The sequence below is a fragment of the Apis mellifera genome, linkage group LG2 (assembly GCF_003254395.2).
Source record: "Apis mellifera strain DH4 linkage group LG2, Amel_HAv3.1, whole genome shotgun sequence".
Classification (NCBI taxonomy): domain Eukaryota; kingdom Metazoa; phylum Arthropoda; class Insecta; order Hymenoptera; family Apidae; genus Apis; species Apis mellifera.
In genome coordinates, this window is record NC_037639.1 from 15,558,421 (window position 1) to 15,677,036 (window position 118,616).

The 118,616-nt window shown below is 36.2% G+C and overlaps 10 protein-coding genes and 2 long non-coding RNA genes across 25 annotated transcripts in view; 4 read left to right on the forward strand and 8 right to left on the reverse strand.

Moving 5' to 3' along the window:
- Positions 1-3,255: 3,255 nt before the first annotated feature.
- On the reverse strand, positions 3,256-6,273 carry LOC100577742. Its single transcript, XM_003251218.4, has 4 exons — positions 5,795-6,273; positions 5,419-5,699; positions 5,034-5,334; positions 3,256-4,958 (listed from the first exon to the last, which is right to left on the reverse strand). Exons 1-4 carry the CDS (start codon positions 5,796-5,798, stop codon positions 3,343-3,345), a joined length of 2,202 nt encoding a protein of 733 aa, XP_003251266.1. The 5' UTR covers positions 5,799-6,273; the 3' UTR covers positions 3,256-3,342.
- Positions 6,274-6,460: 187 nt separating this feature from the next.
- LOC725473 (cell division cycle protein 123 homolog) lies at positions 6,461-8,169 on the forward strand. Its single transcript, XM_006568764.3, has 7 exons — positions 6,461-6,609; positions 6,697-6,918; positions 6,981-7,088; positions 7,159-7,381; positions 7,482-7,604; positions 7,676-7,935; positions 8,036-8,169. The coding sequence occupies exons 2-7, from the start codon at positions 6,709-6,711 to the stop codon at positions 8,096-8,098; spliced, it is 987 nt and encodes a 328-aa protein (XP_006568827.1). The 5' UTR covers positions 6,461-6,609; positions 6,697-6,708; the 3' UTR covers positions 8,099-8,169.
- A 4,077-nt stretch (positions 8,170-12,246) lies between these two features.
- On the reverse strand, positions 12,247-28,745 carry LOC409034. Its single transcript, XM_026446479.1, has 7 exons — positions 28,211-28,745; positions 23,103-23,245; positions 22,798-23,015; positions 22,478-22,704; positions 22,049-22,375; positions 16,079-21,929; positions 12,247-16,010 (listed from the first exon to the last, which is right to left on the reverse strand). The coding sequence occupies exons 1-7, from the start codon at positions 28,238-28,240 to the stop codon at positions 14,170-14,172; spliced, it is 8,637 nt and encodes a 2,878-aa protein (XP_026302264.1). The 5' UTR covers positions 28,241-28,745; the 3' UTR covers positions 12,247-14,169.
- Positions 28,746-45,523: 16,778 nt separating this feature from the next.
- Positions 45,524-51,123, reverse strand: LOC550804 (transketolase). Of its 2 annotated transcripts, none has more exons than XM_623354.5 (8): positions 50,905-51,123; positions 48,289-48,434; positions 48,003-48,192; positions 47,652-47,886; positions 47,441-47,584; positions 47,160-47,333; positions 46,863-47,078; positions 45,524-46,725 (listed from the first exon to the last, which is right to left on the reverse strand). In XM_623354.5, exons 1-8 carry the CDS (start codon positions 51,009-51,011, stop codon positions 46,054-46,056), a joined length of 1,884 nt encoding a protein of 627 aa, XP_623357.1. In that variant the 5' UTR covers positions 51,012-51,123; the 3' UTR covers positions 45,524-46,053. The 2 variants fall into 2 exon arrangements, with proteins under 2 accessions (XP_623357.1, XP_623196.3); XM_623193.5 differs by lacking the exon at positions 50,905-51,123 and adding an exon at positions 49,287-49,467.
- A 2,524-nt stretch (positions 51,124-53,647) lies between these two features.
- Positions 53,648-57,314, reverse strand: LOC410808 (E3 ubiquitin-protein ligase Siah1). 3 transcript variants are annotated; one of them, XM_006568762.3, is made up of 6 exons: positions 56,769-57,314; positions 55,657-55,736; positions 55,194-55,544; positions 54,843-55,082; positions 54,568-54,760; positions 54,125-54,456 (listed from the first exon to the last, which is right to left on the reverse strand). In XM_006568762.3, the coding sequence occupies exons 3-6, from the start codon at positions 55,420-55,422 to the stop codon at positions 54,279-54,281; spliced, it is 840 nt and encodes a 279-aa protein (XP_006568825.1). In that variant the 5' UTR covers positions 55,423-55,544; positions 55,657-55,736; positions 56,769-57,314; the 3' UTR covers positions 54,125-54,278. The 3 variants fall into 3 exon arrangements, with proteins under 3 accessions (XP_394284.2, XP_006568825.1, XP_026302265.1); XM_394284.5 differs by lacking the exon at positions 55,657-55,736 and having other exon boundaries at positions 53,648-54,456; XM_026446480.1 differs by lacking the exon at positions 56,769-57,314 and having other exon boundaries at positions 55,657-55,737.
- Positions 57,315-57,918: 604 nt separating this feature from the next.
- On the reverse strand, positions 57,919-62,184 carry LOC725626 (RNA-binding protein squid). The gene is made up of 2 exons (XM_006568761.3): positions 60,590-62,184; positions 57,919-60,456 (listed from the first exon to the last, which is right to left on the reverse strand). Exons 1-2 carry the CDS (start codon positions 60,971-60,973, stop codon positions 59,950-59,952), a joined length of 891 nt encoding a protein of 296 aa, XP_006568824.1. The 5' UTR covers positions 60,974-62,184; the 3' UTR covers positions 57,919-59,949.
- Positions 62,185-64,220: 2,036 nt separating this feature from the next.
- LOC113218611 lies at positions 64,221-69,474 on the forward strand. The gene is made up of 2 exons (XR_003304216.1): positions 64,221-65,419; positions 65,593-69,474. It is a non-coding gene; the product is annotated as an uncharacterized LOC113218611 (long non-coding RNA).
- A 3,324-nt stretch (positions 69,475-72,798) lies between these two features.
- Positions 72,799-105,443, forward strand: LOC100578899 (muscle calcium channel subunit alpha-1). 8 transcript variants are annotated; one of them, XM_026446351.1, is made up of 43 exons: positions 72,799-73,207; positions 73,901-74,006; positions 75,777-75,916; positions 76,227-76,333; positions 76,500-76,652; positions 77,047-77,243; positions 77,343-77,446; positions 79,300-79,463; positions 79,608-79,710; positions 79,888-80,033; positions 80,150-80,223; positions 80,335-80,486; positions 80,620-80,737; positions 80,859-80,951; positions 81,166-81,286; positions 81,403-81,494; positions 84,870-85,042; positions 85,156-85,277; positions 85,383-85,503; positions 85,656-85,785; positions 86,115-86,281; positions 86,380-86,467; positions 87,112-87,219; positions 91,555-91,662; positions 93,817-93,869; positions 94,072-94,218; positions 94,457-94,658; positions 94,793-95,062; positions 95,132-95,215; positions 95,288-95,476; positions 95,633-95,735; positions 95,813-95,967; positions 96,040-96,264; positions 96,338-96,542; positions 96,624-96,757; positions 96,836-96,937; positions 97,010-97,108; positions 97,170-97,285; positions 97,384-97,530; positions 98,139-98,506; positions 98,762-99,268; positions 99,766-99,893; positions 99,999-105,443. In XM_026446351.1, the coding sequence occupies exons 1-43, from the start codon at positions 72,864-72,866 to the stop codon at positions 100,407-100,409; spliced, it is 6,876 nt and encodes a 2,291-aa protein (XP_026302136.1). In that variant the 5' UTR covers positions 72,799-72,863; the 3' UTR covers positions 100,410-105,443.
- LOC107964060 lies at positions 91,870-93,810 on the reverse strand. The gene is made up of 2 exons (XR_001702192.2): positions 93,475-93,810; positions 91,870-91,984 (listed from the first exon to the last, which is right to left on the reverse strand). It is a non-coding gene; the product is annotated as an uncharacterized LOC107964060 (long non-coding RNA).
- Positions 104,400-109,353, reverse strand: LOC413209 (dnaJ homolog subfamily C member 2). Of its 2 annotated transcripts, XM_396658.6 has the most exons (5): positions 109,147-109,353; positions 108,502-108,771; positions 108,000-108,384; positions 106,825-107,920; positions 104,400-106,733 (listed from the first exon to the last, which is right to left on the reverse strand). In XM_396658.6, exons 1-5 carry the CDS (start codon positions 109,196-109,198, stop codon positions 106,683-106,685), a joined length of 1,854 nt encoding a protein of 617 aa, XP_396658.3. In that variant the 5' UTR covers positions 109,199-109,353; the 3' UTR covers positions 104,400-106,682. The 2 variants fall into 2 exon arrangements, with proteins under 2 accessions (XP_396658.3, XP_006568823.2); XM_006568760.3 differs by lacking the exon at positions 109,147-109,353 and having other exon boundaries at positions 108,463-108,771.
- A 1,275-nt stretch (positions 109,354-110,628) lies between these two features.
- On the reverse strand, positions 110,629-116,237 carry LOC413208 (rab11 family-interacting protein 2). Of its 2 annotated transcripts, none has more exons than XM_006568758.3 (7): positions 115,942-116,237; positions 113,688-113,726; positions 112,775-113,021; positions 112,213-112,591; positions 111,860-112,137; positions 111,336-111,777; positions 110,629-111,261 (listed from the first exon to the last, which is right to left on the reverse strand). In XM_006568758.3, the coding sequence occupies exons 1-7, from the start codon at positions 115,970-115,972 to the stop codon at positions 111,085-111,087; spliced, it is 1,593 nt and encodes a 530-aa protein (XP_006568821.1). In that variant the 5' UTR covers positions 115,973-116,237; the 3' UTR covers positions 110,629-111,084. The 2 variants fall into 2 exon arrangements, with proteins under 2 accessions (XP_006568821.1, XP_016766472.1); XM_016910983.2 differs by lacking the exon at positions 115,942-116,237 and adding an exon at positions 114,938-114,956.
- Positions 116,238-118,342: 2,105 nt separating this feature from the next.
- Positions 118,343-118,616, forward strand: part of LOC413207 (Na(+)/H(+) exchange regulatory cofactor NHE-RF1) — an 8,732-nt gene continuing 8,458 nt past the window's right edge. The window contains exon 1 of one of the 2 annotated variants that reach the window (XM_006568757.3): positions 118,343-118,487. The gene's annotated coding sequence lies outside the window, so the exon portion shown is untranslated. The other variant, XM_396656.7, reaches the window with a different exon arrangement.

A 118,616-nucleotide genomic window follows, 5' to 3' on the forward strand; every position in this document is an offset into this window, starting at 1 on the left:
ATAATAAAAAAAAAAAAAACTTTTTAGCGAGTATACACAAACAGATTTCAGATATAGAAAAAAATAACAAATAAAATTTATTTTATAAACGAGTATTAAATTCAAAGCTGTTTGGAATCTTTGTTATTTTATCTTTTTGCATTTTATATTTGCATTAAATATATTAAATATACATTTAGTATATTTAGACACTTTTTTTAGTTAAAAGTTTAAGTTAAATTTTTTAAATAAATAATATTATTGAAAAAATAAATTATTATTTTCACTGATATGAAAAAAAGGCAATCAGAGCTTTATAAGTAGAAATAAAAACCAAAGAATATGGTATCAATTTTTTTATTAGTTATTTTATAAAAATGATTTTTTCTATTAAAAGATTATATTCTAAATCTATTGCTCTGAATGAATATTTGATTATCAAATTGTTTAGAAATATTTCATATATGTAAATTCCATTTATTACACTTAGATAAGATACTCTTCTCTTTAACAACATTATCTATCCTCAGTGTTGTCTTTAAGGAATAAGATAATCACATTGTTCGTCAATAAGACCTAATATTATCGAAAGTTTTTTCAAACAATCTTTTCATGATAAAATATGTAAATTGTTTATATTTTCTATAGAATTTCTATACTGTTAATTTTATAGCGAATTGTTATAATTAAGTGTTTATTGTTATTGCTAACGTCGCTTATAAATCTATTTAGAATATTCTGTATATTGTCCCTATATAAAGCACTTGTCTTATATTTTTGTTTTATCTATTATGTATATTCATTTTAATATAATATTAATGCATCTAATATATGCTATTACAATTAAAAAACATATGAAAGTAATTAAAATATATAACTTTCATGTGTTATATATTAATTTTTTTTAACATTATTATTAAAATTTATGCGTTATCAATAAGAATAATAATCATGTTGTTTGATAACATTGAATGTAATTTATGGATTCTAATGTGTTTTTCAATAATGTATGTCTTGTTATTGTCCAAAAAGCAGGGAAATATACACTGCCAATGGGTCTGATTGTAAGTTCAATTTTAATTCATTTTGTGAAGTGCAGTTGTAAAGTGAAAAACAATGCTTCGCTCATATAATATGTTATGCGTATATGTTTTTGCAATTGCACTATTTAAGTGTATAAAAACATAGTTTATAATAATTTATGTGATAGTATGAGAGATAATTTTTAAGATGAAATTAGTTAAATGGTAAATTATATTTTAGGTATAATTAATTGATTGTTATTCCGTACTATATCAAAAAATTTATTAGATAAGATTTTGTTCACTATATAATTTAAAATTTAATTTTCTTTTTATTATATTTTATTCATTTTAATATATATCTTATTCTACAAAGAAAAAAATATGCGTTATGTATAAGAATAATAGTTTTTTTAAATTAGTTTAAACACTTACTTTGACTGAAACAAATGTAGATTTTAATCCTGTTTAATTTATTTATTGATTGGTTTTAATTTTTTTATTGATATATTGCTTTTGTTTATTTTTTTATATGAATTTTTTTTAAATTAATATGATTTTACAAATAATGATCAAACAAAAATTTCTTATTGTAAAACAAGGCATTAAATCTTTTCTTAGTCTTCTATTATCAGCACATTATTCGATGTTATTCATAATATTATATAAAAATATAACAAAATTAATAGCTTTATATTAATTTTTATTACTATTTATATTTTAATATAGAAGTTAACAAAATTATCCACTATAGTTTTAAATTATTAAATATATAATTGTTTAAAATATTTATTAATAGAACAATGGACGCTTAAGTTCTCTAAATAAATATGTAAAAGAATATTGCGGAAGAATTTTTTTTTAAATATTTAATATTTAATAGTACAATGAATCATATAAATAAAAAAAAATGTATCTTTTGAGATTTATGTAAATTGTAAATTTAATTTGGAATGTCAATTTTTGTGATAATTTAAATATAGGAATTAAAAAACTCTCAAATTTAAGAATATTTTTTATTTGCAGATATTTTTTCATAGAAACAATATAACTGTTTTGTAAATAAAATATAATTATAAAAAAATGTAACATTGTTTTTTTTAATGAAAATATTAAAGAATATTAAAGATAAAGTTAAATTAATCAATTATTTATTTATTTTTAACAAATTATATTATATTATTTTAGACAATATATTTAATAAGTAATGAAGATTAAATGAAAAGAGAGAAAATAAGAATTATTCATATCTATTGAACTTATATATAATATTTATATAATTTAATAATATTAAGTTGAGTATATTGAATTGTTAAATACAAAAATTAAAATTGCGAAATTAAGTAAAATGTATTACAAGAATATATTTTGAAACTAAATAGAATTTTGTTATGTTTATATATTTCCTTTAAATAAATATAATTAAAGTATAATATTTGAATTAATATATCAGAAATTTTTCCTTTTCTATCCAAATCTTTTTTTTTATCTCTTTACTCTTATTTTACATTATATAGAAATTTATTAAAAGAATTATTCTTATAAAATACTTTTATAAATGTATAATATATTGAAATATATTTAAATAATTATTTCTTATAATTATTACTTATTTATATAATTTCTTTTTAAAATTTATTGTTTGAATACTATACATTTTTATTATCTTTCAAATGTATTTTTCTTAAATTATTTTAAAAGTAATTTGCGACTATGTCTTATATTAAATATTAAGTAAAATTATAAAAGTAAATTATAAAAGGTTATTATTTATTTTTTATTTATACAATAAACACGATCATTTTTTGGCTTACTTCATTTTTTTTATAAAAAATATTATTTTTAAGCCTGATCATGATTATCAATTGTAAAATCTAATTTCTAGAATAGAATTTCTAAGTAATTTGATATTAGAAAATCTTGATATAATATGTTAAAAATTATTCATTAACAGTTTCTTTTTATATAAGAATTTATAATATATTTGTAATTCTTATAATATATTTGTTATAAATTGAATTTTAGTTGTAATTTTAATAATAAGTTTAACAAAAATAAGGCACTTTTCAGGTCTCTATTAATTTTAATATAATTAATTTGAATATTATAATCTATAAAATTTAGAGTATAATATATAAAATTATGAAAAATATCTCAAATTATAATTGTCATATTAAAACAAAAATTTTTTAACCAATATATCATATATTTTTTTATACCAATATTTTTCAAAATTTTTAAAAATTGAAAATGAATTTTAAATATTTTGAATAGGTCCAGCCTATATTATTTGTATCATATTATTCTATTAAATTATATCTAATTTATGGATAACTAAAAATTATCTTAATGATGTAAGATAAGGTTGACACGTCATTCGTTGAACTGGTTGATAAATTCTTTTTTGAACTGAACCAGCAATTGAGCCATTATGTATAATATTTGATTCTGATTCTCCGAGTATATCGTTTGTTCCAATATAGTGTGATCCTCGAGAATCATTTTGAATTTCACTTGAAATATTTTGTCCATTTGCTTCATTCCTTTTACGAAATTTGGTAGAATATTTATAGAAATCAGACATTTCAAAAGGTTTTGTGACTTCTCTATATGGTTGATATCTTCCAGCTTGTACAATTGTACAATTCTGTGAAGATCCCAATACAATTGTTTCTTCATTCGTTTCTTGCGGTGATTTTGATTCCGCTGGAATTTCAAGCACTTTTATATGTGTCGGTTCGTAACGAGAGGACAATGGTTGCAAATGTTGATCAGTTTCAACCATCAATATATCACTTTTACGATGATTAACTGAAGGCATATAATTATTTTTGTCTTCACCAGTAGATGATTTGGAGCAAACAGGTAGAGTAGATTGATAATGAATATTTTTATGCAATGATATTAAATTAATATCTGATCCTGGACTTGTACCTGAATCCAAAGAAGTTTCATACCATTCTTTTTCTTTTCCTTTTTTACCAATATTATCTATTGTATCTTTATTATCATGTAAATGACTTGATTGCCATTTTTCTACACTACCTAAAGATTGGGTACGTAGTAACATTTTATTGTTACTAGACGATTGTTCGGATAATGGAAGTAAATGGACAGAAGTATTTTGAGATGAAATGTAAGAATTTTTACTACAGCCTACAGATACTGTACGATATCGTGGTTGTATATCAGTGCCAATATTAGTATTATGTTGAATAGCATTGCGTTTTCTTCGATCTAAACTACCAAATCTATCTGAAGCAAATTGATCATCTGTGCACCAAACAATTTCATCTTCATATCGCATCCAATAACCTGATGGTAATTGTGATTCACTTGGTGAATCTGTGTATCGTAAATTTTTATTTGTGTTAATATCGCGATCTCGTCTTATTACAGATTGTGATTGAGAATTACTTTTATGATATACTGGGAATTCGGGTATATGCGTATAATGTAATGTACGAAAATCTCTTTCATAATATTCTTGTCCAGATCTTCGTTGGATATCATTATCCAATTGTTTATGGTCAGAATATTGTTGATAATTATGTACTTGATCTTGTTGAAATTGACGATACCGTAATTGTCGCTCATCTTCGGTATATGTATTTGGTAAAGGTCGATACAATCGTTCACTATCTTGATAAAAGTTTTGTGTACGTGAACTACCACTGCCATGAGAATACGTTCGCGTGCGACATTGATCGGATAATATATAAACATTTTGATTATCGTTATGATCATGTTCAATTATTTTGATACTTTGTCGCTGATCGGAAATTGTTGGACAATAAGGATTGATGTGATTATGATTATAACTATTAGGTATTAGGGATTGATCGTCATATCCATGATTAGGATAAGCATTACATTTATCTTCTGATCCTAATGGACTTAAACTTATACCACTCTCTTGAAGCAATCCTCTTGTAATTTTAGTATTTACGTCATTGACTATAAAAAAAAAATATTTAAAGTAAAATTAAGCAAATATAATTTTTTTATATCTGGAATAAAAAATTATTATACCTGTGCCATCTAATGGTGGTCGAGGTTTCTTTGTTCTATGTTTCACATTAGTATGTAAATGTGACTGAGCATTACAAATTGTAGAGTGTTGAAATTGTGTTGAATGATGCGTTTTATTACGACTTTGTCTTAGAAAATTTAAACGTGCTTCCAATTCTTGAAGTCTACGTTGACTTTGTTGATAAACAAGTCTATGTTTACGACGTACTGCTTTACTTTCTTTAGGATCATTCACAATTCCTAAAGCAGCTTCTACTATACCAATTTGAACTTGTCGTTCTAATTCCAAAGCAGATTCCTCCTAAAAAATATAATAATAAATTGTTTATTTTAATATTTTGAATAAGATATTAATTTAATTTTTTGAAATTTTTTAGAAACATACAACTTCATTTGTTTTCAATTTATTAATTAAATTCTGTGGATATGTAAATGCTGTTCCGATTCTTTTACGGAATATTGGTGGACTTTCTCCAGGTTCTAATGGAATTTCTGGTGGTAAAACACCAGTCAATTCTGCTTCTTCTACACATAAATTTTTAAGCTCATTGTTTTTTTGTGCTAATTTTTCTTGCAATGCTTCTCTACGTTGACGAAGCCATTGTAATCTTGTGGATAATGAATCTTCTGCTAAAGATCCAGATGTATTTTCGTTCCCTGCCATCACTTAAGAAAAAAAAATTTAGTTATACTTTATAAATAAAGTTTGAGCTTTTATTAAATAATGTAATTATGCAACTTATAATAATTATATTGCTTACCCATATTATTAAAAAAAAATGTAATGATATTATGCACTACAATAATTTAATTAGAATATTTATATAATCGAATCTCATGAGTTTGAAAATATCAATATTGACACGTTTAATAAATTATATATTATAAATAATGTAACTTTCTTTTCATTTCTTTTAATTATAAAATATTTGTTTAAAATGATATTTTTTATCATTTTTAAATTATTTTTCCGTTATAAATTTTATAAAAACGCGATAATAATTAGACGATAATGGTAGGTTAACTATTTCTCAAAATTATTTATACTTGTATAAATTAATTCACATTAGTTGATTCATAATTTTTTGAAATTGAAATTCGTAAAAACTTATTCAATAAATATAAATATTTTTGTTAATTAAATATAAGAATATATTATATATTTTATAATAAAAACGAAAAATATGATCAAAGAAATCGACGCCTATTGTCTTTGTACAGTTGCCATTTTATATTTTACATGATCTATATAGTGATTTGATTGTAATTGAATTTTATTTTCAATTATAAAAATTTAAACATTTATTATAATTTATATAAATTTAATTTTTTAATGAAAATCTATATTTTCAATATATTATTTTTTGTTTTATCAAAATAATAGTTTTAATTATATTAATAGTGGCATCATTGATATTGCATATCATATATATGTGACTAAGTAAACACTTCTGCTTAAGTGAACTTAATTTTTATTTATCAGTGATATTTGAAATAAATTATTAAAAAAAATACATAATAAATTTTAAAATTTATATCATATATAACGAAACAACTTGAAAAATATTAGAATCAAGTAAATGATAAATTCAAAATTATTAAATTAATAAATATGTTAATTAAAAATTCAATTTTTTTTAATAAAAGTTTTTGATCAATTTAGGCATTAATTAATATGGTCAATATTTTAAAACCTGAATGTTCTTTTACATCATGGTATCCTTTATTTTGTAAAGATTCTTTAAAAGCAACAATTATTTACATTCCTGATGAAGTTCTTAAATATTTGGAACATGATGCATTTATTTTACCTCTTGAAGCAACAAATTCAATTCATTTACAAAATACAGAATGGATGGATGGTTCTCCAGTAATAAATGATGAGGTAAATTTAAAATTTATAATATACAGTTACATGAAAATTAATTGAAAATTATTTTCTATCAGCATTTATTTGAGGTTCAACCAACATTTCCACAATTTAGTCAACAAATTCAGAATGTCATAGATGAATATGGTGCAGTTTTTATAAAAAGTAATTGGAGTTCACCTTTGGTATGAATATTATCTTTTGATTTTTATTAGAAAATATTTAATTTTATCATGTATATGCATCTATTTTTAGGATGCAACATGGGTTGCACCAACTAAAACATTAAAATGCAAAACATTGGAAGAAATATATTTATTATTAAAAAGTTCAGATAGGATTGCTAAAGATTTGAATAATGCAAAAAGTTATTTGGATTATGAAACTCCTATAAAATCTTGCCTTATATTAAAGAAATGGAGAGATATTAATCCCTGTACAGAATTTCGATGTTTTGTAATACAAAATGAACTTATAGGTAAGAAATTACAAATTTTTTAGAATATTTAAAATGTTCATAATTCATTTGTTATTTGATTATTTATAATGAATTAATATTTTATTTTTAATTTCTTTAGCAATTAGTCAACGAGATATATCACAATATCATAGTTATAATGAATCAGAAAAATATAATATTCAAACAGACATCAAAAGCTTATTTATGGAACGTATTAAAGATAGATTTCCATTGAATAATTGTAAGTAATTATAAAACATGTTTGTTAAATTAAAATTTATTTAATTTAATATATAATATATTATGATATAGATTCATTTGATGTTATACGATATAAAAAAGAAAAAGTAAAAATAGTTGATTTTGGTCCTTTGGATGAATCTGTTGTCAAAGGAACACTTTTTACATACGAAGAACTACAGAATCTCGATGAAAATACTCCAGAATTTAGATTTATTGGCGAAGAAATTGGTATTCAACCAAAAACTCCAAATCATTTTTGTATTCCACAAGAAATAAATGAATTTTTTCAATCTAATGAAAATACAATGCTATTAGATATTATTCAACAAGTAAGTTTATGATTTTTTTAAAATTGCAAAAATTAAAAAATTCGTTACTATTCATTATTATTTTATTTATCAATGATTAATTTAATATTTTTAATTTAAGGAGGTGGAAAATCAACGAAAAGAATTCGAAAATGTTAATTCTAATAGTTTGGAACATGATTAATGTACATTTGAAAAACAAAAAAATAAATAAGTGAATAATTGTACACTTAAAAAACATTTTTAAATACAGAACTTTCACTTTTATTCTGCCAGACCCTCTTCTATCATTACATTACATAAAACGATTAAAGGCTATCCTACCGCTTAAAAGAATTATCATAATATTGCAATATTTTTCGAGTCATCGGCCTTACCGAGCGACGTCCTTTATATAGAAAATATCTTGTTTATGTACAATATGCAATCCTTAATACTTCGATTTGAAAAAGGATTTTCGATATATGTACCTCCGGACAAATTAATACGCTGTACAGTCATATCCACGGAGTATTTTTTTGTTTTTTCTTCATTATTTTCTGACAAAAAAACAACAAGAGCGAGCAATTACATTGATCGATACTTATCAATTTCTGCGATTTTACATTTTACATTTCCCGATATATTTGCACATGAAAAATATTTGATAGTAGCTTTTATAATTGTAAATGTTATTTCAATTCTTTTTTTTTATTTTTAATGATTTATCTAATTGTCGATAATTCGATATAATTTTTATGAATTTTATATTATCTATTATTTCATATATCAATTATTAAAAAGAAAGAGAAAAGAAAAGAAAATAGTTATTTATTCACTAAAATTTAAGAGAGGTTTAGATGCCAATATCGACAGTAAGAGTTAAAAATATTTAAACTATCTAACATACAACTTTACTATAGAATTAATTAATATTTTAATTCGTGAGTGTACGCATTCATTGTATAATCATATTTTGGTTGTCTGTTCAGATGTATATGACGTGTATACAAGTACTTCATCATTTAATATTTATAAATTTAAGTTACAATTTCATCTCATTACGACTAGACTCTCAATCATACAATTATACAATCAATTAAAAAAATAAGAAAATTACTATATAATCATATTTTTCTACAAAATACATATTATATATTGTGACGTTAATCTTAAAAAAAAACTGTACTGGTAATTCGAAAATAAATTTTCAGTTTAAATGAATGTTTAAATGAATAAAATGAATGGCAAAATCAATCCATAAAATATCCATATAAGATCATCTTACTTTTTTTTTTTTTTTTTTTTTTTCTTTTTTAGATTCTTTAATTTCCATGTTATACTGTACCAATGGTTTTTTGTACGGATTTATAACAGCAGAACGATCTTAAAAGTCTAAATTCAATAGTTTCAGTTCATGAAACATGCGTGTATCAGAATATGTGAAAATAACGAGGCCTTTAGCATTCATCGAGTGTTACAAAGGAATAATATGTAATCGTATGGAGAAAACTACGAAGTTTGCAAGTTTATGCATAATTTTTTTTCACTTAACGCTAGTCAAATATTTACATATAAATGCTGATGCGGGTGTATTCACATGTAAATATCGATTCTACGTTATAGTAATATAATTAATGATGCGTTAGATCGAACCGTAGTCTTCATTGAACAAACATTTTCCGACTGGTCGTGTATCTCGAAAATATGTTATTATTGTTTTATATAATTACAGTACATATGTATAATGGTAATGTCTAGAAAAGAAATGTTCCCTTCATTCGTATTCTTCTTTACTGCATTTTTTTTAAATGTATATACAGAGAAGCAGATCTTTCATGATTCTCTTGCCTTTTTCGGACATGACTGTACTGGTGTCTATATTATTTTTCCCTCTTTTTTTTTTTTTATATTTTTATCTATTTATTTTTTTAACAACTTCGTCCTCGGTTTATGTGGCTTTTTTTTTTCGTCTCTCTTCCGGTTTCCTCCGTCCATTTCTAATTATTTAATCACTCGATTTTCAACTGATTTGTGCTAAACGACAATATGTATTTTAATGAATGTACGTTTTGCACGGCCGTTTTGTTTATACATTCTCTCTCTCTCTCTCTCTCTCTCTCTCTCTCTCTCTCTCTCTCTCTCTCTCTCTCTGTCTCTCCCTTTCTCTATCATTTCTTATTTATTTATTTTTTCCAAACTTTTTTTTAATAATTTTTCTTTCCTTTTTTTTTTCTACATTATTTTCTCGTATCATTGTTCATTTAAAGATATCAAAGTGACGCGACAATTATCGTTCTCTCAAATACTGATATCAAGGGTTTGAGTGAGAAAAAACAGTAGTCTTAATAACATACGATACAAAAACTCTAAGTTAATCATTTTAACGGCCAGTGTGAAGCGATTTGAATTTCTTTCTTTCCTTTCTTTTTCTCTGCCTTCTTTTTCTTCTTCCTCTTCTTCTTTTTCTTCGTCTTCTTCTTTTTCTTCTCTGTTTTTACGTTTGTTTTTTCCTTTTTTTTTTTCTCTTTTTTTTTTCTTTTCTTTTTTTTTTTTTTTAAGTACCTGAAAAGCTCTCGATCCTGGAAAACTTTGCTTATCCTTAAGTGTCTTTCTTCTAGATTTTTTTTTTTCTTCCTTTACTTAAGTCCATTCATGATTTTTTTTTTTCTTTTTACGAAGACTACAGTTACCCCTCTATTATAAATGCGATTGGTACGACTAAAAGGTTGGCGAAAAAGGCCAGGCTATCACTGACAATCGTATTCTCTCTTTCTCGTTTTTATCTCTTCCATTCACTCACTCATACTACATGCAAATTCTTTCTTTTCTTCTCTCTCTATTTCTCGCTCGTACTTTGCTTGTAATAATGTATAAGCTACATGTAATGTTTTCTTTTTCTCCATCTCATCAAAAAATACGTATTATTATTATTATTATTATTATTATTTTAATGTAATGTTCTTTCAAAATTTACATCTACACATAAAGATGCATTTCTTTAACGTCTCTATCTCTTTGTTTTTTATTTGTTGTTCGTCTCACTTTTTCTTTATATTTCACTTTTATTTTGTGTTTTCTCCCTTTTTTTCATTCTTTTTCTCTTTCTTTCTTTCTTTCTTCTTCTTCTTCTTCTTGTTTTTTTTTTTTACATCACTTTAGCTGTACAGGAAGATAAGAACTTACATTTAGACAATAACATTAACTTGATTTTTTTCTTGTCGACTCGCTCCGCTGGAAACTCGTCGGATTAAATTGCTGAAAAAGTTTTAAGGATTATTCGTTGAGCGATTTCGGAGAAGGGGAGTCGAAAAATGTTTAAATGTACATTATTTACAAACGATGATTGAGTGATCGAGAATGGAAGAAGATAGGCAACGAAAGTTAGAAGAAGAACGGATAAATTCGTAAAAGGCGCCTAGTAAGTAAAAAACGTATATATGCGTCAAACGTATATATGTGTAAGATATTTTAAGGGTTTTATAAATTTTATAACTTTTGTTTTGCATTTTGTTTTTTGTTATTGCTAATGACACAATAATAATAAGATTCATTTATATCTTCGATTTTGGACGAAGTATCCTTCCAAAAAGAAATTCGAATTTTTTCGAGGAGATTGCGGCAATTGTACTTGGATTTGTTTCCCAATTTATCAACCTTTCACTTTCTCTCGCTTGAACAGAATTTCCGAATTTTCGAAGCGAAAGATTTTCGTTCGAAAGTTGCAGCGGGCGATTCCTTCACGACACGCAAGTCAATTTTATTTTAGATTGCTTAAAAAACAATGATGAGAATTATATGATAAATGATCGACGACGACGTGTGCACGAGGTAGAGTTTTTTTTACTAATCGATGAATAAGAATAAGAAAACGAAGAGGATAATTATCTTACAATAATACGATCTCAAAAACGAAGCAATTAATACAATTTACAATTGGATTATAAGAAAAATAATAAATTTAAAAATTACAATACGCTTATATGTCGTACGTTCATTTCTCCTTTTTTATCATTTCCATTTTTTTTTCCAAGTTTCTCTTTCCTTCCATTATTATTATTATTATTATTATTAATATTAATAATATTATTATTATCATTATCATTATCATTTTTATTATTACTATTATTATTAATATTATTATTATTAGTATTATTATTAATATTATTGTTATTTAATATTATTGTTGTTATTATTATTAATATTATTATTGTTACTTTTTTTCTTTTTTTAATTTTTTTTGTTTTTTTTTCCTTTTTTTTTTTTTTTTTTTTTGCTTCTAAACGGAATCACTTTGGTTCGTATCACGAAATGAGACTATTCACAGGAACATTACTTTTCAACATCCTTAATCCTTCTTAGTTCTTTCTTTCTTTCTTTCTTTTTTTCTTCTTCTGCGCCAGAGGTAACACATTAAACGCTTCGATTTAATTCGATTTTTCCAACTCTTTATCGTGGAAAATTTCCGCGATCACCCCAAAGGGGTGATATGAAAGTGAGAAAGAAACGGCGGTACGGAAATTTATATATTATAAGTGTTTTCATGGCTTAATTAATTAATTATACAACCTTTACACAAGAATTTCTTCCTCTTTTCGTTTCGTTTCATTTTTTTTCGTTTTGTAATAAATTGCAGGCATTCACGCGTCACGACAGCACACCGAAAGATGATATAAACTTGTTTATTCATTTCTGAAACAAGGTGAAGCGATTTTGTACTAAAGTGCAGCGATATAATACTATTTTATATATATATATATACTTTTTAATGAATTATCTACGTAATGTACAGTTTTTTTTTTTTCCTTTTTGGATACCTTTTTTTTTTTCCTTTTTTCTTTTTTTACATGCACCGTGACAACAAGGTATGGTCGGCTCGTTACACAACTCTTGCTCTTAATTTCATATATATATATATATCCTTTTGTTCTCATCTTATACGTCCTTTTCTTCGATATCTTCCTTTTTTTCTTCCTTCCTTTTCAAATATTCTCTTCGCTTATATTTTATTTTTTTTCTTGCCATTATAATCCGTTCAATTATCTCTCTCTCTCACACACACACACTCTCTCTCTCTCTCTGTAATCATAAGATATATTTACGACATACGTTTATAATTTACAAGGACTATCTTGATTTTAGAGGTTAAGATTCGCTATAAGTTTTATCGAGAACTTTACGCAAAAGGCAAAGAATTCAATCAGCATCGTCTCGCTACGTTAATTCGCCGAACGAGATCCGTTATAATTTCCCTATTCAGTCTGACCATACCATGTAAAAGAACGTAGTAATAGTATCATCATAACAGATACAGTAGACAGAAATAATGAATTCAGGCTTTTTAATTATAAATTCTTTAGTCTGCGAGGGATCTATCTATCGACAGTCGGATACAGTTCTCTATTTCTATCTCTTTCTTCCTTCTCTCTCTCTCCCTCCCTCTTACCACGCGCTCACTCTCTTCTTCCCTTTCGAAAAACACGCCTATTCCTCGCCGTTTTATATTCTTCCTAACCTCATCTTCTTTTTGACTAGATTGCGTCTCTCTAATTATCCTTAACGATTTAACCTAAAGTCTGCCATTCATTATAATTTTCATCTTACATGTCTAGTATTATATAATAACATCTAGTTGGTAAGAGGATGACCTACAGTGTTGTCGTTTCGTTACGACAATCCTTCCTTCGCTCTCTCTCTTTCTCTTCCCCCCTCTCTTTCTCCGATCGATCGAGCAAGCTTCACACTCGCTCGAACGAAGAAACACTTGCTCACGCGTTTAACTTAAACATCTCGCCTAAATACAAGAGGATAGTCATTTCCGAATTACCGGTATATTAAAAGTTTGTTTCAATAAACCTCATACATATATCGACTAATATATATATATATATATATATATAATATATATTTTATATACATTCATATATATTATATATACATATACACATAATATATATATACACACACGCGCGCGCAGATTCGCATGTTTGTCACCGATTTCGAATTTGCGAAATCTATTAATCGGATTCTATTCGACTGCTAAGTTTCTCTCTGTGTAATAGTTCTCTCTGTGTAATAGTGGCAATAGTTTGCAAGGACACGCCCGGATACACGTTTTTGGAAGCTCCTTCGTCACTGGACAAACAACTGCGTCCACGATGGGATAAAAGCATACAGCATTATTATTATTATTATAATTATAATTATTATTATTATTATCATCATCATCATCATCATCGAACACGCGATGCTCCGTCGAGCGTTCGAACGCTAGGACTACCTTTTCTTGCCGGCCTGTTTCGACGACAATCGTTTCTTTAACCTCGGATGATCGGATTTGACCGACTTCTTTTTAGGTCTCTCGGGGGATCCGTTACAACAGGCGCATCCCTTCTTAACGTGGCCGCGCAAACTCGAACGCCTAGCCCGACAGTCCGGCTCGACCAATGCGATATTCCCCGTTTCGTCGTCGGAGGGCTCCGATGCCTTATCACTGGAAACCATAACCGAATCTTGGATCGACTCGCTCGATACCTTAATTCGTTTCGACAGACTACCCTTGTGATCTGCCCGATTCAATACCACCCTTGCATTCACCTGCAGCTTGTCTTTCTTTTTCAGATAATTGCAACGCCGCTCGTTCGACAATGATTTGAGACTTTGCACACTGTCCTCGAGCCCGTTGCTAAGAGCGTTCTCTTCCGGTTGGCTGCCGATCGATTCGCTTATACTCGAATTATCCTCCTCGTCGCTGCTCGACCTAGTCCTCTCGGACATCGGGCTCTCCCAAGATAGGTAATCCATACGGGTCACCTTCGACGCGATCCGCTTCTTGTTTGTGTACGTGTACTTGTGCGTCGACAACATCGGCCCGGCTATCGGGGAGAGGGGGGAGGGTATGGTGACGTCAGCAGTGTTGCTACTTAGCAAGGTTAAACTCTCGTCCCCCGAGCTGGCTGCCGACGTGTTGTTTACATTGATGCTAGGCGGCAACGATTCCGAGTCCAGATCGATGTCCAACTTCATGTTCGAAGGTATGCTAGACACGCTGCTGGGCGAGCCCTCCTTCGAACCGTTCCTGGACGCGATCTTCCCTCGATCCTTAAGCGTGTCGTTCTCCAACGAGGCAAGATTCGTTGGTGATAATCTCGATATATCGGAATTACTGTTCGACGCCTCGTCCTGGCTCAAATTGTCCAACGTTAATCGCATGTGTTTGGCGGGATTCTCGAGGTGCAACTCCTCTGCCCCCCCACTCCCCTTCTCCCTCCTCGACCGTTTCGCCGAGTCTTTCGCAGACCTGCCCCTCTGCCCCCCACTCTTCCTACGCTCGTTAACTTTGAAATCGGCGATAGGGCTGGCGTCCCTGCTCCCGCTCGACGAATCGAGGGAGCGAAAGTAGGAGCCACTGTACGATTTCATGCCCAACGGTTGGCTGCACGACGCGTCTTGGGACGAGTGGTCGAAGGAGGGGGAATGATTCGTGTCGAAGAGAAGATCCGCCTCCGGGAAGAGGTCGCTCGTGCTCGGCTCGTCCACGCCGAGATCCTCGCACTCCTCCGACAAACTCTTCTGCAACTTCATCTCGCGTTCCATGGCCGCAGCCTTCCTCTCCATCTTCTGTTGCAACAACTCCCTGTCCAATCTCGGATTCAATGGGGTTTTCATCACGTTGCTCTTGTTCGCGTATTGTTGGAACGGTTCCAAGGTGTGATTCATGAAGTATTTCTTCGCGTTCGTCTGGTATATCTGGCCGCCGGACATCTCGATCCCCTGCCCCTTGTTTATGATCTGCAACACGCTCTGCACGTTCTCCGTGTTGTCCGAGTATCTCGAGTTCAACGGGTCTATGCTCAGAGAATTCGTGGACGTGGGCACGTATCGCCAGGGAGTGTCGGGCGACACCTTCCCCTCTGGCTCCCAAGCCTCTTGCAATCTGGCGTTCCCATACAACAAACCGTTGCCAACCTTGCACGAGACCTCGATACCCTCGCTCGACTGTTGCACGGAGGACTCTTGGCTGTCGGAACTGCTCGGCCCGCCCGTCACCAGAAACTGCGTCGTCCCATCGATCCCACCGCTCTGCTTGCTTCCAACCGTTATCGTCGACATGGAATCTGCGAAAAGGTTACACAACAAGTTACACCGCGCTCGAGAATACTTTCCAAAGAAGTCGCGTACGTACCCATCGCGTCGTCGATTTTTCTCTTCACAGTCTTCGGCGAGATGATCTTGGCACCGGGGATAATCTCGGTGGACGTGTCCTTCGGATCCTTTTGCTGTTGCTGATGATGATGATGGTGGTGATGGTGGTGGTGGTGTTGCTGTTGTTGCTGTTGCTGTTGAGCGGCGTCGTTCAACAAGGAGACGTCGGATTGCGTGGCGAATGCGAGGGCGATCGTCGCGCCGGTTTGAATGGACACGTGTTTGTCGTTGTGAATTTGGCTCCCCTCTTGGGGAGATTGGTTGCTCTTCTCCGGGCTGTGCTGCGCGATCGTCGCCGTCGGCGTGATGCACACCACGTTCTCCGACTTCAATCCAGGGCTTGCCAGTTTGTGTATGGACGAGTTGAACAATCTCGCCCCTTGAAGCGTCAAATTTGGATTGCTGGTGATCACCCCGCAGATCGGCTGGCCCCCCTCCCCGCCCTCGCTCAGGTTACGCTGAATCAGCCCGATCGCAGAGTTCCCCTTGTTGACGACGATCGCGTTCCCCCCACCTCCGGACTCCACCGCGTCGGATTTCGCCGCGGCCAGTTCCCCGGCTATCACGTTGCCCGCCTTCTCCCCCACCACCCCTTCCCCCGTGAACTGGCCGTGATGATTCCCCCCCGCGCCCTGCGGTATCACCACCGACGCACCTTGAACGTTCTGCGCGCCGGCCAACGACGCCTGACTCCCGGACAACGTCTGCAACGTGGGTATCTTCACCTGTTTCACCTGGGCCGGCTGCGAGATTATCTTGCCCGCCTGGTTGAGGAACGACTGGAGGACCAAGGTGTTGGAAACGGCCGCGTTCCCGGTCGCGCGTACCGTCGCCGGGACGGTGGCGAGCAGTTTGGATCCGCTCGACACTATCGTGAACTGTTGCCCCCCTTTGACGAGGTTCATGGGAAGGATGTAGTTGGGGCCAGGGACGAGGACGGCCGTGCTACCCATCTTGCCCGTCACCGAGGCGAGGGCCTCGCTAACCGACACGGAACCCGTCTGCACCGCCTCCTGCACGATCACCGCCCTCGGCTGGCCGGGCCCAGGCTCGGCGAATATCAGATTTCGCCTCTTCACGCTCACCTCGACACCGTCGTTCGAGTCGTTGGCAAGATTTCGCACCTCTGCCGCGGCGCCGACCGCCTCTGCCGCGCTCCCGACGCTGGGGGAGGGCTCCTCGACGGGGGCGGGGAAACCGGCAGGGCTGTCCTGCACGTGCACCACCCCGCTCGACGAATCCTCGCTGCCCATAGTCCTGCCGAGATCGTCCGTGCTCGGGCTCAGCTCCGAATTCTGTTGCCCGCCCACCGACTTCGCCTTGCTCGCGCTCGACTTCTTCCTTTTCGACGATTGGCTGGGATTCGTGGGCGGGTTCGACCTCCTCCTTGGCGCGGGTTTGTTGTTCAGATCGGGCGAGTTGCGCAATTGCTCCGCGTACTCGTCCAAGATCGCGTAAATCCTTTGCGCCGTTTGCTCGTCCTCCTGCGGTTTCTGTTGAGGTTTCGGTATCGGGGACGATTTCGAGGTGTTCGTCGCGCTCGTTTTAACCGTTTTCGGCGCCGCCTTCTTCACCGTTTTCGAGGAGGGAGGGGTGGGCGGTGTTTTGCCGGCCGGAGGTATAGGGGCCGGGGCGGGTGTCACGCACGGGCTCGAGGAGCTTTGGGAGGTGACGCTCAACGCGGGGGAGGCGGCAGGTTGACAGTAACTCGTCACAACAACGACCGGTGTCGAGTTAGGCGTCTTCGAAACCGCGGAACCCGCGTTCTGATTCACGTACGCGAGCGACACTTTTTGAGAGAAAACGTCTTGTTGGAAATTCACCGTCGCGTTACCGTTGCTCGCGAACTCGTTTCCCGTCGTCCCTCCGGTTTGCTGGGTTGGCATCAACAGTTGTTGAGCTAGCGCGCTCACGGACACTTGCTGTTTTCCGGCTTGAGTTTGTTGCTGCTGTTGTTGCTGCTGCTGCTGTTGTTGCTGTTGTTGGGTGGTCGTTTGCGTTTGCACGGTGGTGGTGGGCGAGGTGGATATCGTTTGATGGGACTGAGGTTGAATCGTGCTCCTCTCCTTCACCTGTTCCAACACGCTCTCGAACTCCCTCAATTGTTCCAAAGTGGTCGAACTCACTTGATTCGGCACCTCTATGGGGGAACCGAGCAAACTGTCCGTTCGAACCGTGGACTGTTGCTGTTGTTGCTGCTGCTGCTGTTGCTGTTGCTGCTGTTGTTGTTGCAATCTTGGTGTGGTGAGTACGGCTTGTATAGCTCCCGTGATATTTTGTTGCCTCAAAGGAGCTCGGATGATGTTCAATTTGACCACAGGTGTCCTTCCGGTCGGTATCGAATTCGCGTGCGATATCGTAGGTATGATGTTCAACTGGCTTGGATTCGTGGTCGATATGGTGACAGGGATTTTGTGCGTGTATATGACACCGGGGGAGGCGTTCTGAACACTTTGCACCAACTGCGTCAACGTTTGACTCGCGTTCGGGCTGGTTGCCACCACGTTCGCGTTATTCCCGGAGCTTTGAACGATATTCAATATCTGTCTACTCGTGGTCGATAATTGTAACGTGTTTGGAATGTTCGCGATGGATTGCACGTTTATCCCCGTAGACGGGCTCGCCTGTTGCGCGTTGGGCACCGACGTTTGAACAGCTTTCGAGAGGTTACTCGCCTTTTGGGGAGAGACCGATTGTACCAGAGTTTCCGCCGAGGCGGCGCCACCTGTCGACACGCCGCTCGCGCTCGACGAGTCTGTGGAAAGCGTGTATATAGTTTTACCGAAGGCCTGTTGAAATTTCGGCAAGCCTGCGTTCTGCCCGGAATTTTGCGCGCCCCCTTTCGTCAATCTCTCGTACGTGTTCCTGCCATTCCCGCCGTTCTCGCCTCTCTGATTTTGCCGTGAAAAGTTGGATCCTCCTCCTCCTCCTCCTCCGCCACCGCCTCCTCCGTCCTCGATATTTTGCAGATTGAGAACGTTCCTCTGATTCGACACCACGTTCGGATTCACGGAGGCCAATTGATACGTACCGTCCGGTTTGCAAACGATCTGCAACTGTTCGGACGCGATGTTCGTCGAGGAGATCCCCGAGCTCGTTGTGGTGGTGACGGCGGTCGTCGTCGCGACAACGGCGGAACACGGGGACGGGGATTTCTTGGGCGATTGACTCTGCTGGTTTCGCCGTTGGATCGGCATCGTTCGGGGGCTCGAGTCCGACTCGAGTTGGCCGGAAACGTTGGTGGTCGTGGAAGAGGTGGGCGAGTTGTCGGGCGGTTGATTCGTCTCTTCGCCTACGTCGGGAAGAACGGAGGATCTCGGCGGAGGCGTTTGACCGGCGGGACTCATGCCTACGCCACTGTCGTGGCCCCCCGAGGAGGGGGTGCCGGGTAACTGAATATTGCCTGCCACGCTCGGCGTTCTGTTCGGTCTGGGAGGTGTGTTGCCGCTGTTCACCGAGCCCGAGTTCGGGCTCTGCGGAATGTTTCTGGAAAGTTGGACGACGTTCACCGTGGGCCGCATTCTCGGCGGCACCATCATGTCCAACGTGTTCAGACCTGGCACGTTCTTCGCCAATATGTCCGAGTCCCTGACAGCCTTGGCCAGAATGTCGAACTTTCGTTTACCCAAATTTGACTTCGAGTTGAGATCCCGGCCGTCGGCGGGCGTCAAATCCGTTTTGCCGATAATCGCCGCCCCGTTCCCCTTTTGCTTCTGATGGTGATACGTGGACAAGGTGTTCTTGTTGGGCGAGAACGGCATGTTTTTCTGTATATTGATCAGCTCACTGGTTATATCCCCGCTGCTGAGCCGCTGCTGTTTCTTGGCCCGGATCAACTTCCTGTCGATCTCGTCCGCCCTAGTCAACACGATCTTCGGGTTCAAGTTCAACGTGCTCAGCATGGGTGCGAATTTCGTCACGTTGTTCGCCGCGCTATTCTCTAAATTATTATTGTCTTTGCTCTTGTTCAAAAGATTCTTTTGCAGTATCTGGGAGATCCTCGTGGGTTTCTTCGAGTTCTGCGGCCTGAACATCCTCAACGATTTCAGCACGGCCGGGTCGCTCCTCCTCTCGGTGATGATCAAAGGGGCGGCCGCCGTGTACGCCGAGCCCTTTATCGTCTCCCGCTTGTTCTCGTCCATATCGGCCGAGAACAGGGTGATGATATCGTTGCTACTCACGTCCGAACCGCTCGCGTCCTCGTTCGTGCTCGCGTGCCGCACGTTTTCGTTGACCAGCATATGGAAATGCGATACCGAGTCGACGGTCAGCTTGGACCCCTTGGCGCGTAGCTTCTTCCCCGCCTCCTTCCCGCCCGGCGACGTCTTGTTCCCGCCCGCCTTCTTCTTCACGTCCAATCGGCATCCGTCGCTCCCCAGACTGTCCGTTTGACTGTCTTGCGTGTTGCTGTCGGAATCGGACATCGAGCTGACCCTGTTCCTAAAGTGTTTCGGCTTGCGCTCGGTGCTGTCGTAATCGCTCTCCGACGATTCCAATCTGTGGATCTTTCTCTGCCTTCCCGTCCTCCTTATCCGAAGCACGCTGCCGCTGTCCGAGTCCGTGGTGGTTGTGTCGTCGAGGCTCCTCCTCGTCGAGGACCTCTTGTAATTACCCGCCGGTTGAAAGCTGCCGAACTGTTCCGAGTTGTCCGACGGCAGATCGACCCACTGCTCGTAACCCTTCTCGATCCCGAAAAATATATCCTTGGTGTCGTCCTCCGAGGGCCAATCCTTGAACTGGGAGTAATCGATGTTCAGGTATTTCAACTCTTTGTTCGTGTTCCTCATCTCCTCGGCGTTCTCCAAGTATCTCTCGCAAAGGCTGTTCAACTCTTTCCAATCCAGCACCCAGCTGAGCATGTGGTAACGGGGGCTGCTCAACACGACCGCCAAATCGTCGCACAGTTGGGGGGAGAGCCCGAGCTTCTCCGCGTCCAACACCTGATTAGGCACGGATTTCTCGTCGTAGTTTGCGGAACCTGTCACCGCGTCGCCCTTGATCAGTATCAAGGCGTCCAGCGTTCTCTCCACGTTCCTCGCCCCGGGGCTTGCCGGGCAGCTCGCCTCGGGCGTTTTGCTCCTCGAGGATATATCGTTGCCCGTGAACTCGCCGCAATTGAAGCACAGCTCGCCGAGCGGGCCGTTCGACAACGGGTCCCTCCTCGGGTGCAACGGGCACCTGTCGCTCCCCGAGATCATCGCCGCCGCCGCCGCCGTCTCGACCCCCCTTTTCCCCGTGAGGAGGCTCTTCAACAACTGATCCGTCCTCTCGAAGCTCTTGCTCACTTGCCCGTTCTGAAAGTCGATGCTACTTTTCTTCATCGTTGCTGCGGCCGGCGGCGACACCGAAAACAACGAGGCGGAGTTGCACAGGGTGGGGGGCGGTGACTCCCTCGGCTGCTTCGTTTCGCCTTCCTTCCTCTCCCCGCTACTATCGATCATCCTTTTCACCATCACCACGGGTCCCGCGCCGGAATGATTCCCCTCCACCAGGGCGTGTTTGAACGTTCTCTCGTTAACGACCACCACGCCGCTATCGCTCTGCGTCCCGTCCGCTCTCGTTTTCCCGCACGCTACTGCCATCTCTTTTATCCTATCGTAACAAGCCCTGGTCGGGTGAAGTGAGAACGCGGTCAGCACGCATTCCCGAGCTATGCCTATATTGCTCCCGACCACGTCGGCCAGTTTGAGGAATTGCGTGCTCAAACGTTTCGCCGTCTCGCGCACCTTTTCCGTGTCGGACTTGGCCTTCTGACTCTCCAATTCGTTCATGTCCGTGGTCAACGCCCTTATGTACAACTCGATCACCAGGGTCTTTACGCTGTCGCCGAACTGTAATTAGAGAGAGAGAAAAAAAAAAGGAAACAAAATGAAACCTCCTCTTTTTCTTTCCTTCGTTTTCCTCGAGCGATAACCGGTCTCGGGGGAGAGAAAATGCGTATTTAACTTACGTGTTTAACGAGCACCGCGCAAAATATATAGATGTGTTGAGCGCTCTCCGCAGGCTCGATCAATTTCCTTATCATCCCGGGTAACGTGGGCTCCACGTCCTTCAATTTCGAGTGCAATAATGCCCAAGAGTTTAGAATCTGTTCCAAAATGTTGGCGCCCGTCTCGGGCACGGGCCTCACCATGCCGGCTGTGACCAGATACTGGGCGACCAATTCGGCAGCCTTTATAGAATTCCTCCACACACGCGCGGTTCCGTACTTGGTCGGTCTTTCGCCGCTTAACCGTTGGACCAATTCCAATCCGTCGCTGAGATCCATTAATTTTAACTGAAAAAAAATCCAAACCTGTACCCTTTTTTTCTAAGGATCGTAATAATAGATCCCAAGATATTTCTCCAGGAGGATCTACTATCCCGAGGATATACTCACTTGAGCGAATATATCCTGCGTGCGTTTCAATTTATACAAGAGGACAATGTAAACGTCGATCATGTAATGAACGTGATGCGAGTCGGACAGGGAGCGCAACCGATCGCTTCGCCGGAGGGAGCGTACGCAGGCGGCGGCGAGGTTCACCGCTATGTCCTCGCAGCGGTCCTCGCAAAGTATTTTCAACCTCATTGTAAGCAGTTCACCTTTCTCCGAACAGCAGAATTCTGTCGATCGAGATTATTATTATTATTATTTGGAAAAACCTGCTCTCTGAATTTCGATCGAGCAGGAGGAGAGGATTTTAAAGAGAAATTTACCCTCCTCATGTTCGGAATCCGGTTGCCCGTTAAGTATGCTGTCGAGAGCTGGATGAGTCCATGGATTGTGCACCAGAGCTATCAGGGCAGTGCACCAGGGTGCAGCGGGGTGTTGCACCAGGTGGGACGCGCACCTCTGCAACGTTACACTGAGGTGGGTCTTCGTCGCGGGTGACAACTTGGGCCACTCCCCGCGCAGTACCAATTTCAACGTGTGCCTGTACGTGGAAAAAAGCGTAGGAAAGTAAAATCGGAGGGGGGAGGGGGGGAGATCAACGTATACCTGGTTTAGTATATCTACTCACTTGTGAGCCCATTCTATGAGAGACTGGGTGGCCTCTGGCGTTGCCCCGGGAATGAAATTGGTGACATGCTCCCAGGCGGACAGAAGTGCATTCACCTTGTCGCCGTACTTCTTTTTGCTGTCACTCAGTGTCGCTTCAAGCCCCTACAAATCAGCCGTCGATTAAACACACAAGTGGAAACGCGCCTTGTTCGGAGGGGGGAGAAGGGGAGGGGGAAGGGTACGGAGTCGAGTAATCCACTTTTCGTTACGATTCTATGTTATAATTATAATTCGTAAGTCATCGATCGCCACAAAGTTCGAATTCATAATTGGATCATAATTATCAATCATGAACAAAGCGTTAAATCCTTGGAGAAAAGGTAGGAACGAAATTTTGTATCGATAGATAAGAATATCGATATCGATCGATCAATGAAACGAAATCTAGAAATATCGAAAATTGTTCCGAAAGATCTTCGTTCGAACGAAAGGAATAAACTAAAAGTGAATGGAAACCTATAATGATGACGAGAATATAGAGCGAAGAATGAAAGGAGAAAATCTAGAAAAAAAATTAGCGATTAAATTTAATTCGTTTCGATAAATATCGGCAGTTGAACGTTTCGAAAGATCCTCGTTCGAAAGAAAATTTACGAAAGGAATAAACTAAGAGTGAATGGAAACCTATGATGATGACGAAAATATAGAGCGAAGAATGAAAGAAGATATGAAATGAACGAAATATAGCAAAAAAATTAGTGATTAAATTTAATTCGTTCGTTTCGATAAATATCGGCAGTTGAATATTTCGAAAGATCCTTATTCGAACGAAAATTTACGAAAGGAATAAAAAAATGGAAACCTGATGATAATGACGAGAATGAAAGGAGAAATGAAATTTAGAAAAAAAATTAGCGATTAAATTTAATTCGTTCGTTTCGATAAATATCGAACGTTTCGAAAGATCTTTGTTCGAACGAAAATTTATCGAAAGGAATAAACTAAGAATGAATGGAAACCTATAATGATGACGAGAATATAGAGCGAAGAATGAAAGAAGAAATGAAATCTAGAAAAAAAATTGGCGATTAAATTTAATTCGTTTCGATAAATATAGAGCGAAGAATGAAAGAAGAAATGAAATCTAGAAAAAAAATTGGCGATCAAATTTAATTCGTTTCGATAAATATCGGCAGTTGAATGTTTCGAAAGATTCTCGAAAATTTACGAGAGAAATAAACTAAGAATAAAACCTATGATGCTTCTTAATGATGTTTTGTTCAATTAACGAGAATATAGAGCGAAAATGAAAGGAGAAATTAGCCGATAATGCGCTACTTGATTTGTAAATAAAGAGGTTAACTTCTCAAGCGGATCTTGACTCGAGATGTTTTCGTCTCTCTCTCTCTCGACGAGAATCAATTCGCGTTCCGAAAACAAACGGGAAACGAGGAAGGGAGGGGAGAATTAACGGATATTAGAAAACAACGTACGGAATTAAAACGCGGGTAAAAGAAAAAAACAAAATAAAAAAATCGATGGAAAAATTGTTTGGAACTCTGCGAAGAAAAAAAGTTTCAATTGGAAAGGAGTTAATTTCGAAGGCATACCATTCGCGAGCCGAACCATCGGTTACTTACAGCCAACTCACCCGATCTTACTTTTGCGTAACTTTCCCCATTTGCAACTTCCGCGCGGCGTTCACGAGCAACTACCCTGCAGCATCGAGAAACCTTCCTTTCCCTCCCCCCTTTCCACCATATATCTCTTTGCTTATTCCTTGCCTATCTCGTCCCTCGAATTTTGCACCTCTCTCTCTCACACACACACACTTCGATCAAATTTCTTCGTTTCCGTTTCCTTAGCTCGTATAAATTAGAAAGAAGAAAAAAAAATCGTTCGAGAATCGAGAAGATAATTATCAAACGATATCGATCGATTTTCATTTCTTTCCTTCCTCTAGTTTTCTCTAATTCTCCGTCATCGTAACGAAGTAACGTATAACCGTGACCCTGTAACGGAAACCGACAGAACGAACAGAGAAAGAGAGAGAGAGAAATTCGATACGTCGCGCGTGAAGGATTTCCGATACCTAACTTTTACATCGAAACTTTTCAATAATGCAATTCTTATACACGCGGCCCGTCACAGCCTTTCGCTGAAATTCTATCAACTTCCTTCTGTTATCAAATCGAATTCCACCATCGAACGGTGCAACTTGGGTCGGTCTCCCGATTCGAATGTTTGCGCGAGCTTACGCGCCTCTCCCCCACTCCACTCCACTGCACTGCCAAAGACTCGACTCGAGGGCAGATTTGGAGTGGCGCGTTTTTCAAAGACTTGGGCCCACTTGCTTATATCCATCGAGTGCGAATGTTGCTCGCAAGGTGGCAGAAAGAAGCGTGTATCGCATTCACGCGCTTCGAAATCGGTCGAGACGGTCAGAGAAAACGATGTTTCTTTTCGAAACAACGGATTACTCTCCTATTCGTATCATCGAACGCCATCTATCGTCTTATGTTTCGTATTTAAACAGGTCGGATATCTTAAAATCGAAGAGAGATCACGTGTTTGATTACCCATATAGCTTGATAACAATCTCACGAGAGAAGTTTTATTCGTGAATTGAAAGCAATCGAAAGCTACGAAATTGATCGAGAATAGTCAGCGATTTCTTTTTGAAACAACGGATTATTCTTCTATTCGTAAACGTTGAACGCCATCTATCGTCTCACGTTAAACGTTTCATACGAATTTAAACAATATCGGATATCTCAAAATCGAAGAGAAATTTAAATGTTCATCATACCTTGATAAAATTTTCACGAGAGGTTTTCATTCATGAATCGAAAACAATCGAAAGCTTCTAAATCGATCGAGAATAGTCAACAATGTCTTTTCGAAACAGCGGATTATTCTTTTATTCGTAAACATCGAACGCCATCTATCGTCTCACGTACGGTTAAACCTTTCGTACGAATTTAAACAAGTCAGATATCTCAAAATCGAAAAGAGATTATGCGTCTGATTACTCATATATCTTGATAACATTGCCACGAGAGAAATTTCACTCGTAAATCGAAAATAATCGAAAGCTTCGAAATTTATCGAAAATAGTTAGCAATCTCTTTTCGAAATAGCGAATTATTCTTTTATTCGTAATCATCGAACGCCATCTATCGTTTCACGTACGATTTCGTACGAATTTAAGCAAGTCGGATATCTCAAAATCGAAAAGAGATCACGTATCTGATTACCTATATCTTGATAACATTGTCACGAGAGAAATTTCACTCGTAAATCGAAAATAATCGAAATCTTTGGAATTTATCGAGAATAGTCAGCGATTTCTTTCCGAAATAACGGATTATTCTTCTATTCGTAAACATCGAACGCCATTTATCGTTTCACGTACGATTTCGTACGAATTTAAGCAAGTCGGATATCTCAAAATCGAAAAGAGATCACGTATCTGATTACCTATATCTTGATAACATTATCACGAGAGAAATTTCACTCGTAAATCGAAAATAATCGAAACCTTTGAAATTTATCGAGAATAGTCAGCGATTTCTTTCCGAAATAACAGATTATTCTTCTATTCGTAAACATCGAACGCCATCTATCGTTTCACGTACGGTTTCGTATGAATTTAAACAAGTCGGATATCTCAAAAGAGATCACGTGTCTGATCTTGATAACATTCTCACGAAAGAAGTTTCATTCGTGAATCGAAAGCTTCGAAATTTATCGAGAATAGTCAACGATCTCTTTTCGAAACAACGGATTATTCTTCTATTCTATATAAACATCGAACGCCATCTGTCATTTCACGTACGGTTAAACGTTTCGTACTATTCGTAACAGATCGAATATCTTAAAATCGAAGAAATCTAATTGTTCATCATACCTTGATAAAATTTTCACGAGAGAAAATTTTCATTTATGAATCGAAAGCAATCGAAAGTTTCGTAATTTATCGAGAATAGTCAGCGATCTCTTTTCGAAACAACGGATTATTTTTCTATTCTTACGAATGTTACCATCGAACGCCATCTGTCGTTTCACGAGCGGTTAAACGTTTCATACCATTCGTACGAATTTAAACAGAACGGATATCTTAAAATCGAAGAGAAATCTAATTGTTCATCATACCTTGATAAAATTTTCATGAGAGAAGGTTTTCATTCGAAAGCAATCGAAAACTTCGTAATTTATCGAGAATAGTCAGCGATTTCTTTTCGAAACGACGGATTATTTTTCTATTTGTAAACGTCGAACGCCATCTGTTGTTTCATGTACGGTTAAACGTTTCATACCATTCGTACGAACTTAAACAGATCGGATATCTTAAAATCGAAGAGAAATCTAATTGTTCATCATACCTTGATAAAATTTTCACGAGAAAAGCTTTTCATTCGTCAATCGAAAGCAATCGAAAACTTCGTAATTTATCGAGAATAGTCAGCGATTTTCGAAACAACGGATCACTCTTCTATTCTAAACATCGAACGCCATCTATCGTTTCACGAGCGGTTAAACGTTTCATACTATTCGTACGAATTTAAAGAGATCGGATATCTTAAAATCGAAGAGAAATTTAATTATTCATCATACCTTGATAAAATTTTCACGAGAGAAGGTTTTCATTCGTCAATCGAAAGCAATCGAAAGCTTCGTAATTTATCGAGAATAGTCAGCGATTTCTTTTCGAAACGACGGATTATTCTTCTATTTGTAAACGTCAAACGCCATCTATCGTCTCACGTGCGCGGTTAAACGTTTCGTACGAATTTAAGCAGATCGGATATCTTAAAATCGAAGCGAGATCCGACTAACCACCATATTTTGAGAGATTTTCATTAGTAAATCGAAGATTCAAATTATGTTTCGACAGAGCAAAAAGAAATGATAGAAAAAGAGAGAGAGAGAGAAAATGATATCAAAGACAGAGGTCGTTGCGAAACAATTCGAAGGGGGGGAAAGAAACGAAGCTTAAGAACAGAATAGACCGTTTTCTTCTCGTGGCGAGACGAACCCTCTCTCTCTCTCTCTCTGTGTCTCTACCAAAGGAAGAAAGAAATGGCGAGGGAGGGAGGGAAGGGGCAAGTGAAGCAGTATCCTCACCACGCACGACTTTTGGATGTGCGAAGACATTCAGAGGGGTGGTCGAGCTGATCGGTGATACAGCAGCAGTAATAGCGAAGTATGGATGGAGAGAACGTTTGGTGGTGGTGGTCGGCGAGGCTGGTAAAAGATATTCTTTCTTCCCGGATCAAAGGATAAGGCAAGGTGTAGTGACGCGACTTTCCTCGGCGTCGCTCGCGGCGCGGCGGCGTCCGATCCTCTTCCTTCACCGCTGCTGCTGCTGCTGCTGCTGCTCCTCCTCCTCCTCCTCCTTCTCCTCCTCCTCCGTTGTTGTTGTTGTTCGTCCGTAGGTGGCGGTGAGCTGGCGGCAGGGGTAGGGGCAGGGCTCGTAGCGGACATCAGCGACCTTCGCAGCCCCCCAAAGTTCGACGATATTATCCCCGATCACCGGAAAATCCGTGGACGATGCCCCTCTACGAGACCGGCCTCCTCCTCCTCTCTTCCCTCTCCCCTTCCCCTTCCCCTTCCCTCTGCCTACTACTTTCCTCCCTTTCTTCCGTTTTCTTATCTCCGCCAGTCTTCCCTCTTTCTTCTTTCTCCTCCTCCTCCTCCTCCTCCACCCCCTCCTCCTCCTCCTCCTCCTCCTCCGCCTCCTCCTCCCTCGTTCTTCACCGCCCTCCTCTTCCGGGTTATCTTCCGCTCCTCTCACGCGGTGCGCCCTCCACGCCACTACCAACTGTACCCCAGCGTCGTTGCCCGCTGTACCACTGTCATCTGCAAAACATCGAAACAACAACCATTCCATTATTTTTCCCTTTTATCGCTTCGACGTCGTTTTCTTCTTTTTTCTTTTTTTCTCTCGCGTTTTCCGTTCTTTTATATATATATATTGAAACGGATGAAAACGAATAAACGAGCGATATCGAGACGCTTGTATATTCCGTTGGCGCCCGACCTCTCCAATTCCTTCAACCGATAGCCAATTAGAGCGACGACCATGCGTGGAGAGGATCGAAACTGAAAAGAATTAACCGCGAAGAGGTGCCCTCTACCGCGCTTTCCCTCCCCTCCACCTCCCACTCCGCGCGGTACGAAAGTCCAAACTGTCCGGACAAGATCGCCCCCTACCTACCTACCTTTTTTCCTTCCTTCCTTCCTTCTTTCTCCTTCCCCCCACTCCGCTACCTTTGTTCCCAAACGGGAGGAAATACAATCACGCGCGAGAGGATCGAGGACTTTTCCTCGATCCCTTTTTCACCGATGGAACCGTTTCCCGGGCATGCAGATTGGCCCGCGAAACGCTTTGTTATCGCGTTTCTCTTTCACCGAGTCCCATCCGAGTTGCCTCTTTCCCTACCACTTTAGAAAACGAACCACTTCCATCCATCCTTTTCATTCCCGTCCAAAGGAATATCTCCCCCCTCCCCGTCGGATCGAAGATCTGTCGTTTTCTTATTTTTTTGCCCGCGGGACGATAAATACGTTCGACGATGATCTGAATTCGAACGAGATCAATCCTAGCGTTGGAAAAGTTGGTCTATCCAGAGGAGAATAACAGCAGCCTCTCCCCCACTCCTTCGCTCGGCTATCTCGTTTCATCGGTCGCGAGACGTTTCGAGAAAGAGAGAAATGTTTAGCATCGATCGAAAAAAAAAATTGATTAAATAGAAGAGTGAAAAAAAAGGGGGAGAGGAGGAGAAAGAAGAAAAAAAAAGGGCGATATCGAGCATTCACAAGGTTTACCTTTATCGTGTAAGCGGATAAAAGTATTTTGTCGGTGAAATTCGGTAGCCCACGTTGACCGGATGAACGAAATCGAAAGAGAAAAAGAGAGAAAAAAGAGGCAGACTCGGTCGAGTCTTCTCGATGTTTTGCATAAGATTAATCCGAGCTTCCATTACTCTCGGAGGTTCGTGACGCGTGACCATTATTCTCCGTTCAACGAAACTAGAGCCCATTCCACTAGGTTCACAGTTATCCATCCGTTCTTTCACGATTCTATCTTGTACAGAGCTTTATTTCGCGTTTACTTCCCACCGAATCATCTCCCTCTGTCGGGATTCACTTTCGAACGAAAGTGATAACATCTATTTCAAACATCCGTACCAATTCGAAAAGTTGGAAAATATTTGACGGACGGGATTTGCGTTACGTATATATCGAAAAACTGTTTAAGGCGAATTTAAAATTTCATACTTTTCACTTTGGACGTGGATGATTCGTAACGAAAGATGTAAAGTTTTCATCCGAAGTGAACAAATTGGGCTTTGCTTTTGATGAATGGGTAATTGTAACCGAGTGACAATGACAGGTCTAAAACAGTTCAATAATAAATGAACAGCTGTTTAATTCGCGCAATTTTCGTCGAATAATTGTGCCAGGAAAGTTTAATAAGCGTGAAAATATTTTTGGAGACGAATAACGAAAATGACGAGCATCTTTGGAATAATAAATAAAGAATTGAAAATTAGTGAATTGATTTCAATTATTGAACAAGTATAATAACTATTCCTAACTTTCTTCCTTCGGATTCACCGTAGATAAATTATTCGCGATGAACGTTCAAAGTGAAAAAGTGTAAATTCAGCTTTAATTTGGGACGAAATTGTCGACCGACTAATAGCCCGATTTTTATCTCCAATATCGTAATGAACGACTCGTTATCTTTCTAATCGAGCGACAAATTTCGCTCATCCGTTTCTATCCAGCAGAAAATTCGTTTTTCCAACGTGAACGGGACGAGAGAAAAAAAACGGGCTCTATCGCACGGTAACTTTGTTGTTATGATATCAAGTTTCGAAGGGAAAGACGTTTGAAATTTTTCTTCGCTTCGGGCGAATTAACGATATAACGCTATTCGAGTCCGAAGAAACAATTGCAGGCAAAGTGCTCGGATTCCGAACGCATTGGGATCGGGAACGACATCGTTCCGCGTTTTACGTCGCGCGCAAATTCGTCACGTGACCGGCCACGCAAATAGACGTATTTCTGTAGCAGCGTTGGTCACCGGCCGGCACGTTACTCGCATAAAACGTGGCCATTATACCAACCGTCCAACTATCAACCGATGGATCACCGTTCGTCGAGTGATTTGCCACTTTTTACTCGACTCGAGAGAGAAAATGCCCGAGTATATCCTCTACTTTAATTTGTCGAATATATTGCGTGCCGCTCGAATATTCGTGCGCGGAGAATCTCGATACACGCTCGCAAGGACAAATCGAAATCTTCTGTAACGACCGTGTTGCGCAACCAAAATACGTACGTACTTACCGTCCGTCGGGAGAATAAAAACTATGGAGAGAGAGAAAAAAAAAAAAAAAATGCGAACTTACGTTTATTTTCTTTTTTCTTTTTAAATAATAATTTTCTTGACGTTGATGAAGTTCGAGCGAAATTAATTGGAATGCGATAATCGTAGAAATTACGAAGAGAAAAAGTGTCCTAAATTTCCCGGCCTGACGTTTCAGAACCGAGTGGAAAGTCGTTAAAAAACTATACCCGTTTTTTTCATTTCGACAAAAGACCACCTGTTGCCACGTAACAGGTGATGCATCGGTGTAGAATCAGCCATGCGATTACCTTCATTTTCATTAACCACGTTTTTTCTCTCTCTCTCTCTCTCTCTCTCTTCCAGCATTAGTTCCATAAGTAACCGCATTTTCCAAGGACAGAAGATTTGTCTCTGATTTATTTATTCGCGATATTCTCGAACCATGGTTGCGCAAAGAATCGTAATCGAAAGAATTATCGTTTGCAAACTCAACGCTTACGCTGCAACCTATATCGTTACAAGTATTCGTTTACCGTGAAACAAGAATGAACTTGAAATATATTTTCTCCTTTATCCTATCTCTCTCGCGATACAGATTACGATATATACAAGCAGTCGAAATATTTTGCGCGGTAGCGGTCATAACGTAAAACAAATAAAGAAAAAAACAAATAAGAAATCGACGAATCCTGACACGAAGAGGAAGATTCAGACCTCGAAATGTTAACCGGTCGCAGTTTTTCTCGCGTCTCGAGCGACGATAACGCGAGATATAAAGCGGAGGAGCTTTACTCAGCGGAGCAAGCGCCATTTCTCTCTTTTCAAACGAATCTCCGATGCCGGCGGCTACGTTAACCCATTTTTCATGGAATTCAAAAATGCTCGGTCGCGTTACGTCGCGTTTCGCGACCGCTCGCCATTCAGAGGCGCCTTTAATCTTTTCCTAGCATCGCTACGATATACTACCCTTTTTATTTACTTTGCAAATCGAACAACGAAACGAAACAAATCGATTTTTCGTATTTACTCACATTTACCTTACATTTCTTTTCCAAGACATTTCTTCAACTTTTCAATCGGAATTTTTATTTATCCATTTTAAAAATTTAATCCTTAAACGTACCTTTCTTTATTCCTTATTATATTATCCTCGTAATAATCCGGATATGATTAAAATTTTTCTTCGAAGAAAATCGAGAGTATCAGCATAACAGGTGTTTTCGAAATTTCGTTTAAGGACACTTTAGGGACGTGCGGTCCTACTTTCTTAATTTTTTTTTAAAGAAATGGATCGAACTAACCTCACCAAGCCTACGTTTAACCTCTAACTATCACCACTGCATACCTTCCTCCCGTCGTTTATCCAAGTTTAGAGGATCATTTCTCCTCCTTCCCTTCTCTCTCTTTTCAAAACTAATTCAACGCAATTTGCCAATTTTTTTTTCTTAATCTCGAATCAATCTCGAAAAAATTTTTATGATTTCAAAAAAAATTCAGAAGTATTTTATTTGGACAAATTGGACACCGGTAATCGGTGAGAGATAGAAGAATAGTGATGGGATGAGGGGGGCAGTGCATTAGGCGAGAAGAAGAGAGGGGGTGGCGCGCGCGAGGGGTTAAAAGTAGAGGCATTGTGTCGTTAAACATCGGGTTTGAAGAACGTTTCCATTGGGGATTTTTCGGAGAGAAACGGAACGAAATCCGAGGCGAGATACGCGGATCTCGTAATGGCAGCGCGCCGAATCAACCGACGGGTAGACAAAAGATGCCACTGGGAGTTGGGCTATTGTTGTCTCTTCGAAACGAAAAGGACAGCGACGCGGCCGAGCCAACGGCCGCAATTTCGATCAAATTTTCGCCCCGCTCGATACGATCGATCGTCTCTCCCCGTCTCTCCCCGTCTCTCCCTGTCTCTCCCCGTCTCTCCCCTCCCAATTCTCCATTAATCGGACGTAACGAAACGAAATTTTACACGCCACGGCCAAATAACACTCTAATTATAATCCTCCCCTGTTGCTTTGCTCTTTACGAGCAAACTCTCGAGGGAAGAAAAAAATAAATGCGAGATGAATGCTGCGATAAAAAAAAAAAAAAAAAAACAAATCAAGATTTCGAAAATATTTTTTTAATTCGCCAAAAGGTTGGAGAGGAATTTAATTAAATTCCAACGCGAGAAAAAATTTCAATTTCTCCCGCGAGGAAGAAGACACTTTGCCTCCTTGGAAAAAGGACATTTTTATAGATCCTCCTCCTCCTCCTCCTCCAAGGAGAGAAAAAGATAGATCGATAATAAAGCAGCCCATTTCCATCAGAGAGCCGCTTTGTTTCTAATTCCTCGAGGAAGCCACGTCGACGCGCCGCTTTCGCTGTCTTCCTTATAACGAAAGCCGGGATGCGGAATTAGATTTCCATTCCGTCGAGAAACTCGAATCCCGGCCGAGAAACTCCGCGCGCCGCCAAACAGCGTCGTCGCGTTACCAACTAAAATGGAGGCAAAACGCAGCGAAACGCGCTTCCGTTTCGATTCCATCCGATCTCTCGTCCTTTCTTTCAAAGATTTTTCTTCGTGATTACGAATCCTCGAAATTGTACATTTTCAATTTTTACAGCTTATATGATGTTTCTTCGAAGAAAAGAAGAAGGATAATCCAAAAATTTATCGTTTCTTTCTCTCCCCACTTTTCTTTTTTTCCTTCACCACGTCATAAGTCGAGATCTCTCTCTTTTTTTTTTTCCGCCAAACAAGCGGATTTTAATCCGAAAACGTTTCGCCGTGACTTAATTGTTGATCCAATTTAAAGCTTTTCGATCGAAAAGCACACCACTGTTTTTCGATGTAATCGGTCGTAACGATCAATTTTTTTTTTATCGTATATTTTTCTCGTGATCGATACACGTATTATTATTGTTATTATTTTCGCGTATGATTTTTGAACGAGGAGTTTTTTCTTTTTTTTTTTTTTTATTGTCGAAAACTGGACGAATGGCAAGTGGTGATGATCACGGGTTGGACGGCAGTTGGACGAGAGGTCGTCAAAAGGCACGAAGAGGCATCCCCTTTAAGCTTACAGCGGCTTAGAGAGCCGGGAGCCGATCGAGTATATACGCGCGTCAGGAATAAAGGCTATAATAAAAACACGAACGACGGAAGTATATTCCCGGATGACCTGCGCACTTTTAGTCAATTAATCGTGCAATCTTTAAAAACTATGTTTCATCATTCACATATATATATATATGCGAGAATAATAACGTATATACCGTATATATACGTATATATATAATAAAAAAAAAAAAAGCGAATCAAAATTCGGTTTATCATCGTATCTTTGATCAAAAAAAAAAAATAATAAATTGCTTAGATTAGAGAGATAAGATTTTACGAATCTGAAAATTAGTTATCAAACACGTGGGTGACACTTTAACCTTTAATAATCCACTTTTCTCCATCCCTCCATCATTCGTCACGAAAAAAAAAAAAAAAGGAGAATAGACGTTTTGCGCAGCTAGAAACATCTTCTGTTCGAATCTTAGAATGTACGTTGAACTGAATGAAAAGATCGTGACTCGATCGATTTGTATAATAAAGACCGTTCTTTTTCGTTTCGAGTTGCGTACAAAAGGCATAAAGATTGGCAAAAAAAAAAAAAGTCGTATTCGTATTCGAAAAGTTTCTGCATCACCGAACAAACAATTACACGCAAACGCGTATACACCGATTACAAGTATTACGAAGTCTGTGGAGCGTAAACAGGTATACATATTTTTTATATGCGGTGGCACCGCGCGCACTTTGATCCCGTTTATATTCCCGCGCTCGGGCCCGCGATCTGGGTGGCGTAGATCGTTGCTATCGCGGTGTCGCGTTCTTATCGCACGTGCTCTGCGTTGCGTTGCTGGAAGAAATCGACGCTCGCACGTTCGAGTCACACGTTTGCCGTGTGACGCGCGCACCCCGATAACAAGTTTCGTAAATAAATCATCCAGCTTCGATTTCGGTTTCGAAAATTTGGAGGGGAGCGAATTCTCTTTCCTTCTTTTTCTTTTTCGAAACGAAGCCTCGTAAACGAGGTTACGAGGACAACAAACTCGTTTCATAGTTAATCGCGGACTCGATCTCAAAGTTGAACGTCGGTAAAAACATCTCTCGTGTCGGGGGAATCGAGCCACGCTTCGCACGTTAGATAGATTCGTGGTGTGCTCGCGTTCGCGAGGACCCGAACTCTTGCGCTATCTGGAGGGTAAACAGGATACTCGGAAATCGGTCGGACGGACGTAACGTGCCAATCCAGCGAGTGGAGACGAGCGGAGAAAGTACGTAAACGGTAAACGGCGTTTCCAGGCCGTACGTGGAAAAATAAATGTTACGCAAAGTGAAATATTTAAAAGACAGGGAGGTATCGCGCGATATCGATCCGTCTTGAAGCGTAATTAAACTTGGCGCTGTTTTTATCCGAGTGGCGATCGCTTCGAGCGAATACACACAGTTTGCCTACTTGACGTACGCTGTAGTGGCACTTTCGCGACAATTTCCTCGTCGCCCGTACGTTCGAACGTAAATAAATACGCAAATCGTTGTTCCACGTTCGATGGAACCACGTTATCCGCATAGGAAAAAATCTACTTCATTCTTTTTTTTTTTTTTTCCCCGCCCAATTGGGAATTGAATTTAATCCGGGCGCGAGACAAGTTTTGACTTTTCGATCGAATCCTTTCTTCTCGCGCAATACGACTCGAGCGTAATCCGCCGTCTGTTATTCCAGTTGCGCAACACTGGAACACTCCGAACACAATGCCCCTGCGTGCCGTTGAAATTTCAGAGACCACCATTCAACCAGTTACGCTGCTACCACTACCACCACCACAACCACAATTATCGATATTATTACTATCGCCAATATTATCCGTAGAAAACGTAATTTACGTATTTTGGGACAATTTTCGAACGAACGGAAACGATCAACGTAAGAAAGAGGTGGACGGAAGATATCTATCTAACCGACGGTCACCCGGTTTCGTCGCACGCGAAAGCCCACAGACCCAAAACATTTCCTGCACCACCCTACATAGCGCCCCTACAACTCGCCCCGCCTATCCCGCTCCCCCGTACGTAATCCAGCTGGAAACACATGGCGTCATCGTACTCGCTTGTCCGACATATGCACCGCGACACGCTGGGACGCAAAAATCATCGAATCGATTCGATCGATGCCACTCGACACCGCCGCACCGCTTCTCCCGTCCCACTCCCAACTCTCTCTCTCTCTCTCTCTCTCTCTCTCTCTCTCTCTCTCTCTCTCTCTCTCTCTCTCTCTCTCTCTCTCTCTCTCTCTCTCTCTCTGTGTGTGTGTGTGTGTGTGTGTGGTGTGTGTGTGTGTGTGTGTGTGTGTGTGTGTGTGTGTGTGTGTGTGTGGTGTGTGTGTGTGTGTGTGTGTGTGTGTGTGTGTGTGTGTGTGTGTGTGTGTGTGTGTGTGTGTGTGTGTGTGTGTGTGTGTGTGTGTGTGTGGATAATTGCTCTCTCTCTCTCTCTCTCTCTCTCTCTCTCTCTCTCTCTCTCTCTCTCTCTCTCTCTCTCTCTCTCTCCGACCGTTATTTTTTCTTTCTCCGTTCTCTTTCTCTCCTTCGAAAAATCGTCGAATTCGCGAAATTCTCGAGCGCACGATTTCTCCTTTACTTTACATTTTCCATACCGTCCGCATACCGGCACCCGCTTTCTCCCTTCGGTTTTAGAGAGATTATATCGCTGTCCAGATTACTCGGCCTCCCTCGTCCCTTCTTTATACGCTTACGCGTGTACCTTTTAATGGCTTAGAGAAACCGTAAGGGAGGCACGAAAAGCCAGTTTTCCCGTCCTAAATTACAGCGTCGATGTACGAATGTTAAAGGAAGACAAGACACTCTTTTTTTATTTTTTTTACAACGTTGATATTATCCATCCTAGAGATTCTTTCCACCGAATAAGAAATTCGATCCGGAATGGCTCTCGACGCGGCTTCATTAAAACATCGATAATACCGACGTTTCGTATCCCTTTGAAATCGACGCAACGATTCAATATCGCTATATTATTTCAACCTATTTACAATTGGCACGGCGTACGATATATATCTCGTTGCAACGTATAATACATCGAGAAAGTTCGCGATCGAACTTTCCAATTATTCATTTTTCGATTTGAAAAAGGACGATTTTCCACGATTCCACGTCGCTTTCTTACGCTTCGACAATAAAGGACGGGCAGTTTCGCGTGACCGAAGGGAGACGCGTAATTAGAATATTACGCGGTGAAAACGTCGCCCGAACAGGACTGTTTAATTACGCTAGAAATTTAATGCGATTTATTTGACGTGAATTTCATCCGTAACTTCCTATTGGCCGGCTTAAACGCGAACGGCCGAAACTATTTCCACCCGTGTCACGTCCGCGTCACGTTTCGCGTCGATACTTTTCCCGTGACGAGAATTCAGTGTTTCGAGTGGCGCGCGTTTCGGGAGCAACGCGTTTTCGAAATTGCTAATCGGTTTAGCACGGCGATCGACCCGTTTCGAAAGATATTTCCTCGCCCCGGTCGATAAGGTAGACTTATCCCACAACTCGAAAAGTGTCCGATGAAAAATACATCTCTTTTCTCTGTTATTCTATATCTTGCGAGAATATCGTTTATGCGAATTGCCTACACGGAATTCGTTTTAAACTTATCGCTGGAAAAAAAAAGAAAGAAAGAAACGTTTCGTTAAAGAAAATTTAATTATCGATGAAGAGAAAGAGAAAGAGAGAGATAGAGAGAAAAGAATCATGGCGGTTGACAGATGATCACGTGACCGCTTCTATTTCGACCGGTACGACGATTCCCTCTTTCCAACAGAAAAATTCGAAAATAAGTCGAGCAAGCGTTATAAATTTAACGTTTATAAATTTATTTTAACTTTGGCCTTTATTCGACAAAGTTTCAACCTCGGTTTTTAATTCCCGATTAATCACGCGATTCTTCGAGAATCGCTTTATCTCTATTCTTCTTCCTTCGACCGAGCGGCGCATCGATTATTTAACTTCGATATCCATCGATTACTATCGCTTCGATTATCCTCCCCGTCAGTACGTATATATATATATATATATATATATATATATATATATATATATATATATATATATATATAAAATGGCCACTTTGAAACGTGCATCCTTTTTCTTCGCCTTTGGTTAACTCGCGTGTTTTATTTTGATTCGTGAAAACATGCACTTAACGCGCGCTTAATTATTTTCAAGCGATAACGAAAACAAAAAAATGCACTTGCTGTGAAATTATAACAAAATGACATTTTCCAATTGCTTTTTCGAACGATATAAACGTATATACTTTTTATCGATAAAAAATTTCCTTCGAAAAAATTCAAATTCACGGAAAGAAGAAAACTCGAAAATTTTTTCTAATCGTTTAAAAATATCGATACACCTTATATATATATTCGAAAATTGCGAGAATTTAATTTTATTTATCTTTTCCTTCCCTCTCTCTATTCGAAAATATTATTATACGTTTTTATTTCTCTTCTTCCATACCCTAGATTCACTATCACATTCCCCGTTTAATCTCCATAGAAAGGGAAAAAAATGTGGTGGCCTAACGTTGAGTATATTCTCAGAAAAATTCCATCCTCCGGTTTTAATTATCCGAGGAAACGATTAAACTAGGATAGTTTAACAGGCTACGCTTACGCGTGATATCGTGACTCACCGCTTCCAACCGGAGGAGCCGGCCGAAAGATTTTCGGATCGACATCCATATTTTTCCTTCTCGAAAAATACGAAGAAAACGCCGGGTAAAAATATCTACATTCTCACCCATATACGCAAAACCGCAAAGAGATATCTCCTTGTTTACCGCCCGCCATACTTTCTTCGCCGCGTTCCACTCATTTTCCAACGCGAAAATGGCCGAAGGAACAACTGAAATCGAAATACCGGCCGTGGTCAGGCCTCGTCCGGGCGGGACGCCCCAGCGCCCGATAAGTTATGGGTCGCCGCTTCAACGCGCGAAAAAAAAGAAAACAATGCGCTCGCGAAAACGACCGGTAACTCCATCCCTTGTCTTGGACAAGTCTCTTCCTCCCCCCTTCGATCGATACTTGGATCTTTGCTTCCTCCTCGTTCTATTTTTTTTTTTCCCTCTTCCCCTCCCTCTACACCCTTTCCACCCTTTTTTACGCGCCACCGTTACAAGTTCCAATTGGCACGTATCCCAGTTCGACGCGTATACAGTTTCAAAGAGGAAGAAGGATATACTGCGCGCGAAGAAGCGCGCGAGAACGAAAAGGGAGGGAAAGCAAAAGAGTTTGCGCCAATCTGTCTAATCTCGGCGATCGAGAATCGTAGGAATCTCTCTCCGTGCACCGACATTGCTCCCTCCCTCCTCCTATGCGAGCTAAGTCACGTTTCGAAGGCACGAGTGACGTTCCACCGCGGTTACGAAAATGTAAACTCTCACGAGATACGGGGAGCAAGGGGAGTGGGGGAGGGGAGGGGAGCGAGCGAGCGAAAGAGCGAGAGCGAGAGAGAGAGAGAGAGAGAGAGAGGAGAAAGATAAATAATTCGCTTAGCGGATTCGCAATGGGAGTGAGCAAAAAGCTTTTAAAGGTTAGGAAGAAGAAGATAGAGTAAACATAAGGGGGGAAGGAAGGAGGGAAGAAAAGGGAGGGCAGTGCCGGAGAGGACGAATCTCGACGTTGGAAAATATCGACACGGTAAGGAGAGAAGAATAACGCGTCACGTGCAGCTTGGTTGGCGGTCATGCGAACGACACACGTCCTCCACGTATTTTCATTTCGTGTTTTCCTGCGGGCCGTCGTCGTGTGTCGCGCTTGGAACCGTTGTAAACGTTCGCTCGACTTTATCCAGATAATCTGAATCGAGTAAAGCGATCGAAATCGAACGGAATTACATCGAGCGACTAATCTGATTTACAGCCACTTACTATCGAAAGCTCGAATGCACGTTAATCTTTTTTCGCCGATCGAAAACTCGTGGAAACTCGTCCCTTCGACTTTTATCTTCTCCCCCTCCCCACTATTTAAATTCGATGATTCCGCGAGATCCCCTCAAGTTTCTTTCAATTCGAAATAAACTCTGGGAATAATAGTAGAAAATTCGATATACCGATGTATAGGTACAAAGATTTCTCGTGGTAGACGTTTACATAGGAGAAATGCAATCGGTTGTAATTCGTTAAAGAGGCGTTCGTCAAGTTCGTTCTTCCCCGGTATTTTTCCTTTAAAGTTTCGATAAGCCTATTCCTCTATTTCCTATTTTGTTTCTCTCTCTCTCTCTCTTCGATCTTCAAAGTTTTATCAGAGACGTTTAATCGGCAAATGTGCAAGATAGAGTCGAGAAATAAACATTGCGAAGAAGTCTCGTTATTTGGCGTAAAATTGGCAAGGTATTGCCGGTAACCGAATACGATACTGGCGCATCACGCGAAATTCTGTTTTCCCAGTCTAGGACAATTTCTAGGACCGTTTGCGAAAAACTCGCGATTTCACGGTTTTTTTCCACCCGAGTTTCCTCGCCACCAAGATAAATGGATTTTCGATTCGACCGATATGAGAGAGAGAGAGAGAGAGAGAGAGAGAGAGAGAGAGAGAGAGAGAGAGAGAGAGAGAGAGAGAGTCAGTACATTTACCGAATGAGATAACAAGAGCGTATAAACGTTGTGCACAATTCGTGTATAGGATAAATATCAATAGCACGGGTCATCTTTTTACATACTCGAGGTTGAAGAAACGCGAGTCGCAGAGAGAGAAAAGAATCAAAATGTTTCGACACGAAGCCACGGAAAATATAGGAGGATTCTATGCTTTCGTCGTACTCGATACGACTTCGAGTGTAAGTGCAAGCACTTGTAAGACGAATCTTATGTAGTTCGTATTGTTGAGAAGCTACGGTTAAGAACCCTCCAAGGGGATTCTTGATTCGTGGCAAAATGGCAATGTGAGAAACGCGAGACAGTGTGGTTGTTACACGTAAGAAAGAAAAACAATACCTACGAGCCGAATAAAATAGTCTATTACCGACTCGACCGACCTTACCGCTTCTTCTCTCTTTACGTTTCTCCTTCTCTATCTCGGTCTATCTCGAACGGTCAATTAACGACTCTCTAACTTTAAGTCGATCGAGCTAGTCCCTTTAACGACTTTACGTTTACGTTTCGTCGTAAATAACTTTTAAAATTTTACACAAATAATTCGTTGCAATTCGTTTTCCTCGATAACGATAAAATTATCGAGATTTCGTTTACAAAAGAAATTAATATTAACACAAGACAAAGGAAAAAAAATCGCGTTAATCGCGGACCATTTTCACTTATAATCGAAATTATCGTTGTTCAAAGAATTAAATGTTATTTCTATTATAAATCATAACAATAATTCTATATTATCGAATCGACAAAAATTAATATATCAAGATAAGATAAAGTGAAAAGAGATCGAGTTCGTAAACGGTAACAAAGTTCAACGAATTCATTCGATATAGTGCGATTATCGTAGAAAAATTTATTAACCGTATATTAAAAATTAATAGAATCATGAATTCATCTGTAGCTACTTACCTACTAATAATTTTGCACACATTGCCGAAATTAATATAAAATTTCAATTTCACTGAGATTTCATTTCTATTTATCTTTTTTTAAAATTTTTTTAAAAATTAAATTCAATCATCAAACCATGGAACGATATTTTTGGCAATAATTATGTATTTTCATTGTTACGAAAAAATTAATATCGAATGTATCGGTATTAATATCGGAAACTATCGGTACGAAAAAAATAAATATTGATACATGTGACTAAATCGATTAATTTCAAAATTAATAATCTCGTCCATCTTATATGTAAATATTTATAAATCATATTATAATTCCTATTTCAAAAACGATCATTCATTTCCTATATCGCTGACTCCAATATTACATATATATATATATATATATATATTCGCTTTTCTTATAAGATTTCTTTTGTAATCGAGATTAATTTTTAAACGTGAAACCTCAAGCAGCGAAGACACGATAATATTGAATATAATAGTCAAAGACTTACAATGACAAAGAAATATTCATATTGTTGTTTGAAGAAAAAAATAAAAAAAAAATCCAGTAGCGTTGGTAATAGTGGCAAAAATCTCGCACTCGCGCGCGGTAGCATCGTAACGACACGCTGCTACGAAATACCAAGTACACTCGACCGCTTTTGAAACCGGTATAAAAAGGGCGAGCGACAGGCTACTGGAACACGCTATTAAATAGGCCGTGCTACTAGAAGAGAAATGATTAATCACCGCGAAAGTGTCTTTTCACCTTAAAAATTACTCGCATGACAAATGCGATCAATTGATATTCTTCTATATTGTTATTTCTCTTTCGATCTAATCCTTGCTTGTAATATCCAGAAAGGGAAAGTAATTCCCTCATTCTTGAATCTTTTTTCTATCAACTTTAACTTACTATATATTACTTTAATTTATATTTTCTCATATTTTATTTATATCTTTATATTTCTATTCATATCTTTTTCTTATTTCAATATTTATTTAGTATTTATAATATTTATTTAAAAAATAATTAGGAAATAATACATATATAAAGCAAACACAATATAATATAATATATATGTAAAGTAAAATTTGCATATAAGTGTTAATTCTAAAAAATTAAAATTAATTCATATTACATTCTAATAATTATTAGAATTATAAAAATGAAATCATTTCTAATCTAAATATATGTTATAAAGTCATTATATCTAGTTAGATTGGACATTTTGTTTTCCTGTCATTTCAAAATAAGGTTATGTTCTTGTTTCTTTCTACTGTTTTATCACTTTGAATAGCAATATTTGATGTAATTTATTACATAATGTTAATGTTAATCCTCAACTTGATAAAAGCAATAAAATATGAAATGAACTTTAAAGTAAAATATTATCTTTATGATTATTATGTTAAAATATGTTCCATCATAACGCATCAATCATTTCAAAACATCTAATATTTTAATTCACTTGGAATATTTGAATTATTTTAATTTTTTGTTATATAAGTTCTAATAGAAGATTAGCATGTATCGATGCAATGACAAATCATTAAAAAATTGTAATTATATTACTTTATTGAAATATTGGCTTGAGGAAGAAAATTTTGTCGATAAGAAAGTTTCAAGAAGAACATATTATTACCAATATCTTTTCTATACTTACAATTTTTTATATGAAATACAATTTCAAATTATAATTCTTTATATATTAATCATAATAAATGTTATTATTTTTTCTAATTGAAGTAACCTTGAATTAAAAGTAAACTTTCATTCTATGTTATCAAAGATAAATATCAAAATAAAAACAAGGAATGTAGAGAAAATATATATTAAATGAACTTACCCTGCGAGTAATACAGAATTTAGGAAGGGTGGTACAGTTGGCAAACTGGATAGACACCGTGGTGGAGAACCGGTAAGTTGTTTCGATGCGATACATGAACATCGGGTGGCATAGAACTCACGTAGTGATTGTCATTTGTATTGCTCGTATGCACAAATACCACCATCCATACACTATGTACACACACCGTCATTCGGCGAAAATCTGGCGATTACCTTACACTTATATCCAAGTAATCGAGGATCACGACACGATACGTACGGTACGGTACAGCAAGGCAAGGCACGACACGACACGACACGATACAACACGATACGGCACGATACGACACGACACTATACGACACGACACGGTATGGTAAGATAGGACTTACCGCAACAGGATATGCACTAAAAAAGTAGCGAAAATCGTAAAACTAGAGGCACCACCTCGAGGAGATAAGATTCTTCAAATATGTGTGACGGCGGGGGCTACGGATTAATATGGCCGTCCCTCGTTGACACAAAGTTTGGAGTCACACGTAAAATGCAACCCCAAGGAAATGCTAAAAACAAGTTGATTGGGATATCGTTGGCAAGAGAAAGACTTGTTCGCGCACGACCTGCACGCATTTGTTTTACTCGCGACACCATAAACCACCCGCGATTCTACGTATCACTCACTTCCGTATCACCCTGTTGTATTCTCCACGCGCTTTCCAACTTTTCTTCTTTCCTTTCTTCTTACTTCCGCTCTTCGACAGACTATTCGTCCACTTCTCTCCCTGTCACATAAAAATCCCTTTAAACTTTTGCTGGGCACGTTCCTTGCCCGTTCTCCCTCTCTTCTTTCTCCTCTCTTCTGTTCGTCGTTTTCGTCGAATACTGCGAGAGGGATTCTGTGAATACCGCACTCACGTTTCGAATTATCAACAACTTTTTCACAGTATCGCGTTCTCGTATAAAAACACCACGAGACTCGTGGAAGCATTCGAATAATCACGTTCTTTTCACGCTTTTCGAGGACGTGACGCGACCTTGCTGTGAACGACGTCAACATCACCACCGTACGCTTTCATGGCGGCCATCTTTTCGGGATACGCGAATCGCGGAACGGAAAACGCACACGCGTGTATATCTCCAATACATGCATTCACGCGCGACCGCTTATGTATGTATACACAATGGTCCTCTACTACGAATACCGAACAACGAGAATCAAGAGCGAGGGAGACACTTGTGCGCACGCATACATATACAACCTAATCGTGCTAGCCTGGATATTTGGATAGCGAACGGCAATCCAGACACCGAACTGAAGAACAGGGAATGGTTGACGTTTCTTGTTTAACAGGGAATTGTGGCGCTGCTGTCCCTTCTCGTTCGTTATCTTTCTCTTTATTCGTCTCTTCCTGTAGTCTTTACAAAATTTCTCGACCAATCACAATTTCATTCTTACTGTAACTGTTTTCACGATCTAGGGATTTTTTCAGTTCCGAATCTTTACTTTTCTCATTCCTAGGAATTATAATTTCTTTTTAATTGAATTTTACGCGCATTTTTTAAGTCGGTTTATCTATCTTTTATTATTCGTCGAATATTTCACCTTTTGGACATGTACTTAATTACATGTTCAATATTCAATAATATAACATATAACATATTTACACTCTCATAAAGTATTTATTTATATTTAATATAATATTTAACATGGAAGATTTTGCGCCCTTGAGGTAGGTATCGATAAAGTTAATAAAAAATTCCTTTTACAAATACTCCTATTTACTTGTATGTAGAATAATTATACTTTCGAAATAGTAACATTTCTTAATCTATAAATAGTATATATATATATATATATATATATCAAAGTTTCATATAAAATTACATTTTTGTATAGTAAAATTTCATATAATTTTGAAATGTAAAAACATTCCTGTTGAAAATATGTATGTATATATGTATATATATATATACACATATATATATATATATAAAGACAAACAATTTTTTCATACGTTTCTCTTTGTACATTAACACGAACAAACATTTCGATGTTTTATATGCACATTAAAAACAATATGGAATGGTTTTTTTTAATATTTTTAAAAATACTAAATTTTCTGTACATTTTGACATGGCAGTAGACTTTTATATTAAAACGATATCGGTACCTTTATATAATCTTTAAAATTATAACTTTAATATTTCTTGAACTGCAGCAACAATTTTGTTCGAACTAATTCCATATTTATCCAATAATGCAGTTGGAGGACCAGAACGTGGTACTTCAGGAATAGCTAGCTTCTTAACTACAACATTTCTTTCCAAAGCAACTGCTGAAAGTACAGCTTCACCCAGACCACCTTCCGCATAATGATCTTCAACTGTAATAACTCTTCCTCCAACTTCTTTGGCATTTTTTACAATTAGTTGGGCATCGAGTGGTTTAATTGTAAATGGATCAATCACTCGAATATTTATTCCTACTTTAGATAATTCATCAGCAGCTTTAAGTGCTTCATACAAAGTTACGCCAGCTCCAATTACAAGAACTTGATCTTTCGCAGAAGATTTAACCACTTTGCCTTTTCCAATAACAAAAGGTTCTTCGTTTTTATATATAACTGCCGTAGCAGGACGAGAAGTGCGTATGAAACAAATTCCTTTTGTATTAGCTGCCAATTCGATGGCGCGCTCCGTAGCAACAGCATCGGCTGGATAAAAGACAGTAGAACCAGGAATTGTACGGAACATAGCTATATCTTCTAAACCCATTTGTGATGGACCATCTTCTCCGATCGAAACACCGCAATGGGAACCAACAAAATTAACATTTGTTTGTGAAATAGCACCCATACGAATCTGTAATAATAAATTTATATTTTACGAATTTAAATTTTAAATGAGAATTTATAATATTTTGATTATATATATATATATATGATATAATTTTATTTATATATTTATTTTATTATATTTATTTATTAACATATTTTTACCTGGTCAAAAGCACGAGTAAAAAATGTTGCAAACGCAGATACAAATGCAACAGTTCTGTCTCTGCATGCAGCACCGATTGCTACTCCTACTACATTTTGCTCGGCAATAAAACCTTCGATAAATCTAGATGGATCGACTGTCTTGATTTTTTCAGCATATGTCGAATTTTTTGTATCCCCATCTAGAGCAATGACACGAGAATTGTTCTTCGCTAGCTGAAGCAAAAAATACAACAAAAACATATACTTATATCCTAATATCTCCAAATACATATATCCTAAAAAAAATATACAAACCTTAACCAAAGCAGTACCATAAGCCAGTCTTGTAGCAACTTGTTCTCCTAATTTATAATTCGGAGGTGATGCTAATTTAATATTATTAACATCTACTACTGAAACATCATCAACTAATGGTTTCTGAGGATGTAATCCTAAAGGACCAGGATTTTTCAACATTCCAGTTAAATGCTACAATTGAAAAAATATCAATCTTTAAGATATATTAATAAGATATATTTACAAATAAAATTATTAATAATAATAAAAATTGTAATTTTAAAAATTGTATCACTTACTTGAATGACTTCATTTGCTTTATTACCAAGAGGTTTTCCATGCCAATTTTCTTGATCTTCAATGGTAGGAAAATATTTACCTTTGTATGTTTTTGCTAGTATAGCTGTAGGTCGTCCTTTCGTATTTTGTGCTTCATGGAAAGCCTTATAAATAAAGTATTATGTCAAATTTGGTATTAATTTTTATCTATATATAAATATGCAAATATACCTTGGCTAATTCTTCTACATCGTGACCATCAACAACCAATGCATTAAATCCAAAAGCTTCAAGTCTTTTGCGGTAAACTTCCATATTATGTTGAAGAGATGTTGGTTCACTTTGACCTAAACGATTTATATCAAAAATAGCACAAAGATTATCCAACTTGTAATATGATGCAAAATGAAGTGCTTCCCATATTGATCCTTCTGCAGCTTCTCCATCACCAATCAGACAATATACACTATATATGTAATAATATAAATTTATTATTATATTTTGAAGAAACACAAGAATATAATATTGCTTATGAAAAAAATTTTTAAATAAACAATACAGAATAATTATATGAGAATATACCGATAATTGGCTTTGTCAAAATTTTTTCCCACATAAGCCATTCCTGCAGAAACTGAAAGTCCTTGTCCCAAGGAACCAGTTCCTACATCAATAAAATTAAGTCTTGGCGTAGGATGTCCTTCTAAATCACTATCAAGTTTTCTTAAATTTAGCAATTCACTTGTTGGAAAAAGTCCTGCTTCTGCCCATGCTATAATTATATAAATAATATATTATTATATATAATTTAGATATTTTATATTTCGTATATTTGAATATTCGATAAGCACGTATTTAAAATTTTTACCTGCATATAAAATAGGAGCAGCATGACCTTTGCTCAATACAAATCTATCGCTACTTAAATCACGTGGTGCTGATACTTTGTAACGCATCGTATGAAAAAATAAGACGGACATAATTTCTGCCATAGAAGAACATGATGTTGGATGTCTAAATAAAAATGAAAAAAAAAAAATAAATAAATAAAAAATTATATATAATTTAAAATATTAAATTTACATAAGATTGTAAAATATATGTATTATTTATATATTTCATAATAACAATGAACTTATCGTTAAAGGTCATAAAGGTCATTAATCTCGATCATACGATCGTTGAATATTGAAATGATTATTACAAAATATAGTTATGTAATATAGTCCGTATTTAATATAAATAATTATCAGTAAATACTTATATTGCAAAAATTCTTGTTTCTTATTATATTTTTTATTAGCGAAATTTATATTATTGAATTTTATTAATATAGTTCATATATATATAATTTTTATATAATTTCATATTAATAATTAAATAAATACTTTTATTTTTTGTATTCTTTGCTGAACTATTATATTGAATTCTATTCTAATTCTAATCGTACATCATTTTATATAATTAAATCATTATTTAATTAAATAAATGATTTCCTAAAATATTTAAACTATATATTGATTATTTATAAATTAATTGCAAAATTTTTTAATAAAAGTATCAAGATGTAATATAATCCTGTAATTTAAAATTATTTAATTTTGATATAAAAGCATCATTTATTATAATAAAATATTAATTAACTACAATATAATACAATATAACGATTTTTTTTTATTAAATTTTTCCGCATATAATTATTTAAAAGAAAATCTAACATGCTAAGAAATGCTAAGGAAAAATATTAACGTGTTAATAGTACAAATCTTAATGAAATTTCAAAATAAAAATCATACAAAAAATATAAATATTTTATAATTTTTGATAAGAATATAAAAATTTCCGGACAATTTTTCTGCATCATACCCGCTTTTCGATGCTTCTGTTGCTTTAATACACTGAATGCGAAGCCTGTTCGCAAGATCTTGGAGATTTTCCACATTTATATCGCGCACCATTATAAATTATAGAGAAATCCTTTCTGTAATCGTTTCTCAACGAGCGTTCGATAACAACTGGCAATGAGTAACACAGCCTTTTGCTCAGTAACTGCGCGCTGGAGTTCCCTACTTTCTTCCAGACGAGTTATCGTAGATTTCAAAATCAATGTACATATTTATATTTTATAAAATGAATTTAACTCTTTGAAATTTATGATTCCAGAACTATTTACTTACATTAATATCAAATATATATATGTGAGAAAGAAAAACATATATGTTAACATTTGATAATAGATATTTTTTATCATCATTACATTTTAAAAATAATAATTACCTCATAAAGAATTATATACAAATATATAATATATGTTATAATAGTAACATAACTAATGAAATTTATTTCAATTTAGATATAATGGATGTCTTTTATACATATTCATAATTTTTTAATTTTAACTTCTTTATCATTCTAATTCATATATATTATAGATATTGCAAAAAGATAAATAAATAATTTATATTCCAAGATTATATAAAAAAATTATATGTATTATAAAAAATTGTTTAAAATATTACATCTAAAAAATTTTAAACGAGATATTTATTAAAATTGTCAATTTTATTTAATATATTCTCGATTATTCAATACTATCATACGTTTGTTACGTAACTATATATATACTATATTTCATAGCGTGCATTTTGGTATCGTGCACGTGCTAGCTATGCGATTACTACATATAAAAGGAGACATAAGAAAACATGATACGATTTCCTGTCTATCTTTGGGCTTTGATTTTTTAGAACTTTTTTTCTAAAGTTAATCATTTGAAAATTTTTATCGTAGTATATATCTTTATTAATCATATAAAAATATAGTCTATTATAAAAATTTTAAATTATAATATTATCTATATGATAATATACATATTTATGAATACATTTATTATTCAATAATTTATATAAATTAGGTGTGTTTGAGGATTTTTTCAATATTTTAATTATTAATAACGATTTAACATTTTAAAATAAAGAATTAAAATAAAATCTAAGATAAACTAATAATGATTTTTAATAATTATTTTATAAATAATTTTTTACAATTATGTATATGTTAATTTGATTTTAATTAAATGCATAAACATGCATTTAAAAATATAATTATAAAGTACCTTGAACTATGAATCGTAATATAATAAGATGATATTATTTGAAAAAAGCAAACTATATAAAGACAAATTAATATTAATTGTAGTACATAAAAAATCTCCAAAATTAAAATTTTTACAATAAAAATATTAGAGAACAAATTATGCTTGTATTGTACAATATAACAGATTCTAAAGTAAATAATCTGTTTTTCACCTTATTTTTATCAAGATAATATTTGCGCGCGATTTTTGCAAATATTAGATTTTTATTAAATTGAGATATGAAAATATTAGAAAATTATCAATCGTAATATTAATCTATGTTAATGTAATGAAAGTTATTGAATAATAAATTAATGGAATTATTATTATAAAGTATAATGTACATACCCGGATTTGCTAGCTAGTGTGGCATTGATCGAATGAATTCTCAATTTTGTCGCAATGTCTTTTAATTCTTGAATGGTTTTCGATTCTGGTTTGTGGTAGTTTGCCATTTTTTTTGTATAAGCTATAATAACTTCTTAAAACTTTAATTGTGCTTTAAGAAAACTCCGGAAAATTGCTGATCACGAAATGTGATTCTGAGCAACAAGTAGAATTCGCGCAAGCTTGATTTATATTGAATATAGAGAGGAATTCAAACTGTAAATCCATGCAATTTGTGTCAATAATACTTTTTACTGCCCCTAGGTGGCATTACACTTACTTCATAATATAAAATTTCATAAATTGTATCTTTTCTTACAAAGAAAATAAATATTTTTTATGCCATTTATGTATTTAAAAAAATATTATATAATATAATTTTATAATATAATTAATTATATTATAATAATATAATTTTAATCATTAAATATTATTTTTTTCAAAAAAATAATATACAAGCGAGAAATTACGGATATAACAAAATTTTCACATAATATTAATTTAATAACAAATTTATTCGACATGTTTAGGAACAGGATTTGTAGTGTCATTTAATTCTATCAATATCGAAGTATTCACATTGATAATTTGATACATAATTGAGAATAAATTATTTACTTAAAACTATAGAAATATATGAAAATCTTAGTATCGAATTATAAAAAAAATCGTAAACAGATAAAACAAATTATAAATTATAATGTAATGTACATGCTTACAGTATCTCCATATAATTCAATTCATAATATAATATTAATTTCAAAAATTATTTTTGTAACATTATAAAAGTTATTACATTTTTAAGGAACAGAATGAACAAGAAAAATTACTATTAATTAATATTTCGTAGCAAATGCGCTGTTTAAGAATTTAACTTATTTTTACAAAATTAAAAAATTTTTTTTTTATTGAACTAGGAAGTGAAATAACTATTTTTAGTAATTTATACGTGTGATACAAATATCTATATACTGTCAGCTGTAAGAATAAATTGTTACAATGAACAATTAAACCTTACATTATATATTGTGATGAATTTTAAATTTATATCTAAATATCTAAATAATATTATTAAATTGTTTATATATATACCACATCTTATGTATATTTATATATATACATGTAGGGATATATCATCCTTTCAACGAAATTCGCACTTCAATATTGGAAACGATCGCTAATTCCATAAGCGTTCCATAATTCTTATTTAATTACTAGTATTTTCTTTTTTAATATTTTTTCTGATCAATTTTGTTCTAATTCTATGATCAAGCTTTTTATTATAATAGCTCTTCAATAGATGTTTTTAATTATATCTAAATGTGCAAAATATGCGGATCCATTGATGCATTACAACTATAAGAGAGAAAAGTCTGATAGTATAACAATTTATGTGATACATTTGAATTATTTTTTTAGTAACCGCCAAAATTGCTGAAATTTTTAAAGTAGTAAAATTAAATTTTGTAGTACATTTATATAAACTTAAAATAATAATATAATGTTTTATACGCATATCTATACATATATATAAATACATTTCTATATATTTTTATATATTATATGTTTATATATATTTATATATACTTATAAATATGTATAACATGCAATTGATTCCCATATTCTTTTGAACTTTATATATATGCATGTTGACATGATAATTTACATTACCAATTCATAATTTTATCACATGTAAAATTGTTCTATTTACAATAACTTTTTATCTATATTTGGAATGTTCAAAAAATTTACATGCAATTCATGATGACATAAAAACAATTTTTTTCAATTGAGAATCTCAAATTTAATTAGGATCAAGCTTATGCAATTTCAATTTTATAAATTTTTTTCACTTGAATGCATCAATTCTTTATTCATATAATCATTATACCAAATTGACATTTTAAGTTTCTTACTTGTTATACATCTTTTTGAAATCAATGTTTAAGAATTACATTGTTACTTGTCAAATTTAATTTACGACATTCAAGACTTACATGGACGATAATTTGAAGATTATGTACAACGTGTACAACGTCATTACTTACGAAACTACTATACAATAATTTAATGGATCTATATTTTTGAAATTATAACTTCTCCTTGTATAAATTTGTCCATTTTTGTATTAGTGAAAAAGAATGAAATCGCGCAATTTTATTCTGTTATTTTGCACCTGTTTATCGTATACCAACTACTTTCGTGTTCCCATATATATTGCTGATGTATATATGTTTAGTTTAGTTTTTTTTCTCATAAAATTAAAGAAATAATGTTATCTATTATTATAATGCTCGCTTTATAATAATTTAATAATTTAATACATTATATAAGTTTTTGTAAAAAAATTTTTGTAAAAAAGAAATCATAATGTTTTTCAAATTTCTAAGCACATAGAATAATTTTTGTCAATAACATATTTACAAATGTATTATTAATTTTTGATTTGATATGACTTTCTGTATGGTCTAAAATTGTAGATTTTTAACAAAATATTTAGAATATATTGAAAATTCTATTGCAATAATGACAAAAAATCTAAAATATCAAATATAGAAAATATCTATAAACATCATATATTTTAATTTAAAAAAAAGTAAATTTATTGGAAAAAGAATTTACTTTTTAATTATAATATAAATGAAAGTCATAATAAATATGCGAGCACGCAAAATTTCTAAATGAAAATAAATAATGTCAAATATATGCTTAGTACATTGAATTTAATTACTATACGATAAAAAATTACGTATAGAGGACTTTCTCAGGTATGTACTTTAAATTTTTATCTATAATACCATACTCTGTATCATTGTAATTGATCTTTTGATGAAAACTATATATGTACTTCTTTTTTAAAATATGACGTTATTTCTGCAAAAAATGTTTACATTGGAAAGAATCAAAATTGAAAAAGAAACTATGCTCATAAAAATTTACACAGTAAGAAGTGACTAAATAAACATGATAACAGTATGCAATAGGTGTCAGGTACATTTTGGAATTGATGTTATACTCAGTATTAAAGCTTTAAAGTCAGTATAAATATATACTAAGAAAGATTGTTTATTTTTTTCATGTGTAGTGTTCATATCACATACATACAAATATCCTTTAAAGCTTCTAAAAGAGAGATTCTGTAACTGAGCGTTTGATTTCTGAGCTTTGTTAAACATTCCAAACATTTCCTAACATCCATATTGCTAATATTTATCTATGGTAACGTAAAAAAAATGCTATATGTACATAATGGGCAATCCATAATACAACAGACTGAATCAAAAGATTGCTCAATACATTTAAAACACACTTTACACTGCTTTTTCCAGCTTTCCTCATGCCATAGAAATTGTAACATTAATTCCTAGATTTCCATTATCGGCAAATAATTGCGCGATAGAGGTGTCAAATACAAGGCAGTCTGAATTTAAAATTGCAGATGAAACACCTTCATGAATAGAACGTGGCATAGCTTCCCATGTTAAACGCCTTTTATGCCCATTCAATTCTAGTCTATTGAATATAAATATTTATATTATATTATTAATTATTTTAAATAAAACTTTAAATATAATACACTTATATATTATTATATATACTTATATATTATTTATAGTAAAATACCTATAGGCAAAATTTTCTGCTTGTTTTCTTGAACCAATCAATTGAACAATTGCAAAAAATTGTTGATGTCCATCATATTTTTCTTGTTTTTCAAGTACTAGCATAAAATGATGACCAAAACAAGATTGCATCATTACCCAATCTACCGCACCAGGAAGATTAATATCCGTTGCTAAGAAAACAATGTCTTCTCCTATAATTTAAGCAAATTTAAATAATTGAATTTTCATTTAATTAAAAAAAATAGAAATATATATTTTATTTAATAAACTTACCCTGAAGAGTTGTAATGCTTTTATGACTCATAACAAGATGTGGCATTACTTGCTCAAGAGATCCTTGCCATTTACAGGAAGCACCTGGACAAGGACAACTATATGGACGGAATTCACATGCATCTTCATGATCTGCTTTTTCAGTATGCACTAATGATACAGTGCATCCACTTGTTGAATATTTGCAAGGAAACATCACATTACCTGCCACTTTTTCCATAGCCAGATTTCGAATATTACCTGCATTACAAATTTATGAATTATAATATTATGATTTTTACTTGAATATATTTAAATTTTTAATATTAACAGTTTCTTTTATTTATATAAATTTTATTATTAATTACATACCTAGTGGGCCTCTACAGGTAGGACAACAATTAAGTTTTGGTCTGCAATTACTACAAACAAGATGTCCACTCTGACATTGTAAAATGGGTGGAAGAACATAATCAAAGCAAACTGGACATTCAAATAAACTTGCTAGATCAGTTGAACTGCTTAGAGATGATACAGTAGGTGCAGAGGAGCTTGCAACACTCCTCCCTCTCTTTCCTGTACTAATACTTAACTGAGACATCTTTTTTTTATTCTATGTATCAAATAAGAACACTTTGCCTTTTAGTTGATAAGAAAAATCTATTTATTTTTAAGATGTCTATTAAATGCGATACATTTTGGAATGAACCATCCACCTCATATCTGTAAATTATTAAAAATTTCAACAATATTATATAATGTTATATATAAATTCTTTTTAATTTTAATATTTAAAAAATTTTTGAATTTAAAAAATTGAATATTACAACTATACCTTTATATAAAATGAATGTCATTTCAATATGTTGAAAATATATTTGACACACATATAATTATCTTGCATATTATATATATCTAAAGAAAGATTATATGGTGTCATTGTTATCATATTTTATCCATATAGAGTAAATAAATGTAATATTCTTGTACTATACATATATTATTCTACAAGCATGGTATATTTAATTAATTCAGTTAGTAAATTATTCATAATTATATAAGAGTAAAATGAATTTTAAAGAATATATTTTTTAGATTTTATGTTTTTATTAATTAAATAACATATTCTATATTTTTTTTTTTGATAAAAAATAATAACATGCTATATTCAAATGACATTGAAACGATGTAATAAAAATTTTTATCAATTTTCATTATTTTTTATCACTTTATCATTATTTCATTTTTAATCAATCAATTTCTACTTAACCAATACTTTAATGAAATGTATGTATACAAAAATTAGTTAGAATTATATATAGCTTATAATATTGTAATAAAAATATATGTTTTATCAAAATATTCATATTTCTTTTAATATATTTTTATATTTTATCTAAATAATATAAAAACAAGATAATTGATATATGCAATTCGATAAAAATTTTATATACATACATACTTTTAAAATCTTTTAATAAATCAATATAAGAATAAAAAAATCTAAACTTTTTATCTAATATTCATCTAATATTTCCATTAAAAAAAATTTTTAATAATTTGTATCAACAAAATAATATAAATAAGTAACGAAGATTACGTTGCATCGATCGTACGACCATTTATCGCGTGTGCGTCAATTATCATTGTCTTTTTGGCAAACCGTCACAAGAAAGTTTGACAAATATTTTTCATAGAATTAAACCAATTTTTAAACGATATCGCATTCGCGGGTTATTTAATCCAAAAAGTAACAAACAATAAAAATCTTGCAGAATAATATCGTGAAGCAAGTCACAAATCACAAGTCATGACGAAACAGCAATCAACAAATAAACAATGTGCGAGAAAGCGGATGATTCTCTCATGGAAAATTCTATATGCAACAAATAGAATAAAATATGTACATTTGAAAATAACATTAAAAAAATATATATTTAAACTTACCGAATTAACAAACATATTAGTACGTCATTCAATGCGTACACTAGTTTTCACGAGATTGAAATCGGAAAATAGTAAGTTAAAAGGATGAGAGAGGGAAAGAGAAGGCACTTGAGAATGACAACGGAAATACGAACGAGAATGAAAACGTCGAGAATAACGACGAAGGGTGACACAATAATAGACGAATGTTTTCACGAGAACAACAACAGGAGATTTCATGCGACTTGAATTCAAAAATGTTGCACGAAATGCTCCCGATACTTCTCGGTACATCGATGAGGAATAAACGCGAACGCGATGAAATCGAGTATGTAATAGGCTACATCGCGAATTCTCCTGGCCAAACAGGCAATATTAATTGTAATATGACTTTTGATAGTTTTCGCTGAGACATAGTAGCAATTTGCTCCTTTTCGAACCTCCGACACTTTAAGCTCTTTTCGTACAATAAGATGCACAGCAAGATGATGACACTGCAGCTGTCTGTCCGACTGCACGTCCGTCCGTTTACACCCATGCAACGCATGCAACTGCCATTAGCGATTATTCTTAAGCCGCATTCTTAACATGTCTTTATATTGTGAAATATATTTCGGTGAAAAATATATAGAAGAAAATATTTTATTACTTTTATATAAAAAATTTCCAATATATAGAATACGACATATAAATATTTTCATGGATTTGTATTACATAATTACATTAATTACGTAAAAGTATACAAAAATTATTCATAAATTTAATATCTATTTTTACATTATTTTCACACACTTATTTTTTTTATTAACCTTTAATAATAAATGAAATACTAAAGAATCAAATAATAAAAACGATTCTTATTCTTATGATTTCTAGGTTCGGTATCGCTACCAATTTTATTTATTTATTTCTTACATACGCAATTGCTCAAAATTAATATTAACTCTTATATTAATTTTACAATTTTTCTAATAATAAAAAAGAAGTAATTTCAAATGTTGATAACACTTAAAAGTGAATTTCATAATTTTATTAAAATTCATTGTGTATCAACATAAAAAAGGATTATTATATCAAACTATCATTTCTAAGATAATTGTATATTTTTACAAGAGAATACATTTCTATTCATTTATTTAAGCTTTCATTGTGAAAGAAGAATATCACAAAATACTTTTCAAGTAATGAATATTTTATTTTTTGTTATAATTAAAATATACACTGTGTCATGGGTGAAACAGGCGAATAGTAATCAATAGTAACAAAATATTTGTGTTATTTCCTTTAATTTCACAATCTGATCTCTTTTTTTAATATATATATATTTTTTCATCCACACGCAGCAAATATGGTATACACAGTATACAGATTTATTTTCAAAAGTATAATTAGTTTGGCTTAAAATATTTTTTTCAAAAAACGATTTATTTATCATGTACATGCATATTATGAAATTTATTTAAGCCAAACTGTCAATACTTTTGTGACATCTGAGAAAAACTTGAATGTTTAAAGCCTTATCAGCCTTGTGTGTATAATATAATTTCGATGTACCTAAATGTAGTTCCCACAATGCCATATCTACATTTTCTATAATTATTTTGTCACCCCTTTAAACTTTTTTTAGTCCAGAAAATCACAAGATGTATTGGCTGTCAAATTCTCTAGTATTTGTATCATTTTAAATGATACTCTACATATGAACAGTCTTCTTGCGATATGAAGAGCAGTCTTTGTACACCAGACAGGAACAACTGTTTGATGCAAATGCAAAAAATGTCATAGTAGCCTAAATTATACAAAAGTTATATTTTTATTAGTTTCGATGCCTTAAACATTCTGTTGATTCAGTGTTTGCAAAATTTTTGTAATAAGCCACAATCATTTTTGTCATTTTTATATTTTATATTTAAGGTCTATGTGACATAGGAGTACACGAGTGTAGCAACTTTTGAAAATCATTGATTATATTAATCATATTTTTTAAGCTTTATTTCTCATAGAAATTAAAATATCATTCAAATACCAAAAAGGAAAAAAAAAAAAAAGGAAAAGAAAAAGAATAAAAAATAAAAACAGAAAAAATAGTATATGATTTATCATAAAGTTTAGTGCAAATTACAGTATATTTATTGCTCTTCTTACGTGATTTCAAATATTATTTTAGAATATTTTGTAACCATCTTCTACCACTCGCGCACTCTTCGCGTATCTACCCAGGACGTTCATATTTTAATTATATTCATTTTGAATTATTTTTATCTTTCTCTTAATTCCTACTTTATTATATACTAATTCGCACACGTGTACAACATTATGTATGTGTACACGTATATACACGTATAACATACGAAGATGCGTATGTTTCTTACGATACCTTACGATTCGTATAAGTTACAGGACTTATTTTAGTGTACAAACAATCATAGATGATACTAGATAATACGTATAGGTTACAAATTTATGAGGAAGAAGTACGTTTAATTAGGAGTACGAACCATTGGTCCATGAATGGTACTTTGTTTTATCTATCAATTATCCCTAACTGACACATGCTTCCTGAACTGAAACTGTTTATCAACTTAAAATTCTATTGTAAACAACATTGTGTTTCTAATAATAAGATTAACACCAAGCATATAATAAACAATACTTTAGTAATGCAACTTAAGATGCTAAAGAATAATTAGAGTATTAAATTATAAGATATACATGTTAGTATTATGAATCATGAATAACAAGAAAATAGGAGTAAATCAATTGTTTAAATTTTTAACTTGTATATGGTTCCTATGTGTGAAAAATAACTTTCTATATAAAGTATTCGGTTTTAATAAAAATACTTGAAGTTTTATTTTAATAAATTCACCAATAATTTTTGTGTAATAAATGATAAAATGTGCATAGATAGAAAAAAGACATGATCCTTTTGATTCTTTAAATTACACCAATTGTAAATCAATGAAAATTCCCCCTTTTTTTTTTTAGTAAATGTACATAGAGTTATCTAGTATTTTACAGACCCAACATACAAAGATCAGGGAGTTTGGGGCTTTCATAAGAGTCTTTTAGTGGCTCTATAAGCTCTTTTATCCCAAATTTCCCTATCTCAGTCTTAGCCTGCATTCAAAGATGTTCTACTCCTTACTATATTCTTGCTTTATCACCAAATTTTGAGTATATAGGATTCATAAATCCATTTTTAATACGGCTGATGTCTTTGAAATTGACGTGGTCCCTGACCATTTCCTCGTGGCTTACCTTGAACCCCATATCCCATGTTGTCATATCCATCATAACCAGCATAATCATAATTTGCGTACATATCATCATATCCCCCTTGATAACCATTACAATATTCAGGAATGTAACCATAGCCTCCGCCATAACCGTAGCCATAGCCTGGACTCCAAAATCCTTGATTCCTTGGGTCTGGATTTACTTTTACTTTTTTGACATCCACTTCTTTTCCATTTATCGTTTGTTTAGGTGTTTTTAATAATTTGTAGACAACTTCTTTCGAGTCAAATGTTATGAAACAAAATCCTTTTCTCTGATTTTTTACCTTATCAAATGGTGCTTGCAATTCAACAATTGTACCATATTGTCCAAAATATGTTTTAATATCTTCATCGGTAATTTCAGGAGTAAGGCCTCCCACAAAAATTTTACCATGTTGTGGCTTTTTACTCACCCGCTTGGGATCCACCTATATCAAAACAAAACATATTTTAAGTATTTTCATTTTGAGAAAATAAAATGTAAAAAAAAAAAAGAAAAAAAAACGGAGAAATAATTTTTAATTTTATATATTAAGTTTTAATTTCAAAAATATAACCAACCTTTCTTTTATTGATGTAATGCTCGCCTGAAGCCAGAAGTTTGTCGATCGTTTTGGGATTAGTAAATACCATAAACGCAAAACCTCGTGAAATACCGGTATAAGGATCAATTTTAACAGAGATACTTTCAATCTCACCAAATTTACTAAAATGATCTCGTAATTCTTTGTCCGTAGTATTACGCGATAGGCCACCAACAAAAAGTTTGCGTTCGTCATCTTTGCCTGGAATTCCGGCAGTAGCTTGTTGTTGTTGTGGTTGTTGCTGTTGTGACTGTGATTGTTGTTGTTGTTGGGATTGCTGTTGAGACTGCTGTTGTTGAGTTTGTGTCTGGCCGGTACTCTCGGTCTGAGCTTGATTCTGGTAACAGTCAACTGCCGCCATCGTGTATCGTTTAGAGCTTACCGCGTTAAAATCACGTCAGAAAATATAAAGTGGGCTGGTCGAACTGATGAGATCAGTAAATGCAACGGTGTACTGCGCACCAGAATAATTTCGGAGCAGTTGGCACGCGTCACAGTCGGTTCTTATGGTGAACCGGTGCCGGCTTACGACCGAAAGAAAGAGAGTCAGCAACAGTTTCCGATTCCCTCTAAGCCTGTATTAACATGACGCTATTCGTTCTTTCTAGTGAGACGCAATTCATCTCTCCAATCACAATGGTAGATCCAAGAGACATTGCCGGAAATTCCAGTTTATTTCCGGTGATCGTTTCATTACTAACTTTAATCAGTTTTCCAAGAAAGTGGAAAATTGACATGTCGATATAATTATTTGTTCTTTAAATTTATAACTTATTTTTATAATGCTTTTAAGTTCACGTAATGGATGGTTATCGAAAGTCCTTGAACATTGCTGAATCCGAACAATGCACGAACACCTTTGTTCCTAACTATGAGATCAGGGCTTTCATTCGTTGAAAAATGCATATTTTTAATTCATATTATGACAATCATATCATAACATTTTTCATAGATTAATAACTTTTTCCTTTGCTTTTTCATATAAATATTGACTCAGGTTAGGTTAACGTTTAGGTTGTCAAATTGATTTTTGTTAATGATGTTTAAATTTGCAGGATATCATTGTTATTCTATATCTACAAATTATTGGAATATATATGTATAATTAATTTACACAATCACGTTATTTTAATATATTCTTGAAGTTGTAAAACTGAAATCACTGTAATTATAATGCACACATTTCGATCAAATTCGATATATAATTTATCTACTCTTTACTTTAAGTATAAGTATAAAAGCAACGAAACGATTTATGCAATTCAATCGGTAAGTATAGGAATGTTTATAAAATAAAACATAAAAATTATCAAATATAAGCAATGTATTAATTATTTGAATTGATATCGATTATATAATCGAAAATATTTAATAGAAAATAATAAAAGATAATCTTTATTTATTTTTAATTTTTATTCTAAAATTTAGGAACACGTGGTGTTCTTACTTGTTTGTGCACCGTTTAAAGTCGCTGCTTTCTTAATACATATGTAAATATAGTCAGACAGAGAAGGTTGTATAAATAAAACACAGGCCCTCGGCAATCCCGGCTTATCTTTTCTTCAGTCGAACAGTTTAAGAATAGAATAAGGTTCTACGGGATAGACTGACTTGTTGTTAATTATAGAGCACTCTTATACCTTTGCAAAAAAGATATAAAAATTATGATATAAAAACTATAATGCGGAACAATATATATAAACATCGAAATTGAAAAATAAAAATTTTTATTAATATTTTCATTAATATGTATATTGAAAAAAGTTTTCTCTTCTTGCACTGTTTTATCGCGATAGCCACGAAAATAAATGCTAATAAACTCACTTGATGGCGCCACTAGATTTAATAGCACAAGAAGCGGCTATATAAAATCGTAGTTCTTTTACAGTTCTTTTGCGACTCGATTTGTACATTTTAAATTGAAATATCATACGTGGAAGTTATTTAATTAAAAATAAAAAATAAAGAATTAACAAATGTGATGTTAATATATCAGAAGATAAGTTTGTAAATCTTTTTGACAAATATCTTTTATAAAATTATTCGAGTAAGATTTTATTCTTGTTAATTATATAACAATGTCAATCACATCTATCCTTGACAGTATTATTTTTATTACAATGATTATATTTTTCTTTCTACGTTCTTCGTCTTTTCTAGGATACGTTAACGCATTGTCATATGTTGTTGAAATAAGTCACAATCTTATCCGTAATTAATTATATAAATAGATACGAGCATCGCGCAATACAAAATATACAATTTATATTTGATGCATATATCCATATGCAAAGAAAAATAAATACATATGTATGTATGTAAATTAGATTCAAGTAAAGGAATATTTTTATTTCGTGAATGATATAATAACTTATTTAATACTTACATATGTTCGTAAATGATCATATTTATACATATATATATATATATATATGTTTTATGTTTTTTCATATTCTCTTTAATGTTATAATTTTTAATAAGAAAAATGATATCGAAAAATAATTTTCAAAATTCTCTCTTCAAGCGAATATCATTTATAATTTGCAAGAGGTTAGGTCAATTTTTTTCGACAGAATAATTTCTAATTTTCACATACATATATATATCGATGTTTGATTGTTTCTCAATAAGTACGTTTCTCTTTAATTTTTCATTTTCTCTATTGGATGGATCTCGCTCGATCCTGGTAACCGAAACGCCATCGATACCACGACGAAATAACGTGGAGTACAGCATTAGGTGTCGTGCTCGTAGCTTTTATGGAAGGGGTAGGGTGTGAAAGAGCGAGAGAGAAAGGAAACGGGGCGTCGCGACGCCAGGCGTCTCTAGTGTCGAACCGGCAGCATATCGCTGAGACGAACGTGTCGTGTGCCGTCGCTATCGCCACCGTGGTCGTTGTCATTATCGTAACCGTATTCCTTCAAGTAAATTTTGAGAATTCAACACGCGAATCTTGGTCAGTTTCTCTTTATCGGTTAAAGAGTGCAAACTTTGATGAAATTCTCTTTAAGATATTCGCGTTGAGTTTAATTCGATCGAAATAACGCCCGAGCTCCCGGTCGTGGAACACAATCGTGGTGAGAAGGAAGTATACGCGTAACAGGGGCTACGGCTACGCGTAACAGCGAACTGGAACGGTGGAGTTTGACAAAAGTTTGTGTTACGGCCATGCTTGAAACGGCAAAACCTTCGCGAGTGTGAGCAAGAGGGAAAGAGGAAAGACAAATTAAGAAAAGTATAAATAAAGAAGAAAGAAGAAAGGATAGGAAAAGGGAAAGAAAGAGTGAAAGGGTGTATGTGAGTGTGTGCTAAGAGAAAGAGAGAGGGGAGGGCGAAAGAGAAAGAAAGAGTGCGAGAGAGAGAAGGAGGAAGAGAGAGAGAGAGAGAGGGAGAGAGAGGGAGAGAGAAAGAGAGAAAGGAAAAAGAAAAGGGAATAAAGAGAAACCCGGAAGAGAGAAAAGTGATCCGAAATATCATTGACGGGACAAGACGAAGCAATCAGAATCGTCGATCCGTTTAAAAGAGAAATCGTCGAGAAGATTCGCGAGGGTGCGAGCTGACGATAACCGTAGTATGAGAGAAGAGCGGCACGCAGCGAGAAGGTAAGGTACTCGATTGATTCGCCGTCGATGTAGACGACGCCTTTTTTACATCTATTATTTCTAAATCATCGTGCACCCGTGATTATACGTGAATAAGAATAAAGAATAGTGGAATCGGGGAATACGTATCGTAGTGATTTTCCTCCAACTATTCGATCGATTGTACGATCGTAAAAATTGTTCATAAAAACACGGAAGATTTATCCGATCGGTGTGTGGCTCGTCTCGTGAACACGTTCCACGAGAAGGGTTAAAGAAAGCTCGCTGGGATGGCGTAGATGGGAGAAGGGGGAATAAAGCAAGAGGCGGTGGAAGCAACGGATAGAGGTGGAGGTGAAGGCGGACAAGGTGGTGAAGAGAGAGCGAGCGTGAGAGGAAGATAGCGATAGAGCGATAGAGTGAGAGGGAGGGAAAGAGAGATGAGCGAACGAACGAGCGCGTAACTAGGTGCATCATGAATAATACGCGCAGCTCGTGAACAAGTGCACGCTCGTACGATTTGTGCGTTCGTGGATGCGTGAGGGTGTAGAACCGTGTACGTACGGGTTTATTATACACATACGTACATGCATATATTCGCGTACATATAAATATAATCGAACGCACCCAGATATCTATTTATAAGTTTAAACACAGGGCGAGAAGAAGGAGTGGTGGGAATCTGTAGCGGATGCTCGGTCACTGGTAGCCTGTACCGTGTGCCGCGCGCCTTCTCCTAGTGATCTTCTATCGCAAGTGTAATAATCCCACGGTGATGCTTGTTATTCGTGCGTGGACGTTATTCGTACCGCGTTAACCGGATCGAATTCGATTCGAGAAAAATTTTATTTTCCGCGCTTCGATGGAAACGACGATTAAGAGCAAAGGAATTGGATCGAGTTTTACCGCGTGAAAAATCAAACGTGAATCTTTGAAAGTGTGAATCTTTCTTCGTCGAATGGTGTGGAATCCTCTGAGAGTGAGAAACGTCCGTAAGAAAGGAGAAAAGGAATAAATAAGCGGAGGGGAGGGGGAAGGGAGGAGAAGGAGAGAAGTATAGAGAGTAAGAAGTAGCGGACGGCGAAGGAAAGGGACTCGAGTGGAACAAGTGTTGGCATTGAGGAATCGTGGTTGCCGCGAGTGCGTCAACGCGGATATGACGAGAGGATACGCCCGATTCTCGTGATACGCGACGTAATCGTTACCGATCTCTCGCAAGATATGCGGTAAGTCGTCAAATTTTCCGACTGATAATACAAATTTTTCGTTCGCGAGATTTTTTTAATTTAAACTTTTTTTTTTCCCCTTCCCTCCTCTCTCTCCTCGATCTTCCTCCTCACGGTCGATCAATCTTCCTTAACGTTGAAACGCTACTATTACATTATATATCGTCCTATAGTTTTCCATCCAAATTTTTCTCTTCGCGTTTAAATTCACGTTCAGATTCTGGACGCACGTGCACACCGAAGAATTATAGCATGTATACATATATCGTTTCAAACTTACCGCCTTCTTCGTGCCAACAAAACGGACATATTGGTTATAGAGCGTGTATAGTGTAATCGCGATTCGATCGAGATTTTTCAATTCGTTCGACGTTCATAAACAATTTACATTACACAAACGCTCGACGTTTACGACCGACAGTTTGACAGATCTGTATATAAGAGTTTGTCTTCTTCTACTTTTTCTCGTGATTATATTTTTCGTGCGTTTTTTTTTTTCCATCAATTTTTGATTTTCGAAAACAGTTCGTGTCGACGAGTTGTGTACGCCGGCCACGAATTGATTAATAGAAAATCGATAGGAAAAATTTGTAAAAAAGTCTCGGTATATGTCTGTCGTTAATTAGAAAAGGGCAGTGATGCTCCAATTCTCGTAAAAGCTTCTCGATCGTTAATTTGAGTTAAAAAGGACAATACCTAAATGCCATTAAAAGGGCATCGTCGTGTTCTTCCTTTCAGAATCACCACCCCGAGTATCGTCGTTAACGATCCTTCTCCTTCGTGAAACGATGACCTTTCTAGGGAAATTTGTTTCCCTAGAAAAATTTCAAAATTGGCATCGATACGATCTTAATCCGAAAAAAAAAAGGAAACGGATGTTCCGTGGACATTTTTTAACTTTCATATTCGAACACGTGTCGTAAAAATTTCCATCGTATTCCTTATTATTCCGCTCGTAATACACGACGCAATATCGATTTGCTTCATTTTTACTCTATTCTCCCGTTTTACTTCGATCGTTCGAGAAGTTGGCGTACCACGAGTCTCGATGGATAAGGAAGTTTCCCGAAGAAGAAACTCGAGTCAAGTTTGGATGTCAATCCGATCACCACGGTTCAAAATCGGGAACTAATCCGAAGGAAATTCGGGTCGATGTGTAACCGGGTTCTACGTTGGATTCCCATTCGACATTCCAAGGCATTCCGCCAGGAACGTTGCCTTCCTTTCCCAAGCGTAGATTAGTTGAACAGACGTCATCGCGTCTTGAATTCCGTTCCCTGCTCGTCACTCGCGATCTTTTCGTACGAACCGAAAAGCATTTCTTTTTACGCCTCTCTCTCTCTCTCTCTCACTCTCACTCCGCGCGAGAAATTTTCGCAGAGAACAAAATGTACGTCCGCGGTGGATATTTAATTATCGCACACCACGCCTCGATGATTATAAAAAGGCGTATAATACGTAAAAAAAGGATGGCACGTATTCGAGGAAACTATTATCCACGAAATTATTATTGCTTTGTGCCGTGGCTTCCCTCGTTAACGATCGTGCGACAGTCTCGACCATTAGCCATTACAACTTATTGACATCGTAAAACATCGATAAAACGATCGTTTCGCTTTACTTGTTACCAAACGACATTGTTACGAATGCCTCGTGACGCATGAGAACGTAACGAGAAGTTGCGTGACAATTTTATCTGGAAAAAAAAGGAAAAAAGGATACACAGTTTCTCCTAGGGTTGATAATAATTCGTGATCGAACAGATAACAGATAACGAATTATCAATATTATCCACGAATACGTATTGGCGCATAATTTCAAAATGATTTTAACGAAAGTTTTTCACGAACGAACAGAGTTAACGCGTGTATATATAGGTAGACGTGTAATAATTACCGATCCGACTAAATACGACCGTCGATAAAGCAGATCGATGAAGGATAAAACAGAGAAGATTCTTGAAAGGTTAATTCCATTATTATTATTATTATTATTATTATTAAAAAACTAACGAGAAGAGAAGAGAAGATGATACAGGAACAGGAAACGATTCGATCGACGAAAAAAAAAAAAAAAACAAACAAAAGCTGGATTCGGGCGTGTTCGCTCGATATTCAGGCTAATGATATTCGGTATCGTCTGAACTGAAGTCACGCGAGCAAAACACACGGTCGAAGGACAAAGAGATCGACTTTGATTCTCCTCCTCGAAAAGGACGACTAACTTGCTGCCGCCATCCTACCTTGTCATTTCCCTAATGAAAGTTGCCACCCAGGCCAATCGCCTAAGAAACTTCATTAACGTGCCACCAGATATCACGACCATCTTCGTTTCCGTTTCACCCGGCCGCGTTATTATTTCCATCTATCTATCCTCTACGGTTTCCAGTTCTCGCTTTCGTTATTATTCGGTCGACGAAGCGAATATCACGTCACGTAAACGTAACGATAAATTGTGCTTGGAATCGAAATAAGAGACAGGGAAAAATCATCGATTATCCGCGATCCCTTTTGTCGTGGGCGACAGTGTCCGTTGGAAGAGGTTTGAACGATAACGTTCGGTACAGGATTAACACGATGACGTTCGAGATCCGCAATTCGATCGAGTTTCCGTTTCAAAACGCTTCCGTCGACGGATCGCTTTAGCGACAAGGAAATTATCGTTTCCTTTCTCCGTCCAAAGTGCTCCGAGTAGTGTTTCGCTTCAACGATATCGATTCCCTTTAATCGAATAGAATTCTTTCTCGATCCGAAACCGCTTCTGCGACATCTTTCTCCCCCTCCCAAATTTTATTTTCCTTCGTTCGAATTATCGTATCTCGAATGAAAAATTTTATTATTATATCCGAATAATAACATGCATAATTATGCATAATTATATAAAATAGTCTATACATTATGTATATATATATATAGATTATTGCAGAGATTATTATTAATATAGAAGCGATGAAAAATGTTGTGGAATCGGTTGGGAATTGGAAAAAGTGTAATCGAGATAGATGACGCTGTTATGGTGGATTTATCGTGTATACGAACTACTGGGTTGCTTGCTATCGAGCGCACGTTTGTCCGAGCCGACAAGGGCATCATCCACTCGGGGCGCGGAATGGAAAAGGGAGAGGGCGAGTCATCGATGTGTCACAAGTGTCTCTTTCGTGGAAGAAGCGTCAATTCTGCAGATTCGATGTTGGGATATCATCCCAAATGCACTCGACTCGGTGACCTAGAGTATCAACTATTTTTAAAGCTTTTTTTTTTTCTTTCTTTCTTTCTCTCTCTCATCCGTTTCGCGCATCCGTTTCGTTCCTAAGCTTTGGCGACAAAAACACGCCAAACGGGGATAACAAGCGAGCGAGACGCGTTTAACGAATCGCGGGCTTATGCTCTTTTCAAACGGAAAGAGATGAGACGATAGAGTTCGATGAGCTTCACGTGTAAGAGTAAAAATATCTCGAGTACGAGTTTCGAGAAGAAACGGATCACGTTATAGCTACAACTGATATTCGATTTTGAATACTTTACTCGATTGTATTGTCGCGTACTTTCGTAATTTACAGTTTTAAGCGAGTTTCCGAATCGAGCAATATGCTTTTACGCATATATAGCGATTCGAACGATAAACAGAGTTGAGCATTGAACGAGTAAACTAGTTGAAAATTTCGAATAAAGTTGATGTAAATAATCACTTGTTAAAATGTTGGAATATTTATTCGTATATAAAGCTATAAATCTCGATCATTACGATTATTATTATATTTCGAACGATCGAAATTATCGAAGTAAAATTTTCCTCGTAAACTTCAACTATTAAATTTTGCTCATCACTATGCCACCAAGTTTTGGACAAAATTTGATCGAGCTTGTTTCGTTATACACGTGTTGCGTCGCATCAATGGCCGTCCATTTTTTTTGCACTACTTACGAAATAGATTCGATATATCGATTTATTTTAAATCGATCGATAGCGATTTTTTCGATCGTTCTTCGCTCTCGATTGGTCGACTCTGTTTATCGAGCGTACGCGTATTACGAATAGGGAAGGATAAAAAAAAAGAGAAAGGACGACAGAAACAGAATGGAGGTTTATTTCACGAGCGATCGGTTTTCTTTTACTAAGCACACACACACACACACACACACACACACACACACACACACACACACACACACACACACACACACACGCACGCACGCACGCACGCACGCACGCACGCACGCACGCACGCACGCACACACACACACACACACACACACACACACACACACACACACACACACACACACACACACACACACACACACACAGAGAGAGAGAGAGAGAGAGAGAGAGAGAGAGAGAGAGAGAGAGAGAGAGAGAGAGAGAGAGAGAGAGAGAGAGAGAGAGAGAGAGAGAGAGAGAGAGAGAGAGAGAGAGAGAGAGAGAGAGAGAGAGAGAGAGGATGGCGATGCTGAAATATTGATATCAGCCTGGAAAACTGGGTTCGAGTTAACGGACAATAGAATTATATACGTGGGACGCATTGTGCCGGAAACGATGCTCCTCCATCTTTTCCCTCCTCCATATTTTATAAATTCTCTCTTCCCAGTATGTTTTCCTAATTTTTTTTCCCACCCGATATTTCTCCACCAATCTTTTCGAGTTGACATGTTGTTTTCTACGATGCATAGTATTTTTTCACCCCCCTCCCCTTTCTGCCAAAATTCGTTTCAATGAATTACGTAAACATTCGAACAGCGAATCCCAACGATCGTTCATACGAAACGTGTCAACGTAATTCGATACCTGACACTTTGGAAAACGTATAGCGACACCGCCATGACAGATTACAGCGCCACCTGCTTTCTTTTTGAATCTTCGCTCTTACGTTATTCCTTACGAGATTCCCAATGGAAGACCGAGTGAGATCGAGCGCGCGCGAATTCTTTACTCGTCTGTGATCCAAACATCGAGCAAATCCTCGTTTCGATTACTAGATTAGCAAGGGGAGCTCGTCTACGTTTTATTTCGTAATTCGTATAATAATCTAGAAACGAGTGGACGAGTGAAAAACTCGATAGTACTTATCGTTATTACACATCGATTATCGCTCGCGTTTAACTCGATTTTATGGCGCGTCGCGTGTTGGTTGGACGGCGATCTGGCGCGGGATTGGATGGAAGGAGGAACGGAACGAAAGAAGACGAGTATATACTCGAATATGACTTGGAAGGAGAGAAAGAATGAGGATCGAACGCGTGCCAGGAGGTAAACGGGTAAACGGGTAAGCGGCCCAGCTTGCTCGATGCTTCCGTGGGAGCAAAGTGGTGGACTAAATTTAACTCGTTAGCCAGTAGTCTGTGACTGTCTTACGAACGAGCGTGTCTTTATATCCATTTGACACGAGGAAACTTTGTTAACGCCGATCGAAAACTTGTAAAAGAGAAAATAAGTGAAAGGAATATAAATCTTCTAGGATCTCTTTCGATACATTTTTAACGTTAAATTAATTAAAGAAACAACGTTTTATCAACTCGTTTATCTCTAATCTTTTCGATTACACATAAATGATATTATGTTAATAAATGGTAATTCTTTCTTCTCGTAACGTTTATTTTATTATTATTCAAATTGTTAAGAATTTAGATGTTAGATATTTTTCTTTTAAATTGAACGAACGAAACATCAGATGAAATCGTGTTTTCTTTATGCAAGCAATGAAAATAAAAAAATTACACGAGTATGTAATCGATTCGAGCATAAAAAAAATACATTTTAGAATGTCTTATGTAAATGAATTTAACTTTTTTTAAAATTTATGGTTGCAGTTATGTAATGCATGTTTCTTTTCTCGTCTAATGTACATTTAATAAGAATTGTAACAAAAATAAGATCGGGTAATTACGAAGATTAATTATGCGTATAAAACGGAAAGCGAATACGAATATTACGATACACTTGTTTTTCATAAATACTTTTGAATCGCGTAGTTGTCAAAAAAAAAACATTTTAAAATGTAACTTTTTTTAAAATTTATGATAGCAGTTTATCGTGTATTTATTTTCTCGTCTAATATATATTTAGTTAGAATTGTACGAAAAGTAAGGTTAGGTGATTATTCGTGCAAAACGAAAGGCGGTTTTCATCACGAATATTTGCAATATAAATGGATGATACTTGTTTAGGAAATATTTCGATACGTTTCGAAGAAACATCTTTAAAATATAATTTATTCAAAATTTATAATCATAGTGGATACAACGTACGTTTATTTTCTCTGTTCAATATTTAGTAATAGTTACAAGAAAAATAATTACGAGGATTAATATCATGCGTGTAAAAGGCGTGTTTTCATCGCCGATACGGATATTTGCGATATACACTGGATGATACACTTGTTTAGACATTTTGAATTGCGTAGCGTGTCAAAATTAGCTTCTCAAGTAATTTTCGCGGAAAGGTTGAACAATCGATTTCCCGAAAAATACATCTGGTATATCTTTACTTAGCCAATCGTATATTTCCATGTACGAATTAAATAAATTTGACCATCGCGCGAGCGAGAAAAGTGCAATAGCTTCAGTTTAAACGCGTGGCAATAGTAGATCATCGTTCGTTCCATCCATTTCGTCCACGGGTTCACGAGAGGCGAGAAACTCGTTGGATAGAGCTTTCTAGTATTCAAGCCCGCTAAATATAGCACGAGTCCACTGTCAAATCCCAGATTCCCAAACTTGCCTCGAAACTCGACTCGTCGTATGGGTTTTTCCAACGAATCGGTTCAATTCCTTCTCCCTCTCCTCCACCTTTCCCCCTCCACTCTCTCGTTCCAGCCGGACGATAGCGACCTCTATCGCTTTCGCTCGAGCGGAGTCGAGTTCCGTCAAATTCTCGAGAAAGAGAAATCTAACGTAAATTCTTCTCGCGAGGAGAAAGAGAAAAAAACGAGGATTTCGATTTTCTCCCAAGATCTCATCATCGATCCAATTATTTAACAAAGGGAAACAAGACGAAAGATCTCGAGATATTTATTCGGTCGGAAATGTTGGTCGGTCGCGTTTGATATAAAGATATCGGCCGCGATAAAGCTGTATAAGAGGTAAGGGCGGGTATAATAAATAGTTTACGTTATTATAAAAATGTGTTGTTCAGGTCACGGAGGGAGGTTGGAAAGAGCTCAGTGCCGTAGCATGCCGGCGAGCTGCAGCGGGTGGTGGGGCGTCTCTGAGAGAGAGCGTCGATCGGCGTCGTCAGGCGTCTACTCGGGCGTCTGCGTGGTCGAGCAGCGGAAGGGTGCCTACGCGAGTATAACAGGAGGCGGAGGAGGAGGAGGCGGAGGAGGAGGAGGCGGAGGAGGAGGAGGAGGAGGAGGAAGAGGAGGCGGAGGAAGTAAGCGAAAGCGAAGGAGAAGGGGGAGGAGAAGAAGGAGAAGAGAGGAAGGGAGGGTGGTGAGGAGGAGGGACCGATGAGCGCGGGGGGGGATGGGGGCTCGGGGTTGGGCCCCCCTGAGCTGGCGGGGGCCCAGCCGACTGCCGCGACCCCCCCCATCCTTGGCCAGCACCGGAACCCCGAAACTGGCCAGGACGGACAGCAGGCCGCCACCGCGCAGTCTCAGACGGGGCAGACTCTTGGGACCAGCACAGGTGCCGCTGCCGCCGCCGCCGCTGCTGCCGCCGCGGCCAAATCTGCTACCAAAAGGCCGGCTCGCAGAGGTGGTAAAGCGCCGCCCGACAGACCAAACAGGACCCTCTTTTGTTTACCCCTTAAGAATCCCCTTCGAAAAATGTGCATCGACGTCGTCGAATGGAAGTATCCTTTTCTCATTTATCGTTGTCGAAATGAAACGGGTTCAATTCTTCTTTCTTCCTCTCCTACATAAAAATAATCACCTATTAATTTCACATCCAATAATATAAAATAAAACAATAATTACTAAAAATTCTATTAAAATTAAAAAACTTAATAAATTTACATTATAATACCACAAAAATATAAAAAATAATAACATTGTTATAAATAACAATTTAATAAATCCTAAATTAAAAAGCTAAATAGTTTAAATACTAAAACATTAATTTTGTAAATTAAAATTATATAATTATAAATATTTTAGCTAAATTTATATAAATTTCAAAAAAATTTATTAAAAAATAATAAATATCGATAACTCCCATAATAAGAATCTATCCTTTATTTTTTTTTTCTTTATTACAAAGAAAGAAAGTAGAGTTCCACTAAAATAAAAATATGTAAATGTATATGATTAAAAAATTTTTTTACGATTTTTATCGTATTTAAAAATTTCGTTCGAATGTTAAGAGGAAAGCGTGTATCGGTTATGCGGAAAGATAAAGATTGGATGAGGAGGGGGGAGAGATAAAAGTGGAAGAAAAAAGTTTTCTCATAACGCGGAATAGAACGAAACGGCTTCTTTCGCTCCCCCCACTCCTTCGCCTGTTTTCCTTAACTAGACTCGTTTCGCGTTCACGCGCAACTTTTCAGACCTTTCGAGTGGCTTATTCTCATGACGATATTCGCCAACTGCATCGCCCTTGCGGTCTACACACCGTATCCCTACGGCGATTCTAATTTGACCAACCAATATTTGGTAAGTAAATCGATTTCTCTTCCGATCTGTTCTTCCCCCCCTCCCCCTTCGTTGTTAACCGTTAAAAAATTCCGATACTTTTGCGTGTCTTTTCTTTGGAAGAGATAGAAAAAATTTCTAACGTAAGAAATTCCGTTTGACAATCCAACGATTTATTTGTTTTTTCCCCCCTCCATTTTTTTTTTGACTTTCTACGATTTAACTACGAAATAAATATCGTTGATCCAACTCCGTCTAAAGAAGTTCGATTAACCTAATAATAGAGAAGGTAATAGGAATAACGGATCCGTTCGTCGAACCAGCACGGGATTATCGATGAATAAACACCATGTCCGAGAGATAGGGTTGATGGCATGAAACTTATTCGAGGTGAAACTTCGATAATTGCTCAATCTTCCTAACATCGCCACCTATCGCGTTCCTCGCTATTATTGGAAAATATGATTCACGTGGTACACAATGTGTATATAATATGTGTATACATGTGTATATGTATATGTATATGTAGTACACAATGTGTATATAATATGTGTATACATGTGTATATGTATATATATGTATACAATTTGAACGAAAAGACCATGCCTTTATGTACCATGCCGTTTGTTTTTCGTAGCGATCGTGTGTGTGTTCCGGTTCGCAAACCATCCATTTTAATGTTTTCTCTTTACAATGCTCGTTCGTCGTATTTCCTTTTTCTTCCGTTTTTATCGATCGCTGGTCGGCTGAAAAGCGCGAAATTAATTATTAAGAGAAGAGGAAGAAAAAGCGTTCGATCGTTGAAAGAGAGGGAAAAAGAAACAAGTCGAGGATAATTTGTCGAAAGAGCGTTGTACGAGAATTCGAGAGGTTCGAAATTCAAGCTCGGATAGAATCGAAACTAACGAGCCCGTGTTCCGGAAAATGGATAAAAGGTTCTCCCTCGGATAGATAATACGTTAAGACCTAGCCTCCGAGACGAAGTATAAAACGTTTTACCAAAAACCGTTGGCCTTTTTCCACGGGTTTACCGCAGCCAGATAGAGTAGATAGTAAAACGGTTGCGCGCCGCGTCAGACCGGAAACTTTTGGCAAAAAACATTCGATACGTTCGAGAGGCATAAAGTTTCGTTTCAAGGCTATCCACGGAATATAAGAAAAAACTTCTCGACGGACGAACGCCAGCCAACTAGCCGCGTTTCTTTTTCTTCTTCTTCTTCTTCTCTCTCTTTTTTTTTTTCTATAAAATTCCTCCTTTAAATTTCGCACAAAAATTCGCAAACGCAATTTTTTTCTTTCTCTAATATTCTTCTACGATGTTGTTCGTTGATTCCGTGGCGGATCATTGAACGCGACGAATTTCAAATTCTCTCGTTATTCAACGAAGGATTTTCCTTGTTGGAAAATTTACGTCACACGGGTCCTCTCCACTCCGATATTCACTCCAACGTGTGCCAAGAACAGCGTACAACGGACAAGTGGGTGTGAAACGGTGTTGATCGGCCATTGATAATTCGCACGCGGCGAATAAGTGGCGAGTGTACGAGTATATATACGTACACACTCCGTCGGTATATGTCGCGGTCGTACAGTAGCGACTGTCCGAACGATGTTTGAGACACGAAATCGAGAAGGGATCGAATCGGTCGGTAAATAAACGGACGAACAAAAGACTTTCTCTCCGGAATTATTCAGGGGAATTGAATCTAACATCGACTTAAGTTGATTGGTTGGTGACATCGAAGGGAGAATGTATCTCGCGTGTCGCTACTTTCTTTCTCTATGTTTCAGGAAAAAATAGAGTATATATTTCTTGTGATTTTTACGGTCGAGTGCGTTATGAAGATCATCGCTTACGGCTTCGTCGCTCACCCCGGGGCTTATCTTCGAAACGGCTGGAACATATTAGATTTCTCGATAGTAGTGATAGGGTAAGTAAAATCGATTTTCGACTTTATCGACTAATCAATATATATATATATATATATATAAGATAAAAATATCCAATTTTTTTTATTAATTAATTAATTAATTCTATTCATGATTAAAATCCCGACCAAACTCGAACGAAAAAATACATAAAAGAGTAAAATTGATTCGAAATCATTTTACATTCTTGCAAACACAGAATTATTTCATAATTCTTATTTCACATTTTCACAAAAATAACTATATATATATAATTTTTTCGCAGGAAGAAGAACGGATCTGTTTTATTATTCTCTCGATATTATTTTACAGAATGGTGAGCACGGTGTTATCCGTGCTGATGAAGGAAGGTTTCGACGTGAAAGCGTTAAGGGCATTTCGGGTGCTACGACCGCTCAGGCTGGTTTCCGGAGTACCAAGTAAGATCGTAAAATCGCGCGCGCGCGACAGAAACAGAGATAATAATAAGACTCGTCCGACAGAGACGAAAGGAATAGGGAAAAAAAAAAAAAAAAAAAAGAAAGAAAGAAAGAAAGAAAGAAACGAGACGTGACGAATGGATGTGTCGATCTCTTGTGTGTGCAGGTCTGCAAGTGGTCCTAAACTCTATTTTAAGAGCGATGATACCCCTCCTCCACATCGCTCTCCTCGTTCTCTTCGTCATCATTATTTACGCCATCATCGGCCTCGAGCTCTTCTCCGGCAAGATGCACAAAACGTGCAGGCACAATATGACCGGTGAGTATACATATACATATATATATATCGAATTTCGAATCGTGATGAGGGGAAGGGAGGGAGGGGGGCTTATTAATTAATTAATAAGCCAAAAATCCTTTCTTTTGAATTTGCATCGCCGCTCTTTTCAGGCATGATTCACCAAAACTGACATCGTTTCTAATTATTCTTAGTATCCTCGGTGGTAAACAGCTGATTCACGAGAATTTTGCCAATTACGCCGTCCAACGCGCTCTGACGCGCTGCTGAGCCGTTGGCCCAGCCTTTGCTCCTCCCCTCCCTCTCTCTCCCAACCGTTCGCTCCTCGAAGGAGGGAGCGGCAGATGGATTTTCGGTCCGCTCCAACGCTTTCCAATCGTGGTATTTTTTTTTTTTTTTTTTCTTTTTCTTACAGATGCGATCATGGACGATCCGGTGCCATGCGGGCCAGGCGGTTACCAATGCGACAACGTGGGATCCGATTATTATTGCAGCAAGCAGTTTTGGGAGGGGCCGAATTGGGGTATCACGAATTTCGACAACTTTGGCCTGGCTATGTTGACCGTCTTCCAATGCGTCACCCTCGAGGGTTGGACCGAGGTGCTTTACAACGTGAGTGGCCGATCATGGATCGATCGATCGATCGATCAATGACAAATTTTCTCGTCGTTATCGTTATCGTACAATCCCCCTCCCCCCCTTTTTTGCCAGATCGAGGACGCGATGGGAAGCTCGTGGCAGTGGATTTATTTCATCTCTATGGTCATACTTGGGGCATTCTTCGTTATGAATCTGATTCTCGGTGTGCTGTCCGGGTGAGTGAGATCGATTTCTACGGCGAAGGGAAGAGGATTTTTTATTGAAATCCGTCTCTTTGACGGATATATTAAAGTGCAATTTTTTTGTAAATTATTTGTTTAAAGGATATAGATTTTTATGATTTACTATTTTATTATTTTTTTATGTAAACTCTATCTTGGATGTATATATATATAATTGTTAGATTTAATGCAAATATAGTTAGACACTGAATTGTTGAAGCTAATATTGTATTGTTCAGATAATTGAAAGAGAAAATTCTTTTTCTTAATTTTGTTTATTCCAATTTATTACAATTTATTGGTCTCTTTGTATAATAATCCTTTTTTTTTTTTCTTTTTTTTACTGAAATCCGTCTCTTTGATATATATCCATCTCTTGAGTATATTGAAGTGCAATTTTTTTGTAAATTATTTGTTTAAAGGATATGGATTTTTATTTATTATTCTATTGTTTTTTTACATGTAAACTCTATCTTGGATGTATATATATAATTGTTAGATTTAATGCAAATATAGTTAGACACTGAATTGTTGAAGCTAATATTGTATTGTTCAGATAATTGAAAGAGAAAATTCTTTTTCGAATTTTGTTTACTCTAATGCATTACAATTTATTGGTCTCTTTATATGATAATCTGCCAAATCTAGAAACAATTATAAAACATATGAAGGAAAAGATTCTGCTTTCATAAAATTTTTTTCATTATCTTTTATTTCATTTTCAATATATGAAATTAATTCGCATTTTTTTCCTTTCACGGTGATAATTTTCAAATTCATTGTCAAATTCTTCCTTGTCTTTGTATAATTTTTTTTATTATTCTTTTTTTATCAATTCTACGTCTTTTGAAGACTTGCAATATAAAATTGTAACAATATAAAAAAATATATTTTTTTGAATAGGTTTTGTGAAAACATAGGTCTTGAAAAATTCAAATCTTAATTTTTCCTGAGCTTCCAAATGGCACTTATTTTTTTTTTTTTATTACTGCCTAATTTTTATCTTAATTCGAGGTCGCAAATATCTTTATCTATGTGAAAAATAGAAACAAAAGATAATTTATTCTTTTAATTATAAATTATAATTCAAAATTTATCTTCAAATCAAAATTAATTTATTAAAGTTTATCAAAATCCTCTCTATCAAATTTAATTACTAATTTATTTATAAATAATACAAATAAATTAATAAATAAAATTCTATAGAGTCTTATCCTCCCATAATTAAATTTTAGAATTTTAACTAAAAATTTAAATTCATTTTATAATTCAGTTATTATTTCATTAATTCAATTCTTCAATTAAAAGACAATTTATTATGCTGCAGTCAACATACTACAGCTATTTAAATTTCACTTCATAGAGCAATCTATTTGTTATTATAAAACAACATAAGATAGACTTTCAATTTACAAAAATCACTTCTTTTCTCTGTAAAATTCAAGGGATTATTCATTATTGTATCACAATTGTAAACAACTTGTTCAATCATTTATCTATTTATTTGCTTGTTGTTTTTTCTTATTCATTGTTATTTCATTTTCATTTCATAATAATTGATCTATATAAATTAACCCGTCAAATTTTCGTAAAAATATACAACTATCTAGAAATAATAAAATATATAAATATTCCAGAGAAAACGAATACAGATATATATTTGTTATATCAATTAAAGACCAATATACAACGTTCAAAGAACATAACACTTGCATAAATTCAGAAATTTTCAAGCATAAAATCTAGTATTAAACATCTTCCATTTTTCCTATTAAATTGTAAAATTAATTCTCTTCTCCCTCCCAAAAATCGAATTTTGAAAATTCGAACGTTTTTTTCCAATCCAGTGAGTTCTCGAAGGAGAGGGAGAAGGCGAAGGCGAGGGGCGACTTCCACAAATTGAGGGAGAAACAGCAGATCGAGGACGATCTGAGGGGTTATCTGGATTGGATCACGCAGGCCGAGGACATCGAGCCGGAGACCGACGAGCCGAAAATGCAGGATGGGAAGAGTGGGTACACCTTTGTTGAGTTGAAAAAGAGGGAGAAAAGAAGAGAAAAGAGGGGGTCTCGAGGGAAGGGATGGGGAAGGAGTGGGGCGGGCGGGCGGAGAGGGAGAGAAAATCGATAAAAATCGATGAAAATCTTGTGTGCAGCGAAACAGCAGAGCGAGATGGAGAGCACGGACCAATTGGAGGGCGACGAGGAAGGAGTGCAACAGGAATCTCTGTGGAGAAGGAAAAAGCTGGATTTCGACAGGTAAATAGAGAAATATTAAAGAATTTTTATTCGTTTGTAATTCACGTGAATCGAGATTCGTGCGAGAAACACTTAAATGAGAATAGAATAGAGAAAGCATTATATATATATATATATATATAAAGTGTTTACAATAATACGATTCGATCCGGCGCAACGAATTAATAATATTCGCAGAGTGAACAGAAGGATGAGAAGGGCCTGCAGGAAAGCCGTCAAGTCGCAAGTTTTCTATTGGTTGATCATAGTATTGGTTTTCCTGAATACCGGCGTTCTTGCGACCGAGCACTACAATCAACCTCATTGGTTGGACGATTTTCAAGGTATTAAGATTAAACCGAATTTTTCTCCTCTTCTATTTATATGTATGTATATGTATATATACGATATATATATGTATACATGTATTATTTTTCTTTTTTTTTCGGTTCGATTCCAGAAATCACCAATATGTTTTTCATCGCGTTGTTTACCATGGAAATGATGCTGAAAATGTATAGCTTAGGATTCCAAGTAAGTTTTCCCCTCCCTCTCGAACGTTTTAAAAAATAGTTTTCAGTCGACGAGAAGAAAAAGAAAAAAAATTTCTGCTTTCTTCTCTCTTTTTATCTCGTTATCATATAGGGTTACTTCGTCTCGTTGTTCAATCGTTTCGATTGTTTCGTCGTGATCGGTTCGATCACCGAGATGATCCTGACGAACACTCACGTGATGCCACCGCTCGGCGTTTCCGTTCTCCGTTGCGTCCGGTTACTCAGGGTATTTAAAGTGACAAAGTGAGTAAGTCTTTCTCTCTCTCTTTCTCTCTCCCTTTAAAAGTAAATTTTTATAATCCTCGGATTATATATATTCGATGTACGTATATATATATATGTATAGTAGATTTAAGTAATTGATTCAATCTTGTAGATATTGGAGGTCGTTGTCGAATTTGGTGGCTTCCCTTTTAAACTCTATACAATCGATCGCGTCTCTGTTGCTACTGCTCTTCCTTTTTATCGTGATCTTTGCCCTGCTGGGTATGCAGGTACGGATACGTAATATAATATAATTCGTAATCTTTATTTACGTATTACTTAACTACTGCTCGTCCGTTTGCTCGCTTCTTTCCCCCTCTCCCTCCCTCTTTCTCTCTTCTTTTTTCACAGGTGTTCGGCGGAAAATTCAATTTTAACGTTTTAGAGAACAAACCTCGTCACAATTTCGACAGCTTTTGGCAAAGTTTGCTGACTGTCTTTCAGGTAATTTTTTCTCTCTCTAATTCTTTCTTATGAGCGAAATTTTAACAGTATTTACGAATAAAGTGTTTACTTTAAGAATAAGAATCATTTAAGAAGGAGGATTTTTAACCGAATTAAAGTAAACTTTATTCGAGGATTTTTAATTCCACTTTTTTCAAACAATTTTTTCAATTCTGCTTCGTATTCTCATTTTTCTGTTTCACTGTGTCCACAGATATTAACCGGCGAAGATTGGAACGCCGTTATGTACGACGGGATAAGAGCGTACGGCGGTGTTTCGAGCTTCGGCATGCTCGCCTGTTTCTACTTCATCATTCTGTTTATATGCGGTAATTGTATCCTTTTCTTTCTTCGAGCTCGCGGGAAAAGGATCGCGGACGGCAATAAAAACAAACCGTTAGCGACGAAAAAAAGATCGTTAAACCGTTCCTTGACCAAACAAATACGAAAGATATCCTGCTGAACGTGTTCTTGGCCATCGCTGTTGACAACCTCGCGGACGCCGAATCGTTGACTGCCATCGAGAAGGAAGCGGAGGAAGAGGTGAGTTTTTCTTTTATTTTCCTGAAAAAAATATTTTTCTCCATCGATTTCTTTTCTATAACAGAGTGTCCCATAAGTTTCTTCCTTACCACACTAGTTCTAATGAATTTAACTGGTTATTTTTATATGAACTTATAGACTTGTCTATCAGCCGTTTATGGCATCTCATTTCAGCTCTTTTAAAGTACGTTTCGTTGCTCTCTTTTTAAACTTTTCTCTACATTTTTGTTCGATGTGATGAAGCATTTGGGGCGTGTTGTGCTTTAAAGAAAGGTGATACCGTGGACGAGAAATTTGTACTGTTTACAAGAGTGATGCTACAATTATTATCGGTCATTCGCGATTGGTTTAAGGGATTCAGAGCTAGCAATTGTTTCAGCAATTGCTCATTGAAAATTCGCGATACAGTGTGCAATGGACTAACATTTCCAGGAAAATGGATGAATAATTCTAGCCAAGATGGAATATGTGAAGTTTGGATTCCGCAACTATTGACTGTTTCTACGTATGATTTCTTTTTCCAGCGACACGAAAGAGATCTTTTTTTTGAAGAGACTTGGATTTTGTATCAAAATGTGCATCGAGAACGCTTCGAACAAAATTCTTCTATCCATTTGGTGGGATTGAAAAGTGAGCTCTCTTCTCAAGCAATTTTGGAAAATATTGAGATCAGTTTGATAAATTAAAAAAAACAATGCAAAACAATGTGCATGTTGCATCGTAAGAGAAAAATTGTTACATTTTTAAATAGGACATTCTTGTTCTCTATTGTTCCTGTTATTAAAAAAAATTCGATAAACGTCTCTCCAATCCGAGTAAACGGAATAAAAAACCACCTCAAGCAATATCATAGCAAATAAACAATTTTGGAATAACGAGAGATGGAACAAGATGATAGAGCAGATCCACATTATTCATTTCGTATCAAAAAAAAAAAAAAGAAACTTATGGGACACTCTAATATTTTTAATTAATCTTATAAATTATTATTATTATTGAATACCGTATCATTGATTAAAATTATATTTATTCCATTTTATTTGATCCAAAAAAACGTTCGAGAATCGGAAGACCGAAGAGAAGGAGCCGTCATGGCGTCGCGCGCGAATAAACGTTTGCTCGTTTCCTGCTTGCTTAGTTAGTCCTTACGTATCGAAGAAAATTAGAATGCCGGTCGTTTTGTCGTTCTTCAAAGGGGAGATGGAGAGAGAGAGGAGGGGGAAAGGGGGGGGGAGGCGCTCGTAATCATGGACGACGCCGCGACGGCATCCCCGCCGACGCCGACGCCGACGCCATCCTTGACGGCTGCTTCGACTTTTTCTCGCCTCTTCTTATAAACCTTATACCTTGCGAAATATTTGACGTGTCGTAATTAAGCGTCCGTGTCATCTAAGGCGGCGTTTCCACGCGATGCAAATATTTTTAATTTTACCACGGATAGTTTCCTTGGCTTTAATCGTCGTCCGCGAGATCATTCTTATTATTATTATTGTTATTATTGCTTCGTTTTAAGAGTATTTTCGCTCTATTTGAAAGGGTAAATTTTTTTCGAAAGTTTTTAGTTGGAAAATGGATTGAAAACTTTGACAAGGAACGCTCGAATAGAGCGTTAATTTCTTTTTGAGGTTAAAAGAACACATTTGGAATAATAGGAGTTAACTGGACAAAATTATTTTTCCCTAATTTTGAGTTTATAAGGAGATTTAATTTTTAGAGGACGTTATTCATTAAAAATGTATATAAAAGCACACTAATATTGGGTTTATTTGGATACAGAATAAAAAAAATATAAAAATATAGAATATCGTGGCAGATGCAGCAAAAAAGTTGCAGATAATTAACTTAAGGTGCTTCGAATTTGACAAACGTATAATAAACTGAACTATGAGAATTGGAAATGGTATTCTAGAGAAACGGATGTTAAAGGAAAAAGTTATGGCTATTTGCTAACAGATATCCTATAAATTAACCGATAGATATGGATCAGATATGATAACAGTGATAACTTGATAAAAATAACGATAAAAGCAATGAAACTGAAAATTATATAAATGAGAGAAACACTGTAAGAAGACACGTCGCTCAAAGATTGAAAGAAATAAGAAAACTGTCAAAGAATTTTAGAATATTATTATTGCTTATATCCAAAAATAATAATAAATAAATAATGACAGAAATATTATAATACAAAATAGATTTAAAATTAATCCATAAACACTAATTTTGATATTAGTTTTGCAAAATTTTACGAAATTTATAAATATTTACAGAATATTTCTCTATTGAAATATGTGTTCCATCAATTATCCGATTAGTTTCGTTTAATCCGTTAAACGTTCGAAAACAGCCATATAAAATTTTAACGTGACGCACATTACATTGTTTTAACAATTACTTTTCGCACATTTGAAAATGAATTTTGTCCAGTTGATATATATTATTCGAACCACCTATGATTTTTAATACAACGGTTATATTGATTTAAACGCGATCGGTAAAATGATCGCTGAAAACTGTGGTGCCATCTTCTTTAATCGCGATACGCTTCGTCGCTCCCAGCTACGAGTCACGTAAAATCGAGGTCGCCGCAATCGAATACCGATACTTGGAAATTAAATTTAAAAATGAATTTTATCCACTTGATATATGTTATTCGAACCACCTATGATTTTTAATACAACGACTATATTGATTTAAACGCGATCGGTAAAATGATCGCTGAAAACTGTGGTGCCATCTTCTTTAATCGCGATACGCTTCGTCGCTCCCAACTACGAGTCAGATACACGCACGTGAAATCGAGGTCGCTGCAATCGAATACCGATACTTGGAAATTAAAACAATTACGTATCTGGAAACGTTGTCTCATTGTTAGCTCCTGTATTCATCCCACCAGACAGCCTCTCTCTGCATTTTTCGCAATATTTCGTGATGAACGTCCATACACACATAAATATATATACACATAGAATAATTCGTCATAATACGCGAAACTCGTGAAGAAAGAAGAACGTTGTATCATCGTCCTCGACCCAATCACACACGCCTCTGGCTTGTACAGCTTCGCGCTAAAAGTTTAATCGTTCGTGATTTTTCGATAAACTAATGAAAAATCGATAATAAACTCTCGAGTAATAACCTCGAGGGCCCGAGGGGTCGATCATGCCTCGCTGCTCCCGTCAAATTTCTCCTACGATCCACGGGACGAGGTTTCTCGTTTCTCTTCGCTTTAAATAGGGCATCGAGTCAACGTCTTCCCGACGTTATTAATAAATCGAAACTTCTTCTCTCGTCCGTTCGATCGAAAAAAAGAAAAAACGTACGTATAGATTATTCGTCTTTCGATTAAAAGACTTCGACTCGTCGGTTTTTCAGGCGGAGAAAAACAAATCTCACAGCGCCTCGCCTACCAGGGACAAGGATAGCGGCGAGCAAGGCGATGACGGCGGTGAGGGAACCGGCGGCGAGGACGAAGGTGGGGGAACGGATCTTGAACACGATCCGAACGAGACAATGGAGGATTACGAGGCGGCTGTCGACACTGAAACGTATATAAGTGTATTTTATCGCGTATAATAAATAAAAAGCCTCGCTCACAATTTCAATATATACATATATATATATTTATTTATTTATTGTAATTAAAAACATGAAATTTAAGATCGGAGAAAAGCGACGACATGAACACTCACGCCAAGGTACGATTGAACATAGAAAGCGACGAGGAGGTGGAGGAAGAGGAGGAGGTGGAGCACAACGAAATGCACGGTGAACGTTTTATATGTAAAAATTTCTTTTTTTCTTTCGAATATATCTCGCAAGTGTATATTACATTATCCTTTTATCTGATAAAATAATTTTTCGTGAAAAAATTGTCGCACGGCCCAGACGATGGAACGGAGCAAGGAGTATCGGCCAGGCCACGACGAATGTCCGAATTCAACATGGCCACCAAGAAACAACCGATTCCAGCCGGCTCGGCTTTCTTCATTTTCTCCCAAACGAACAGGTATGACATAACCTATACTCGATATATATATATATATATATATATATATATATATATATATTCGAATCGAATGATATAAAATTTAAAATAAAATTTAAAAATCGAACAAATGTAAAAATTTTCAACATTTCCCCCCCCTCCTCGTGTTTCAGAATTCGAATATTCTGCCACTGGCTGTGCAATCACAGCACCTTCGGCAACGTGATCCTCGTGTGCATCATGATATCTTCGGCTATGCTGGCGGCCGAAGATCCTTTACGCGCCTCCTCTTCTAGAAACTTAGTAAGAGAGAGAGAGAGAGAGAGAGAGAGCGCAAATACACACACACACACACACACACACACACACACACACACACACACACACACACACACACACCACACACACACACACACACACACACACACACACACACACACACACACACACACACACACACACACACACACACACACACACACAGTTAGAGAGAGAGAGAGAGAGAGAGAGAGAGAGAGAGAGAGAGAGAGAGAGAGAGAGAGAGAGAGAGAGAGAGAGAGAGAGAGAGAGAGAGAGAGGATGGATCCTTCTCCTTGGAATTACAATTATTCGTGTTGTTCTTCTGCTCGTAGGTTCTCCAGAAGTTCGACTATTTCTTCACCACTGTATTCACGATCGAGATCTGTTTGAAGATGATCTCTTACGGTTTCATAATACACGAGGGTGCATTCTGTCGATCGGCGTTCAACCTGCTCGATCTGTTGGTCGTGTGCTCCTCCCTCATCTCTATGTCTTTCAGGTAAGCTGAATTCTTCCATTCCCCTCTTTGATCGAACGAACGATTGAAAAAATATTGGAAATACATTTTTTTTTTTATCTGGATTTTAACGTTTCCAGCTCCGGGGCATTTTCCGTCGTCAAAGTTCTTCGGGTGTTGCGCGTGTTGAGGCCTCTACGCGCCATAAACCGCGCCAAGGGATTGAAGGTATCTTTCTTTTCCTCTTTCTTTCCTCTGCGTTTATATATATAAAAGAAAAAAAAAAAAAAAAAAAAAAAAAAACGGGCGAGCCTGGATAATATCGTGATACAGATGTAGCATTAACCCCGAAACAGTAGTAGTTGTAACGTTTTTTCACGAGTGAAGTGACTTTTCTTTCTTGTTTTTTTTTTTTTTTTTTTTTTCCACCTTCAGTTTCGATTTCTTCGAACCGAGCCGCGGTTTTTAAAATTCGCGCGAGAATTTCCACGCACGATCGACGCGTTACAATAACGCGTACGTGCTTGAGAGATTTTTTTACTTGTGCATTTCAATTTTCGGGTCGCAGAGGAAATTGGAATAAAATGGAATTTAAAAAAACGGATCTGACGGATAATTCCTTTTTTTTTCTCTCTCTTTTTATTTATTAGTTTCCTTTGCGACTCGAAAAATAGTGTCGAAAAAAATGAAAAAAGTAAAAAAAAAGAAAAAACAGAGACGAGACGTAAGAAGTAAAAAAAAAAAGTAAAGTAAGAAAAAAAAGACGAGTGATGTCCGACGATAATAATAATAATAAAAAAAAAATTAATCGGCACACGTAATCTGATTTCTGTGAAAGAGCGAATCTATATTATGATTAATGTTGAACCCAGCACGTAGTACAGTGCGTCATCGTAGCGGTAAAGACTATCGGAAACATAGTCCTCGTCACCAGCCTCCTGCAGTTCGTGTTCGCCGTCGTTGGCGTACAACTGTTCAAGGTAGGATTGCCAGGCCCCCGCACACTAATCAGGTCCCAGGGACATTCCTTCCAACCTCTCTCGTAGTACTATTAGAGTGGCATAATATACAACCAAAGAAAAACCTCGGTTAACCCCGCCCCCCCCCCTCGCCCGACCCTCAGACCCCGCCCCGCCACCCCCCCCCTTTCGATCCGATATATGTATATGCATATATTATTATCATTCTCGTTCATTCATTACCTCATATACGTTTTGAATATAACGTCGAAATAATTCACCATTCACCAAAATTTCACCTATTTTACTACCAATTCGTCTACCACCTCGGTACGCCTTTGCTCGACATCCCTCGACAATTTTCTTCGACTGTTATTCGCCACTTTTTTCGATTACGAGTCTTCTTTCTTTTTTTTTTTTTTTTTTTTTTCCAATTTCGAAACGAAAAGCCAGCCATTTGTCCAGCCGTACGATCACGTACGAAGGAATAATCGTCGAGAGATGCGGGCACGAAGCAGACGTTGTTTTTTTCCGACAGATGCACCTTTGGGTACCTTCCCTAAAAATACGAGCTGTTTGCGTATAACTTCATTGGGTTTTTTCTCTCGACACTCTCTCCCTGATACCTATCACTGGGATTACCTTGATTTCTTCATTTCCATCTACTACGTTTTTTCTTTCTTTCCACCGATATATATATATGTATATGTATATATATATATATATATATATATCATCCAACGATCGCTAACGACTTTCCCGGATTTTAGCGATAACTATTTTAAACGGTTTTCTGTGGGTTTCGAGACGATAGAATTTGCGAAACAATATTTTTAACGTGTCTACATACCGATTCGCATTTGTTAATCGGACAGTTTCGAATTTCGCTTCATCATGTTTCGACACAGGGATAATTATTTCGGGATGATTGCATCGATAAAATAAACGTTGCGCGTGGGATTTTTATCGTGGATCTTACCGTGATCTGTAACGGAAAACTAACCGTCCATTCGGCACAAACGAAGAGAGAATGCGCAGCGAGGTTTTCGTTCCCTTTGCGCATGCGCGTACGTTACGAGATAACCATTCGAACGATCGTTCGAGATTGACGAGATGTATTTTTCTTTTTATCGCGACAGGAGAGACGAAGCAAATATATCCGACGGTCAGACTTTTTCTCACTTTTCATCTTTTTTTTTTTTGTTCCATTTCGAGCAGCCGATATTTTATACTTAATTATTACTTATATACCACATATATGTGTATATTATTGCTATTATGTTACGGCATGCCGATGAAAAGTAATGTATCGAACATATATATATATTCTTCATACATACATACGTAGTAGACGAGTAACCGGGGGGGAGATGAGATGGTAGCTCTCTCTCGAAAAATAAAAATAAAAAAAAAGAAAAAAAAAAACGACGTACGTAGATAGAGGCGGAATGGAAGATCGTTGTTGCACGCACATATTACATTTACATATCATCTATATATGTATATGTGTATGTGTGTGTACACCACACATATCACCACTTTGTCCAAGGAGGAAACAAAAGTTTTATAATAAAAGTTGGCTTTTTTTCGCAAGAATTTATATCGTAATATGGTCTTTGGTCTTTCGACTTTAGCTTCCGTATCTTCGTTGTTTATTTCTCCTTTGTCGGGACATTTACGATTTTCTTTGTCTCCTCTCTTTCTCTCTCTTTATCTTTCTATCTCTCTTTTCCACTCTCTATTTCTCTTTCTCTCTCTCTCTCTTTCTCTCTTTCCCTCTCTCCCTTTTTTCTTTTTTTTTTTCACATTTATTTCGTCTCTCGAGATTCTGTCTTTCTATATATATATATATATATATATATATATATGGAAGACTGAATATCGAAGATACGCGAGTACGAAAAGAAGAACCATTGTCGAACGAATGAAACGTTTCTAAACGTCCAAAATAGGGAAAAAAAAAAAATTCAATTCGTCGATTACTAAACGATTTGGACGAGCGAGCGAGCGAGCGAGAGAGAGAGAGAGAGAGGAAGAGAGAGAGAAAGAGAGAGAGGATATTTTAATCGACAACGGTTGTTCGAACACGTACGCGTGTATCGAGACACCGATACGACACGGTTACGACACGACACGACACGACACGACACGATACGACACGACACGACACGACACGACACGACACGACACGACACGACACGACACGACACGACACGACACGACACGACACGACACGACACGACACGACACGACACGACACGATATACAGAGAGATTGATGCAGGCTGCGTGGTTGAAAAAAATCGGACAGTAGAGAATTTGTTTGAAAAAAATTTGCATGCTTGTGTCGGCTGAGCAGTTGCAGTGGTGTGTCGCTATTATTAACACAGAGAGAAAGGAAAGGGAAAGAAGGAAAGGACACACCGTTTTTCCAGAGATTCCAGGCCAGAATTTCGTCGAGATGTCTGTCGCAATTGCCTCGAAACGAAGCATCACGGCATTTATTCACCACTCTCACCATCCGATCTCTACCCGCAGGATTTTTCCGTTTCCGTTTTCGAAGAGCGAGGACACGTTTAGGAAGAGCAACATCCGCTTTCCCCTATATATATATATGTACATAGATTCGTGTTTGGTAGTCTCGATGATTTAATTCGATGATTAGATTCGGATTAAAATGTTGGATTTTGAAAAGTATACACGTACATACACACACACAAACACACACGATGAAGAAGAAAGCTTTAGAGAGCAATTTAGACGAGTCATAGTAGCATAGTAAGTCCACACAGTTCGTTGCTTCGTTTTTAATAATTAATTAGAGCTAGACCGTTAGAGAGAAGCAGACGCGTAGTAGCGAGACGCGCGCATCGACACATGCACAATATCGATGTCCTTGTCAATTTAGATAACGCGTACAACGGCCAGTCCCGATCGTAACCGCCGTATTCTTCTTCGCCCTATTTTCTTCCACTCGTAAAAATAAAAGAAAAAAAAAAAAAAGATCGTTTCAAGTTCCAAGGATACGTGTTTTAAAGTTTCGTTTTTATTTATTTATCCGAAGGAAATTAGGAGAACACAACACGTGTCCTTGGCGCTGTTGGAAATGCTCGAGAGAAGTTTCGCGTCTCGTGGAACGGAGGAACGTTGGAACGGAACCACACGTAGATAGACGTAGAAACGCGAACGAAAATATCGCGCGCGAGGTGTTAGTTGCACATAACATGTTTGCGATACTAACAATCATTTTTTTTTTTTTTCCCTTTTTAACAAGCGTAAACTATATATTTGTCGTCGAAACGAGAAAAGAACGTCCCTCCTAGTTTGGTTTTGCTCGAATATATTTGAGACACAATGCTTCCATTAAAAAAAAAAAAAAAAAAAAAGAAAAAAAGAAAAAAAAACTGCGGCCAAAGGAACGACAAATTTTTTAAGCACGAATACGCTGTCATATACGCTGTTGTCGAATAAATTGTCCCTTTTTTCACTCTCTTTTTTCGATCTCTTTTATATATAAATACAAATTTGTGAAATACAATACAAGCGAACCGCGATAACAGCGTGTGTGGCAAAGAACGACGAAAAGCGGGATAATCACGGGATGGAAATTAATCTCCAAGAGATTAGACGGAAGGAGGAAAATAAAAAAACCGTTATATACGAGGCCCCCATAGGTGCATTGCCGAGGAAAAAACATCGAGCACTGGTGGGTTGGATGGATGGCGAGGGCTTAGTGTTCACGATTATGAACAGAAAGAGAGAGAGAGAGAGAAAGATACGTATACATATACACACATACAAGGAAAAAGGCACGCAAAAGAAAAATTTAAAAAAGAAAAGAAAAGGGGGAAAAAGAGCAAAAAAAAAAAAAAAAAAAAAAAAGAAAAATGAAAAACTGGACAGGAATATCTTTGAGATATGGGGCATTGAGAAGTAACGTTTCTTTTCTAAAAAAAAAAAAAAAAAAGAGAAGGAGGGAAAGTTAAAATCACTAATAAATATTTTTTCTCGCGATTTTTGGAAAAAAAAAAAAGAGCGATAAAATTAAGGGAGGATGGGGTGCGAGCAACGAGAACGAAGGAACGAAACGCGGGAGAGATCGAAGAAATTGTGAAGTAACAACATAATTTGCCAAATAACTAATCACTTGCCCCGAGAAACCCCCAAAACCCCCTCCGTTTTTTTTTTTTTTTTTTTCTCTCTCTAGCTCCGCGAGCGAAACCACCCCTTGAATTAATGCTACTTTTGTATTTTCTTTGTTTTCTCTTTCTGTCTGTCTATCTCACGATCCTGTGTTCCCCGCTGTGCTCGTACGCCCTGCTCACCTGCCCTCTGCCAACCAACTGCGTAAAAAAAGTACGTAGTCAAGTGTGTGATTGTCGCCATTAAAACGATTGGCAACATTATGTTGGTCACCTATCTCCTACAGTTCATGTTCGCTGTTATCGGGGTACAGCTGTTTAAGGTAAAAGCCAACTTACCACCACTTTAGAAAGTTTAATAAGTTTAAGCAAACGAGAACTTGTCTCTTCTTGTCTATCTATAATTACATCTTTTCTTTCTTTTCTTCTTCTTCTTCTTTTTTCTTCTTCTCCTTCTTCTTCTTCCTCTACTAACTTCTTCTTCTTCTTCTTCTTCTTCTTCTTCTTCTTCTACTCCGTCATCATTAGAATTATATTTTTCGTTCTCTCTTGTTTCTCTTCTTTTTTTTTCCCTCCCCCCTCTCTCTCGGTTCACAGTTTGTTTGCTCTTGGTCGAGTTACAATCGGAAGCTTGGGAACCCGCACCTATATCCGGGAAATATATATTTCGTTTCCCCTCGCGAAATACGGGGTAAATTCGAGTAAGAAAGATTGCCTTTTTTTTTTTTTTTAATTCGAACCCCGAATTTCGCGATGCGCAATGCACATACACAAAACGAAATTACTACGTTAATTACTTTATTTATATTCACCGAGATTCGGCTGTTTCTTTTCTCGACTCTTCTTCGACTCTACAAAGGAGAATATCGGCAACTCGATAGCCGACGTGATCCTTGTTACATACAAAGTAATATATCCCTTTGCGGAGCGCGGTCGATAATCGGTTATCGACCGCGTTGAAGCCAGGATCGAAGGACGCGAACGTCGAACACGTGAAACTGGGACGTTGATCGATCAACCTAGTTGACGATACGTAGCTGCCAATATTACCCTTTGCGGAGAATCTGTTGCGTGAACACGATGCGAATGCGATACAACAACACCCTCGAGCACGGTAACACTCTGTTTAAACGATTTAACGCTTCACCGCAACGTATCTAGGCTGAAACGTCGGTTAAAACGTCGATCGGGAGTAATAGTCGGTTAACCGTCGCTCGACCGATCGATAATCGGCTTACGAGTCGCAGAAAACTAAAAGGAAGAGATAGAGACACGAATTATAGGCATGCAAGTTTCTCTGATAAATGTGAGAATGAAGCTTTGATCGTAGTGCATGTACGCGCAAAACTAGAGCCACGAGTTTTACATTCACCTTCCGTTCGATTCTGTCAATTTCTATCTCCTTTTTTTTTTCTCTCTCTTTTTCGTATTCAGTTGCACTTGCGAACGAGTCTCTTTACCTATCCTTTTTTTAGCTATCGTACGAGAAGAGTATAAATATCGTTCCCGGAATGAGCAGTGCATCTCAGTCTAAATGCGCAAAATGGTCGTAGACGATTCGAGTACGTAGCTTCCCAACCGCAGCCCCGACCAGCAGCATCGCCAGCCAAAATGCATGAAACTCATATTATTTCTCGTGCCGTATAGTAATTCGCTTAGAAAAAAAAAAAAAAGAAAAAAAAAGAAGAAGATGATATACGTATTAATCTGATCTGAATATCTTATGTGGAACATAACCTATTTTTGAAAGGAAGAAAAGGAAAAGATCGTAATGCGGAACAATCGAGTAATCGTTCGTAAGATTATAGATTAAGTAGGATTTTGTGTCGAAAATGTAAACCGATTAGTCGAATAATCGATATTCGAGTGTCTGCTCGCGAGTAAAATTCCTGCGAATAAAGATGAAAAAAAAAAAGGTTATGAATTGGACACGTCGCGATGCTTCGACGAGCTTTGTGTTCTCAATTGCTCGACGCGGTATATACGAAATTATTCATCGATCGTTCGTTCGAATAATCTGCGAGAACGATTTTCTGGACTCTCGATTCTAGGCCAAACGATACAGCCTGCACCTCCGACCCACATATCTTACACGTATAGATATTATCGTGCACGTTCAACGGAATGATCTATACCTGTATGCGTATATTATTTCTTTATCCATCATCTCTTTAATTTCTCTTTGTTCTTTCCTTTACTTTGCTCGACCACTTGCTACTATTTTCGCCAATAATAACTTTTGCTTTTGAGAATGGCCAATTAACGATACGCTGTATTCGGCGCAACGATCGATACTCGTTCGAAGAAATTCTCTTCTCGATCTATATTACGAAAAGTATAGCGAGACGCGCGCGAACGAACGTGACGCGCAACGAGTGACGAGTATCGATACGTTTCGCAAGCTTGAAAAACGCGAAGCCTCTATTATATTGATATAGCGATCTACTTCACATTAATGGAATTTTTATGTTGTGTAGGGAAAATTTTTCTATTGTACCGATGCATCGAAAATGACCAAGGAGGAATGCCAGTAAGTTATCTCGAAAACATAACCTCAACCGTGGGATATCGTTCGGTGTCGTCGCTACGACGATATATACGTAAACTTTTTCTACTTTTTCCCCCGTTGTCCGATTTCCAGTAACGACGACATCGACGATTCCTACCAATCAGATGGTAAGAAAGAATCGAGGCAACCAATAATATCGCTCGTTACTCGTTATTAATTTCAGGGGTACGTATCTCGAATTCGAGAACGGTAATATCAATAAGCCAATCATGAAGGAGAGAAATTGGTGCCAGCAACGTTTCCATTTTGACGATGTTGCGAAAGCGATGCTCACGCTTTTCACCGTGTCGACGTTCGAAGGCTGGCCGTCGTAAGTAACCAGATATCTAGTTCCTTTTTTTTCCGTCGCATATGAAATACGTTATATTTTCCTCCGTTGATTGTTGGAAAACGGGAATCGCGCGTTCGATTCGAAATTAATTAGGGGAAAGTTTGGATCGGGATGGAAAGCAAGAGTGCAAAGCTTGGTAAAGGAGCGATTTAGAGAACAAGTGGAGAACAATTATTACAGTACGGTGCACACCGCTTAGCATTTTCTCTCCCAACAGATTACTAGACTACTCGATCGACTCTAACAAGGAGGATCATGGACCAATTCATAATTTTCGACCGATAGTGGCCGCGTACTACATCATTTACATCATTATCATAGCATTCTTCATGGTGAACATCTTCGTTGGTTTCGTTATTGTCACTTTCCAGAACGAGGGTGAGCAAGAGTACAAAAACTGCGAGCTCGATAAAAATCAGGTTAGTTTGCCGAATCGAACCGGCTCTCGTCACAGGTATCACCTACACATATATGTTACACGTGTTATACATATATATATATATATATATATATGGATATACAGATATACAAATGTTTTCGTCTGATTCGACAGCGGAATTGCATCGAGTTTGCGTTAAAGGCGAAACCAGTGCGAAGATACATACCTAAGCATCGAATACAGTACAAAGTATGGTGGTTCGTCACATCTCAGCCGTTCGAGTACACCATTTTCACTCTGATCATGATCAACACCGTGACCCTAGCGATGAAGTTTTATCGACAGCCGGAAATCTACACTCAAGCGTTAGACGTTCTAAATATGATATTCACCGCGGTCTTCGCTCTCGAGTTTATCTTTAAACTGGCGGCCTTTCGATTCAAGGTAAGAAACTCGACTTCGTTTCTTCGTTCATCGATCTCGATTCCACTGACGAAAATTTCCCTCTTACAGAACTATTTCGGGGACGCTTGGAATGTTTTCGACTTTATCATAGTCCTCGGAAGTTTCATCGACATCGTTTACTCGGAGGTTAATGTACGTCGCTCGACCGTCCTCCATCTTGTTTTTCGCACCACAAGATTTTTATACATTCTCTCATGATTTCAGCCCGGCTCCACCATCATCTCCATCAATTTTTTCCGCTTGTTTCGAGTGATGCGACTGGTCAAATTGTTGAGCAGAGGCGAAGGTATAAGAACCCTTCTGTGGACGTTTATCAAATCTTTCCAAGCCCTGCCCTACGTAGCATTGTTAATCATAATGCTATTTTTCATTTATGCCGTGATAGGCATGCAGGTAAAATAAATAAAATAATTATAATAATAAATAAAATAAATAATAATAATAAAATTATTATTTATATAAAATAATAATAAATAAAATTATTATTATTTTACAACTAATTAACAAAATGAAAAGAGGCAAAATAAAGAGACAGAGAACATTTTTCAGGTATTTGGAAAAATAGCGATCGACGACGAGACGTCGATAAATCGGAACAACAATTTTCAATCGTTCCCCCAAGCTGTATTGGTCCTGTTCCGATCAGCTACAGGTACGTGTTTCATTAAAACAGACTTGTAAAGATTTGATCTACGGATTTGCGATTAAAAACAACGGTTCATGGCACAGGCGAATCTTGGCAGGAAATAATGATGGACTGTTCGGTGCAACCGGGTAAAGTAAAATGCGATCCGAACAGCGACGAAGCGCTTAACACAAATGGCTGTGGATCCGACATTGCATTTCCCTACTTTATATCTTTCTACGTTTTATGCTCGTTCCTCGTAAGTACTATTTATTATACCTTGTTGACATCGAATTCGAAAATTCGATTGACCAACGTCGTTCGTTTACAGATCATCAATCTGTTCGTCGCCGTGATCATGGATAATTTCGATTACTTGACGAGAGATTGGTCCATACTGGGTCCCCACCATTTGGACGAGTTCATTCGTCTGTGGTCCGAGTACGACCCCGACGCCAAAGGTCGTATCAAGCATCTGGACGTGGTCACTCTTCTCAGAAAGATATCCCCGCCGTTGGGTTTCGGTAAACTCTGCCCTCACCGCGTCGCTTGCAAAGTTTGTATCGTCTTAAACGCGAGACTGGATCTATTCTTTCTTCTTCTCTCATCCATTCCCTCGTTCCTTTCAGAGGCTAGTCTCGATGAACATGCCATTGAACAGCGACGGTACGGTGCTGTTCAACGCGACGCTGTTCGCCGTGGTGAGAACCTCGTTGAGGATCAAAACCGAAGGAAATATAGATGACGCGAACGCAGAGCTGAGAGCGGTGATCAAGAAAATTTGGAAGAGGACAAGTCCCAAGCTTCTGGACCAAGTGGTCCCGCCTCCAGGCGGTATTTTATTTTATTACATTAATACTTTCTTCGAACCGAGATACATTTGGGAATAATTATTAATCGAACGACGATTTTCAGGCGACGACGAGGTAACCGTTGGTAAATTCTACGCTACATTTTTGATCCAAGATTACTTCAGAAGGTTCAAGAAGCGCAAAGAGCAGGAAATGAAGGACGGCGACAAAGAGTGTCACAATACCGTCACGCTTCAGGTGAATTTAACGTTTATAAGAATTGGATCGAAATTTGAATCAGTTTTGCCTCATTCGCGCCGTTAATTTTCGTTTAAGGCTGGTCTAAGAACGTTGCACGAGGCTGGGCCCGAGTTGAAGAGAGCCATTTCCGGAAATTTGGAAGAACTTTTGGACGACAATCCGGAACCTATGCACAGGGTATTTACATACTCGAATACTATGCGTTGAATGAATAACGAAGTCGGTTGCTCAACACTTTTTCTTTTGCAGAGGAATCATTCGTTGTTCGGCAGCGTTTGGTCGAGTATGAGGAAAGGGCATCACAGTTTCAATCGGGCCAGATCGTTGAAAGTGAACTCGACGAGCAAGGTAAAGAAGATCGCGAAAGTTTTAAAAAAATAAGAGATATTCATTATTCGGCAATTTGCAGGCCTCCCCGACGAATTCCATCGACTTCGTGCCGTACTCGTCGTTCCACAGAGGAGGTGGCGATCCTTCGAATCAAATAACCGCGAGATCTCATCAAGTGGTGCCGAACGTAGCAGGGTTAGTTAATTTTCGTAAAGACGTTACGATGAAACGAGATCGAGTATGGATGATAATGATTGGAAGTTGAATTAAAAAAAAAAAAAAAATCTGTTTAGCGGTTTGAGCGACAGCGCGATGAACCAAATGGGGATCGATCCTAAACTGACCGGTATCGAGGAGAGCATACCGTTGAGACCGTTGGCCGTGTTCGGGAATCCCGTCCAGCAACAATCCTATCACCACACTTCCTACAAAGTACTCGAGTAAGTAGAGAATAGTCGCTAAGAATATTTGTTTGGTTGGTGTTACAACGATTTTGATAACGATAACGCGGTAGGAGAGAGATACGCGGCTACTAGATTTGTAGATTTACGGACCGCGTGGAAAAGTAGAGAGAAAAATCTGGGAAAAATGGGAATCGGTTTATACAGTTTTCAGTGATCGGTGAATTGTACGTTTCAGCGGTCCAGGTAGCGGTAATTACCTTCATCCGAATAACGAATATGGTAAGAGACGTTGGGGATATGGGAGTTATCGAGTTTAGTTTGCTTTTTTTTTTTTTTTTTTTTTCTTTTTTCTGTTCTACTCGATCGAATAGCATTTCTCGCTTGCGCGCTTGCATGCGTAACCACTAACCAACCGCCGGATCTCGACGATCTCGCCACTACCCAACCGCCTCTCTGCCGGTAAGGCAGAGCCTCAACGTGTAACGTGTACCGAGTGTACCATGTGTACAAGCGTACTACGTATCGGTCGCGATATCGTCGAGCACAACCGGCACGACCGGAAGAGTCGTTTCTCGAGGGTTGTTGTTCGCCGGCATGTCGAAAGCCAGTAACTAACTAAGAGAGTGGTTTTTACCCGTTCTTTGGTGTTGCCCGTGTCGCGCGGTGCGTCCAATGCGCGTCGACCACGTCGCGGCTGCTCGAACCAGTGTACAGGACGGAATCGAGCGGCAGCTGACGCCACCGACGCCACCACCCCGAAGGAACCCACCACCACCACCACCACCACTACCACCACTACCACCCCAGTCCATTGATCCTGCAAGCACCGGCACCCTGCTGCACTCCGCGCAAGTCTCATCCGGCAAGTCGGCCAGCGCGACGACCTCGATCGCCACGTGCACCAACACGTCCACCGCGACCAGCAGCCCGAGCCTCGGATCGTCCTCCAACGGGATACGATGTTACGCGACCAGGGGTTGCTGCGTCGATTGCGCCGTCTGGAGTAATCACGGTACGGGTAAACACACATTCATTTCCTCTCTCTCTCTCTCTCTCTGTCTCTGTCTCTCTCTCTCTCTGTCTCTGTCTCTCTCTCTCTCTCTCTCTCTCTCTCTCTTCTCTCGTCTCTTTTCTCTTCTCTTCTCTCTTTTCTCTTCTCTTCTCTCTTCTCTCTTCTCTTTTCTCTCTTCTTTCTCTTCTGTTCGATCGAAAGCGATCGACCAATCCCAATAACATAATCGGTATCGTCCGACTATCCATCCGGCAGCCATAGATCGCGAGGACTTCGGTGATTCGTCGGCGACGAGCGAGTATAGCGAATCCGGTGGATCGAGAGGTTCGGCTGGCTCAAGAGGTTCCGGAATGTCGAGCAACGGTTGGAGCAACTCGGAAAAGATTGGTGGAGGGGGAGACGAAGGAGTGGGAGGAGGTGGAGGAATAGGTGGAATAGGAGGAGGAGGAGGAGGAGGGGGAGGATCGCTGAGGCAGTTGGCGGTAGCTGGGTCTCGATGCCGGGTTCAGAGTGGACGCGATCCGTTGGTCGGCAAGTCGGCACCGTCGAGTTTTCGAAAGCGGGATGGTACAGGTGGTGGTGGACAGTCGAGCAGCTCGGCCACGTCCGCGAGTACCGGATTCGCGCGCAGCGTCGCCAACGGCCTCAAGCTCGCCCAGACACAGGCGATCGCTGTAGCCGGATTCCTTGCCGACGTGGACTCGCGACACGACCGAATCTGCGCCTCCTGTCTGTCGCATCGGGCCTCTTACCACGGCAGAGGTGACTAATATACGCACCAACTTATCGCACCGAGCCACTCTTTTCTCCCCATTTCTTCGCGTTCGAATTCGATTTCCATTTGTTTTATTTTTATTTATTTTTATTATTATTTTTTTTTTTTTTTTTTTTCTCTCGTTCAATGATCGCGAATCGACGTCAACGCGCCATCTCCTCTTTCGTTTATCGCACGCCAACCACGCCATCACCATCGATAACACACGACCAATCGATGCACCAGCGATACATCACCGACACTCCAACAAGACATGGGACATGGTCGGGGTAAAGGGTGTGTGTATCGCATGACTCTGTTCGCTCGAAGCATGCGTTCTGCCCGTTCGAATTAATCTCAAATTTTTTTTTAACTCGCTTGACGCTATAACTAACCATGCAACCGCTCCGTATGGCTGTTCGAATCCGCTGTTCAAATCAAGTTTAGTAGAGGCAGAGCGTACCGCGACGAGCTTAATTCCTTCACGACTCTCCTCGTTCGTCAGTTTCCTGGGCTGGAGAGAGTAACGGAAGCATCGGCGCAGAGCGCCTGTCCCACAGCTTGCCAGGCAGCCCAGCCGATCGGAAGCCCAACTTCGAGGTGATAGGGAGCGCGGAGAGCCTGGTCGGCCGGGTAAGCATCTCGTCCTTTTCTCTTCTCTTTTCTTTTTTAGTCTTATATAACAGGCTCGCTTCATCATTTCCTTCCCTCGTGTATAATAATATAATTATACACAAGGTTCTGGTGGAACAAGGATTGGGCAAGTACTGCGATCCGGATTTTGTGAGGTACACGTCGCGAGAGATGCAGGAAGCGTTAGACATGACGCGCGAAGAGATGGATCGAGCGGCTCACCAGCTTCTACTTCAGGAACGTCGCGGGCAACCGTTGTCCTATCAACTACAGCAGGGAGTGGACCAACAATGGACATCGTCCTATCAGCCAAGCCAATCGACGGGAATTGGGTATCAACCTTTGCAAGAGCAACAATCGTCCGGGCAGCCGCGACAATATCGATCGTATTATCGCGGTGGTGGACAAGCGACCACGACCTCGGATCCATCGTCGATCCAGCAGCAACAACAACAACAACAACAGCAACAGCAACAACAGCAGCAACAACAACAACAACAGTCGCCGCCGTCTTAGCGACGCGTCCATCGGCCGATAGATTCTAGTGTTCCTAACTCGTTCACCTTCGTCGAACGAGAACAAGTTTCGTCCCGGATCGATCGTCGCGAGTAGAACGAAGAGCGAAACAAAACAGTGAACGCGACCGCGATCTCGTACATATATCCCCTTTCTCTCGCTACGTGTAACGAAGAGGGAATCGAGAGACCGTCGGGTGGGGATAATTGTGGAAAAGAAATGAACGCGGACGCAAGCAATAAAAAAAGCAACGAGAGCAACGAGCAGCGTTCACGCGTCCAAGAAAGGTAGATCGGGAGATTGGAATTGATTATTTTTCGGAAAGGAAATCGATCCTTTCGATTCGAAGGAGAATATGGCGCGTCGCGCGAACACCATCATAACGACGACGACGCGAGAAATGAGAGAAACTCGTCGCGAACGATTAATCCTTATTGCTCTCGTTCTTAATAACTTATTCCTTCGATTACCGTTGTTTAGGATATAAATTGAACTCACTATTGCTCTTCGTACGATGGATTACTAGATGAGATAACAAGTGCCTAAGTATCTGTAACTTCTTTCGGACCAGAGAAGACTTTTATCAACTGAGACAAAAAAAATACTATTACCGCGAATTATGAAACGAGTATGTATGCTACGATATTCTGTAACGATGTATACGTATATATATGTAAGTATATATATATATATATATATATATATATATATATATATATATATATATATATATATCGTTACACATGTATATTATACGACACATACACACAATGCGCGCGCGCACATACACACGCACGCACACGAACCTTTCTTATTGATTATTAATTATAATTATTATTATTATTATTGATTATTATTATGATTATTATTATTATTATTATTATCATTATTCATATATAATTGTACATACTACGTTACGGATATAATAATCGATGCGGGAGGATGAATGGCCGAATGCTGCGATATTCGTTTGTACGCGGAGGGTGAACACACGCGTGATTTGCCAAAAGATCAAGCGTGACGTGATCCAGATGACAGCTGAAACGATCGCCGGACGATCGAGTTTGAATAATGTTTCTAAATATATACATATATACATATATATATATATATATATATATATACATACTCACGTATTTAAATACGCACTAGTGCCGATATTTCTACGAAAATCCGAGTTCCATATTTCGAATCGATATCACCTATCATTCTGAGCCGAATCTGGAAACGCTCATCGGTCACGAATTTCGTTTATCGATACCAAGATCTTTCTTTCGTTCCCGATCATTTTACCCTGCCCTTCTCCTCTCTTTCCGATTCGTCATTTTTAACGATTATTTCCACTCCCATATATATATATCGTGTAACCGTGCGCGCGTGTGTTTATGTGTGTGCGTGTGTACGTGCGACGAAGAATGAAAGAGAGAGAGAGAAAGAGAGAGAGAGAGAGAGAGAGAGAGAGAGAGAGAGAGAGAGAGAGAGAGAGAGAGAGAGAGAGAGAGAGAATGGCAGTGTAAGAGATACATTTGATCGAAAGAGAAATATACCGGGCTATCGTATTCTCCATCGATGGATCGATATGAAAAGATGTTCCCTTCCACGCACAAAATAACAATATCGCGTGATCTTCGACCTTTCATCCGATCGTCGCTTCGTCGACTATCGAAACCGTATCCACTCGCGTATTCCTCGCGAAATGGCGAAAAAAAAAAAACACGAGACAAGGAAATGAGGGGTGAGACGCTTCGACGACGAGTATCGGATTCGATTTCCAAGGGAAAATTGAAAAAAAAACGTGGAACATATCCAATAGACACGTGGTTCTGCGGATATTCCACCGACTATCTCTGTTTTACGCGGCGAAGACCGTCGATCAATTTCCACTCGATTATTTGGGATCGAGCTGTCAGCATGTATGTAATAATATATTTATGGAAATACGCTATAGCGTAACTTTCTAAAAAAAAAAAAAAAGTGTTCACCTTTCTTAACGGTCAGGAAATTTCGAATATAACGCGGATAAAGTATGATCCTTCTTTCTTCTCTTTCGATATCATCTAAATCGCGAAATTTCGTTTCGTCGAGTCTTGCCGCGAAATTTTCCAGAAGAAACTCGAAACGATCAATGCAAAATCGTTCAATCTCTCGTGTACCTTGAAACGACTTGGACAATAATTTTCATCGATGATATTTCTCAGAACCACGTTCTCTGGAACTCTTCTCGCCATTATTTCGATACCAAAGCCAAGTTCTACCACCACTCCTTCGACTCGTCGCAAACGCGTTAACCCATCCTTTTCGATCTTTATTATTATTCGTGTTGCGTTTCTTTCTCATTTGTCGAGTTTCAAAGCTATCTCTCGTTTTCTTTCGTTTCTTTTTTTCTTTTTCTCTCTCTTCTTTTTCTTTCCCTTTTCGATGATCCTCTCCTTGATTCGCAATTTCTTGTTTTCTATTTTATTTTTTTGTTTTTCTTCTTTTTTAATTAGATCTCAAGATCTACGGCCGATCTTTTTAGAATATACATACATGTATAGTAAATGGTAAAAAATCATATATACATACTTCTGCATTCGAGTAAGACATAAGAATAGGTTCGGAGGAGCCGCGGCCAACGCGTGCCCTTCGTTAACAAGGGAACCAAACAAACTATAAAAAAAAAACGCTATTTAAAATGGAAATAAACCAATCGACGGACACGTCTCTTTGGACATTTTCTTAGAAGTACGGTAATATAGGTAACGTGGTGTGTGTGAGGAGCCGAGATAGTTTGGCAATAACGCGCGCGGCTTCGTCCAATATCCAATTACCGAGAGAGAAAATAAACAAAGTAAAGGTGACATCTCTGCCACGACGACAAGTCGCGCACGATATTACCAATCGTCCTGAGGATGATGCTACTCGCGTTATATATACTATAGTCGACCTTTCGTATTCGTTTTTTCCAGCGTCTTTTTAACAATTATGTATTTGTCTATAGCGATCTTTTTATACTGTTGTAAAGTGGCGTTTACACCGATCCGTAGAATATACGCGTAGAAAAAAAAAAAGAAAAAAAAAAAAATTCTTACCTTTAAATCATAATGTCGGATTAAATAGCGGCACGCGATTCACTGTTGTCGCTTAAGTGTTTGATAGACGCGTTTAGAGCGAGAGAGAGTGAGAGCGAGCGAGCGAGCGAGAGAGAGAGAGAGAGAGAGAGAGAGAAAGAGAGACCAACGTTTTCTATGTTACGAGACTGAAGATCATCGAAGCATATGGCATATTATACCGAATGAAAGAGAGAGAGAGACGAGCAACGCGAAATTCGAGAGAAACTGGTCCTTTTTAATGCCTTCCTCTTCGGTCTCGCTAGCCTTTGTGGCCCAGTGAACCCAAATCTATGTATTACTCGTTCATCGTGCCACTATTCTCAACACTACACACACATACACACATACACACACACACTGCACGTAATCGATATCTACGATCTTTTACCATGAGATCGAAAAACGGTCAGCGTTCGCGTGAAACGTTCGAAGAGCAAGATTCGTGCGTTCACTTTGCACCTACAGATTAAATATACGCTTTATATCGTCATTCGAAGATCCGAGAATTTTTCGCAAACCATTCGAATTATATTCCGTTTTTTATTTTGCCACCTTGTTGAATCGTCGATTGTACACATTATATACAAGAAGAGAGAAAAAAAGTCGAAACGAGATCGAAGACACGACCACAAACTATGATTATTCGAATTATTCGAATCTTGTGCTTCGACGCGTTTAAACGTGCTGGCGAACTCGTGGCACAGCTTTGGCACTCACACACGCTACTTGCACCGTTTATTTTTATTAAGACCCTCTTATATCGACACGGTAATAAACGATGCTCGCGCAGACGTTATCATCGGTTTTTCGAAGACATCATACTTGACGCACTTTCGACAAAGACGCCTCGATCATCGATGTTCGATACGAACCAAGAGTAACGCGTTTCCTCCTTTTCTTTTTTTTTTTTTTTCTTTATATAACCATTCGTATTCGTGACAGTAAGTTTTTCATTGTACGACAAACTTTCTCGATCCGAGCATTACACGATTTTGCTTCAATTTTATTATATTTTTTTTTTATTATTATTTCGATTAATTAAAAAATAACGATGTTGAAAAAAGCAAATATTCGAAGATGGTGACTCAACTATTGAGCATTAACCGGTTTCGTGTACGAATAATATAATTACGTTATTCAAATAATACGCACAATACGATTTACCCATTAGATGTGATTTAACGGTTAATGCAATGATACAAATTATAATGTCAAAAATAAAATGAAACTTGACGGAATTTATGTGATCGTAAATTTGTTTCAAAGTTGAATTATTCTTGTCGCTTCGTTCCATATAAATTACGCGCAACGATATTGTTTGTATATTTCGATGTTTTAAGTGCCGAAAAAAAATCGATCGAAACGTGTTTACGTTTTCCGAGGAAACGTCCTTCCATGCCAGATCTAACCATCTGTCTAACGTATCTCGTTCGAGAAACGAAACGGGTATACCACTTACTTGAGCATTTGAGCGACTCTCGTTAGTCCGTTTAGGAATTTTACAGAGTTAAGATCCACAACCTTAAAAGATGCACAACCAACAGACACGCACACGATATACTGCCGTTTTTTCTTTTTCCACTTTTACTCCTCTTCTGCTTTCTACTCATCGAACAATACTTCTCTCTTCCTTATCTATCTTCGATAAATAATCCTCGATGATTTGTAGCGCACGATAATCGATTCATTGAAAAACTGTGTTTATAACGTAAAAACGGATAATCTGTAGCAAGATTTTCAAGATTTTATCCAAATTTTTTCCAAATGATTTTCCAATTCTTCGTTGAAATGGAAACGTGACGTATAACGTGAAGTGCAACGATAGAGTACAGTTACAGAAATATCGATATGTTCATCTTTATCGCGCGCTACAATACTGTTCGTGTCTTCGAAAAAAGAAGGAGAAAAATAAAAAGAAAAGAAAAGAAAAGAAAAAAAAAAAGAAAAAAGTAAAAAAAATACATGGTGCAAATTGGAAAGTGCGAGTCCAGTTTCTTTCTGCACCTGGTGATACTTGTATAGGGGAAAAGAAATGCGACACTTGCGTTCGCAAGGAGCCAAATAACGGTACTTATTTATCACGTAAAATGGTTGAACGAACGAGTGTTCGTCGTGAAAACATCGGTCACTGTATTTACATTTCTTTCGAAGAAGAATGTCGAAAGGCACATAGCCAAACGAATTGAAAAGTTTAAAAAAAAAAAAAAAAAAAAAATCACTTACCCACTAGGCTTACGCTTTACGATAATCATATTTTTTTTTTCCTCCGTTTTTTCAAACAAACAAAAAAAAAAAAAATTTATCCACAATGAACCTACGCTCAATACTTTGCTTCTCACATTCACTCTACAAAGATCGATCCTTTTGTTTCGATGTGATTTTCCAAAAAACTTGATTGAAATTCTAAACGGTTGTTGGGTAAAGCGAAATGTTGAGCGCAGATGCATTCGAAATGCTAAATACGTGCATGTGGTTCCGAGAATATTGTGCAAAAACGAAACTGGCGAGAACGACGAAGGAACTGCATGGATGGTATTCGCTGCATAGAGAGGAACTAACACAGAAAAATTGTTGTTGTTAATGTTGTCAAAAAAAAAAAAAAAAAAAAAAAAAATGTGTCAAATTAAAAATATAAGAATTTCAAGCATCTCACGACCTAGTTGTGTATTCGAGTGGAGATTGAAGACAACACGCGAAATTTTTCGAAATATCGGTCATTTTTTATTTATAAAGTATGTATGTACGCTTTGACGTAAATGGCAATTGCTCTTTAGTATCGTATTTTACATTACTTACAAGACACTTTAATCGTTCGATCGTAAAACAGTTGTTATGTCAAGAGAGAGAAAAAAAAAAAAAAAAAAAGAAAAAAAAAAGAGAAAAAAAAATTTATTTTCAGGAGCGTCAATTTGAACCTTGGGACCACAATTTTCCATGCATTTAACATCTGCGATAAATGTACAGTCACTAAGTGCGGTAAATTGCTTTCTTGCGTATAAGTAGCAGAAAATTTCTAGAATTCTTGTTGCAAACTGGTGCATGTACAAATTAAAACAAGGCACAAGTATATACAATAGCCGACGTTCGGAAAAAGCTAAAATTCAATTCGTCTTCCAAACTTATTTCTTTGTATTCGAATTTAATAAGTTAAAAAAAATTTCATAATAAGGACAGACTAATATTATTTCATTACTTGTGCAGCCTTTTTTGCTTTGACAAGTTCGACCAGCTCCTGCAAAATGATAGTATAAATTTTAATATGTAAAAGAAAAAGAAGAAAAAAAAAATGATATATCTTCAAACGATATTTCCCTGAAACATACCTTATACCTTCTCATACATTCTTTTTTCGTCCTAGTTGGAATACATGCAGCTATCTGATCCCATCTATCAGGCACGCTCGTAGGATAAGTCTTTAAAGCTTGTTCCAAAAGTTTCTGTTCCGCTGGAGTCCAAGGCTGCGACTCTTTCTTTTGTTCAGAATTGATACCATTCAAAATAGGATGATCTAAACGTTCCGTAACTGCTGGCATTCTATCTTCGATCGATTCTTTTGTTTTCTTCTCGGCAATGAAATTATCATAAGCCTTTTTGTTTGCTTGCTCTTTTAGACTAGATCTACTAAAATCTGTCGATTGTAGATCTTTAGCTTTTGCGAGAACTTCTTTCGCATCGCGTGTAATTCCGGTAGAAGATGTACTATGCTGATTGATAAAATTTGCAACTACCTCCCAACGTTGATTTGTCCCAGCCGGAAATAAATTTACCGCTTTTATCAAAAGTTGTAAATCATTTTCATTCCATGGAGCAGTGTGAGACTTTACTTGCTTTTCCGGTGTGTTTCTCATATCATTTGAAATAACACCAGCTCTACGTTCTGCTTCTATTTTCTTCTCAGTTTCTTCCATAATATTTAGAAATGCTATCCTACCCTCAGCCTGTAATTTCTTCATCGCTTCCTCCAATTGAACTAATTTAAAAAGTTCACAGATTTTTTCAACACTTTCCATATGCTTAATATTCTCTTCCGAATTTTGAGCAAAGTAATTGTTAGCTTTGCAAAAATCTCTCAACGCTTTTCTCTCTTTACGAAGTGCTTTCTTTTGCGCTTCTCTTTCTTGTTTAAGCGCATCCAGTTTTGCTTTCTCCTCGATCTCTCGCTTTTCTCTTTCCAATCGTTCCTTTTCCGCTGCATCTCGCGCTATTCTTTCTTCTTCTTGCTGTCTTGCTTTTGCCGCTTCTTGCTTCGCTTTTTTCGCTGCTGTTTTCTTATCTCTATCTTCCTGCTGGAATTTTTTTATCCTAGGATCGATATTATAAGCCATATCAACCAATGTACGTATACGTGCCATTTCCTCCTTCTTTCGTTTCGCACGAGTTGCTTTGTTCTTCTTCTCGATCCATTTACGCATATCTCGGCTAAAAGAAAAGATCAAGATCAATTATAAAAACATATTAAGAAGAAAATAGAAATATTGCATGGGCAGATATTACTTACTCTTGACCACTTTCTTTGTCTTCTTCGTCTAAGTAAGAATATTCCCTCCACGAGTCAAAATCATACCAAAATGAATAAAATTTTTCTACTTTATCTCTAGGTGTATCTGATCCACCTAGACGCGGTACGGGTTTTTTTACAGACCATCTAGCATTTTCCTTAAATGCTTTACCCATAATCGCGTAAAAATTATTTTTACAATCTTTTTCATCCGGTAATTCGTCGCTAAAATATGGATCCACACTGTCGTAACTCCGACGCTTTGCAGGATTCCCTAAAATTTCCCAAGCCCGTGTTATGCAGGTGAAGTAATCATCGTCTGGTCGGATTTCCTCTCCCATGGCCTTGCGCTTATCGGGATGATGTTTCAGAATTTTCTGCTTATCTGTAATTCACATATCAAATACTCCTCAACCGCGTTAATCATTGTGTCAGGCAAGACAATGAACGATATAACACCTACATTCCTTTACAGAGTATACTTTGAACTTTCTCTACGTACAAGCCCTTTTTATAATATCTTCGGTTGCTTTGTGCCTAAGCTTTTTCAAGCCTAAAACAGCGTAATGATCTTGATCTCTCCACTCCTTTGGGTCCAATGATCTAAGGTACTCCAAGTCATCTTCAAACTGATATTGAGAAAAATCCTCTTCATCGGATGATTCTGATACCCTGGTAGGCATAAGACTGCGATGAAACTGAGCTGCCCATGCTTGTGCAGTTGAGTATAAAACTAAAGGTCCTGCTTCACATGATTCCATCTTGGATGAAGCTGTAAATTACGTTTCATAATCGTTGAGATTTCCCATATTCAATTTAATCTTCGTTTCGTTACATCCACATGCAAAAATAAAAAATATCTTTCGATTGCACGATACATATATATATACATATATATATATATATAAAGACTACAAAAGATTCAGTTTAAATTTCCGAGGAGCACGAGATAAGGTTAAGATTTTTTACTATTCATAAATCTATAAAACTTGTAGTCCTGTGAAAAGTAAAAATGTTAAAAGAAATTACTTAAAAATTTTGAGATACCGTTACATACATATATACTCGATAAAATGTACTTTGTGAAATTTAACCTCACATGGCCGGGTGTCAAAAAGGAAATATTAATAAAAATATAAAAACTTACCAGATATTCTATTCAAATCCGTCAAATTGGTGTCACTTATGTTAGTCGTCATTATTAGCCTATAATAAGATGTTATTTTTTTACGAAGAAATTGCTAGAGAGATCGCAATGAAAACATAAGCGAACGATACCACAGACGAGGTACAGGATAGACCTAACATTTAATAGGCCTTTGTGTTCTACGTTCTGAAATACCGACTGTGCAAAAAATCAGACCCCTCTATAATTTAAAGCAATAAGTACAATTATATTCAATTTAATAAAGAAAGTTGATAAAATCAATAAATTTTAAAAATAATTTCTTTAATTTTTTTATAAATATTTTTTTACATTATCATATTTACATATATCATATTTATAGATCTTTTGATTATTACGATATTAAATAAATTTATAAGCATTATGAATTAACATTAATTATGAATTAATTATAAATTATCATAAATGAAACACAAAGAAAGAAAAATAAATAAAAAAGAATTAAGAATTATCAGTGCTATCTCTTTAATATTAAAATTAATTTTTCACAATGTTAAAGAGTTATCTTGTTCATGATATATAGGAAAGTCATTGGTTATAGCATTCAAATTCTTAATATAATAATAATACGAAAGAACAATACATACATTTATTTTGTCTATGTATTTCGTATGTACTTTTTGAGAGTCAAGAAATGGTGCTTACGATTAATTCTTATCCTATCTCTATCTTTCCTTTATTTTCTGTCTTTTTTTTTATATCTATTCTTGATCTGTAAATGATCATAGACGAAACATAGTATGTCAATTAAATACACTTTTAACATTTCTCTTTCATATATAATTATATAATTATATATAATAACTATTATAATGCATTTTAATCTTTAATGTAAAAAAATATATAAATATATATGTTATATATTCTTTTTATAATGTTTTGTAATATTTTTAGGATAACAATTTGACAATATATTTTGATATATGAAGCAAATATGTCAATATGACATTGAAAATGTGTGACAATATACTTAGTTCCTGTAGTATTTGCGAGATATGGGATAAAAATGCATTGAATGTTAGTATTCTTGTTTGTAATAATATTACTGTGTTATGTATATATATATATATATATATATATATACAAATGTCTCAGTAGGAAATGTTATTACTTTATCGTATAGGTAAGTGTAAATATTTATATATATATATTATAACAAATAATTATTATATATCCTATTAGATATTTAGATACTTATGAGTAGATAATTAGATCGATTCATTTCATATACACAATTATATCATTTATTATGGTATTACTATGCTATACATAGTATAAAAATATTTTTGAAAAATTCAAAATTATTGATTTATTATGATTTATAATGATAATGATGATATTGAATAAGAATATCATATGTAATAGTTTAATATTTATTTTAAATATATTTGTGAAAATATGATACATATTGTATGAAGAAATTTTCATGTAAATATTAAAAAATACAGATATTGTAATTATATTTGTTGGATCATACTTTGGACGGAAATAACATTTTTTGGATAAACAATTACGTTTGGGAAGACTAGGGGAACATTTGTAACTTTTTTTTCTTATTTTACAATAATTGGCACAAACACCATATTTTTTCATTACCCGTTAAAATATTAATCTTAATAGCATTCTTTGTTGAAACAATAACGAAATATTAAAAATTCAACAAGAATTTATACACTTTTAAAAGCGACGTCACTTAGAAATACATAAAAATTAGTTAAAAATTCTATCTGTTAATTGAAAATAAATTAAAGCGCGTCAACTACAAAGTAGTTATAGTTAAACATGTATAAAATGATTGGAACAGATTATACTGTGCAATTATCACTAATTCCTCCAAATGTCGTAATTAACCTCAAAATCAATATTAAAAATATCAGGACAAAAAAGCATTTAATTATTTTACTGATGACCAGGTGATGACAAACGTCTTTGCGATTGATATGGATTTTGCAATAAACGTGGTGAACATTCAATTACTCGCAATAATAATGCATCTATATAATCTTCCAAATCGGTTAGACGTTTTTTCTTTTCTGTTACTTCTGCTTGCAATTGTAACGTTAATTCGATGAGATCCTATATAAAAAAAATTTAATTACATATTATTTTAACATCTTCAAATTATTGATACATAATGTAGCAATAATTACCTCTCTTGATTTTCCTTCGAACTGTGTCAGAACTTCATGGGGCAAATGGCTTTTTATTGTTGCTGTAGTTTTAATTGCATCTTCACCTCCGATGATAATTCTTTCCGAAGATAAATTATTATCGTCATTAAATTCCTTGAATTTATTCTCTTTTTCCTTTTTCTTATCTTTTCGTAATTGTTTTTCATCCTTAGGACTCCAACAACCATATTTGTCTTCTTTCTTCTCTTTAAATTTTTCTTCTTTCACATTCTTCTCTTTATTCGATCCTAATTTATCTTCTATTTTGTTCTTTGTTTGTAAAAGTTCACGTGGTGCAGGATTCGGAGTCTCTAAAGATTCTTGACGTTTTAAAGTTGAAGAAGGCGAATTTACAGATGTTTCACAAGATTCGACCTTTGGCTCGTCTATTATAATTTTCGGACTTGGTTTATTTTCCCATCTAAATATTTAAAAAAAAACATATTAATACAATTGTTTTTATTCAGCGAAATATCATATTTAAATCTTTCAACACATTTTACCTTTTAACATTATTATTAACTTGTTTACCATAAAGCTTTAAACCCCATTCATCTTCTTTGATATTATCCACCTTGGATAAGGAAATAGCAGAAGAGCTGACAGAGAATCTTGGGGGTTTATTTGGTACCGAATTCGTTGGCACTGATGGAAGTTGATGTGTTTCAAAATTATTATTGGAGGAAGTAATTGATGTCACCGAACCTACTCTGTTACTGTTACTGCCAACTACTGGAGCATTTAGAGATGATGCTGAACTCTTATGAGATAAATCGTCGAACTAAAATATACAATTGATATATACGTTATTATAAAGAATGGAAATGATAATGATATCGAGTAAATTTTTATTTACCGTAAATTCATCTTCGTCTTCGCTAATAACACCAGGATCGGCTTCACCTGGTTCTTGCTGCGTAGTTCGAAATTTATGTTCTTCCTTTTCGTCCAAATCATCCCCTTTATCCAAATTATGTTTGCTCTTTCCTTTCACACGATTTCCAATCGATTTAGCCAATTTTCTTAAACCTTTACGTTTTTCAAAACTGCCTATACTGAGTAAACTTCCACCTATTGAATGGGCAGCTGTGGATAATTGACCAAGAGAACTTTTGTGACGTTCTTTATGACTCAAATCAGTTAAGCTACCAGCTTTTACAATGAAACCTATTTTTACTTCGAGTTCACCTCTCTCTTTTGTATTTTCTTTGCCTGGTTTACTCCCGAGTGTATACCTAAAAGTACACGAAACTGTTAGTAAAAGTATATACAATAGTATATACAAGTATATACTCTATTCATTGTTTTAATAATTTTAAATCATTTTAAATGAAATGATAAAATGATTGAAGCATCATAATATATTAAATATATGATTTTAAATACCGTTGAAAACAAATATCAAAATATCAACGCACCATCTGTTCCTCGGTCTTTCGTAAACATCGAAGCTGGATAGAGGTATGCTTATAGTGCCAAGAAATTCGTCAACTCCCAAGAAATTACGATGGAGGGCGGTAAGGACAATTTCCGCAGTGTTTCCTTGCTCAGGTATAAGTAACTCGCATTCTTCGTGCCATTCCACATCCTTCGAGGCTTTCTCCTTCACAGACGTTTGATATTTTTCTTTCCCGAGCGCGATCGTCACGAAACAATCGTTGGACTCTGCGTTATTAGGTTAAATGATTTAACGTGGGTGGAAATCATTTAACGTAGGTGTCGACCATAAATTTAAATTAACAAGTCAAACAACGTATGTTAAAATCTCGCAAGAAACGACTTCAATTGTTTAATCATCATTCACATGAATTATTTTTATAATTCTTTTATATTGTCTAGACAGTGTTAATCATTCCATCATTGGCTGAATATCAGATTTGGAAATATATAATAATAATAATAATAATATTATAACAATAACAATAATAATAATAGTAATAATATTAATAATAATATCAAATTGTTTAACAACAATTGAAATTATGAACACGTCTTTTTAAGATTATTAATAATTTTGTTTTTAAAAAAATAACAGTCATACGAATCGTTATATTATAAAGTTTGTATATATATATATGTGTTGTTCAGCTTTATATAAATGACTAAACGTTTTTACATACTTCGATATTTGGAACACAAATGATGCAATGTCAACAAAAACTTATTTCTCATTGTTTTGAAATACGATCGTCTTTGATGAAACAAATTTACTGACATCATGAAAAATTGTATTATGCTGTTTTACGAAATCTGATATATATAAGTGACATTTTATTATAATATATTATATAAGGTTTATTCTTTGCTTTAATGATCAATCAATATACTCACTATGTTTTCCTTTAGTTAACAAATTTTTCGCTCTTTGAACTGTGAACATAAAAAGAAGTTTTATTAGAGACATTATAAAATAAGAAAGGAATAGATGATAAAAAAAAAAAAAGAAAGAAAGAATTATCAATTTATTTAAATAGCGAAATTAAAAATTTTCATTGAAATCTTTATCTATTGAAAAATGAGATAAAGAGGGAAAGGCGTATCCGCATGGTTAATTATGAACGATAAAATATTATGCCAGATGTATTATCCCGGCCGGGATATGAAATCGTTAGAATATAGTCGGATAATATTTTATGAAGAATCGCATCACAACTGAGAAACATAATAACACACCATTTTTATAATGGTAAAACCGTAAACCGTATTGGTTCTCGCCTATTATTCGTTGCATTCTTACCGTGAAACCGCGCTTCTATCGCACTGTTACACCGCTATATTTTTCAAGTCTCTCTCCAATATCTTTTTTCACACACGATATAAGATCAAGAAAAACTCCTATGTACTTATTTAATGTATAAAATTTTTTTTTTCTTATTATTATTACTATTATTACATCATATTTTGAAATGATAATTTTTTTTGAAACAACGTTTATAAATTGAATTTATATTATCTACAATTTATAATTACGAGTAATATTTGTTATTATGTTTCACTTTAGTCACGATAACGCATAAAAACGCATGATCATTTTATGATCATTTTTCGAATCGAATGAAATATATTATTTCCCTTGATTTCTAATAAAGTTGATTCAGATGGGAAAATCAACTCTCTCTATGTACATGTTTCCACGATCCGATTAAACGAAGCGAAAAGATGTGTCGGTTAGACATAGCGTAGCAGCTGCATCAAAATACCGTTTGCTCGTAAAGGAACATTCTTAACGGTCCGAAGTCCCAATTAATTGGATTAAAATATTTTTTTACTCATCAATAAAAAAAGTCTACCATGATTTATTCATAGTAATTAATTTTACAGAATCTTTAAATTAAAACGAAAAAACTAGCACACACACACACACACACACACACACATAAATTATCATATACATATATATATGATAATTTTTCTTTTATTTTTCTTCAAAATGACAACAGTTTTATATAATAAAGCAAGAAGTATAATTTAAAATATTGTTTATTGTTTTTAATCAAAAAAAAAAAAAATCGGGATAGAAAAAAGAAAAGGGTACTTAATAATAGATATACGATCCTGAGCAGAGGATATACAATACTTACACATGTACGAATGAGAAGGGGAACATCAGCTGCTTCTACATAAGTACATATGCTTTCACACTCTACCTATTTTGCATTGAAACGAAAGTATTAAAAGTTTGTCAACTTGCAAAAAATCTTTTATGATTAACATTAGCGATAAAAGTAATCCGATGATATTTTTAAACGAAAAATTATATCGAAAATAATCGTCGACAATGATTTGATATTGTACAATATTTGTGTAAATTTTTACCAAGCAAATTAAGTAAGTCAATTTTCGAAATTTGATTCATCGAATAATATGTGGGTCGTAAATGACCGCGCGCGGTTTAAATACATTATCTTTATTTTGGCAACGATCGAACGCATTGCAAAATATAATGTTGTGACTTTTATGCCAGATATTCGTCTAGAGTGAAAATGTTTATATCTACCGAGGAAACTAGAATGTGGAGTTTGTACTGTTCGTGCACGTAATTAATGAAAATATACAGGAATGCACATATAAGATCGCTATCTTTTTGATTCAAGCAATGTTCGTGTTTTTAAGGTATTTGAGTTTTCACCGCCTCTTCCCAATCTAACTATCGCGTTACGCGACACTGCATTTGAATGTGATGAAAATTTTTCTTGGATATTTATTTTTTAAAACTTTTACAAAAATAAACATTAAAGAAAAGAAAATTGAATGCATCGAAAGTTGATTCACATTAAATCATTTAAAAATATCGTGATCGAAATCGAGGTAAGTAAGACACATCGTCCACGCTAGAAAACTATTATACATATACTATATTCTTCTAAGAGACAATGTAAAAGATCTACTTTCTCAGTAAATAAATTTCTAACAAGCTATAACGAGATTGCAAGGTTTCGATTGCCTACATTCATTGAAGGATACGTAACCTAGTCTACGTGTAAGCATTAATTGGTTTATATTCAGTATAAACCACCTGCCGCATAGATCATATTTCTATCCGTTACGTTTATGGAACTTACTTCCAAGTTCCTAGTATACATACCTGTCACTTGAACGTGCGTCGGACTCCACATTTTGTTCGATTCAGTTACAGCGTACGATCACAAATATTCATCTGTTGTTCTTTCCGTGACGAGCCAATCTACGTAACTATCACTACTTTAATGTCGATTACTGGCATTACGCGTTTTGGTTTCCACAGCTCTACGTACTACGTAAATTAACCACACCAACAAACTATCCACCGATGCAATGTACGAACGACAACTGTACTGTTGACTAGTGTTCGAACAACCGCTACGTCCGCCTTGCGCATCGCGCACCATTACGGTAACTACTGCGCATCCAGTTTTGCGCATCCACTCATGCTTCGGGATCGTATGATATATTTCAATAGCCCTACGCTTACTATATTATATTGATATATATTTTTATTAATTTAATTTATAAACAAATAATGAATTAATTTATTCGAAAATTTAAAAGAAATTTCTTTATCTTTAAAAAAAATTCGACTAATATAATATTAAAATTATTACAAATTTTTGTAACTTGTTTTGTGAAGTAACAATTTCATTGTTCAAGTATAAATAAACAATTTCTTTGTTCTATATTTGAAATAGTAATTACATTTAAAAGGAAGTTTATATACATCGTATATATTTAGAGATACGAAGTAGTCCATCAATGTGTAATCATTCTGATTAGTCATCGGTAAAATACGGAAATACACAAGTAAATAGAAATTAGAGAATTGAATGTGCAAGCATTATACGTATAGTTTTGTAACTAATGAATAAGTAAACAGTACGTATTTCTGATTAATTTTTGTAATTGAAATTTTTTTACAATCGAGACCACGTATTAATGATAAAACAGTTTTAAATATTAATGAATTATATGAGATAAAATATAATATAATTAAACAATTTTTTTAGAGAAAAAAAAAACATACTTATTAAATATTCGAAGAATTATGCATCTTGATCAAATCGTTTTATATTTTTATCATGTATTATTTTATCACAGATTCGTCATAGTTATGTTATCGCAAGATTTATTTTTTTTTATCATACACATAGTACTTATTTGTCAGATTAACATTATGACGATTGTACGATGATATATGTTTGCATATTATAGACCATTTAATATTTATAATCAATATCGACTGTAACATATATGATTTATACGTTGTTGTTCATCCGTTGAATTTAAACAAATAAAAATTTTAATATACATATATAATTAAAATCTTATAAATTTTAATTTAAAAAAATTTTAATCTATATATGCGTTAGATATACATATTTATAAATATATGGATATTTTTTTAAATATATTAAATCATAATTTTCTTTTTTAAAAAATTTAATAAAAATGCTGAAATGCGAAATGCTATTGTCATTTCGATAGAAAATGATTAAAAAATTATATTTTTACTAATATTAACATTGTACATAGTATTTATTGCATATATTCGTATCTATTAAATTTGTAAGAATTAAAGTATTTAGTGCTGTAATGCTTTTTTATCATAATGTCGCAACTCAAACAGTACATTGAATTTAAAAAATTTATGCATTTTTAAAAACAAATGTCGTATAACGTATATGTAACGTATAAAGTAATATTTCATACAATTGTTCTTCGCATATTTACAAAATTTCAGAACGTACCAAGTCGAGTTTGATGATTAATAAAAGTCACTTAACAATTAGATCGCATTTTAACTATAATGCAAGAAAATTCTTTAACAAATATTAAAAATTATGCAATGATTTTTCTTTCTCAATTATTATGCATTTGAAATTATTTCCATTTAACATATATGATACATTATATTACATCGCATAAAGATAATTTTATCATTTAATTTATTTTATGCATTAACACAATCCTTCACTCATGAAACATGCGTTTGCAATAGATATTTTATAAAGTTTTTATAAAGCAATAATCATAACAATTATTTTGATCATAATTAACAAATAATAATAGATATAAATAACCATGGAAAAATAATATATCCATATATTAATTTAAAAATATAAAATTGCGAAGTTTTTAACCATGATTTATATTTTGATCATATATTTAGTTAAATTTTCTTAATTTGCCGATAGATGGTGCTATGAGCAAATAATAGCATTCCATTACATCAACACGATCGGTGTACAGGTTCACTTTCGTTCTTTTTTAATTCTCCTTCTCTCAGAATCTTTAATTTATCCTTTTTTCTTTTCACTTTATTTTCACATTTTCAGTTTTTTATTAAAGTCAGTTATATCTTGCATAAATTTTATAAACGTTACTTTCAATCCATTATTAAAATCATGATATTTCTAACTGTCACGATAATTCTAACTGTCATTTCGTTCGCGGTTTTGGTCACGTGATCTCGTGTACGCATGAACCAACCTTCAAGTTTCGAATCCCCCACGCTAGTGCTTACTGATTCACTTCGATTCACGACGATGCATACCGCCAGTCGGTTCGAATAATCGCCTCGTGGCAGGTGAAGACGAAAATCGGCGAGGCCGAGCCTGCCAGCTATCCAATCACCTAGTCAACTAGTCGCCGTATGAGGTACGGAACGAACCACGAAACCGCACCTCAATTTTCCACAAGAAATTTTGTTACCTGTTGCGGTGCGATACGGTATACAAAATTTCGCGTAGTACGCTATCCGTGTAACGTGTTACTTTTCTGTTTTCT

What these genes read in the sequence shown, in the direction of transcription:
- LOC100578899 (XM_026446351.1), top strand. Translation starts at nt 72,864, where the DNA reads ATGAGCGCGGGGGGGGATGGGGGCTCGGGGTTGGGCCCCCCTGAGCTG. An exon ending in ACCGCGCCAAGGGATTGAAG is followed by an intron (nt 86,468 to 87,111) that starts GTATCTTTCTTT and finishes TGTTGAACCCAG; the next exon opens with CACGTAGTACAGTGCGTCAT. An exon ending in AGTGGTCCCGCCTCCAGGCG is followed by an intron (nt 96,543 to 96,623) that starts GTATTTTATTTT and finishes GACGATTTTCAG; the next exon opens with GCGACGACGAGGTAACCGTT.
- LOC413208 (XM_006568758.3), bottom strand. Translation starts at nt 115,972, where the DNA reads ATGTGGAGTCCGACGCACGTTCAAGTGACAG. An exon ending in GAAAGACCGAGGAACAGATG is followed by an intron (nt 112,592 to 112,774) that starts GTGCGTTGATAT and finishes GTGTACTTTTAG; the next exon opens with GTATACACTCGGGAGTAAAC. An exon ending in TCGAAGGAAAATCAAGAGAG is followed by an intron (nt 111,262 to 111,335) that starts GTAATTATTGCT and finishes TTTTTTATATAG; the next exon opens with GATCTCATCGAATTAACGTT.
- LOC410808 (XM_394284.5), bottom strand. Translation starts at nt 55,422, where the DNA reads ATGTCTCAGTTAAGTATTAGTACAGGAAAGAGAGGGAGGAGTGTTGCA. An exon ending in AAGCATTACAACTCTTCAGG is followed by an intron (nt 54,761 to 54,842) that starts GTAAGTTTATTA and finishes CTTAAATTATAG; the next exon opens with GAGAAGACATTGTTTTCTTA. An exon ending in GCAGAAAATTTTGCCTATAG is followed by an intron (nt 54,457 to 54,567) that starts GTATTTTACTAT and finishes TATATTCAATAG; the next exon opens with ACTAGAATTGAATGGGCATA.
- LOC413209 (XM_396658.6), bottom strand. Translation starts at nt 109,198, where the DNA reads ATGACGACTAACATAAGTGACACCAATTTGACGGATTTGAATAGAATA. An exon ending in GACAAAGAAAGTGGTCAAGA is followed by an intron (nt 107,921 to 107,999) that starts GTAAGTAATATC and finishes CTTTTCTTTTAG; the next exon opens with CCGAGATATGCGTAAATGGA. An exon ending in AATGTATGAGAAGGTATAAG is followed by an intron (nt 106,734 to 106,824) that starts GTATGTTTCAGG and finishes ATCATTTTGCAG; the next exon opens with GAGCTGGTCGAACTTGTCAA.
- LOC725473 (XM_006568764.3), top strand. Translation starts at nt 6,709, where the DNA reads ATGGTCAATATTTTAAAACCTGAATGTTCTTTTACATCATGGTATCCT. An exon ending in GTAATTGGAGTTCACCTTTG is followed by an intron (nt 7,089 to 7,158) that starts GTATGAATATTA and finishes ATCTATTTTTAG; the next exon opens with GATGCAACATGGGTTGCACC. An exon ending in TAGATTTCCATTGAATAATT is followed by an intron (nt 7,605 to 7,675) that starts GTAAGTAATTAT and finishes ATTATGATATAG; the next exon opens with ATTCATTTGATGTTATACGA.
- LOC725626 (XM_006568761.3), bottom strand. Translation starts at nt 60,973, where the DNA reads ATGGCGGCAGTTGACTGTTACCAGAATCAAGCTCAGACCGAGAGTACC. An exon ending in ATTACATCAATAAAAGAAAG is followed by an intron (nt 60,457 to 60,589) that starts GTTGGTTATATT and finishes GTTTTGATATAG; the next exon opens with GTGGATCCCAAGCGGGTGAG.
- LOC550804 (XM_623354.5), bottom strand. Translation starts at nt 51,011, where the DNA reads ATGGCAAACTACCACAAACCAGAATCGAAAACCATTCAAGAATTAAAA. An exon ending in ACACTAGCTAGCAAATCCGG is followed by an intron (nt 48,435 to 50,904) that starts GTATGTACATTA and finishes ATTTTTATTTAG; the next exon opens with ACATCCAACATCATGTTCTT. An exon ending in TTTGACAAAGCCAATTATCG is followed by an intron (nt 47,887 to 48,002) that starts GTATATTCTCAT and finishes TTACATATATAG; the next exon opens with TGTATATTGTCTGATTGGTG.
- LOC100577742 (XM_003251218.4), bottom strand. An exon ending in AATTGAAAACAAATGAAGTT is followed by an intron (nt 5,335 to 5,418) that starts GTATGTTTCTAA and finishes TATATTTTTTAG; the next exon opens with GAGGAATCTGCTTTGGAATT. An exon ending in ACCACCATTAGATGGCACAG is followed by an intron (nt 4,959 to 5,033) that starts GTATAATAATTT and finishes TTTTTTTTATAG; the next exon opens with TCAATGACGTAAATACTAAA.
- LOC409034 (XM_026446479.1), bottom strand. Translation starts at nt 28,240, where the DNA reads ATGTCTTCGCACATCCAAAAGTCGTGCGTG. An exon ending in CTCATAGAATGGGCTCACAA is followed by an intron (nt 23,016 to 23,102) that starts GTGAGTAGATAT and finishes TTCCACGTACAG; the next exon opens with GCACACGTTGAAATTGGTAC. An exon ending in GCGCGGTGCTCGTTAAACAC is followed by an intron (nt 21,930 to 22,048) that starts GTAAGTTAAATA and finishes CTCTAATTACAG; the next exon opens with TTCGGCGACAGCGTAAAGAC.